We start from the raw sequence: 144,179 nt of genomic DNA on the forward strand, positions 1-144,179 counted from the left end.
GAGGGGAAAGGGTAGAAAGACGAGAAGAAGGGCGCCAAAGGAGCGGGAAAGCTATTGTCATGTATACAAACCATAACCATTATTTGTCCTATTTTGTTAATATTTCCTTCCACAATATTACATCCTGTCACGTTGCCTCAGATGGAGAGAAAAAAAAAGCAAAAATAATGTTTTTCTGTACCGCTGTTGTTATTCCATAGGACCCCATGAGGCTGACAATCAATACGGTCCTGTCAGAAGGGTTGATAGGTTGAGACATTGTAGGCTGGTGACCTCGGACCATAGAGCATAGAAAAACCCCACAGAGGTGGTGTGGGGGGAGGGTTTAAGTTTCACACCCCTTCTCAAATGCAGCGCTTAGTTCAAGGTTCTGTACGAATGTAAGTGTGAGGAGCATTTTCTTTCCCTGAGAGACCTTAAGTGCTTAAGAAGGAGACAAAAAAGCCACCAGGGGAAATGGGAGCAAAGGGAAGAATACCAATAAGTAGGGAAATAGGAATAGGAGGAGGAGGGAAGGCTGGGAGCAAAGGGGGAGAGAAGGAGGAAAGGGAACATGACCCATGCGAGGTTCAGCCGGAGACGAGGCGTAAATCAAAGGTGGCGTGAAAACACAGCACCTTTGGGCTCTTTATTTTGCTTTCCAACGAAGGAGCCAGATTGTTCTCTAGCAGAGCGAAGCCGGTTCTGAGGCTTGATGTGCTAATGGCGCTGATCAGTTGTTGTTTATGTAGCATTACTCCGAAGTCCCAAATCAATCACTGTGTAAAGATTAGCCGCGGGAAAAGAAGAAATCCACTCACACACGGCATGACAAATAGGGCAACTTCTCAACCACGCTGGGTTAAAACATTGGGAGGACAAACTCTTAACCTTTAGATAAGAGAACCCCGTTTAAGATTAAATTGAAGGCTCTTTGATTTATTGATTTATTTTTATCTGATTTTTTGGGACATTTTATGCTCCATCAATCTGTCTGTGCAGAAGAGATGTCTCGTCGTGATAACTAATTCGGTGGTAAACGTGTGGTGGTTGCATGTGCGCCATGTGTATTTCATTGAGCGTCCTCTGTGCTCCACTATCACAACCCCCAGCCAGTCTAGACAAGGAACTTGTTTACTCCTCTGCAGCAGCACAGACATGCATACGATCAAATTCTCCCATCTGTAACATTTTCCCTGTGGTCAGCCAGGGAATGTCAGCTGCCCACAATGCTATCGAACAGAGAGGATGTTTAAATATGTGGTAATTGTTATTGTTATGTGGAACATCAGATATCCTTTCTGTGTGCATGTTTACAACTGGCAGTGTAGCGATGCATGCTACCCAATAGAAATCCAGTTGAAACTGATGAGATGGTACGGAGGTAAAAAGAGGAGAGTATAATAGAGTATAGTTGAAAAAAAGTGCAAAACAGTACAAGACAGTACAATAGAATGTACCGTAAAAGTCGGGTTACAAGTCACTACTACGTTCGGTGGGTGTCCCCGCTAGTTCCCCGCTAGTTGCCCGCTGTAGCCAGCTAGCGCTGCTGCTAGTTCCCCGCTAACTTCCGCTAGCTCTCGCTAGCTCTTGCTAGTTCCCCGACAACCACCGAAGGTAGCAGGACCAGCCCCGGCTCAACGCCCGCCTCGAGCAGAGGTGACGCGGGCAGTAGCAGCAGCAGCGGGGAGCTAGCAGCAGCGCTAGCTTGCTACAGCTTGCTTCGGGACAACCACCGAAGGTAGTAGCGGCTTGTAACCCGGCTTTTACGGTAATAGAGAAAGTGTGTGTGGGGTGGTTTGGTTAAAGTAAGAGTTAAGTAGAGTTAAGTAGAGAACAGTAGATCGGGCCATGTCTTTATTTTTCCCAGAGGCCAGTGGATCACTCAGAGAAAACAAACAGAGAACACACTGATGACAGATGAATTGAATTCATTTCTCCGGCCTCACGCTAGAAGACGGAGCCACCATCTGGGCGTCAGGCTGCTCGGCTGGTGGGTGAACCGCCTGCCTATGGTGTGGGGGTCTGTCGCGGGGCGCCAGGCCATGTGTCCCCACTGAGGGGGGCCTGGTGGCCTGTGACCATGATGCCTGTCCCCCCCTGACCCAGAGCACCACCCCTCACCCCAAACAAGACGCACACATCCAAACACACACGTGCACAATGCCAGGTCAATGGCCACTTGCTCAATCCATTAACACTCTGTTAGCTTTTATATGAGCTTACAATGTTATGAAAAGCACATGTCCAAAGGTTGCAATACAATGGGAAAGCTGGCGACCAGATTCACATTCGGAATCTGGTAAAAGTTAATAATACCAATATAATGTTCAGGACAACAGGACAAAATTAGAGATTCTCCCTATGCTCATTGATTTACAGCCTTAGTTTGAGGGTTTCAGCTTTTAGGGTCCTATAAATTTGTGTTAAAACATACTCTATCCTACCTGCATTATGTTGTTCCCAACTTCAAACACAGAAACACATAACCACTGGTGTCTCAAGCTGGAAGCGATGAAGAGTTGGCCCCGTTTCGTATTTCTCTACCAAAGAAAGCCCCAAAACACACCACAGACCTCCTACCCAAAACACACACACACACACACACACACACACACACACACACACAAAAACCCACACAGCACAATGCAGCCATTAAGACATAGAAAAGATGATGCAGCTACAGCTGTAAAAGGACATCGTACTGAAACATGTCCATGAAATCGATCACAGATAGCTGTGTTTTGTGTGTGTTTGAGTCAGACTGCGCGATGCAAAATCTATTTGTAAATCCATAAAAAAAAGGGAGTCTGACACTAGCAAATGAGGGTTAAGGAGTATCTTAAGTGAATAAAGAAAGCTCAAAACCTTTCCACTTCAAATTCAGTAATCGCGCTAAGAGCTTGCCGCACCACTCCAAGACATATACGTGCGCATAACTCCAAGTGAATACACATCAAGTACACACACACACTGAGTTGTAATTGGGCTTTGAGAGTATAAGAGCGGGTGCGGGCCCATCTGCCCCTGGTGCAGGCTCTGTGTTTGGGGGGCCACGGGCAGACTGCTGCTGGCGTGGAGTCTGAATAGGCTGGCGGCTGAGCTAGGAGAGCTGTGTGCACATGGCCTCCATGGCTAATCTGCTAATGTATTCCAGAGGTCAGGAGGGTTTCGCACCAAATCAATGGAGGGATTTACACAGCTTTCCCCTGGAATGTGCTCCATCCGTGCTCTGCTTCGGGGAAAACATCCACCTCTGCTTTGCTCGGCCGTCCAATTTTCCGCGGCATTTAACCACAAAAAAGGAAAAAAACTAAAAACAGAGAGGTACAGTGAAGGACTCTCTTATCCATATCTTCTTTTTTACATGTCCACCAAATGTGGAAAGTTAGCAGCAACACCCTCAATTTTGTTGCTGAGATGTTTTGCCCCTGGCTCTCCCTTTCGAACAAACTGTATAGCTCACTGCTACAGAGATTACTGAGCAGTGATGTAAGGTAGTGTGAGCTTTACATATAGGGCAAAGGGTGAAAAAACAGCTGGGAGGGATGAAATAAAGAACACATAAGAGCAGCGAGGGCCTTCACCTGGATCCAGTTTTTGAGCTGTATCCTCTCTAATCCAAACTTAGAGAGGCTCCAGAACCTTAAGGGTAAGAAAAGAAGCAAGACTTTGATATCAGCATGAAACCCAATTCCATCTGAGAATATCTCCACACCAACAGCATCGAAAATATATCTGCTCTCATAAGATGAAGCTTTAAGGTTCAAAATGTTCCATCTGAACATCTCAAAGGTCAACTGAAATGGGGCAGAAAATGAAAGCAATGTGGGGCGTCACATAATTGATTCTCCCTGCAGCCAGACATGCTGATATTTTCCTGATCAACACTGAATCTGCATCACCATGTTGGCTCCAACCAGAGGGTGAAATGCTTTCTCGCGTAGTAAATATAAAAAATGTGTACAATGTAGCATGATTGAAAACACACTGTAGAAGATTGCGATGTATAAATATCGCGCAACACTCCCTCTCTTTCATCTAGTGTGGCTGTAATCAAAAAATGTGTTTTGTTATGTGTCTGCTTACATAAGTGTTACAAAAAAAAAGGAACTTGAAGGGCTGAGAGAAATTACTTCTAGGGTAAATCCTGGGCCATGACCCTGAAATAGATGCGGAATACTGGACAAAGAAAAACAGACAAAAAGAGAGAAAGGGGTGAGAACAAATATTAGGGAGGGAAAGTGGCCCACTGTACAGCCTAGCACTCAAAGTTTCTGATATGAGATCATAGGAGATATTTCCATTTCTTATCTGTAGCGTGTCTGTGTGTGTTTTGTGCAGATGTGTGTCAGTCAGGACTTGTGTGTGCAGATTGCACTGGGGTTACGCAGTGCTCCATCCCTCCCCTCCTCTCCTCTCCTCTCCAAGCCCAACAGCCATGGCTCAGGTCATAAATAAGCCGGCCTGGATAGAGGAGGACACCCGAACCCAGACACGCAGAAGAGTACAGGGGCCCTGGCCTTAAATCCAGACAGCCCAGCATCCACCAAACCAACCCAGACACAGGGGGGGAGAGAGAGAGAGAGAGAGAGAGAGACAGAGAGAGAGAGAGAGAGAGAGAGAGAGACAGAGACAGAGAGAGAGAGAGAGGAAGGCAGGCGGCTCACTTTCACTGCCCTTAAACTCAGTTATAGAGGTCACAGGTCAGATTCATATAAATGTGTTCAGCTTCACGCGCTTTGAACGGGAAGATTGATGTTCAGCTCCACTTCTCATGTTATTCTTTCACATATCTGTCTCTGGGTGAGATATGCTCTGTGATAAACTCCCATATGGAAGGTTGATAAAAAGCAGTTTATGTAAAAATTGGATTTACAGTATACAGATTGAACTATAAAGTCACGCACCGATTAAGATCTTTGTCCGATATTGCAAATATTTTATCGTGACAGGCATAGGCCCCACACTGGATGCTATGTAATGTGTGTATCGCACACTGGAGCTCCCATTCTCTCCCCTTCTCGTTTCATAACCCCCCCCCCCCCCCCCCCTCCCTCTTGCTAACTTTTGCCATCCTTCTCTATCATCCAGCGCATCTGTCTGCAACTGCTCGCTTCACTACTGCAATGCTACATGATCTGTTTACCAATAGTGTACTTAACTGCCGGGCTGAGGCAGAGACACGACAAAAGACTGTTCTAAGCAGATCAGCATCGACTCGCACAGTTAACCTCAAGCTCAGGATCTGGCAGACTGCAGCATGAAGACTGCTTCATGTTCTCAAGAGATCGAACAATTTTTTATGACGTTTAATCTCAAAGAGTAGTTTGAAAAAATAATTTGACATGTTGTAAAATATACTTATTTTCTTCCTTGCCAAGCGCTAGATGAGAAGATTGTATTACCTTTGGACAGAGGCAGGCTAGCTGTCTTCCCCGGTTTCCAGTCTTTGTGCTCAACTTTATGCTCATCTTATTATTCGCAAGAACACTAAACTATTCCTGTTTTTTTATTAAGCTTTTAAGTTGAATGAATTTCTCCAGTTATGATGTTAAATTGAGAGAGGGATGAGCTAAACCCTCCTCTAAGATTCACCACCCCAACCTACCAAGCTCACCCACACCTCCCTGTGCTCATCTCCCCCTTCACATGACTCATACCCACCCAGCCTCTTGTCCCATGGCCCATCCTCCACATTGACATGATCTCTCCATTCATCTGCCAGAGCGTTTCCTGTGTACGGGGTGATGGGGGGTCAGCGGTTTGATAAACCCATAAAAAGCCCCCAAGTTAGCCCATGAAGGCCTCGGATGGCCTTTGTCACCCGTTCCCAAAGCCCGCCTGTCTGTCAGCCTCTCTGACTGACAAGCCCGGCCCTCCCTCCCCCCTCCTCCTCACACACACACACACACACACACACACACACACACACACACACATATTAAAAACCATTTGGTCTAGGCCTGCCACTCACTAACATGACTGACAAATGTTTGAGCCTCACACTTTTGCCCCTGGTCGTGGGGGAGGAGGAGAGGAGAGCAAATGGGCACGGTGCCCAGTGACTCCACCTCGTCCAGTCTTAAACAGGGTCTCTTTCTGTCTGTTCCTCTGGCCCTCCAGACTCTCTGAAAAGAGAGAAAGCACCATGCTAAATCTACCAACAAGGGATGGTGGCTGGTGTGAAAAGACTGACACTGATGCCACCCTCCCCCTGGCACAATGACACAGATGCTCCTGGCAGGAGGCTCGGAGCACAGCCCTGTGTCCTACAACATCACAGGATATTTAGTGTTTGCTAAATTTGGCACCGATGAGGTTTTATACTGTTCAGTTCGCATTAACCAACACAAGAGTGTTCTCAAAGGGAAGATTCATTCCTGTTTATTCTTTCATTCACGCATAACCTATTGTTGACGAGTTGCAATTTATGGTTTTAACCATTTTTTTTAAAAACATGTTTCTTGAAATTTAAATTTGGATCAGGATATTCAAAATCATTTACTATATCAAACCTTTCAACTATGATGAAAAATATCAGAATTTGGAGATAGTTTGAGAGAAAAACAGACGTTTTGTAAGCTCGGGATCTGCTCATTCAACAGGATACAACTGTTTTTTTTAAATATTCTTTTTTAATTTTTGGACAGTAGCACAGTATACATTCGCACCAGCATATATGGCGTCCAAAGTTTGTCAAAATTGGGTAACGTTGAACAATTTGGGAGAGTGTATGTATACAAGAAAAGTCATTACTGTGCAGAGGACAGGACTTTAAGGCTGCACAGTGGTGTAGTGGCTAGCACGGTCATTACCAAAGTCAATATTTGAACCATTTTTGACAATTTTCGGAACATTCTGACACTCAAATGAAATTTTTCAAGCACATACTGTAAATCAGGAGAGTAGGAGCAGTATGGAGGGAGAGGCAAACATGTCATTACCACGCCCGTTTAAGAGACAGGAAGTGTACACTATTTCAAACCATTGGCAGAGCTTGTAAAGCGTTGTTTTTGTTACAGAGCATCCTTGTTTGCACGTCATGACTGTTTGATCAAAAATAAAAGCAGCCATAGACTATTAACCGTGGGGACGTCAATTAGCTTTTCCCGGACGATTGCTCCGCTCATTTATGAATCTGCTTCATGAAGACATGTGGAGGACAAGATGTAAAAGAAGAGAAGCCGCAGGAAAACAATAGGAATCACAGGAGTTTCTTTTGCATTATGATGTCAGTCAGGAAACATGGCGAGAAGTAACCTGCTATTTTATATCACATGTGTTATTCTTTTCTGATTGTTCAATATTAAAGGACATCAACACCACCTGTGGATGAGCACTTAGCGAGGTGTTCAGGCTCATGAACACCATCAGAAGGAAAGAGGTTGTGGCGGATGGGCAGGAAGCTGATAATAAACACAATGCTCACAATTAATGTAGATTGTAGAGTGTAAGAAACTAAATACAAAAAAAAGTTTGTCATTTAGTGTTAAAGCGCTTTGAATGGTCGGAAAACTAGAAAAGCGTTGTACCAGTACAGTCCATTTACCATTTTACAGCAGTACAACTGGTTTGCATGAACCAAACGCGAAAGCAAAGCGAGTAATAGTAGCAACAGTTATGTTGAAAGCGGCAGCATGACAGCACCGTGTCCTGTTTTGACCTTATTATAACTTTTTTCAACATATTATTACTACTACTATGGTTTTGCTGTCAGATTGCTGTGATAGTGACGACAAAAAAAACCTTGTCACAGCTGCAATAATTGTTTCACTGTGCAATACCAACCTTTTTCTGGAAATTAACTTTTTATGTTCTGGCAAGGATAACTTAATATATTTTCCGGGAAGCATAGTTTTATACTGCTTTATTTAGAAACTTGTGATTGCTGATATTTAGTTTGAATCATTTGCTTGTTCATAAAAGGATATAGTTACTAGAAAGAAAAAAAGTCTATCTCTCCATGTTACCAGGTTTGCACCCGACACCATGCAGGTACACGACCGCAGCCCCATACCTCACCCCTTCATTGAGGGCCGGGGGTTGGTACCCCAGCCAGCAGAGGCCCCGTCCTGTCTCAGCGTGATGGAAAGAGGCCTGAGCGGCCAGCCACTCAGCTCACCCTGTCTGACGCCAGCTGCTTTCAAGAACCCAAAGAGAATTAAGAGGAAACTAATGGAAGGGAACGAGGAGTCTTTCTGTCAGAAGATGAGATAATCTAAAGGGCCAGCCTCAGACACACACACACACACACACACACACACACACACACACACACACACACTAACACGCAAACTACTGCAAGAACTTTTTTAAATTTTTTTTAAAGAGACACATGTCGTGTTATCTCAAAAGGAGAATATCTCTTTCCCGTTTCGGTGACTAGTTTGTTATGGTAATTTGCCACAAAAGACGACAACCTGGTTCCAGTGTGGTGATCAGGGATAATGCAAGTCACGCATGACTGTTTCTGTCTTTGTCTCTGCGTATCTCCCTCCATCTGTCTCTATATCCAATGACACCAATTACTTTTATCATTATACATTTTTGGATTGAAAAAAAAAGGAGACACAAAATCTTAACTGAGATATGCGTACGGCTGCAATTTTATTTTGTTTTTTAAGTCTTAGGGGAACAAAAGAAAAATGTTCTTTCACCCCGCTTCTCAATTTGTGTTCCCCACCTCGACGGTCCTCTCCTCCCCCCTCACTTCAAGCTGCTTCATCCTGTGTGGTGAAGCTGGCAGCGGGCTTCGAGAGCTTTCCTGTACAGACGTTTTTGATTCAAGAGCTGAAGTTTCTCGGGTTTTTCGACATGTGTGGCGGAGACCATCTTCTTCCCTGCTCTGTTTACTGAACAGTAAAACCCACAGGCCACAGACCGACGTGGGCTCACACTGAGGCTCCTCATTCCCACCAGAAAGGAGCCCATTTCATTAAGAATAATATTAATAACGTGACCAGAAACCAAAACACTTCCTTTCCCGCAGCTCTGCAGATCGGGTTATATTTGTTATATTATTCTTAATATTACAGTATTGGCCGCCAGAGTGCCTCATAAACGCTAACCCCAAATTATCTTGTGCTTTTTTAAAGTGGCGTACTTGAGAATCTTTCTTAGTCCAACCTCACACTAACAGAAGACTTATCTGGAAGACCCCAAACAGCCTGAACTAGTCCTCTGTGCAGTATGCAGGGGTCTTTTAGGGCTAGTAAGTTTATTTGAACTGTCTTGAAAACGAGAGAACAGACAGAGGACAGATAGTGGGAACAAACCAGAGAGAGAGACGAGTAAGAAGACGAGGAAAGGAGCAGATGATAAACAGAAAAAGAGCAAAGAGAAGTATAGGATGTAGAGGCTGAGCGAAACCGAGTGAAAAAGAGGAAGGAAAGACCTGGTTTTCTTTTCCCTAACTCTGGATTCCTGGGTAATGACTGGGTTGTAATGGTACTGAGCCTCAATTCGCCAAATGAAACAAGGGGCCCTGCCAGCCCGATGATGTTTATTTCTCTCCACTTTTCATCTTCTCCTTTCTTTTTTCAACGTAAAAATCATACGTACAGAATCTGCCTTTAATTTGTATGGCAGCCCACTGTTTTCTTCCCTTTTTCTCATCTGCTAGCCCCATTTTTTTTCTTGCACATTCAGCAAAAGTCCTCTGGCCAAAGCAGGGATTTGTGGCTTGCTAACCAGCGGAGGGGATGTTTTCTGAGAAATACCTTCTGCCAACAACTTTCCTTGTTGCGGCCTCATATGCTGACCCCAGCAAGCGTCCTTTGAATCACTGCTGAAAGGGACTTTGGCCCAAGCTGTCTCTCAAAAGCAGTGACCCAGAGTTGAATGTTGGGAGAACAATGTCAAAGAAATGAGTAGTGAGATTATATTTCCACTTAATGTAGTTGTTTTTTACTTGTCTGAGTGCTGGTAGGAAGACATTATCAGTGCATCCCCGTTCAAGCGTCTCAAAAGTCTGCAATGTGTAGTTCTGTGAGGCTCTGCGGGCCACCAATGAGAGCAGGCCATGCTGCGTGCCACGGGGCGATTTGTGATTCAGTGGATCTCTCCTTATATCTCCTTATGGCTCAGAGGCTCTGCTTTTGCATTGAGCATGATATCTGGCCACAGGCCCTTATTTGGTTCGATGTTACGGGCGCCATGCAGAAACCACAGAGTCAAAAGCCAGACAAGAATTCTCTCTCTGCGCACGCTGTCCAAGCAAACCACATCGACCAAAGTATTTAATACAATTGTGGTTTATATTGATGTATTGGCTGTTACCTGAACCCTCAGTACTTGACATTTTAAATAGATTTACATAGTTTCACATTATTCTCCAGAGTGTTTTTGAGAGCACGCTGACTGACGACGCACAATGGTGGGGTCATATTAATCATAAATAATATCATAAAGCCACTGTCGTCCCGAGCCAGGCAGTTTGACGGCCTGTCCCCACTTTATTGCCAGAAATAAAAACATTTGTTCAGTTAAGCGTTTCGACAAATGGCTTCATGGTCTCACGGGCTGTTGGAGCCCGAAGTACAGGTAGACCACCTGTACTTCGGCTCCGACAGCCCATCATCCTTAATGATGGACTCATTTCAGTTCGCTCATCTTTATTACTCGGAGAAAGACATCGTTTTTTCTTTCAAAAAATTACTCCTGGCAACATCATAGAGGAGCAGAAGCTGGCTGAGGGTTCATCCTAGAAATTAAATGGTTGCCCCGACACATAGCCCGTATCCGTCCGGCATGGACATCTGACTGCTCCTGAGACAAGGCGCATGAAACATTTCTGGCATTTCTCAAATGTGTGGCTAATCAGGAATGGCTGCTCATGCGAAGAGGATTCTCTAACTGGGGGACAAGGGGAGACAAAGGGAGGAGGGCATGCTGTACAACACTGTGGGGGTAGAACATGTAGTGCTGAAAAACGATCTTCCAGTGATTTATATATTTGTATAGGTTTATAGGCTGTTCACGTCAATATAACTTTATGAAAATATTAGTGCATGTGTCCACCATGCTGTGAGTATAAATCCATGAACTCTTGTGTACAATTTGCAGTGCTATAGTGAAACTAAGCCCTTCTTAGCCACTTTGACAACTAGGAACCTCCCTGTAAGTATAGGGTGAAACCTAATCCTAAAAAAACAACCGTTAGTGGTGGGAAAGTGACTTATTAAGATATTATAAACTATTAGGGCTGTTTTCTTTATTGGTTGGATTTCAGGGCCAACTGCATTTATAACATGAAACGAGGTGGAAGTGAAGGAGGAAATTTAGATAGCGTCTTTTCTCTTTTCAAAGACGTTTCACAGAAATGCAGTCAATACATGGTATGCTATTTGCTACAACACCTCCATCAGGAAAAACACCATAAAGAAAAAACGCAGTGAAGAAAAACAGTGTCAAAAGGGATCACTGTCTCTGCTCCGGCTTCACTTTCCAGGCCGGAGCGATGTAGCCGGCGTAGGCCATAAATATCAGCATTTTTTTATCTTAATCAAACAGACATTTTTCGGTTCTCCTCCAGCACCCCCTCAGACCCAGCAGGTTGCCGGGACGATGCCAAGCACTCCCCTCAACAGGCAACAAGAGCCGCATTCAACAAGATTTAGAGCTCTGCAAATATTGCCTGTGCTTGCTTTCATGTGTGACAGAGAGATTTAGGAGGCGGTCAGTGTTGGTGGTGACTTTCACCTCTATACCTGTTCCATAACCCCTGGAAATGATATTCCCCCATATCCAGGAGAAGCGAGACGGGGACAGGCGACAGGGAGAGGGGACGTTACATGAGATTGAGGAATAAAAGCAGCAGAGAGAGAGAGAGCGAGAGAGAGAGAGAGAGAGAGAGACAGAGAGAGAGAGAGAGAGAGAGAGCAATCAAAAGAAGATTTAGATTACCCAGTAGAGACAGCGCACATATTGAGAGGTGGGTCGACTCCCACAGCCGGCGAAAGCTGCGCTCTATTCACCCTCACGCATTAGTATTCTAATGCCAGTGAGAATATGTATGACTGCCTCCGAGAGAAAGAGGTGCACAAGCCTGTGCCAGAGGAGCAGGAGAGAGGACAATGAAGGGGTGAACAGAAGAGAGACATTAATGTGGTAAAGACCTGTAGGGAGGGAAGCATTAACACCACAGAGGGGTTTTATATGAAGACAACATTTATCTCCTCGCGGCCATTGTCTGTGTATCCATGCCGACGCAGCAGCAGTTTAAGCCAGGGCTCTCCTCTCATGCCTGTGCACCCTGGTTCATCTTTAAAGGATACGCAATGACTCCATACTGATGAATTACCCTGCAGCTTTTGTTCTGCAAAGCTGGCTTTCGGTTATAGTTTAACCTCATGTGCGGAAACACTTTACTTCACTAAAAGTACCACAAAGTAGCAAAGGTCCTGCGTTTTAAATCCTTGGGTAAAAGTCAAGAAATATTAGTAGCAAAATGTACTTTAAGTATGAAAAATGAAAGTAGTATGAAGTAGTTTTATTTGCTTTGTACACAGTTAGTTTAGTCCAGTGGGTCCAGATGTAGGGGTCAGGCCTTAAAACAGTGACAATATAGAGTAGAGGGTCATGAGATGATTAATGGGGTTGAAAAGAAGAAATTACAAAGTTCCTCACACACGTTTGTACTCATTTATTGGATTGTTTGCTTTTTTTGTGAAATATTAAGAAGTTTTGTTTAGCCTGAAACAAAAAACAAATAAACATCTGAGAAGGTCGGAGGTGAAATGTCTCTTTGGTAAAACTGCTAACAACACATCGACATCTGAAACATGACAAGGGGTCCAATACAGCTAATACTTCTGTGTAAGTCAAGTCAAGTCATTTTTGCAAAGGGTAGTACCGGTAAGTCAGAAAGGTTGGAAACCCCTGTCTTAATGTTTGTACGCAAATTCTTAATCTGAAAAGTAATTACAACTGTCTGGATATACTATACATATAAGTAAAGAACAAGTACAAAAGTGTAATCATGTCAAGTAGTCAAATATTGCAAATTACATTTTTGCAATAGAAAACAGCTGATTAATGGCTTGAAGTTCTTGTCCAGTCTTTAGTCATTGATCATCCTAAAAGTGAGCAGCCATCAATATAAATCAAATCTATCTACAAGATAAATGTGCTTCTGTCCCTTCAATTTCCTTCTGAGCTGTACATCACTCTGACCGTCGTATCACACATGCAATGCATTCAAACTGTTCTGCAAACAAACCGACTGAGCTTAAACAGTTCACTCTTGACTTCCACGCCTGCAGCTAAACATATGTACATATGTACAACTCGATGCTCGTGAATATTTGTCAGCGATTTGGATCAACTTGAAGCCCCGTGTCAAAATGCATTTTCCATGCTCCCCTAATAACTCAAGCTAATCACTTTAGCGTTGTCTCTAGGGGCACAATGCGTCCCCTCATGTCCTCGGTCCTAGCGAGGAGGCTAGGGAGAGACGATGTGGGGGCCCCAGGGCCCGTTCACCCAGCTAATCCCTGAGGAGAAAGGGCCTGCATTTAGGGTGCGATACGCTTAATCCGGGGGGGCCTAGTTCACAAAGGAGCCCGGCACTTCCTCTGGGAGCTTCCGCTGGTTTGGGGGTGGGGGGGTGCCAGTACAAACATGCGCCAATAATACACGTCCGCGTTGCAACGGCACAAACAACACATGACATGGGAGAATAATACAAAAAATGTAATAAATAAGACTTGTAAATTCACACTAATGGGGAGCCAATACAAACAAAGCAGCCCACGCTCAGCAAGAGCAAACACAGAGCACACACAGAGCACACACACACACACACACACACACACACTACACACTACACACTGTGGGCAGAGGCAGTGTTTATATTCTGCCCCCGGGTATGACGAAACAAAGCTTGTGTGTACTGCAAGAAGAGGGGGCCCAAACCGCTCACTGCCTACAGATAGATTCATATTTACAAACAGGAAGACAGTGTCATGTAATGGGCCCTTCAGATGCTGCGTGGGGCCCCGGGTTGCTCACAGACAGTGGATGTGATCGGAGGATATTTGTGGATGAAGCATATACGCTTCAACTGCGTCAGCATTGTTTTCCTACTGGAAGGGGGAAATTATTATTGCAGAAAGTAAAAAAATCTGCATAACTGTTCTTTTCCTAAGCCCACATATACCACAAAATAAATAAGTCACAGAGACAGCACATCGCATTGAGATACATTCATGTAAACAGCTGAGGGATACGATTCCATATTTATATGAAATTATTTCCCTGTTCACAGTTTGGATGAGACGTTTGGAAAAAGGGAAATACGTCAAGAAACGGCGTTTCTTTTCCTTCGTCGACGGACAAGCTTTTCCTTCCCAAACTGTTTAACGCTGACACGTCCTCTTTCCTCTGTGGGTCCCCTGGCATTTTCACTTGGCCACAATACATGTGTGGAGACTGCCACAGCAGATAGTGGGGAGAGGAGGAAGAGGAGGAGGAGGAAACCGAACAGATATACAAATACTTCTAACCCATAGCTTCATTATTTACTTGAGCTTATAGTGACATTTAAACTGCCCTCACAACAAGTGACACTTTTTATTATTATTATAATTATTCCATTGACAATGCACAACTGATTCTGGCACTACAACTTATTCAACTGCAATATTAATTTCTCATGCAAATGATACACAGTTAGATACAAGATAGTCTCACAGTGTGCAATTTTCAGTGCACACATTTTCTTCAGAATAAAAGAATGGCTCTTCCGGTTATCTCACTACAGGGTCACACTCTCCTTTCCCAGCTTCTTGGCGGTCTCTTTATTTTCCAGAGTGACAAACCCTCCTCCTCATTTGGCACCAACACAGCCTAAAATAAACCACAGCGATATTTAAACCATCTCTGTGTCTGACATGAAAATAAAGCCTTCTTTCTAAGCCCCCTTTATTCTGTGAATGCTGACCTTTGGCTGAACGGTATTTCAGCAGCAGTGCATGGACAGTACAGACCTCATGCCTAATAAGAATTATGAGCAGTGAGACTATTATATATCAGGGTAATGTCCAAACTCTGCCATGCTGCGTCTTGCAGCATTATGGACTCATTATAAAATAGCCGACCGGTCCGGGCCACTTGTTTTGACAGAAAGAGGTCCACCACAGCACTGGCACATGTCCTTATGTGTGGCGTCCACCAAGACTAACTACTTGTGACAGTGCCAGGAGTGTGTGTTTGTGTGTGTGTGTGCCTGTGTGAGTGCACATTAAGTCCAAGGGGAAGCATGCCTAATGTGGGAAAGAAACAGTCAATCCAACAGGGCCACTAGCCAGCGTCAGTGTTCCCTTCTCGGAGAATTAGCCTGTCAATCCATCCTAATTCTCCAGGACACAGGCCGCTCTTTAAACCCGGGTTGAGTTTAAACTTGAGATACTGACTCTCTCCACTGTATTCTTGTGATTGGGTGCAGACAGGCAGAATGGGTGGTGGGTCAGGGCCACACTGGAGGGCAGAGCTGCTGCTCAAATACAAGTCTAGTCCAGGGTCAAGCAGACATTTTTACAGTGTGTGGTTACACTTTTCTCTCAGTTCGCTGCATGAAGGTGTGTTTCTAGGTGAGCGTCCAGAAGAATAGGACACGCAACCCGCTGAGTCAACTTGGCTAACCCCCTCACTAATGCATTCATGTGTACAGGAGGATTTAAAAAGCACATGTATTGGGCACTGTTAATGTCGAACAGTTGCTATTTGCACTGTAACTATGCATGTTACAATAACAGTCAACTCGATTATTTATAATACAAAGAAGAAATCTGAGCTTTATGACTATCAAGGCAAGGGTTTGCGTTATAGGAGACTGCCTTTTGCACCATTTTGAAGTTGATTTATTAGCGATGGACATCATAGATTTGAGAGAATTTGGACAGAGTCAGAAAGAGTGCGTGTGATGTTCACATTTGAATTCTGAATCTGCGAAGAAGAATAAAGTAGAATTATTGTGTCATGGTTTTAGGCCTCCACCAACCAGTCAAGTTGCAGTTTACGTCCAAAACATCATCACTTCAATTTATCTAATCAGACATTTGTGTGAAACTCAATTCTTTGTGCCAAATTTGAAGAAATTGTCTTTGAACTTTCCTGAGGACCAGACGGACCAAAAGAAAAGAAGAGCATAATGCCTGCAGCCACGGCTGTTGCCGGCAAGGAGGCATACAAAATGAACATGAGGTTTCTAAATTTCCATTGATCTGGTTCACAGCATTAAAATACACACTCGTCATTAGATACCTTCTGAGATTAGTGTAAATCCCAAAAAGAGGCTTCAGAAACAACATTTACACATAGTTTTTTTTTTTGGAGTCAACAGTTTTAGCAGGGTATCTGATGAATTTGAAATCTGTTCAATAAAAAAGCCGATCCCGTCTTCTGGCTGAGAGATGAGCTGCTGTTGACACTCGGTTTGAGGGCGAGAGGCAGTTTGTGTTCTGCCGGCTCAAATATCGAACACCTGTTAGCCCAATTCAACAAGTCTCAAGTCAAGCATGTATATCTGGGCGTGCATGTGTTTTATTATGGGAGTATCTTTACACGTACAGTAGTGTGTACACAGTTTGTGCCCGCTAGAGGACTCTTAATGCATTATTGTTGCATTATTGTGTAGCGTGCAAAGGAAAGCCACAAAATCCAAGCAAGGAATATACAACCCATTTATTTGGCTTAAGCAAACATAACAGTGTGAATATTAAAAGAAAAATCAGATGAAGCTATAAATATAAGAGACAAAAACATTAACAACAGTGAGTTTGTTGCTGCTAATAAACCCAGTGATAAAAAAAGAAAATGAATGTCGTTGTGTAGTTAAGGTTGGAGATATAATGGAAGCAACTGACAACCAAAATCACTGAACATTCAAAAGGACAACACGATTAAACCTGTGTGAGTTCAGAGGAGAGCTGTCACCTGTGTGGAGCATCATCACCAGGAACATCAGCTACTTAAGAATTGAGGTTGAAAAAAAAGAAATCAAAGCCATTAATTACATTCAAGGGGCCGGTCCCTGAAGGGATACAAATCAAAACAAAAGGATGCAGACAAAGCAAACTGAGAATAGATGCTGCAGGATTGATTTATTACGAATAAAATGGAAAATGGAAATAAATGTTGTGAAGGAGACATAACTGAAGAATGAATGAGGCCAATGGGTGAATGGATACATACATAGACAGTGATTGGCTGCTGCGTTGATCCAGCCTTTGCGGGGCTGAACGCGGTGAGACTTCACAGACGGCGAAGGAGACGCACAGAAACAGACGTACATTACATAATAAAAAGGTGCAGTGGCGTGACGGCGTCTGTGTTTTTTTAGGCGCGGTAGAGCAAGATCTTCTCGGCACAGACCTGGCCCACCAGGTCGGCGTACTGCTGCACCTCCGTCTCGTCGCTGGAGCCTTTGCGTTTGCGGGAGTAGGCTGCGTACGGCATCACGGCCCGTCTGTATAGCACCAGGGCTCTGCCCACGTCCTTCAGCACACAAGAGTCTCCTGGACACAAACGAGAGGACGTAATGAGGAGCAGAGTAGACACATTAAGCACAATTAACACTGGCCTTATTTCCCCTCCTTCTCATGAGTTAACCTCTGAGCGTCTTGGCAAGGATACACCATTGTTCCGAGAAGCTGTTGGAGGAGCAGAGAGCACCCCCCCCTCCACCCGGCCCTACAGCTCCAATTCCCCGTCTGCCTAAACCCTGGAGTCACGGTGGTGCGTGAGCAGGCCAGTCAGTTGGCCTTGTTTACAGGGCCTTGCTCCCCCGCTGCCTCGCCAAACTCTCGGCATTTCGTAAGGTCCCGTGTTGTACACTGCCAGCTCCCATCAGACCAGTGAAAACACTGCTAATCTCTCCAGTGTGCGTGTTCAGCAGCTACAAATGATCCTCTGGAAAGTCGGATGAAAAAAAAAAAAGGGGTAAAAACCAGATGACCCGCTCTCTGACACTAAAACAGCTGCCTCCAGCAGTGCGAGGCCGGCGCCAAGAGGACATGCAGGGGGCAGCACAGCAGGCCGCTTCAACGGAGCCAAACAAACCCGGATACACTGCACACAATGTGTGAATGCAAGTGGGTCTCAAAACCCACCTCTAAATCATTGAGTAGTCCTTCATTTGCATTCACTGGACGTTCAAGAAGCATCTTATCCCAGTCGGACGTCCCTGCTCTAGTCCCTCTAATTGCCCTTAAAATGCTTCCATCTCTCCCCTCATCAATTTGCGATTCAGCTTGTCATCTCTGAGCATTCTGCTGTTAAACCAATTTTTATTTCATGAAATGTACACCCTTAGAAACTCTACAGTGCTTCATTCAGCCAGTCTGTCCTGTCTGGCGCAATCCGGGGTCTGGCCTAGCTAAGAGGAAGCAGATGAAAAATAAACGTCAGGCCGGGCTATGGAGTGGAGTGGAGTGGACGAGCTTGCCAGGCCCATGGCGACACATCAGTCAAACAGGAGCGAGTTAGATTTGGTATTAATAGCGCTCAGGGCCTCCCACCCGCCACTGCCGCTCCCCATGACAACACCCATGTGGCTCACAGCTGAGCACCCAGGTGGTGGGAGTGAGCCGAGCGCACATATTTCTGCCTAATTCCGAAAAAAAATCGTCACAGGTCTGCTAAAGCCAACCCAATCACCCAATAAACTGGGAAAACAAGACAACAGAGAGGCACGCTGCTAAACTGTGATGTAATGCCACAAACAAGTATTTTCTCTTGTGCAAGATGTTGAAAGGGATCCCCGCAGTACAAAGCACTCAGATGCATTTGGGCTGAAGCGTGACTATTTGTGGGCTGGGTGTGATCAGAAACTTGTTAAAAGAACTATGAGTCAACCGACTTCGCTGCAGACGAAATGCACTTTGGGAAAGAGTTGCGATCTCACAAATGAGAGAATTAAAATAGCCACGTGTGTTGGTAGGTAGAGAGGCAGTAAGTGAATATCGCCAACTGCAGCACAGCCTGAAAAGCAAGCCGGAGGGATGAAGAGAGCTCGTTATCAACACGAAGCCCTGAGGCTCCTTAGCCCCGCCCCCTCCCAAAATCTCCGAAGACACTTTCATATTCCAACTTTTTTTTTTCCTCACAAAGTTCCCTGTGGATTCATATTTTATTTATTAGCCTCATTTCCCTGCTCAGTAATGCCTTAATCACTGTGTCTTTCCCCGTCTCTAAAAAAACTGCTGAGTCACATAATTTCGGGAATGCTTGATATAAACTTTTAAACTCAGAAAATCAGCAGTATGTTAAGTCTTGCCATGAGGGGGGTGGGTGGGATTTAAAAGATGTAAACATGTTATGTAACTTTCACATGACCGTAATTATGGCCCATGAAGAATTTATGAGTTCCTGATGGGATGAAAGCCAAAGTAGTTAAATGTTCGATGCTTTCTAAATAACCCTCAGAGTTGTCTCTGAGATGCGAGGTGCATCCTCATTCTCTTCATCAGAGTGACAGCCCACTTGCACAACGGTAATGCAGAGGCGCATTTTGTTTACTCAAATGTGACACTGCTCTAAAGCACCACTGTCCCCTTGTGAAGATATAAAGCAGAGGACGTATTACAGATTAGGAAACAGAGAGCAGCTTCAAGACGGTTCAACCTCAACAGCAATACATAGCATGGCCCTCTCTCTCTTTCTGTCCAACTCAAGGCAGTCCAAACATCCGCTCTTCACATAAACATCTTTCACTGCTTCTTCACTCGCCCCTCCCCATCCTCTCACGTTGAGTCGCTCCAGACCCCGTTCCCGCCAGGCCCACCGGACGTTCGGTGACACGCTGCTCCGAGGTCGCGGCTCCTCGGGGTCGGGGGTTCAAGGGTCGGGGGGAAGAGGAGTGTATGAGGGTCGGTGAGGGAGTGAGAGGGTCAGAGCGGAGGCTCGGGGCCTTGACACCTCGCCACGCTCCCCTCTCTCTCTTCCCATCCATCTCCAACTCTCAGAACACTCTCTTAACACCGGGCTGTAGTCAAAGGCAGGCCACCGGGTTATGACCACTTCCTATGACCCAATGTTGCAAATCCAAAGCAGGGCTGACGCTTGAAAAGAAAAAGGCCAAAATGGTGGTGTAGTCGAGTGACTAAGAAGACTGCACTTTGACCATAAGACCCGGGTTCAAGCCCCTGTGTTAGAGCGCATCCGTCCAGCTGACCCTGCATCTCTGGAGCCGACCATGAATTTTGACCTCCGCACCGAGAAGAAAGCAACCAGAGAATTCCCCTGGATTTTAAAAGGACATTATTATCATTATTGTTATTAAAAGTGCAGCAGATCTTGGAGTGGTATCCGTCTCCCCTCCACTCTGAATGGGAACATTAGCACAAGTCGGGCTAAGTAGCAGAAAGCCTTCTGAAGAGCAGAGCAAAGTGGCTCTGACAGTGAGACAAGATATGAAAGTGTAAACTGTAAAAGCAAGAAACATGGTGAAGTGGGTGGTGGGCGCCGTCAGGCCGTCTACCCCAACTAATGTTTAGGCCTCACTTTGCATGGTTGAAAGCGCAGATGCTGTCAACCTCGAATGCAATCAGCTTGATGAGAAGCTAATGTGTGTGTCGTATGAGAACAATATTTTCTAAACGCATAGTGGAGTTTGTGTATTGCAGTATGTAATTGTGTGTGTCTGGCTTGGCGCCTGCTGGACGCACTCAAGGTCCTGGGGGTGACTACTTATGTCACACACTTCTCTAAGTGTTTATCCTGCCGAGCGGGCAATACCCCTACTTCTTTCTCCCTCAAGCAAACACTAGATTATGAGTGTGTGAGAGATAACACATATGTGCTGTGTAGAATGTGTGTGTGTGTGTGTGTGTGTGTGTGTATATGAGTGTAAATACTGTATGTACATTTGCTGGAGCCCTCGGGGCCCTCGATGTGTCAGCAACAGGCATGTAATCAATGTGAGCCTGCTCTGGACAGAGTAGTGTAAACTTTGGATTAGCTGTCTTTACACACCTCATTAAGGCTGCAGCTCTGTGACCTGGTCACCCGGGTCCACAATCTAAAACGCACACCCTTCCCCAATTCTCTTTCACCCCTGGGTGAGGTTTGGAGTTAAAAGGAATTAATGGGGAATTTGCTGACACTGTAATCTCATAAACATAATTTTAATTTTTGTTCGCTCTCACTTTCAAGCGTTCCAAGTTGTATCATCAGTGTGTGTACGGACATGACTGGAGAATGTACTGTAAGTGTAATTGTTATTTTGGGCTCGACAGAAAGACAAGTAATATTGCATTGAACCAACTACTCGTAGACTTCAAGGAGTAGGAGATACTTCAGAGCATCTCAAAGGTGTCTTTTGATCAGCGTCAAACACGCTCGGACTTGCAGTATGAATTGTTTGAAAATATGTGTATTCCTACAATCCTACCCCTAATCTCTACCGAGCTTTGCTTCTCACAGTAGCCCATTCATGTTATGCATCAATAACTTAGCTTTACTGTTAATAGGGTTATGGATATACATTTCAGGAATGTGGTTGAGATAAATTACACAATCTGTTGAAAGTTTGTTGTATATCAACAGAAATAAATAAATGTAACACTCTTATATCATGAGAGCACAGTGTGCAAAAAAGGCCAGAAATAAATTAAATATATTAATCATGACACTTTAAGAAACCCGTAAAATTGCATTTAAAAGACAATAAAGACAAGCTTTAAAAAAAAAGTGGAAATAAATAGCTACAAATTAGAGCAATAAAAACAATAAGCAAAAGCAAGCTAATAAATAGCTACAGTACAAATGTTCTAGTTTATTTGAAACCGATTTAAAAGTAGCTGGCAGTTCCAGCAGACCTGAGGGGTCCGGATGCTTCCGTTTAGTGCTTAAATAGACGGGGAACGGGATTTTGCATCCATCTTTTGACGCACAGAAAGTCAACACAGTGATTTAAAGAGCGCCGTAATGTGCTCCACTTGCTTAGTGTTCCTGAGCATTCTGGACGAGCTGCAGCTGTCGGATTCATTTTTTTACTAAGACCTGTGAAGACACGTTACAATAGTCTAGCCTGCTGAAGATAAAGGCATGGACACGTTTTTCTGCATCTTAAAAAGGGGAATAAAAGTTACCGCCTTAACAATGCGGAGGAGATTCCAACACCATTACACGCAGTCAGGACTTCCCCAGGACTAAAAAACAGATCGTAGCATTTCTTTAGTAAGGCCACAGAGCCGCCACACATTGGTATACTGCCAGATAGGATCGGGCCACCGGCCTCAACAGTGTGCCGTGCTGCCAACCTGACGATGACACTGCAGACTAACCACTGGGCGTATTTCTGGAGGAGACCGAACCCTCCACATAAGCACTATACAGTCTGGTACCACGCAGCCTGGCAACCAATCTGAGAGCTAAACATCAAGACAGCCAGCACGGAAATTTAACGAGACTGCTTTCGGTAAAGCCAGCTCTTAACTAATGTCCAGGCTCGTCCAAGATCATCAGTCCACGCAGCGATGGACGCTCCGCAAGAGCCACAGACACACAAACACTGGGGCCACAGTGAAAAGGGCCAACTCTGAAACCGCCACCTGGTCCTCAGTCATTTGTGCCCACTCAGGAATTAGTGGTATGACTGACAAGAAAATGTCAGACCTACCACTGGATAAGCTGTTCATGTCAATGTGGTAAATGACGAGCCCAATAATGCTCTTTTACATTATTGTTCCTAGGTGTGGTGCTTTCACCACCACTTGAGTCAACAAGAACAGCCAACCATGAATCAAACATGTAGAATCCTTATTTCCTTGAGACATTTTATTTCCGAAAGTGACTGTTTGTGAAAAGTGGACGTAGTCAAAGTAACATCACCTATTGGTTTGGGGAATGCGATTTTGCTCGAGTTCTTCATTTTGGCTGTGACATCTTGGTTTTCTTTGCAACCAGAAGTGACACAAGAGGGTGGATCTACAACGGAATGCTGAATAAGTCATTTTTAACGACCAGACACGTTGAAATTAACTTTCACAAACTGAAATCACACTGTGAAAGGCTTAACATTGTGAGACGACAACATTGACAACTCCAAGACCGGATATCTCCGTAGTAGCCCACCACATCTATTTTATAATCAATAGGACCCTAACTTAGAAGACTTGAAACTAGTGATCGAGACCATAAACTCATGTTTACAATGTTTAACCAGTCCTCATAGACTTCCATACAATCAGAATTATTTTAGAAACCAGAGGAGTCGCCCCCTGCTGGCCAGTAGAGATAATGCAAGTGCAAGGCACTTCAGTATTGGCTTCACTTTTTAGAACCGGAGGTTGCCTCCTGATCAGTGCCAGAGAGCGCTTTTTTCTTTTGTGTTGGTCTCTGCATGGCACGAGTCCAGGTATGACCTCACGACAACAAACCCCTGAGCCGCCTTTCCCCAGAAACACATATCCTTCTTTCCTCCTCCACCCTCCTGTCAATCTGTCTCTCATGTTATTGTACTTTGCTCTCTTCTAGTGCCAGCACACAACCACCAGCCTCCTTCCCTTTCACTTAAAATCTCCATAAAACCATTTTCATCACGCCTCCCCTCTCTCTCTTTCCATCTAATCTTCATTTACTCCAAGTCTTACCCTTCATCTATCAATCCTAGTCTAGTTGACATCTCCTATTACTGCTGATCAGTGTCTCTTTCCTGTTCGGTGCCTGTTTTGATGATGCAGATTAATGGTAAAGAGTAAACAGGAGGTGGCTGGCCCCTGCACACTCAACCACTCAGGTTACAACAACTTGCAATATCCATATTATATATGTGCGTATGTTTAAATCCAAGCACAACGTGCACTCATACCAATAACCTCCAGTCATCTCTTATCATAGAGCATATGTACCGTAAACCTTATTTAACGTCTTCACTCGAGGCTCATCAGTGCCCTACATTGGACCATGTGAGCCTACAGTCCTTCTGCTCCGCATGCAGAGCCGTCAGACGCAAACAATTTCCGTTCGGTTTTTCTGGGAGCCGCAGGAATTCCTTCACTGAAAACCACCAAGAGCAACAAAAATGCCGAATCAATACAGCAGAGACCGATTAAAGAAATGAGGAAATCGAAAATGCATCAGTCCCTCTAGCTAAACATCTAGCATGCAAAAAAGAAATCATTCCAAACTCTCCTCTTCATCTCACTCTATTAAACGCGCTGCCTGGCCCCCATCTCTCAGCTCGCCAGTCTCTCTCAGCTCGATGGGCGTCTGCCAGTCTACCTTCTGCATGTGGTTTATTTTTGCAAATATATCACTATTCATCTAATGGCAACATGGTCCTTCCATAAAGAAAGCGCTGGCTCTGCTCTGACCATGCTGAAGGATCACAGGGAGAGAGAACTGTGTGATCAGAGCTGCCGGCCCTCTGTTTACCATTTCTCTGTGACTGCGCACTTCCTCAGAGCAAGGCCACAGATTTCAACAAGCATCGCAGTGAAACGGGATCAGACGCCAACGCAAGATTCATGGGTTCGTTCAGAGACAGCGTGGAGGAAGAACTGCAGGATTCTAAGATGGAGCTCAAGGCGACAGGTCAGTACGTTTCAGACGTTAAATGAATGATGTCACGGTGGAGTGTCACATGGTCGTACCTGCATCAGCATCCTGGTTGAATCGAGCGTAGCGGGAGTTCTCCAACTGGGGTAGGCATTGCTCTATCTGTACCCAGGCGTAGGTTTCTGGGCACAGGAGGTCTGAAGGCCGGTACTGCCCCTAGGGGTACAAAAAGGTACAGAGGGAGGGAGAAAGAGGGTTAGGCCTCCTGCTAACAAGATCTATTAGTGTTTAGTCAATTAATGAAAAATGTCTACTATCTTGTAAACTCTTTTTATTTATATTTATTTGACCTTTATTTAACCAGGTAAAATCAATTGAGAACCAATTCTCATTTACAATGATGACCTGGCCAAGAGGCAGTAGCACAGTCCACACAAGTGACATAAAAAGCACAGATACAATACAGCATGACAAACACATGAGAAAGTGGCTAAAAACAACATAGTTGTTAATAAACACTATGTACAAAAAAAAGGCGGATTACTGGATGTTGTGGATCTTGTAAACTTTTAACGGTTTTAACGTACCGACTTAAAAGTAAGGATTATTCATTATTTTGTATTGCCATTAATTCATTCATACTGTTCTTTGGACACAACAAGCAATTTGAAATACAAACTTTTAGTTTTTGAGCATTGTTAACTATTTTCATAGACATTTCATAGACTAATCAATACACAAAACGGCTCAAATCAATATTGAAAACCACAATTACAGTCGACTTATACAAATTTTGTCCATTTGTAATGCTTTATTCATGCTGAATGACTGAATGAATCTCTTTAGTCGAGGATAGCCCTTCAACACTACGCTGGTAACCTTGAGGGTTAAAGGTTTGACAAGTTGTAAACTGACCTCAGGGTCAGGATCCGGGGTGAGAGCTGGATCAAACTCTGCTCTGTTTAAGTTCTTTGTTTGAGTCTCCGTGTCAGGAGTGTTATGTTGTCTGCGAGGCCGAGCAGGAAATGTAAACACACCAGCGTATTGTAATGTGTGCTTGTGAAACGGGTACAAGTCTGTATTTGACCTAACGTTTTGGATGGAAAGTAAACCAAGCTGAACAAAAACAGCTGCAGGGTGCAGAGGGAAAAAAGAAAGAAAAAAGGTTGAATGAACAGAAAAGGAGGAGACTCCATTATCAGAGACCTGTGTTCTATCACACGCCACCAAACCAACACAAACGGCTGAGATAGCTCTGTATACGCGCAGGCGCCTGCAACAAGCCCCTCTGCACCATCGCAACGGCCACCATAATATTTATTTGTTTTAGAGACATTAAACTGGAGGGCGAAGACTCCAAAATGTCATGAACACTGTTTTATACACAACCGAGGTCAAAAAGTGCAGGATGAAAAAAAGAAAAAGAAAAAAATGCAGATGTCATTACGAACTCAGAGGACAAAGAAAATACCATCTCTGGTGCTCTGACCACGACCCATCCGTCAGTGGGCCCTCTATGGAAAATATGCTGCCTGTTTTCACATGCAGGATAGGATGCCATGAGGACAAACTGTGGCGCCTTACAGCAATAAAACAGTCGAGTTTGAAGGATTCACAGTCAGGCTTTTTCCGTCCTCATCTTCCGCCATCTTTTTGCTACGCGCCATAATTAAGTGAAGGGGGTGCGGGAGAAACGTCTAAATCTATTCATAAATCCATAAAATCATACAGGCCAAAAACTGATGGGGGGAAATGGCAATTCAGACAGAAGTAAAAGACACTAACGCACTTTAAGTGCCGCTGCTAACAGATGGATGGCGGTGGAATGCTATGCATCTGTAGCCGCGCTGGACACACACATTGATCGGATGCTTTCCATGTCCCGACAACCGACAGCCTTCTACAACTGTCAGCGCAGTCAACTTGACACTCGCACACTCTGCCACACCTCTATGGACTCCTTCAACACTGTAGTGGGACACACACACACACACACACACACACACACACACACACACACACACACACACACACACACACACACACACACACACACACACACACACACACACACACACACACACACACACCTGCTCAGCAGTAGAGACACAGTGAGACACCCAGACGTTGCACTTCAACCCAACCTGGGTGCGTACAGGGATGGCGGGAGGGAGAAACAGAGCAGGAGCAGAGGTGCGAACGGAGTAGCTCGCCTTTCAGGAGAAAGAGCGCGAGAGATGGGGAAAGAATGAAAACAAACCTTTGGGAGTGCCATTGTTCCATGAAGAAAAGCGGGTGTGTTTTGGTGTTGCACTATTTCTTTTTTACAAATACACACTGATATAAAGTGGATTCTTAACGCCTCTGTTTTGTGTTTACAGTCCAAAATGACATGGGCAATTCCTCAATTCTCCCCCTGAACAGAAGAAAGGCTGCAGAGCAGGCCAGAGGAGTGTGTGAGGACACAGCTATTAGTGGTCTGGACAGAGGAGGGAAAGAAAATAAGAAAGACTTGAGAAACGAAAAGCTCGGTTTGCCACAACCCATCTGTCAGCTTCTCTTCTTTATTGGAGCGAAAGTGAAGACTGAGCTTACCACTGGCTTTCTTTATTTCCCCCTCTTATTTCCTTCCTTCCCCAGGTTGGCTTGAAGGCCCGTAATTCACAGCTCCCCCTGCAGCCTCTCTCGGCTCCTCTTCAGCCCAGTGTTTTCTGCTTCGGCTCGCTCACAACATCCATCACCTTATCTAACAGAAACTTAGAACTTAGAGGATGCAGTAATGGATTCCTGAAACTTAAATCCCTGAGAGAGAAGACTGATGTGAAGAGACGAAGAGACAATCTAATAGCTGGGAGTGAAATGGCCTATTCCGACAAATCTATGTTCCTGAGTGGCTGTTAGCTCAGCGAGTGTCGTGAAAAGGGCACAGGAAGTGATGGTGTGTGTGTGTGTGTGTGTGTGTGTGTGTGTGTGTGTGTGTGTGTGTTTACTCATTTGAGTTAGCTACACGGACGATCAACAGGTTGAGGATTTCCCAGACGAAGAATCTCTCTTTAGTCTGGTCCTCCTCTCTTGAGTGGCTCCGTTCCTCCCTTTCTAAATGTTCAAACCCTCCCTCACGAACTAATCCGTCACCATCCCTCCATCCTTTTTCTCCTTTCCGTGCTCGCATGTTCAGACGGGTATGGAGGTGATGCCGATGACGGACAACCACAGAAAGACCCGTTTAGAGAGATGGAAAAGGAGGGGAGAGGGGATGAAGGAAAACAAGTGGAGAGAGAAGTTAACATGTATAAACTGCAGCAGGAGGGACATGGTGTGAGAAATGAGAGGAAGATTGGACAGGGAACAGGAGGGATGAGAGAAAAATTAGGTGTAGATGGGCAACGGAGATGGTATTTAACGTCACTGAGACCAGGACTGATGGAAGGAATAGGAGCAGTCTGAGCGGACGTTGGGAGGACTGGGATGAAGAGGGCGGGCTTGTAAAGAGACTGACGTTGACGCTGATGATGGAGACGAGAAAGAAAACAGGCGGTTTAGAAAAATAAAGTGCTGCATTCAAACGCCGCTACGTTAAAAAAATAAAATATGGAAGCCGTACACTAACAGGACCGAGAACGCGCTCAATCATTCAGATATATTGTTTTGCAGCGTGTTTGGTAATTAATGCGCCGAGGTCAGCGTTTATCGGAGAGTCAATCTCCTACAGTGCAGGTCTCCCAGTTAACTGAACTTTAACGAGACGGACGGGGGAAATTACTCGACTTCATTTGAATAACAAGCCGCCCCAGAGTAAACAATTGCAGAACCTCATTCATCAAAAGTAAATAAACACGCATCTCCACCAGGGCTCGACGTGCAGTTACACAATACTTTGCGGATCCATTATCACTCCGAGCTCCCTCGGTGACACAGACTTTACACACATGCGTACCGAGGCCCTGCTGTCAGAGGGAACTTTATTACCAACTCAACCACTCAAACGCATAGCTGTCACCTTGTTCCTCTTCTTCATTGTGCACCGTTCTCCTCCCCCCCACAATTCCTGTCTTGTTTTCTCACACACCTCAAGATAGGGAGCGACGCCCCCAGGCCCGCACATTTATATGAAAAGCTATTAATCAGACACATGAATGGAGCGCCTCGCAGCACCCGAGGAATCCTCGTGAAAACCGACACTGCTTTTTGCCTTCTGCTTCTTTTCGCCCACCTTGCCCGACTATGAGTTTGGTATTTGTAGAGTTGAGTCAGCTTTCATCAAGTGAGAGACCATCAGCCACAAGGCTCTTTCACATCTCCAGGTTGTCCAAAATGGTAGGAACGGGTAGAAGCACAAATTCTCATTGAATTCAAATTCTTACTCAGCACATCACCAGTAAAATCGTTTAGTCAAACTTGAATATTTTGCTGCTGTATTTGAAACGCGCGTCAGAGGAAGCACTCTGACGTGAGTGTGAGCTTTATTGGCTCCTAAAACGGACAGATTTGTGGATGAATGCATGCAATCTTTTGATTTTTTTTATCGATTATTCTAAAAATTAATCATCAATTATTTTGATAATCCATGAATCATTTAAATGCCAAATCTTTCTCTGGTTTAAGCTTTGCAAATGTGAATCAATGTAAATTGAATGTCTTTGGGCCACACAATAAAAAAGCGATTTCAAAACCTTGGGCTTCGGCAAATATTCTGACATTACTTGGATCAAGCAATTAATCATCAAATTGAGAAAATAGAAAATCACTGAGGAGCGAAGGAGAGCCAAATTAATATCACCTTAAAGCGAAATATGGACGTCCAATCAGTGCTGATGGTAAATGTAGTCCGGTGAAAAAAAATCAATTTCCCAGTGGGTACTGTATTGACCAAGAAAGGAGATTGCTCTGCCTACATCACATATGTCAAACTCAAGGCCCGCGGGCCGAATCCGGCCCGCCGCGTCATTTTATGTGGCCCGCGACGGCTTCACGGACCCGTTTTGAATCGCGAACCTTTGCATGGGCAAAGACTAACTGTCTTTGTATTAGATTATTGTTTATTCAAGTGTAAAAATAGTGTACATTTAGTGTACAAACAATAATCTAATACAAAGACTGACTGTCTTCGTATTAGATTATTGTTTATTCAAGTGTAAAAATAGTGTACATGCATTTACATAAATGTAAAAATGTATGTAAGCAAATTTCTTACATACATTATGTTCGGGAGGAGTTAAATGTATACAGTGTTACAGTTACAACCGGCCCTTTGAGGACGACCATGATGCTGATGTGGCCCGGGGTGAAAATGAGTTTGACACCCCTGGCCTACTTGTACCAGGATGCAAGTTTGCTACATTACACAAGCTCTTTTGTATGGTTTTTTTGTCTGAAGTTTGTCGCTTACGCCTAATGAAGGCAATATTGATCGTCTTGTTAACTCATCAGTCCCAATATCATAAAATGCACCAATGTGTTGACACAAATGAGATCTCCACCACCTCGTGCATCGTAGGGAGACTTGTTGAGGGTGAGATCATTCATTGCTTTGCAGTTGCACAGCAGTGTCATGGTTCAAAGTGATCCTCTTTCAGGCTCGGTGGAAGAAAGAACAGAAGACAGGGGGGTGGACTTGGTGTCCTAGCAAGAGGGTTTCCCTGCCTCCATCTGCGTTACTTTACACCCACATCTGCTGCTGATTTCCTGCTCACATCTCCAGTTTGGTTTCCACCCACCATACCCCGAGCTGAGGTGTCCCTTTATGTATGTGTGTGTGTGTGTGTGTGTGTGTGCTCACACAAGTCAGGCACTGTGCCGAATGTCTGAACGCAGTCTCAATGAGCCTATTCTTGTCAACAGTGTCAGAACGGCTCAAATCTCCACCGAAAAGAGCATTAAGTTATACAGTAATCTGCTGGTCAACTGAACACCTACTTCAGAACGAGACAGAGCGGCTCCACGAGTGTGATGTCAGGCTGGTCGCAAAATAGATGAGGTCACCAATGGTAGACCATACTCTGTTTGCTCCGGGCAAAAGATATCCAAAAATAACAGGCAATACAAAAATCAGCCTGATTTATAATATAGGAGGTTGAACACAATAGTGAATGAGATATTAGTTTCAGGATTAAACATTTGTCAAGCACTCTCAGCGGAAACAAGGACATTTGACCCAAACGGACAAATACGGTCACATTTGTGGTCTCCTTGCACTACTTTATTCAGCTGGGTGTCACTCAGGGCAAGCCTGAACCCGGTGGGTATACAAAGGGGCCTAATGTGACCCAGAGCCGAGCAGACCTAACCTATGTTGGCCCGGGCCAGCACTCTGACCCAGGGTCACATTCATCCAATCTTAGTAAAAAAACAATAAACAGAGGCCCCGATCCCGAGATCCCTACACTCTCTCAAACATACAGCTCTCACAATACACCCCTTCTGTCGCATTAAGAAAACGCACACGTTGGCAGGGGGGCCTCTTGCTGCTGATGGACATGCGTAAACAGCACAGACACACATGCAGCTAGACAAATAACACCGAAGCAGGCTGGACGGAGGGACAGCACCAGTGAAAGACACGTCCAAACAACCCGTGTCTCGGAATAGACCACAGAGACCCACTTTCACCACAGTCCATGGCAAAGCGTAGACATACATTTGTGTGTGCGTCTGTGTGTGTTTATCCGTCTGTGTGAGCGAGTGCATCTCAGTTGGGGAGATTTACGCTAACTGCTGCTGTTTAAGCACTCCGGGCCCACCAAGGCCTTTTCACCCTGCTCAACACATTACCACAGGGCGACCTTCAAATAAAGCATCTAGGCTGGTCAGTCTCCCCCTCGGGCCCCTAGACAACCTGCACAATCCCCTCCACCCGGTCCACTCTGTCCCGGCACTCCCCTGGCCTGGCTATGCGTCATGGCTCCACGGATGACAGGTTAATGAGGAGAAAATATTTTTACAGGATCGCATTTCCACGGCGCCCTGAGAACCAATGGCAGCGCTTTTATGGGCATCAGCTCACAGACTGGGAGACTTTTATCTCTTTATCTCCTCTGGTCTTTATGGGCAGGCGAGCTGTTGCGCCTGTCTGACACAGACCGCAGCTTACTGACTTGCAGTCGGAGCCGCAGCCCCTAATCTGGGTCTTAAAACCCCACCTCAAACTTCTAACTGCGAGGCCCTCCACCCACACTCTGAATATGTGTCTGACAGCATTTATGAGACCCGGCTCATTCTGTGCAGTAGTGCTTATCAAAAGATCGGCCTGCATTCTCTTGCCAAAAAGAAACCAGGCGTTTCAGACAAAGTGGCGCAGCTGCAGCAGGTTTGAAAATAAATAGTGGCGAAGTTAATGGCAAGGCAAACACCTCAGGCTGGCAGCTAGTGGGCTCTGGATCACCTCAGCGTGACACCACCTCCAAACTCTCATTTTCGCTCTTGTAACCTTCACACCTTCCCCTCGCTCCTCCCACTCCCTACCCAACTTCGTCCTTCCACACACAGCAAGACTGAAGCGTCTGACCTGACCTCTTGAGCTCTGCCCCCTCAGACCATCACCCTGTCAGCGCTCCTCCTAGGGGGTGCCAAGCAGTGGCTGCCCCGAGACACTGCTCCAGCCTGTTAATGATTTGTTAAAAACACACCCGTGGCAGGACACGTGGTTGGAAAAAAAAAAGAGATGATGAGGCATAAAAGAGAAGAGAAATTATCCAAAACGTTAAGAAATGTTTCTGCTGAGAGGTGCACTGTTGGTGGTCTCCTGTCGAGCTAAATCAGAAAAGGCTCCAATTTAAGGGGAGCTGGACGCCAGCACAAGAGGAATGCTTCAGCTTGTTCATTTCACAGAGAAGGTGAAAATGGGCCAGGTTGGGTTTGATCTTATTTTGATGGGCACAGGTTTTATAACTTGAGGATTGTTGGAAGGTATTGCGACTGGAAAAATGTTATGTATATAAACCAACTGAATATTGTTTCATCTGAGGAAAAGAAAGCAGAGCAGAAAATAAAATAAAAAAATACTATTACAGTAAACACTCATTAGATTCGACATGAAACATTGCACTCAGCACAGTAACCTCAAACCACCTCTAAGTGAGCCGTCGTGACTTTTGTGAGAGTTGTCCGAAAATGAACAAAATGGGATGCCATGTTTTTATCTTTGAATTAAATCTATTGAGTTTGTTCAGTCTGAACCCTTCTCTCGTTCTTTTACTATCAATCTTTCATGCCGAGCAGCATGGTGGCTGGTTTCTTAAACAGTTGCTGAAAGACAAAGGGAAACAAAACAAAAAGAGGAGAAGGGGTGGCTGTGTACTGTGCCTGGACCTGCAGGGCCTGTGAAGCGTAAACCCACAGTTCCACACCAACACTGCTGCTCACTGTAAACCTTTTCCATACAACTCATCAGAATCTATCAAAAGGGTTAGAAAAGTTTATGCCTAGAAAAGGAGGGACTGGAAGAAAGGAATGTCCCTGTGAACGAAAACAAGTTGCGTACTGTACAGCATGGTACGCACCGATGGAGGGCTCTCTGGGCCACACCCACCTCTAGATGCCTCAAAGTCACTCACTGTCACTCTTAATCTTCCCAGATGTAAAACAAGTGACACGCAGAATGCGAGGTCATACACGTACACATAACATACTGTCTGAATGAGGCCCCTGAGTGTAAATAACACGCATGCAGGGTCCTGAGAGCTGTGGCTCTGGAGCCTTGCAGCGTGTCACAACCTGCAGCTGCGTACCTGGAGAGGAGGCGGGGACTGTTTGACGGAGAGATTCATTACATTAATAGAAACGCTGCAGGTCATCAGTGACACTGCAATGATTCACAAAGATAAGTATTGTCTTTCTTTTTTGGGGAAAAAGCTATTCAGGATTTGATTGATCTCAAATTAAAATCAGTGAGAAAAGAAAAGAGTCCTTTTGTATGCATCACAATTCAACTTTAAAAACACAAAAACATCCGCGTGCAGCTCATGTGCGTCCTGAGAAAATGAGGTCCTGTGTACATGCCTGAGCCGGGAGGGTAATTTGTCATGTCTAATTGATGTCATAAGAACTGAACTCTTGCAGCAGGTGACAGAAAAGCCTGCAGCCACACACCGATTCAGGGAAACATTAGCAAAGCAGCAACTGACTGAAACCAGCGTCGGATTCTTTCATCGGCCGTGTTCCCAACATACTCTTCCACACAGTGGCTGACACCTGGATGGATTTGTTTCAGGTCCACTGAACTCGAAAGCCATGTGGCAAACTGCTGGCTGTTGCTAGAGAACTGACCGCCTCTCTGACGTGTTTGTTGTTTGTGAGCGAGGAGGAGTCGGTTTGAAAGGGAACGGAGGTGCAGCTGCCGCAAAAAGGACCCTTTAAAAGTCAGTGAAGTACCGCCGGGAAACGAATACGCCTTTTCATCTTGCCTCCTTCTCTCATTTGGCACACATTTTGTCACTCCTTTTTTTCTGTTTCTCCCTCCATCTGTCCTCTTCCTCCTCCTTTCACTTATTTTGCTCACTCCTTTCTTCCCCTCTGTGGAAAATGTAATGGTTTCCTGGGCTCAGAACGAGACATTCTTTCACTGTGAACAATAATAACAAGAGTAAGAGCCACTTCATATAACTCTCTCACTCCCTCACGAACTGGGTATTCTGTCCGAGTGTGTGTGTGTGTGTGTGTGTGTGTGTGTGTGTGTGTGTGTGTGTGTGTGTGTGTGTGTGTGTGTGTGTGTGTGTGAGACACTTGAAAAGTGCTTGATCTGTTAAAACCAGGTACTGCAGATCGGTAAAGCCAAGTAGGTGACCGCCTCGTTTGTTATCAAAGTCTGCTTATTCAGTCCTTTAAAATAACCGACACGAACAAGTGCGTACATATATATATATATATACACACACACACACACACACACCTCTGCAAAGAAATGGAAAAATCACTCCGGCGTGGCATGGATCTTTAAGTCCTCGCTCTGTCCAAAAGTGGAAATGTATCAAATGAAAGCTAATGAGACTCAGAGTACGTTTTGCGAGCTGCTGAAGCTGGACGGCGGAGTAATTGGAGGACAAGGGAATAAAACATGGTGAGAAAAACCGTACGAGTTGAAGTGATGGGTCAGGCAGACCATGTCGAGAACATGAACCCAAGGTGATGAAAGAAAATGTGTAAACTATAGCTGCATCTAGATATAGGCCAGAAATTGCAAAATGTCAGTGAACGTTGTTTTTTTTTTTTTCTTATGGAAGCTTCAAGAAATGTGCCAGCACTCTCGTCACTATGCTGCAGTACACTGTGTTTATTCCTATTTGACCACAATCCATCCAAACAAGCAACAAGTATGCTGCATGACCTTTCATGTTATTATCAACACGGAGAAATAAGCACTCTCTGCCACAAAGTCTCAGTTACTGTCTGAAGTCACAAGACAGTTCATTCAGGTTGACTTTGAGCTCCACATGAGAGTGAAGTGAAAGAAAAAGAGTGGCAGAAGGGCCAAGACCTTTGGTCTCATTTAGCCTCCAACTGCTTCACCTTCTGCTCTCTGCAGCTCAACATCAGAGGGCCAAGGGAGGGCCAAAGGACCAGGGACAGGAGCCAGGGGCAGGATGTCACGTCTAACCCTGAACCCAGCAGCCAAACCAGCAAGGCTCTGTGGGGACGCTGCGTCCTAGCTTTGAGAACAAAGGTGAGGGTCTGACACTGGCCAGGCAGCCCCCTGCTCCTGGCTGGACTCCAAGTCTTCTCGGACCCTTTAAGGCTGCTCTACAGGACCATGTCCAGGCTTTGGCACTGCTGAGACCTTTTAAACCCATCACACATGGAGCCGTTCCCCATGGCATGCAGAGATGTGACTTGGCGGAAAATATTTTGTTCCCCTCCAACTCAAGAACACTCTAAAAGAGAAACACCGAAACGAGTCGGTCCATTCGGAGACTGTAGCCTTACGCAGCCAAAATCCCAGACACGCATGAAGCAGGAGCACACGAGGGGACAACACGGATAACAGAACTGCTCATGTGGAGGCTTAAAAACAAGAGTTACCTCTCTAGGAGTTTCATAAACTCTCCAGTGTGTCTTTTAACAGTTTATGAAGTCACCAGGAAAAACCCTTCTTATTATGCTGCTGGTGTCAGTTACATAAACAATGCACTTATATTACGCCCCAGGGGATGAGAGTGCTGTCTGAAATACCGTGTGAAATTCCACTGGGATAAAGCTGGTTTTAGAGAGATAAGATGTTTTTAGTATTCCTCTCAGCATGTTGAGTTGAGTGATCCAATCCAAGCTTCCACTGAAATGAAGGGCATATCTACCACATTAATGTAGATTAATGACTCAAATAGTCAGATTGTGATTTTAAGCTTTGCTATGGAAATACATTTTTAAAAACACAATAAATATACAAATATATTGCTTTCTCCTAATTTGAATCCTCACCTGATGCCTCCATGATAACCATAGACCAATTTGAAAAGCTTGGCTAGATACTCAACACAAGTATAAATCACTGATTTGACTGAGGGTCATAAATGCTATACCTGCTAACCTTCACAGGAATGCTCGTGCTGCAATACTGAGCCCTCCAACCAAAAACACATAAATGTTAACCCTTGCATTAGATAACTGGTCGCATTAAAACACAAGAACAGTAATACAATAGGAGGTGACAGAGAGTCAGCCCCTCAATATTTTGCTGAGTGAATTATGTCGGCCGCGTTTACAAGCTGACAATTATATATCAGTACTTAATATTTCCTTTACATTATTCAAGTACATTCATACACATTCAAATATTTCCCAAAAGCTCAGAATTTGGGTGTAAAAAGCACCACATTTGGAGGCTCAAAGGGCAGAAATGTTCTTTAAATGTATCCACATCAGTGTGAACGGACGGGTAGAGGGAGTTCCCTGAAGAGGCGGCCGTGGCTGAAAGGAGGGTGTACGTTGGTAAAATGGAGAGAGGGAGTGGTGTTTAAGGGGTCTGAGTGGTGTCCAGTAGGGTTCAAGTGCTGGTGTTTTGGTCTTTAAGGAGGCAAGCAGCAGGACTGAGACCCAGAAACCAGAGGACCTCCAACACAATAACAGCGGAGTTTAGGGGCTCCCCATCTTAGCGGTTTGAACAATTCCACAGTATGTCTGTGCATTAATGAACTACTTGGGCTCATATGCAAATTAGACAATGGAGCGAGACACACTGTGCATGTGGTGAGGGTGTGTGGAGCGCGGGTGTGTTTCTGTGGGAGTGTGAGAGCCCCAAAAGGTGGGAACTGGGCAACCTTCTCACCCTTGTTCTGTGTTCCTCCACAAGGGTAAAATAGGAAGAAGTGGGGAGGTTTGTGAACGAGACGCTCCAAAGGCAAACACACAAGAACAGATATGGGGGGTTTGGGGGAGTAAATACCAGCGCAGGGGGGGTTAGGCTCTGTGGTTACGGCGTTCTCAGACAAACAGCGTGATCAGGATTCAACACACAGACACGTAAACAGAGAAAACACACTCACACGCATTCCATACACAGACTCCCAAACTGAGAAAATGGGCAAAGCCCAATGCAAACCCCAAAACAAGCTGTAAATGGTAAAGAAGACGTGGCACTTTGCCATAATCCCCAACAAGACATCAGTCTCCCATGAACAAGAACAATCTCTGGGAACATCTGAATGAATTGACAGAGAAATGGATGAATTAGTAGATGGATGAGAGAAAGACGGGATGAATGGCAAACCTTGGCCAGAGCACTGGACTTGGAAAGGCTGCTTTCTTTCACCACCCTTCTGAAGCTATAGATCTTTAAGGGGTGTTTGGTGTGAATGAGAGCACGTCTGTGACTAGTGGCTCCTGTGTGCATGTGCATGCATGTACATTATGCAATTTTGTGTAAAAGTACATCAACTGCACTTGTGTAAAACTATGCATTTATACACACCGTGTATGTATGCACTTGTATGCAACACACTCATTGCTACTGAGTTACAGTTGCCGCCACCAGTGTGACCTTCCTCTCAACCTCTAATGTCTTCAGCAGCCTCTTTTCTCTGCTTGTACCTCCCCCTCTGTCTGTTTTTATTTTTTTATTTCTCTCTCACACAAGTTTCTCCTTGTTTTTATCCCTCCTGTCTGGAGGTTTTACTGCACATGAATCTGCTGTTTGGATTTAATAATGTTTGCTATGTGCATGTAGACGTCATACTGATGGCTGCAGTGGATCTCTCACAATGCATCCCTGATCTACCTTTGAATGGTTATAAACACATTGTTAAGGTTTATCTTTAAGGTAAAGCCCCTGCTGCACATCTGATCTACCATTTCCTCCTGAAAAGTATACTTGATGTGTGTCACAAAGCTTGAAAGACAGCAGAATTCCAAACTGCAATACTGGAGAAATTAAGAGCAGGTGTGGAAATGAGAGAGAAGCACATAGGTAGGCCCCCTGTAGAGGCCTTTGCAGCTATAATAACAAAAGTAGAAGAGGACAAAGAGATGGGCTGGAAACCTACATTATGCAAAAGTAATCAGCAGAAGAAACCACTTCGTCACTGGCCTTAGAAGCGAGGACCAGTTCAGGGACAGACACAGAAAGAGATACGTTAGTTAAGTAAATAGTGTGCGATGGGGATCATCAACATTGGAAACTGACACAGACTCATCAATCTGATGTGACCATAAAACAGCTAAACTTTATTGTCTGTCCTCCAAACATGACACCGGTACAGTAAAGGGCAGATACAGAGACACGCTGAAAGCGAAGCTCAGTGTGAAACATTTAAATCACCAAGAGAAACATCTGTCTCTCACAAAACAAGCTTGCAAATCAAAACGTGAGCCATAGAGCATCGCGGCATTTTGGGGAGCAGGGCAAAGACTTGTACTTTATATGAACTATATTACAACTGGCTATCATTAACATATAAGAGAAAGGAACAGGGTTGCCATCATGGTTTAGGGGCAGAAGTATATTATATAAAATCCAAAGTTTGCATGATGTATGTGATATTGCATATACGCCGCCAGGAGTTTCACTCCCACAAGTACATCTAGTGTTGCAGCAATCCTCCCGATGTTGCCAAAAGGATGAAATATTAAACGCAGTCAGGACTGAACGATTAATATGATTTTTAAAACGCCTTTGCAATGAACAGAATGCAATTTTGAAATCACAAAAGCTGGAATAAATAAAATAAATGTTTTTTTTTATTAATGCGACACAATCTAACCGATCAGAGGGTCAGAGAGAGCGCAGTGGGCTTCAAGTGCAAAGGCACTAACCTGTGCATCGTGTGACACGTGCACGTGGGAGTAGATGAAGAAAACTACGCCGCTTCACGCTTTGATGCCGTGCGAGAAGGTTCAATAGCTAAATAAATCAACAAATCTCATTTCATCACAACATGTAGAGACCTGGCCGACATGAAAATGCAGGAATTGTGTGGACAGTATCCAATGCCGTGTTGGCCATACTATAGAAGGATGTATTCATTGTGTATATTGAATACTATAGAAGACAATAAACTTCCTCCTCATCTTTAAATCACAAATCACAATATTGGCCTCAAATAAAAATCACAATAATTTTTTTTCCCATATTGTCCCGCCCTGATACTAGTAGAATACCATGTGAAAAATGCCTAAATTGATGTGGGAATGTGGTTTCAACGACTATATTTTGATCGCAGTATCAAACATCGCTTTCAGCACATGGAGATTCTGTTGAAAAAAAAAAGGTGAAAAACATGAGAAACTTGGACACGTTGACGTGAGACGATGCATACCTTATAGCGCATCTTGGGACAGGAGTGGATGTAAAAGCCCAGGTAGTAGTAGGACAGCTTGGGGGACTGTTTCTGCAGCTGCCTGGTGAAAGCGATCTCCCTGTGGCAGGAAACACACAGACACACCTTTACACAGAGGCACTGGAAGAAAAGGCTCAGGCTTTCAGAAACGACACACATATGCACGCAGCTCGGTGCTGTTGCTTCCTACAATGACTGTGTTTGAGCAACACACATACACAGATGCAGGAACAACAGAAACAGCAGAGATAGTCAGCAAGTTTGAGAACAATAAGCCAGATAAAGTGAAGAGTAATTTAGAATACACTGATTAATATTGCAATCTAAACGGAAGTGTCTAAGTGTGCACTAACTTAAAAAGCATATCATCTGACAGGTTTAATATATCAACAGCATATAAATGAGGCCATTGAGAAATAAAACCGGTGCTAGCAGCTCTGACTCGAGCCGTGCCGAAGCTGAAGGAAGTAAACACCCACACTCAAAAAAGCAGCTTTTCTTGGTCTCATTTCATTACACAAAAACAACTGCCTTCTCTTTATCGCCATTGAGCCCCCCAGCAGAAAAGAAGGTGGTTAAAAAGGAGGGAGAAAGCGTGTAAAATGAAGATTTAGAACTTGGAAGATTTATATGGCTTCTTCAAATACAGTAAATGTCTGGCCTGTTTTATTTCCCCCCCAATAGTTTCTTCCTTAATTGCATCCTTTTTCTTAAAGCCCATTTTCCCCTTTCCCTCTGTCGTTTCCTTCAGTATTCCATAACTAAATTCCAGCTCCGCTTTCTTCTCTCTTTTTGTCTCACTCTTCCTTCCACCCTCTGTGTTTCACCCACTTAAATGAAGGGGGAGAACTCCCTTTCTTACAATACTTAACAGAGAGGAGAGAGAAAGAGGCCTTAAAATAAAATAGATGCACTGAAGAAATAAGACGTGGGACAAAGCGAGCCAAGCCGGGGAAGGGGAGCAACAGGGAGAGAGAGGGAGCAGGAGGAGAATATAAAAGAGGAGGGTCAAGAAAGAGAAAGGGAGGGAGAGGAGAGGCAGCTAGAGCGAGGTGCTAGAAGGTCACCCGCTTGCTGCCAGGTTCCCGGGTTCCCAGCCCCTTTCCACAAAAGCGCCCGGCAGGCCTGAATTGGGGGAGGGGGGGGTCAAGAGAAGCGAGGGGCCCATTCACAAAAAAGCCCTGCGCCCCCTCTTTCACTTGAGGCCTTCACACCCCCACCTCCATGGCAGCAGCTTGAGTCCGCCATTATACCCTCTTCAGCCATCTGACACTCCAGCACAAGCCAATTATCAAGCCCTCTGCTCCTGCACAGCTTCCCTCATACTGATGTGCGTGCATACATACACACACACACACACACACACACACACACACACACACACACACACACACACACACACACACACACACACACACACACATCTGAAAACTCAGAGTGAGCTACAAGTGATGGGAAGCACACACAGGCTCATGTAACTGGGGAATTAACCTGAAATCACATGGTGTATGGATGTACGTACTGTGCATATATATAAAAAACTAGGGATGCCCGAGCAGATCTGCAAATCCAGCCCTTTATTGTTCATGTAAAAGCCTGATCCACTTCCAACAACTATTCAACACCACACAAAATATTACTTCAAAATAAATCATTAATGGTCAGTTGCCAGGCAGATGTAAAATCAAAACAGTTTTACTTATTTTAAAGTAGGCCTACTGCAGCCTAAATGTGCCTTTTGCCACTTTATTATGTAAAAGAAATGTTTTTAATGAGTGTATCAGCAATTACTGAATATTTAAGAACTTGGATGTGGATCAGGGGCAACACAACATAATCGGGACATCCCCATAAGAAAGTGATCGAGGTTGGACACCAGCTGTGTTGCCTACACACAGCGCCTCAGGCACCTCATTATGTGCCTCTTTACTACTTCTCCTCCTCCTCCTTCTCCTCCTCTCCTCCTCCGGGCAGAGGGAGCTACACTCCTGCAAGAAATTTCTCAACACCCCCCTCTTCTGTCTCTACTGCCGAACCACACAAATACACACATACCGATGTAAAGAGGACCGAAATACACACAGTGCTGTACTTGTTTTTGTACTTTTGAAACATACATCTTGAACCACAACTGTAACATAATCCAAACTCTACGGCTGTTTTCTCAGATGACGACAGGACAAAATATGGCCGACAAAACCGGGTTCCCAAAAAAAATTAAATAGAAAGGAACATTCTGTTCCTCTGTTATTTTAAAAGAGTGCACTTGTACATGGCTGAACAGCCCAGGTTCCAATCTAGTTGAGCTTAATGTGGAGAAGACAAGACACTGTCTGATGTTCTCAATGTTTGCACACGTTATGTGCACACATGCATTCTGAACAGTACGTTTTGGACAGAGTCAGCCAGGCCGAGCAGACTAGGGAGTGTCCAGACCTGATCAAAGGCCTGGGCTCTGGTGTCTGTAAACAAACGGGAGGATTTTAGTCCCGCTGGCTCCCTCCTCCGAGGCCTCCTCCACACACCAAGCACTCCGTGTTACTCTTGGAGTCAGACTCTTAAAATAATAAGTGATGACCAGGGTGTTCCCTTCATACGAGCAGAGCCCGTCTGTCCGAACCGCTGGGCTCGCAACTCACATACGAACACCTGCACGCGGCAACTTTTGAAGACGAGATCCCGCACATCTGTGCAGAAATATGTTAAAAAGCCATTCTCACATTATTGGGTTACATTTTACAGGAAACGGCAGATATGTGCGCCTGTAGCGTATGTGTGTGTTCTCTTGTTTCATCTTGGCCGAGAGAGCTGTCGTCAGCTGAACCACAAACGGAGCCCTGCCCCGGCCAATCAAGTGTGAAGAAAGCGGTACTTTTCCCAACCTACAGTATTATGGCACTTATAGTATACTGTTCTAAGGCAAGACAAAAATTCGGGAGGAGACAAAAAGATCAAGAGTCGGGGGGAGAGAGCACGTCGAGAGGAGGGCAAATGATGAGGGATGAAAAGGGAGGGAGAATAAAAGAGAGAACAAAAGAAGGGAATGGTCACCAAGGAGAGGCAAAGCAACAGTGAATCACTACACTATTCGTTTTAAGACACAGTGTGGTGACTGTAAATAATCTCTACCTCTAACCTCTACTTCATAATTTGCATTGGGTTACATTTGACAGGAAATCTGCAGCACGTTCTTGTTTAATATCCAGATATAATATCAGGAAAAAGACACTGCAGCATCCTCTTTGCGACATGAAGCAACACAATTATGGATATTATGAAGCATGAGCACGGACCATGACATGCTATGGCCGCTACTAATAATCTCCACCATCTAATATGTTTTAGGGGCTTTCAGAGTTCAGAGGGGCTTTCAAAACAACAGAAAGGGGGATGATGCGGATGGTCAAAGTCCTGGCAACCAACCTGAGAGCAGAGTAGGAGCCCAGAGACAGCGAGGCGAAGTCCGGGTGATAGTAAAAGTAGACGGAGGACACGCATGTCGGCAGGATATCGATCACCCCCACCGCCACCATGCGCCCGTCCAGCCAGTACTGCTGGTGGAAGGAGCCGTAGCCCACCTCGGGCCCGTCAGGAGAATGTTCCGCCTGGAGAGGGGCACAGAGAGAGCAACGGTGAGAGAAGTCGTCTTGTGTGTCTCATAGTTTGTATGAAAAATATATAAATCAGAGCAGTGAAAATATGGGATTTAAAAGGTCTGTTTTTATACTGTTTTATACACACACATGCACACAGACACACACCTGTATGATGGTGTATCAGAATACAGGCTTTCCCCCGCCAGGCCTCACACATAATGTGTGGGGGTGTACAGTAGCCTCACATTCAGCTCGCTAATGGCTCCCAAATGTGGAGCGAGAGCTGGGTGGAGTTGGGGGGGCCTGGCCACAGAAACACTCCAGGAGAGCACTTTTTAATAAAAGACCCTGCATGAGCAAAATCCATTTCACCAAGCGGTGGTGGAGTGTTGCCAAGCTTTCTCCTCTACGTCTGTCTGCTCTCTCTCCATGTGGCATGAAAGAATGTGGGTGGAGGTGTCCACCCGTGCGCCTGAATCCACCCCATTAATAAAACGGTTAAGTGTTCGACACACATTGCGTTTCTCATACGGATCCACATGCTGGGTTTTTCAATCAAGTCACTTCACTGCTTTTATCATGGAGGCTTAAGACTAGAGGCTCGGGGTTAGGGTTAAAAGTCATAGCAAGCTGGGGTATTGGTTTGTGTGTGTGTGTGTGTGTGTGTGTGTGTGTCTTTTTCTTCAGTGCACTAGTAACAGGATCCTTCTCCTTCACCAACATTCATCTGGACTCAGTTAAATAGCGCAGACGATGCTAGTTATCACAACACTGAGAGAGCTAGCTCGCTAATCCATCGCGCCACCGGGCCCACACTCTGATCAAATTAAACCTGAGCAAAAACAACACACACACACACACACACACACACACACACACACACACACACACACACACACAGGTGACACACATTCCTCCTTACCACCATGCATGGTTTTCTTCAGTAGAGCTGGTAGTAAAAGTTTAAAAATGATATCCCACTAGCTCAGGCCTCTTGAACACTCAGGTCTGATTACCTGCCTGACACAATATAGACCAGAGTCCATTTACTTTTGTGTGTCTGTGGGGGTAGCTGGGTGGGACGGGATGATTAAATTGTCTAAATGCTGCTCCACATCAGAGGCCATATGATACGAGATTAAAATGTTGTGGGTTTCGGCAAAAAGGAGGGAAGAATCAAGAAGAAAAAAACAAAACAGTTGCTTGAGGGGCAGCCGGGGGTATTGAAGGGTGACAGGCACCACATCTGGAGCGAGCGCTCTATGTGGCTGTGAGTGTGCCGAAGGTTGGGGGAACTGTCCGTCTGTGAAAGCAGGCCGCCTGTTATTTCTTGGCAGCAGTTCCCCCAGAAACACTGGCGGCTTTGTCAGAGGCTCTTCTGTGTCAGTTCAGAAGTTGTAAGTAAGAAGCAAGAAAAGAGCAAGAGGTGATCTGCGTGTGTAAGAAAGGGAAGGTGTTTTTCTTCTAATCCATTTCCAGTATAAATGCTTGAGCACAATAATATAGCCGTGGATGGCTGTGCACAAAGAAGCAATGTCTGAGTTTGCATGTTGGTCTGTGAGTTCATACCGTGTTCAAGGCCGATCTCGTCTGACTGACCTGTGCGTCACCTCAGACGACAGCTTAATGGTCGTGTCCTTGCCACTGTGACAACAATCTAAACATGCTCTGGAACACTTCAAACCACCCAGAGTTTCCCCTGCAGCCCCAAATCACTCTCATATGGCCTAAATGCAGGGCCCTGTGAGCCGTGTGCTGCATGTTTCTTTCAACCATGGAGAAATGTCAGAAACGGGAACCGAGTGCACGACGCCGACTCTCAGACACTTTCTGTGTAGCATCTGTGTCGAGTTGCTTATTCTAGCAAATCCCACGCAAATATAAGCCGGATCTGGCTCTAAGGGCGGTCCGACATGGTGGAGAATGTGTACTGTGGAAACAGTATGAAGAATAATTGACCGACTGTGTGCCGATAAAAACTTTGTATCGTTGTTTGTACGATTAAGCAAAATGGGTGCGACAGGTTTCCAAACCTTAAACAGGACAAAATTCAGTCGCATTTTTAGAAATGACTATGCGGCTTTGAATTTTTCTCGTGTGAAACGAAAATGTCCTTCATTGCTACTGATGATGTTTTTTCCAGTCATGTTTTTCACAAACACTTCAAAGGACATTATTTATATGTGGTCGAAAGTCAGTGGAACAATATGTGGCCTCGCTAGATTCTGCAGTGCACTGATGCCTTTCAAACATTAATTCATGTGTTTTATGAGCAACACATTGATGGAAACACACAATCTGGATAGCGAGGGGAGTGTTTCAGTCAATGTGATCAAAGCACATTTTGGGGATAGTTGTTTTCCCAATATAAGAATAAACAAAGACTTGGCCAAAGAGAATGTGACAGATATTAGTTGAAGAACAGATTTGGGAAATAGCTTTGCGTTTATTCCATTTCCTCAGAACAATAGTCAATTACCAAATCTATTTGGGATGAGCATGGTTTCGCTTAGTTTCTTGCCTGCTTTTCAGATTAGTTTTTCCCCTGGTATTGACTTTCCCATGTTTTTATTTGTCATATTCATTTGTAGTTTTCTTTATTTTATTGTTTTATTTGATTTAGCGTTCATTCATCATCCTGTATAATGTTGTTAATAAACCTATTATTTTGAAGACGCACTAAAACGAGTGTAGTTTCTTATTTCAAGTGTGGCGACCCTATGAGGGTCATAGAATGTGCTATATAACCACAGCAGTCTACTCACTGCTTTTAGGGTAGAATCTAATCAGAGGAGAGTTTTGTTTTTTTAATGCACAACATCAACCATTTGCAGAAGCGTTCTTCTGTTTTACAGGAGATACAGCTGGTTGACTGCTCTGCTTTTGGCTTACTGTACAGCTGAGGCATGCACATGGGGGTCTGTGTCTTCACTACTATGGTATGTCAGCTGGTGCAATCCCTGCTGATGTGTATCTCGGTTTCTTTGCGTAATGAAAATTCTCCTTCTCTTATCTCTCAGGGAAAGCGAAAGAGACCAATCACAGAGAGAGAGAGAGAGGTTGAGAGCTGTGGCCATAAAAGAAAACTTGGTGACTAATTGGCCAACACCCCTGTTAATGAGTGTTTGCCCCTTGGTAGACGCATTAGGAGGCTGTTAAGAAAAATAAATAGAAACAGAATGAGTCCACGAACTCCGCACAGCCCATAAAACCTTGCGCTCCTACAGCACATGCCACTTCGACCTCAACAAGGTCAAGTGCAGGGACATAGAAACCTGTAGGCCTGCTGCTCACCATGTCTGCAGGTACTGAGGACGTGTTTACGTGTCCGTTTGTGTGCGTGAATTCATTTTTATTTTTTATATACAGAGGAATCAGGGACAGCTGATGTTCATTACCTCAGAGTCTCAGCCCGAATCCGCTGCAATTTTGGTGAAGTGAAACACAACAACGCACAAATAAGACGTTCAGTCAGATGGTCATAAGTCAGACGACCTGGATCCTAGTTAGCTGCAGTTGGATTTGTAAGTATTCCGTTTGCATACATTTGTATAAATACCGGCTTACATGTGAGCTGATGAACCACAGAGTATGCAGGTCCATGTGGCGAGTGTCTGTGTGTGTGTGTATGTATTTTAATAGCACTCGGATTGGAGACAGATGTAGGCCGACACGCAGAGGTAGCGCATAATCACTCTGAAATGGAGAGCATTTGGAGAGAGACAGGAGAAGACAAGGGGGGTGTCAGAGAAAGAAAGAAAAACACGTTGGGCGAGAGGAGGCCAAAGAAACGGAGACAGCCTCCTGAACTAGTGTGTGTGTGTGTGTGTGTGTGTGTGTGTGTGTGTGTGTGTGTGTGTGTGTAATAATAATAATTCAATGTGCCTGGCCGCTAGCCTTGACGAGGTGATAAAAGCTTGTTTCCTATAAACACTAATGATGTTCATTAGTGAAGACCTGAGGGGGCCCACGAGGCAACACAAAGTGACTGTGTTTGTGCGTCTCCGTGTCAGTCGGGTTGTGCGCGCTCCTGGACCTCAATCCTATTAAAGTGGCTGTAATAAGTGCCCATCCTGGGTCTAATTGCTGGTGTAATTGTCCTGACCCGACAGGTCCACTGGTGTTTCTGAAGGCTGCAGCTCACCAGGCCTGCTAAGTGCTCAGTGCTGCAGATCTCCCTCAGTGACCACAGAGAATACCACAGCTCAACGGTGAATCCTCTTCCAGACACCATCAATATCCTTACTATTATAACCATCGAAAAATCAAATTAGTCGATGGACTTGAAGCAATCGTGTATTAATTTAAAGCTGGGATAGGCAGTATAATTTTGCCGTCTTGAAAAATATAGAATTAGGCTTCAGCATATTTTAATTAAAAAGGGTCTTGAGAGAAATCTAGGCTTCTGCACCTTCTCTTGGCTCTGTATTCAGGCTTAGTAAATCCTACTAGTGGCTTTACACATGCAGATGCCCTTGCGCAATACTTCAGTGAAAGCCCGATCAAATGGTGGAATATCCTCCAGGAAAAGCCGCTATTCCAGCATTGGCAACAATTGCCTACACTGCAAAGCAGTTATTTTTCTTTGTACGACAGGGTTACACAACAACATTTGGATTGTACTCCCAATATGCTACATAGGAAAGAAAACAACAACAAAAAACTAACTTAAACTTCTGCAGAAGTGAGCTAGCTGCAGCCAGCTAAGCAGTCTGCTAGGCTAGGAGCAACATTTTCTCTTCATCTCTTTAATTGTTCAGCCCTCCAAGGTTACTGTGGAATTTTGCCTTATGACAGCAAAAACATACTGTCGGCTTCTGGTGCTTTAATCTGTACCACGCCACATGAAGTGAAAAGCAGAGGGAAGTCCCATTCTGTGGAGGCCACAGGAAAGGACTGGTCCGAAGACCTTGTGCAAAACAGTTGCAACACAATCTGGACACCATATTTCACTGTTTTCCTCTCTCAGCACCCCCTTTCACTTAGACGGGGCTGAATTAAAACCCCTCCGATATGAAACAAAAAACCCTTCCTGAATCCCTTAACCCCCCCCCCCCCCCCCGCTCAATCCAGCTGGAGGGCTCTTGAAGAGAGAGAAAGAGAGAGAGAGATTGGGTAGGTATGTGCTGGACGAGGGGGACTAGTGTACATTTAGCCCCCATACGAGTGTGTTTGATGACGAACTAAACTGCAACGCTGGACTTTTTTTTCCAAACATTATCATCATCATCATCATCATCTCCATGACAGTAATTTCGCCAGGAGGACATTTTCTTTGCTGTTAAATCATTACAGGTAATACATATAGATGAATAGAACAAAAAAGAGTTTCATTAAACTGTCAACAGGCCAAAGGAAATACATACCTCTAGTGGTGAATCACAGAGAAACCTCCGGAACTGTGGAGAGGGTGGGGGAACAAAGAAAAAAACAGTTAGCTCTCTGGGTCATCGACACTTTGCAAAGGCTTAAATGAAAACCACACACGTCGCCATTGTTTTCCTATATAGTTTATCCCTCCCTCTTCTTCCCCCTCACTCAGGTGTCCCATCTAAAATGCAAAAATTGTATTTACACAAATGAAAACATTTAACCCATCAACTGAGGCTCACAATCCAAAAGGGAGGCTATTGTGACAGCTTAAATTATCAGCCTTGCCTTCCTCGAAATGCACGAGATATTAATTCCTCGGAGGACTTTATGTCCGTGGAACCATTACATCTTTCATCCATTCTCTACACTTTTTTCCTGCGCTTCCTTCTTTTGTTAGCGCCGGGGTTGAGAGCAGTGTGTTTACAGATGAGCTGACCTGCAGGACTGGAAGACCAAACGGAGCACGCTGCCATGTCTCGGGCCCGAAACCCGATCTATAACGAGAACCAGCGCGGCCACAGCGGAGCAGTGATTGACAGCTTTTTGGTTTTACCCCGTCTATCGCACCCACATGCGCCGCACCGCAGCTTCAAGTTCATATTTCACAAGGAAATGCTACAACTCCAGCCGCGTCTTTCATATGCAGAAATGTTCAACTTGGGCTCCACTGTCTATCAGGACAGGAGTCTAAAATGGCAACGAAGCATCAGAACACACGAGATAGAGAGGCATTAGAGATAGGAATAAATAACAAGGAGGGCATATGAATTATGTTATTACAATTATCACACTCTTGTGTTTGGCTGCTGGTAATACTGTGGGGTTTGTGTCTTGTCTTCCCTCATTCAAACCCAGATTACTAGCTTCTCTGCCACTCGTGATTTCATTTCCGTCAGGACGGCTGGTGTTTGGAAAAGGACTCTCGCAGAGTCTTGGATGATTCCAAGTTCATCCAGGACACGCTGCAGCTCTGTGAAGATATCGGTCTTTCCCGCTCATTAAAACAAAAATGCTCTACAAGTTGGAGAAATTCCCACAAGCACACCGACATCCTCCGTCTGCGTGCACAGCGGTGCAGCTGGTAACGCACTGCTGACGGCATGGTTCGCTCCTTGCTTAGGTGCAACTCAAAATCCTGACAGTTTCCCGAACTCATCCAAAAGACTGTGTGTTTCTCCGTTCGTCTGCCACAGCTGTGTGTGTGTGTGTGTTGATGACACTTACGCAGTGTTTTCCAACAGGGGGGATGTTTTGGCAGAGAGACGCTGCAGAATGATGCACCGTCATCTGTCATTTCTATTTTACCTTGGCCCGAAGCAAACTGTTTTCACTACCTTTCAAAGTCACTCACTTGAGTTGGATTCCAGTCATAAAAATGACTAAATCCAACAAACATATTAGTGAAGTTCCAGTCAAGGAAATAAACGACTCTATAAAATGTCAGGATTACGCGAGAAGACAGCCAGTGTGCCCAACCTAAAAAGCAACAGCGCTAAAATAAAAACAATGCATGCCCTTTTTTTTGCTGAAAGGTAATGTTGGGAGCTATAAAAGACTCGTAAACTCTGCACCCCGCAGTGCAGAAGACTTCGACAAGATGCCAGAACGCTGTCTTTACCCTCAACCTCAACCCAGGACGGAGAGAAGCAGAGGGGATGTGTACTTGCAAAATCTTTACATGCAGTTACTGGACTTTAGTTGATAACGATCTCTACTCTTGCAAAAACATGCTTATCAAGTTCCCCACCTGTGTAAACCATGCCAGTAAAGTGTAATTTTCCTTTCCTAACTTCGACTACTTGTGACTACTGCACTCTGCCAGTTAACAAATTACCAACAGCAGCGCCTCCCGATGTGCAATACTGCCGTCGGGCACAAATTAAACTTTTGTTTAAACCTCACAAAAAAACTAAATGGTTTACCAACAGAACAACAGCTGCAGTTATTAGATGACATCATTTCTGAAAGGCCATGAAAGGCCCCGGCTGCTGTGCGTGTGTGGAACTGTGAATCTCCAATTGACTTTGTAGTGAAACGCCGCATTATTTCATTAGACAAGCAAATGCCTACTTGGATGTGTGTCTCATGTTGTGATAGCTTGTCGCAGTCCTCGGTCCCTCCTCCGCCTTTACCAGGCATTCGCAGTGGGGGCTTATGGGTAATCATACCAAGAGGAAGAGCGGAGCAACTTTCCACTACTTGGCTGGGCGAGGCCGCTCTCTCTCCCTCCTGGAGCCTGGCAGACCCCTCTCTAGCCACTGACAATCAACAGACCACACGACCCTGCCAGGCTGACACTCAAACAGAGATAACTCATTAACACACACACATATTTGCTCTGCAGGAGACAGACGGTCTAATGTGTAGGTACTGTCACTCAGGCATGGAGACGGCAGGGGAATCTCTCTCTCTCTCTCTCTCTCTCTCTCTCTCTCTCTCTCTCTCTCTCTCTCTCTCTCTCTCTCTCTCTCTCTCTCTCTCTCTCTCTCTCTCTCTCTCTCTCTCTCTCTCTCTCTCTCTCTCTCTCTCTCTCTCTCTCTCTCTCTCTCTCTCATACAACGACACATATGCCTTCTGGAACGTTCCCATCTACAACACATGGAGTCCATCCCTTCCTCTCCAACTCTCCCTTTCTGAAAGTAAACACTCATCTGTGTACGATTAGAAGGGCAAGCAGCCGTCTCTCTCACACACACACAGAAACACACACACACACACACACACACACACACACACACACACACACACACACACACACAGTCGTGTCTTCACTCACTCACACACAATACAGTACATATAAACACATGCATCTGCTTGAACCTAATTGCTACTTAGACCTCTCGTCATTGTGCTTTCACGCTCAAATGGCTGTACTTATTCCAGCGACAATGTGCCTGAATTACCTCGATCACATTAAAAAACAATACAAAAAACAACCCCCGTCTTTCACCTAACATTTGCTGACTAGATCTTTGTTTTACTTCATGATCCTACCTGTAGTACACCGACAAATAAGTAAATACAAACAAAAGAGAGCTATGTTGCTTATAGAAGGTTTCATTGGATATCTCGTTAATGTGCATAAGTAAGGCAAGGCAAGTTTATTTGTATAGCACATTTCAACAACAAGGCGATTCAAAGTGCTTCACATAAAACCATTAAAACATAATGCAGATTTAAAACAGTTAAGAAAACATTAAGTAGGTTGCAAAAAGCGTTGAGTCAAGCCAAAAGTTATTTTCCTCAATCATTTCTTCCATTTTTACTGACATTTACCACTTTACATTTAATTGCAATGTCGCAGCTTTTTCCATATACTTTCTTTTTTCATATTTTGTTGGTTAAGGTCCCGGCCATCAGGAAGAGTAAATACAGATTTAACAGGATTTGTTTTCTTCAAAATGAATGCCACATGTGCAGGAACTCAGAGTCACGGCTCAGCAAAACAGTTAAGACCACTAAGTGTGAGCAAGAGTGTGTGTGTGTGTGTGTGTGTGTGTGTGTGTGTGTGTGTGTGTGTGTGTGTGTGTGTGTGTGTGTGTGTGTGTGTGTGTGTCTAAATAATTGCAAGTTTGTGCTTCAACTCTGTCAGGAAACCCTGATTGGTTGTGGACGGAAAAATGTCTGGCTCTCTTCCAGTCATGGAATGACAGGAAATGCATACATCCTTAAACAAACAAAGCCAGTCCCCTCTAGGACATCATACTGTCTAATGGTAGTACAATTTGGGCAGGGTAATTGAACGTACAACACACACACACACACACACACACACACACACACACACACACACACACACACACACACACACACACAGGCTCAGAGCCAGGCTGACGGCATTCCACATTCTGTCCCAAGGTAATACTTTAATGGATTAATAAATACCTCAACGAATACTAAATGGCCCAACTTCCTAGGTAGCAACAGCAGGAATAGAACGGTATGGCACCAAGATTTACCATCACCGCATCAACAATGTGTTTTCCATTTCTTTACGAATATGCCCCAGGACCATGGGGGGGCTCTGAGCTTCTGGGAAGACAACAGGCGATTTAACCTGCAGCTCGACGGGCGAGAAAATAAAAAATCTGTAGAGTTCACTGCTGTGGGCTCAGGACTGGCTACCACATCAGTGAGTCCAACAAAGGGGAATATGATAAAGATAGCTTTGTTTGAGTGGGAACAATTAGGGATGACCATGTGCAAGTTCACTGCAGACGAACCAAGGAGAGGGGACATAATAGCAACTCCAGTTCTAGTATTAAGGAGACAACAGAAGAGGCACTTTACAGAGGACGATCCCAGGAGGATGGAAGCCGTGGATATATCTGGATACATCATTTCATCACGGTGTGATCCCATTGAACGACAATTAATTATCGCTCAGCCCTAGTTGCAATCTAGAGTTCTGCATATACCATTCCTTGTGGAGATGTCGAGGTGAATTACGATTAATGTTCTTCAGGAATAATTCATCACTCTGTGCTTTGACACTACACTACATTCAGTCAGTACACAACTTGGAAAGTCCATCAATAAAAAAAAAAAAATGTACTTTAGTATTTGGCACCCAAACAGACAGCGGCATTGTTTGCGCAGCTCCACAACTTTCCTTTTTTTGTTTGTTTGTTTTCTTGTTTTTCAAATGACTCCTCTAGTTCTTGAACCATCCGATCCCAGTACAGTTATAAACCCGAGCTGAAGGTGAAGTGCGCACACAACACACGCTCCCTTTAATAGAGCTAGCGTTATGGCACTAGGAAAGAATCTGCCAGTCTGCCCAATCTGACAGCTTTTATTATTTATTAATTACCTTACTTTTACAAGCTTTAGAATTCAAGTAATTTACTGAGGCCTGCTGGCAGGAGGGAGGAGGAGGTTTTTCCAGCCCTGAGGGACAAAAGGCCCTCTCAGGTTAGTGAGCATGTCCAGCAGTTCTGCATCCTGACTAGACTTTATTTTCTCCTCTTTTATTCATATGTAAAGTGGAGAAATGTAGGTGTGTGTGTGTATATATATATATATATATATATATATATATATATATTTTTATGGTCCAATTTACTGAGAACTATAAAATAATGTTCAAACTTTATGAATTTATAATTGGCTAGGCCTATTCCCATTCATTACTAAACAATACTTCTCATTCATTGCATGAACTAGTGAACTTCTACTCTGTCTTTTATAGTTTAAAGTTGCAGCTTACACATTCAAAGAATTGCGTGCAGAAAAACATTATTCGTAAAGGATTTATCGAGGCCCAATAAATGCTACAATTCTTCCAATAGCATGCACGTTGCTCATGTGATGGAAAGTGGGATAAACGGGTGTTGATCCAGGTGCAAAGACTGCGACGACAACAAATTCAAAAAGAGATTAGTATAAAATTAAGACCACAACTAGGGATTACTTTCATCATCAATTTATCCATCAATTATTTTTCAACGATCACTGATGTAGATTCAGATTTAGTTTAGAAAATCCCAGAAAAGTCCACGGTGACATCTGAGGAGAACTTGTTGTTTCACCAAACAGTCCAAAATACTAACAACTAAAAGGTCCAGTGTGTAGGATTTTTGGGGATTTATTGGCAAAACTGGAATATAACATTCATCGCTATGTTTATCAGTGTATACAGTCCTGCACCCAAAAATAAAATTGGTTCTGTTTTCGCCGTTTAAATCTACAGTACCAGTCAAAGGTTTTGACACACACACCCTCCACAAAAGCTTGTTCTGCTCTCAGCCACTACAGGATGACTGAGAGGTGTGCTCTGTATTTTTTTTCTGTATTTGTCATGCTTTTGACAGGTCCTCTTCACAAAATTATGTTATTTTGCATGAAAGGGTTTGTAAAAATAGTTGTGTTTTATACAACGGTTAGACCAGACTGACAATTGAAAGGGCAGAAAGAGAAAAAGATCCTCTGAGCCACAGTTGAATAAGAATAGAAGGAATCACCAGCCATTCGTAAAATGAACTCAAAGCTTAGCATCAAAAAGTGTGGATTTAAAAAGAAATAAGTTCCTGTTTCAAGAGCACAAACATGCTGTAAAAAGGTGGAATGTTAACAGGTGTGTTAATATTAACAGCTATTCTTAAAACATCAAAATAGAAATAGGTTAGTTTAGGGTTAGCAGTGTTGGAATTGGACAAACAAAATCAGTGTAAAACTATTCAATCTCACCACTGAGTAGACCAAAATATTTAGAGCCCAAATGCACCGTTGTGTTTCAAGAATGAGCTTAGGTCATTTATGCAAATTCGAAAAAAGGGGCATTTGGGAGGAAATAGAGTTGCAACAGTATTCTCCCCTGACATGTAACACTTTGGGGACTTTGACTAAACACAAGTTGTATTCAAGTAATTATTCTTCTTCTTTTGGGGCCAAAACTATTACAAATGTATATAGTAAAATGTAATGTCTGAATTATACTCTTTTTGTGTCTAAAATAGTCATCATTGAAGGAAAGTAAAAACATCAACATACCAGGTGTGTCCAAACTCTTGACTGGTACTGTACATACGGAGCGGGGCATTCTTCACAATGTCTGCCACGATGCACCGCCATGTTTATACAGTAGCCCGGAAGAGACAAACCAAACACTGGCTCTACGTAGAGAGAAGGCCCTTTAAGTAGGTTCTCTAACACGCTTAGAAAGGGGAGGGGTGAGTGAAGGGGTATTCAGTTGGTTGCAATCTGCAGCCTCACCACTAGATGCCACTAAATCCTACACACTGCTACTTGAGATTAAAACGACAGGAATTGGAAAAAGCGGCAAGGTACTGGAACAAGCATGTGCAGTAGTGGCCTACAGTAGGTGCAGAATAATAATCATGCAGTACCTCGCTCTCACTACATTCGCTGGGGTCATCACCATGAATGGCCATCTGGTAGCGGGCGTAGAGCGCCACCGACCGCTGATAGGACGCTGTGAATTGAGGGTCCTCAAAGTTGACCGGCACTAGCCTCACCTTCAAGCACAAGGTGTGGAGGGAAAGGAGCAATAAAAAAAAGGTGGAGCGGGGTTTTATAAGGGTTGACAATGAATAAAAAGGACGTTGAGTTGTTACAACAACAACAAAAAATGAAGAACAGGAAGAAGAATCATAGATGCTTTGGAGGATTCAACAGAGGTTTTAAACAGTATTATACAAGTGTTTAGGCATCTGAAGGTTCACGTCAGTCTCCTAGTCCTCAAGGCAAAACTTGTTTGTTTTGAGTTTAGAAAACAATGGGATTCTAGGAGACTGAGAGTGTGTTTTTTAAAAAAATCATAAAATGACTTGAGGATGAGGCTAGTGCACCGCCCAGCTTCTACCGCAGATTGCAGATAATTCAAGATTCAACACAGCATCGGAGTGTGTGAGGTCGGGAGCAGCAGAAAATCCAAAAACGTGTCTCCGTGAATCATCTCAGCTCGACACGTAGAGACTCCTCCGACACTACGGTCTCCTCTCAAGAAAGGTAAAGAAGGTAAAACAGACTGCACGCACAAAGACAATTAACATGTCATTACCACCGCGGTAATGACATGTTAGGTTACAACTGTGATGTATGTAAACTATGGCGTGTCAAGGTCGAGAGGGTTCAGCTGACGAACTGCTCCCCCAAAAACTGAAACAGCTCAAGACAGACTAACGACCCGGCTGGTGGACCGAGGGCCAACTCAAGACACCTGGAGAAACACTGCTCTCAACCACGGCAGATGGAAGCATTTTCCCCTCCACTTCCTCTCACGCTTATACACATACACTCTCTTTAATATGAACACATTAATTTAGTTTCTTCCCCTCAATGTGTCAACTGTCTGTTAGATGCAGCAAAGTTTAAGAGAGAATAAATGTTCAGTCTCATACAGTTTGAAGATACAGTGCATTCCCTACTTTTCCTTCAGATTTAACCCTTATGCATCACTAGAAACTATTTTAGCTTTTTAACTATTTTTGTCATCATTTTGGCTGCGTCAATGCATATGGCATATATTTTGGTTTCCGTGTTTAACCTCGTCTCCTATAATAAGTCTATAGTAAACTGTGTAACCAAACTACAGACAGAAACGTCCCCATCCCCACTGAAACCCATCATGCATTCTATCCTTTCAGGCTTTCAATCTTGAGCCCTGGCTGCAAAATTTCAGTTTTTACTATTTTACAAGAAATTTAGACATTTTCTCATGTTTGTCATTTGGGGGAAATATGCTATTTTTCTTAGTTTCCTTCCCATAACATAAAAAATGCATCAAAATCAATGTTGCTGAGTATTGATCAGACTGCGAAAAAATAAATCCCCGGAGCATACAGTATATAAAAATATTATAGAATTTTTGTGGAGGTTTTCATAAAAAAAAGAAAACAGCGGCATTATGTAAAGTAAATAAACTGATAAGGGGTTAACATTATGAAAAGGAAAGGATATTAGTAGTTATGATCAGGACTGATGTTGGTTCAAAGATTTAACGTGAAAGCCTTAAAGATTGTATCTTATCCCAGACTGTGGGACAAATATTCCCATACCAGTTAGTATACAGAAAATAATTGAATTGTTCTGGGGGAGGGGGTTATAGTAACAGTAAAATGTAACAATAACAGGCATTATGTAAACAGACTGGCATTTAAAAGGATTACAATTCTGAAAATGATTGTACATTTTGGCTGTAATGATTTTTTTACATTTTTCTCCTCTAAGGACTTTAGAGAAACGTGTTTAAAGGGATGCACCAGGGTTAAATTAATTTAAACAAAAAATATATATTAAAATGTAAATGTATTGTGTTGCATTTCTTTAAAACATAATCACATGCAGCACTTACAATAAATAAATTGTTGAGGCAATGACACATTTTAGTCCATAAGATGCTATAAAACTAGAAAGGAACCAATATAAAATAAAAGAAATTAGAGCAAGATAAAAATGCTTTTGATGCCTCGTAGGTACCCAAACGTGTTGACCCTCTCCCTCCCTCCCTGTACCCCTTGAGCAGGTTGACCTACGCCCCCCACCCTCTGACCTGGCTCTCGGAGGGTTTGTCAGGAGGGTCCTTGTGAATGGCCATCTGGTAGAGTTTGTACACCTGGTAGGAGGCGTCGAAAGAGGCTTTGAACTGCGGGCTAGAGGGATTGGAGCGCACTAGCCTCACCTTCAAAAAGAATACGGGCAGACAAAGGTTAACATCAAAATGAAAAAGTACTGAGAATCACATAAGTGGACGATATCGTCACAAATCAAAGAGAAATAGTGAGAGGGGAGTGTGAAGGAAGAGAGAGACCGACACAAACACACCCTCTTCTGGCCGGGTGACACGACTACAGAGATTTTAAACCACTTTACAAATCAAATGCAGAAAAAAACATTTCCACTTTTGAAAGTTTTGTTACTCTTCTTTAGTAAATGTCCTTGTTTTCATCAATGCCAGCCATTGGTAAACATAGCTGTAGCTCGATTGGAAAACAAGAACAATACAAAGAGGGTGTGTTATGTCCATCTCCACACAAAACAGCAGGTGTAACTCAGAATAACAAGATTGTGACAAGTGTTTGGTGTCGTAGAAAACTCAAGTACCCATGGAGGTCCTCAACATGAAGAAATAACCATTAGCCTCTTTACTTTCCATCTTCCCTTCATATTGTGTATACAAGCCCATGTCCAGTGCTTCACCATGTCATCTGAGACTTTATTCTTCCAGAAATTAGAGTGTGCAGAGAAGTTTCAGATGAGGGAAAACTAATCATCAGTCTTTGTGGATCTTCAATATTTCTGGTATGTTCCTTTTGATAACTTGTCGTTTCACCAAGTCTGTCCAACAGAGAGCATTGACAAGTCGATTCTTTAACTGTAAAATATCCCAGTCGTCCTGTATCTTGGTCACAATGTCTCTAGTGTTTATGGAAAAGGAGAAAAAAATTGAGCATTGGTCAGGCTATAGTGTCTAGAGTTTAATTTTGAAATAATTAATTATAATTATTATGATGAGCAGGACATACATTTAAATTAATCCAAGTTCAGCTGACCCAGTAAGTAAAACAGCATTCAAAAGTTAGCAAATACATTTAATTAAACAAAATGTATTTAAACAAAAATGTATACGAAATGTTTGCGGTGCTATAAATCAACGTTAACAAGGAGCATAACGAGAAGCCTGAGTGATATAAAGACGTGTGAAAAGTAAAACTGTCACACAAAACTAAAAGAATTCAACTTCTTCATCCTGCGGCCGCATTTAATTAACCGTCTCTTCGTTTGGAAGCTGTTGGTGGCCACAGAGGCTGTGCCATACGACGCGCCTGGACGGATAGAGTAGAGGAATTTAACTTGGGGTTTGTTTGAGTTGGCCCTGAGTGGGTTTCTCTCATATGTCCACTTGGCATCGACATCTTTAGTCAAACAGAGATGTTGGGCCTCTTACGTAAAAGGACAATGCTGAAGTTCTGTACTTTTTCATTTCGTTCTAAATCTAGGAGATATATTTGGATAGGCTGAAATACTGTGGCCGATAGTGGACAGCATGGAAATTAAATTTGAGCAATTCTCATAACAGACTTGAAATTTAACACTCGCAGTCTGACACCGCTTTATGAGCGTTCAGCTGAAGCAACATTATATCAGTGGCTTTTGTTTAGCTTTAATTAAACAAAAAATAAAGGTTTATCAAAGCTTTAATGAAAGATATGTTGCTCTGAACATGGATCTCCAAGATCTTGAAGAACACCATTATAAAGTAGAACAGAGGAGCCCATTGATTGAAGAACCAATGCACGTTAGCAATAGGAGCTTGAGAAGAAAACGCTATGAAAGCATGAGCAAAGTGTGGAGAACGTAGAAAGTACTCTTGAGAGGAATGGTGGGTCAACAGTTCCACAATTTCCTGAGGTGCAGAAGAGGCTCTAAATCACGTAGTCACACTGACCCCTGGTGGTGGCCACTGGAACCACAGCTGTGTTTAAAGGGGAACTACGGCCAGTTTAAAATTCATACACGCTATTCCTCTGGTCCAAGACAGTCCAAAAACATGACTAAACATGATCAACACTCTCCTAAATCCCGAAATTAGAGAACTAAAACTCATATTGGTGATGTCATTATTACGTATTAAATGTGGAACTGCTTTATAGACAATGAATTGGTAAATATATTATAGATGAAACAGAGCAACCAGGGGAATGTTCTGAGTTTGGGGTACATTTCAGAACTCACAACACTACCACCACTAATAGAATAAAGTAGAATAAAGCTCATTTGGGTATAAAAAGAAAACAAAATCTTTTGGAACTACAAAATCGGTTTCTCATTGATTGTTTACAGAGCAGCTCGACTCTGTATATTTTTTTTATTTGAGACTAATTTATCTGGTTTCTGGCTTTGTGAGAAGAGTAGCTCATGTTCACAAATATTGATTGAACTTCCCAAGGCCATGGAAATAACATATTTGGGATTATAAATGTAAGTGGCGCTCCCCTTTAAGGCCAGGACTGAGGTAACTACCAGGCTGCAAATACAGTGCATCTAAATTTGTCTTTCTTGTTGCTGTGACTTATCTGTTTGCTATTACTTCAATAGTAATAATGCTCCTCCAAGTTCACAGATGCCAGACTAATGGGAAGAGAGATAGGACGACTGAGCAATAAGCAAAGGTGAGCCAAATTTCTCCTCAACATTTCCTTTAAAAATGTCCTATGTATGATATCTTTAACAGATGTGTTTGATGAAATTGAGCTGCCACTACATTTAAATGCTCTCGTGTAGACAAATGTGAAAACCTCGTAAAGCCTCCAGCTCGGTCTACCGTACAGAAGCCCAACACTCTGCAGCAGATTCACTCAACTGCTTATCATCCAAATTGTCCTTCGGCCATAAATCTGATGCAGCCTCGCCTCATGTAATAAACAGCTGAACGGGTCAAATAGAGTCTCTCCAAATTTTCACTCGTAAGACATATAATTAACCTTCATTTGCACGGGACGATGACCTTGTGTTCATGCCCACTTAGTAAAATGGATCCATAATGGCAGGCAAACAAACAAGCTGACTGGGAGGAGGTCCTGCAGGTCCTGTCTCAGGGGGTACAAAGACAAGAGACAGACACTGCCTGGTTCCTCACTGCATCTGGCTCAAATCTTGGTCAAGACCAAGAATGACGTTGCTCAAACCTCAGCTTGAGGCCTTTCGCCAGGATTCTTTCTGCATCGTTCTGCCCCCTGCCAAAAGTTCATTTTCAGGTCCTCTCCTATCGCTGAGCTGGGAGCTGTGGTCTTAATGTCATCAGCAGGGTAACGCGACCCAGTTTGTGTGGTGTGCCTGTCATTTGGTTGAATTTTAAACTGGGAAGAGGTGGTTTTTCCACTCTGCTCTGGCCAGCTATCCTCTCTGCACACATAAACACATGGTGAAGTCACTGGAGCTGGGGAAGAGGGCTCGATGAAACCATATTTTCAGGCTAAGTGAATCCAAACATTATGGAGACAGAGAGCTCAACAAAAGACACAATTTCCTAATGATAGCTGGAGTTATCCCAAAAGGCTAATGTTTATTCCAAGTCACATAAAAACAGGAGAAAAGAAAGTACCTACTCTATATTTCTGCTCACCTCAAGGCAATGAGAAGAGTTGTCAGGCAATGACTCATTGATGAAATCTTCCAGGGGTTTGGGTTGCTTGGTCTGTGCCGCAGTGGGCGGAGTGGGAGAGACAATGGAAGAGTCCCCATCAGCGTGTTGTCTAATCTGCTCTTTCTGAAGACGCCGCTCCTTTCTCAAGTCTTTGGCTTTCCGACATGGCGGCCGGCCAGGATCAGCACCCATCCCTGCATCCCAGACAAAAGAGAGGAGAGGGGGAGAATGTTCAAATATTGTTAAAAAAAAAAAAAAAGTAATTGTTAGGTGGGGTGCTACAAACATTTTAACTATTTTCACGCAAAAGACATTTTCAAAGCATTGCCGGTGAGAATATGGCTGAAGCTTTGTTCATCCTCCGAGCACACACTAATTTGTTCATGCTCAATGCGGTGTTTGTTCAATTATTCTCTGAAATGTCAAGAGGGCGTACATTCAAAATGTACTGCAAAGAAGCAAGAAGACAACGAGTGTTACAGGTCTGAAAGCCATAAAGCAACCTTCACAATGCAGAGGAGGAATTGTAATTAACTGTAAACTTATTTCTCATATTAATGGCCTACATAACTGCCTTTATACAAGCCCTGTTAAGACAAGTAAGTATTAAATGCATCATAAATAAACAGCATTCTGGCTGAATATCCTGTAAACAATTTGATTTGGCCGGCAAACTATTTTTAAGACCTCCGGTTTCAGAACCATTTGAAAACCAATTGGCCGTCTTTTTGAAATCCTCAGGAATGTTATCAGTGAATATGTGTGACAGTCGTGTCTAAGGAGCTCCGATTGCACGCACCACACGAGCATAGTTACAAACATCGGCTGTGACCGAGTAAGTGCACGAGCAAGTGCCACTCTGCGGAGCCGTCGCGCACGATGCACAGGCAAACCTGGCGCCACTACGGCGAGTCTGAACTAAGCTTTAGGACTAAGACTAAACACAGAAGAAGTGAGAGAGGTGGTCACTTCAAGCGGCTGGTAATGAGGGGTCTCAAAATTGGCTGCCATGTTTACTTTAGTGTACCACCCGCTTAACAAGACTGTTTCAACAGAAACGGTCTTTAGAAATAACTTTCTTGTTTCCCTGCCTCAATAGACTGCAGTCATTGCTTAGGAGGCTATACAACAATATGATCTGCGCTAGCTAGCTAGTGTGCATTTATAAAAAAGGAACAGAAGAAGCAGAAACAGGGGTACGAACGAATCTAAGGGTGTTTTTTTTCTTTCTCTAAAAGCTAAAATGGCAAAAATCCCAGATCTAAGGGAGCTGCTGTGGGCACATGAAGGAGAAGCTCTGCTCACTACATATAAAGGTTGTTACTAGCAGGACACACACTTTCTCTGTTTTTCTCTCTCAACAAGAGCAAAATGAACGTTCTCTGAAGCAACTGAATCTCCCCATTTCCCTCTCTTTGTCCCACTCCTCATCATCCTCTTCCTCCCCCCCTCCCAGCTTCTGGGCTCTTGCCAAGCCCTGCAGCTCTCCGGGCATCCCATGTCAACAGTTTACACGCCCACATCCTGTTTGGAGCAATAAGGAAACGAGAGCTATTTCCTGCTTGTCTTATTGCCAGCCGCCGCCATCAGCTCGCTTACTAACTTTCCCCTTGTGTCGTCGTAACGAGGAAGAGAGGGACGCCTGGTCCTGACAAAGACCGAGGGGAAACTCTGGCACTGGCCACGCATCACTGGCAGCGTTCAGCTTCAGCTGACTCACACTACTGTTTTCTCCTGTAAAACAAGAGTTATATCACAATTATTTGTGACGAACAGCATTCGTTTCTGTCTTGTGAATAGCAAGTGTATGCAGATTCTGGCTTATTTCATGATTTATCTTCAAATCCTGATTTTGAATTCACAGGGTGAACTAAAGACTTAAGGACTACAGCAACAGCTAAATATTCTAGTATAACGTAACTAAATTATATTTAATCCCGCTGTGAAGATTTGTATCCCTAACTGCTGTGTTCATGTGAAGAATGTGTTTCACATAATGGAAGATGAACCGGTTCTGGTATCATCTCAACATCCCAGTTTGCTGTATTGGCCTTTAATGGTAATGACTAGAGGCACTAAAGGCGGTAAGTATTTCTGAGCAAGCCCTGCAATATAAACATACAACCGTGGGAGTTATGGTGTGGTTGGAGGGTTTTCCCTCTCTCGAAACAGACACAACAAAGTCAAGACAGACTGGTCGCGCAGAGAGTCCGGACTACGTTCGTCACACACACACACACACAAACACACAACGTCTCAACCACAAACATTCATCACAACATCAGATCCACGATCGTGCTGTCCACGTGCCTCTCCTCTCTCCTATTACACTCTCACCACACACACACACACTCTTTCTCTCCGTCTCGCACAAACAGGGACAGGTACTCCTGAGGACAGTGTATGCAGCCGTGTTGAAGATAAAGTCTGACAGATCAGTTCCTGTGGAGGATGCGTACTCCCACTCCAGCAGTGAGCGCTTCATCAGAGCTGTGACACTCTCTCGCGCACACACACACACACAGCTTTCTTGCATGTTAACACATGGTGGCATTACATGAATTCACTGTGGGAGGAGGATGCCGTTATCCGAGAGCAGCTACTAAAATATTAACGTGCAGCTATGCAGGTTCCTATTGTAGAAAGTAGACTAGGAAACTGCACTATCTGTACTATAGTAAATACTCATATGCTCAAATACTCGTGAAAAAAAGAATCCCCCTCAATCATCATGTATGACCTACTAGAAGTGTCAGAATCTACACAGACTGCCCTTTGCCTGAATTTTCTCTTGTATTCTTGTTTACTACTCTTTCTGCATTGTGGACGCTTCTGGGCGTCAGTGAAGAGCCTTTGGGGCTCCATGTGGGCGTGTAACCCTCAGCCAATAGCAGCACACAGGGTGTGCAGCCCGTTCCCAGATCCTTACGCCCCTTGTCGCCTGATACCGAGGCCCAAGGCACCCTTAGCACGGTATTTGGCGAACAGGTTGTCACATCGCTATGTTCGCTGTGTGTTCTGCTTCAATGGTTCCCCGGCTCGTCGTCTCTCTCTCTTGAATAAAGCCTTACCCCAGAAATCCCTTTGTAAAAAAATCATTTTAAATGATAGTATTTTGATCATCAATTATCATAGCAAAATAAGGCCCTTTGAGAGAAAATTATTTCAGCTTACGTTTCAGTACCAACTCGCTCCCTGGGCTTCACTGCAACACATTGATCAAATACTTAATTTCAAGAGTACAAATGTATATATGCGAGTCTCACTACTATCCATAAAAAAGCAGATCCTGGGACCGCTTTGCATTCCATATGTACGTCTGCGTCTGTTTACCTCTGGCTTTGTGCAAACTTTATGGAAATGGAGAGCCATGTTTTCTCAAGCTAGAACTGGAACCTGCCCAAAGCTGTAAAGCTGTCCGGTCATAAAACTAGAGGAAAGATATGTCCAGGTGTTTTCTGTTGGAGGTGAATAAGGGGGGGGTGGAGGACCACTGATCCAACATAGTAAATCCTACCTGCTTCCTCTTCGCTGGCCTTCTGAAAAGGTATGTTATTTCTGCAAGTCTGAGGAAGAGGACTGTGGCGCTGACACAGGTGTGAGAACAGAAGGACACTGGCACCGCTGAAAGTTTTCTCTGCGTGTTTATGTCTGCATCTGGATCGACCTGTGCCAACACTGAGCTTTTCCTGCCTTTTGATTAATGAGCAAGTTCTCATTAGATGTTTGAGAGGGGAAAACGTTGTTGAGTCATTACATATGAGCAGTTGTTAGAAGTTCTGCTTCCTGTGTCTAATAGGAGTTTATTATCTCCTCACTGAGAGTGGTATATTTATTCATTACTGTGCGCTGGCTATGAGGATATCCTGTACTGGAAAGTAAGGAGGAGAACGTGACAGATAAGCCAAAACCAGACACTCCTCAAAACACAGAAGAAACATAGTGGAGTACATTACAAGGTGAACAGTGACACACTCTGGCGAAAGATGGTGCTACAGCTACAGTCGAATACCGCAGTGGCAGTTTTGCTTATGACTGTGGTAAATTGTCATTTAAGCTACCGTCACCTCTTTAAAGTTGCCCCTACTGCAAATAAACAAAACAACAGGAAATAGCAGCAAACAACTTTCTGGTATCTGCAGCAGGGCCGCAGTAAAAGCAGATAACCAATCATCATTCTGTGTTAAATGTGGCTGCTGGAATGTCAATCAATCGATTCCATCCGTCCTCAACGACTACCGACCGGTAGCCCTCACCTCCCATGTGATGAAGGTGCTGAAGAGGCTGGTCTTGGCCCACCTCCGACAGCAGGTGAAATCGTCGCTGGACCCTCTACAATTAGCTTACCAGCCTCATGTGGGTGTGGACAACGCCATCATCTACCTGCTTTAACGAGCTCAGTCGCACCTGGATGGAACAGGTGTCTCTGTGAGAGTCACTTTCTTTGACTTCTCCAGTGCATTTAACACCATCCAACCACTGCTACTGGGTGAGAAGCTGCGGGTGGTGGGGGTAGACTCGTCCAACGTCTCCTGGATCACTGACTACCTCACAGGCAGACCACAGTTTGTCAAAATGGGCCGTGTGTAAATATATATATGTATATACATGACTTTATTTTAATTTGTATATATCTTTCATCCCTGTTGCTTCTTTATATATTTGATCTTTTATCTTGTGTGTTTGTATCTTCAATTGTAAGGCGCTACTGATGACGACAAAAAAAATTCCCCTTGGGGATTAAAAAAGTATATATTCATTAGTTATCCAGGTTCATTGATTCATATGGTGCTACTGCAAAGATAACCATGATTTATAAATCTGCCGATTATCATTCTAATCAACTGTTTTGAACTGTTAAGAAAATGGTGAAAAATGTATGTTGACATTTGTTAAATGTGCTTGTTTTATTTGACAACAGTCCAAACGCCAAATATTTCCACTTACTATCAGATTTGAGTGCCAAAAGCTTGAAATTCAGACATTTCTGAAACTGAAACCAGAAAATATTTGCAAAATGACTTTATGTGATTATCAAAATAGTTGCTGATTCTTATTTTTGCAATCAATGACATCAAGATGCATGTCCTTTATGAAAGAAAAGTGTGGTGAATAAGCAAAAACCCCTGAAGAGCTATCCTGATGAAGGGAAATCATAGTAGTAGCTGTAACTTTGTTACTATTAAGTAACTAGTGTGTTATTCCTATTTCTGGTCACAACAAAAACAACCCTGATAGTTGATGAGTATTACCAGCTATTTAAAAAGTGAACCAGATATTTTTTTACCTGGTTTAGGAGCTGCGGCTGTTGTTCTCTCATCCGCGACAGACTCTGGATCCTTCCTTGATATCTCTGAGTCGGCAGGAGCGCCGCCTGCTACCTCCTTCTGAACCTCCGTGATAGCGGGACACTCGGGTAGCTCCTTCTGAATGTCTGCGATTGCGGCACACTTCACTTCAGAGTGGCAGACATTACTCAGTTCCCGTGGACCTGCTTCGTCACACACCGAGTCCATTGGCTCCCCTGTAAGGCACAAAACGGCTTACACCAGAAAATGTGTACTACTTCGCCACAGTGCCAAAACTGTTTGGAGCTTTTGCCGAGTTCCGACCATGCACTCTGAGGCACATGCAGTCCAAACGTGTTGGCTGCTGACTGAAGTCTTTTTCATGCATGTTCTGGAAACCAATACAGAGAAATGTATCAGACAATACAGATGCAAAGTGGACAGAAATAAATACACTCTCACCATCATCCTGTTCTTTTGGTAATTCCCCTTTGGAAATGAATTTGCTAATCTTTTTCAGGACTTTCTTGTGGGACTTGGAAGGCTGGAATTTCAGTGCATGACATCTTGACAAAGAGCATAAAAGGTTTATTAAGAACATATATATGTATGTTGTTATACAAACATCCAAGAGGTGATTAAATATATCTATCAAACTATTATGGGTCACGCTCATGTGTTCCATGTTATTCTTGTCTTGTCCGGTATGAAGTTATTATCATAATGGAAACAAGTCTGATAGGCGAAATTACCTGATGGTATACTGTGGACAGCATGTCTTGTCCAATTTGGGCTTATAGACGTATTTCCCACTTCTGAAAAAGGAAAGAACGGATTGCCTTCACTAAATACAGATTTAGTGATTATTTGAAATATCCATAATTCAAAAAGGTCCACGATAGAAGCGAGCAGGATTTTATGAAGGCAGAGACAACTACTCACCTTCTCCACCCTCTATCTACGAGGTCTTGGTAGTCTTGCACAGTCATGGTGTGAGACCACATCCCTGCAAAAAACAAAAGGAACTTTAAAACATTTTATTGATTTTACAGTATACATTTCAAAACAGGCAGAAAAGGGTCTTGAATTTGCTCAGCTGAATGAAATGAATCTCATTAATGGATAAAATATAAATACTTTTTCTTTGCTTGAAATAGGAGGCAATGATGCAAGTAGGGACTGGTTTATCAATAAGCTGCTTACAGTCTGGTGGGGGTCCACATTTGTGTTGCAGCTTAAATCACAGTGACCCCCCCCAAATATTCCCACAGTCCCCAGTGGTAACATTAAAAAATGTATTATTTATGTCCACAGCAGCTTGGATCCTGCTTCCCAGAACTGAGGTCTTAGTTTCCCATTTTAACGCATGACCTTCTCCTCCGCAACCATATACACAGTTTGCACACACACCAAAAACTTTGTGACAAGACCACTATCAGTTTACATTAAAAACGGCAAGGGATTTCGCTGTTTAACAGTTCTCACACACACACACACACACACACACACACACACACACACACACACACACACACACACACACACACACACACACACACACACACACACACACAGCAACTGAGCATAATGTCCCAGGAGGACGGTGTTCAGCCAGAGACGATACAGAGTGACACGGCAACAATGAAGCCGTCAATGACTGGAGCTGGTTCTAAGGCCTGCAGATACAGCAGCAAGATTTTTATTTTTATTATAAATTGCACCTGTTTTTTATTTATGTTAGAGATCAGACACACTCGCCATAATAAATAACATATCTGATAATCAGAGTGTGTCAGAATCTTCCAGACAGTGTGTTTTTCCAAATCATTGTCAGTGCTGAAGCTACTCAGTGATCTGTGTTCTCATGACTTCAGCAATTTACAGAGCAGTCAAGTTGTCATATGAATTTGAGTATAAATTACCTTTTGTTTTGTCTTCTGTTTTAGGAAGCATTGAGTATGCTCCAAACAAAGTATAAAGTATGTATGCTACATGTAAAACCTTATACAATCAAGTGATCATCATTTTAAAAACGTTTAAGAGTTAGTAAATAGGGAGAGAAGGACAGGGCAGGCCAAACAGATGACACAAAGGTCCAAAAACCTGTCCAAGAAAAAGGTCTGATAACTAGTCAGGCAGGAAGTCAGACTTTAAGAAAGGTTCCAGAGTACAAATGAATCCTGCCGTGTGTTTGCAACAGCTGCTATCATCACGGCACATGAGTGCCTTTCCATTGTTCACACCTGATCCATTTTCCAGCCTCCCCTGAGGCATGACAGACACAGTAACACAGAGGAGCGCAGATGGTGTTCTCTTTAGTGCGGCATCACATTTGCTTTGGACGCCACAACACTGCACCAATCGCGCAGAGGAAAACATTATCGCAACGAGCACCTGCTTGGAAAAGTTGACAGTACAACAGAAACACTGATTATGTGACTGATAATCTTTCTGTTGGTCTAATGTTGCAGGTCTTCCCAAGAGCAACCTTTTTTCGTTTTTGCTGCAGCCTGAAAATAATTAACTGGACCTTAGTGACTTGAATTAATGGGCTCATTTCCGTCATCATAAGGAACTTATAGTCTTTTAACAGCGTTACTGACCACTTCCAAGAAACACACAGGAAGTACAGTAAGTCTCCCTTCCTCCCGACATCCTGCTATTCCCACTTGATGCAACATATCCAGATTACCACTCTTATCTTAGATTAGACAACAAGTCTCGTCTGCTGGCTCTGAGCCCAATCGCTCATTGACTGCATTAAGAACTGCCTGAACCCTAATTATAGTCAACCTGACTCGCCCCTGTTCACCTACTGAATGGCACCATTCAGGCTCACACAGAAAATCCCTTCCTATCTTCTTACATAGATTTTACAGTTTTTACAGTTTCGTATCCAACTCAGAACTTCTAACAATGCAGAGTTGCATTGACCTTTGTTGCCTTCCAATGAAAGCATCTCAACAACACAACATACAGCACGGCTTCTTTTAGCACCCTTCTTTTAAATGCAAAACAATTTGTGCCTGTGAAAGTCTCCAATTTATTTGACTGACAAACAGATGCGTAAAAAAACACACGTTTGTTGTCTGTCACTTTGTGATTGGGCAGTTGAAATACAACACCAAGTGAAAAGTGGTGGCACAACATATGCACATAAGACATCTACTGCAGCTGGATGATGTTTTTCCATCTCCTGAAACTGAACATAGAATAAAAAAACACTCCAGCACTTAACCTTCAAAAATAAAAGAATGAGTACTTGTTTGTGCCACTGTGCTTTTATCTCAGATGATACAGACACAGTAACAAAGCAGCCCAGCCTGTTGAGATGACATACACAAACATATCTCATGCATATCTCGGTCTCATGTTTACTATCCGTGTAACCTTAAGTTGAACCCCTGTGCTCTCACAGAACATCAACTCTGAGCTCTCCACACCAACAAAACAAAAAACTGTACATTAATTAAATGCAAGATAGCATTTCCGCAAGTCACATGAATGCCTCCTGTTCCGGGGTCAGACAGAGAGAATGAGAGCGAGAGAGCTAACTTAGTGAGAGACCCCCTTGGTCCCCAGCTCTACTGGTCAGCTAGCTTGATGCTGGTTTAGATGTTAGCAAGCTGCTGAGCTAAGCTGCTAATGTTACAGCGTTAGACTTTTGAGTAAACGTTGTTGTCCGACTGAATAGGACTATAAACACCAGCCCGACCTCACTTCATTATCTTAACTACTTTTACTCAACGGCAGTCTAGTCCCCCCCATGAAAGAGTTGGGCTGTGAAATGCTAAAAGCTCAAAACTGAGTTAATTCTGAAATGACACTGACCAAGTACAGTCAGGTGAACGCTCACATATGTGTGCGCTCAGTTCAATGTAATGTACTGGCCTCGCAGTGTAGGTTAACTACAGCAGATATAACATTACTTCCTTAAATTGACTGACATTAGGATTGCAGTTGAACTCTTTAACTCTTTCTTTCTCTCTCTCAAAACCAGCGAGTAGATGGGGGGGGGGGGGGTTAGCACAAACCAGTTCAGCAATAACAACTACCAGTGAGCTGTTTCTCTTCGCCAACGTCACCTGTTAAGAGCCTTACCGTGAGAAAAGTTGCCTTCATCATTTTTACAGTAACCACACCGGTAACCGCTATCCCCACCGAAATATTCAACTATAGTATAAGACTTGTTTCCTGCCATCGTTAACATCGGCTCAGATGACAGCTAAATTTGCCAGCAGCAGGCAACACTGGCGCTGTGGCCATCAAGCCCCGCCCATACCCACATACGTCATCAGTGCTGCATTGAGGGGAAATGGGAACTTTAACACCATTTAATGAGTAAAGCCTAGTTTATGGTTCTCCGTCACGTGACGCCGTCGTTGAGCATTCGAAGTTCTGCGTCGAGGGAACGCGTTGCCTGCAATTACCGCCATGTCGCCAGGGGTGTGTGCCTGTGTGGCTGTGTGGTTTCAGGGGTTATAGCCGAATTCCGGTCACAGTAAACAATGGCGACCAAGTTGGAGCGGCTGCATTAAAGTTGGAGCTCATCAATATTGAAGAGCAAATGCTTATATTGCAAATGTTGAAGCGCAGGCGACAGAGAAGACGTTTGCGGAGGTGCTCTGTACGACCACTAAACCGGTCGAGGCTGGGAAAAAGCAACTGCCGGAAATTACGTTCTGAGCGGACCAATCACAGCGCTTGCGGTCCGCGTCAACGCGACGCGTAGTAAAGCCTAGTTTATGGTTCTCCGTCAGGTCGACGGCGTACCTACGCCGTAGCTACGCCGTCGACGCAGACGCAGACCCCTACGCCGTAGCCTGACGCGCACCTCCAAAAAATCCTAACTACGCGTCGCGTTGACGCGGACCGTAAGCGTTGTGAACCCCTGAATAACCCCTGAAACCACACAGCCACAAAGGCACACCCCCTGGCGGCATGACGGTTAATTGCAGAGCAACGCGGTCCCTCGACGCAGAACTTCGAATGCTCAACGACGGCGTCACGTCGACGGCGTCACGTCGACGGCGTCACGTCGACGGCGTCACGTCGACGGCGTCACGTCGACGGCGTCACGTCGACGGCGTCACGTCGACGGCGTCACGTCGACGGCGTCACGGAGAACCATAAACTAGGCTTTAGGATTTTTTGGAGGTGCGCGTCAGGCTACGGCGTAGGGGTCTGCGTACGCCGTCGACCTGACGGAGAACCATAAACTAGGCTTTAAGCCTAATCTATGCTAGCTCCAACGGTTTTTTTTGTAAGTTATTGAGTTCTCAAGCTTCAATTCTTTGGCATTAATTAATTAATTGTGTCTTTCTTTTTTTTCTTTTTTTACCTGAATGTTTTTACTTTTTTTTTGTTAAAGGGACTATCCCTTATCTGCCTGTTCTCGACTGCGGATTCTCTGCCTGCCCCTTTTGAATGTGTTTGCCTTTATGACTGATCTCCCAGTGTTGAGGGGTTTCTCTTTCTCTGGCTTGGCCCTGCCTGGTCTTATTTCTCCTCCTCCTCCTCCTCCTCCTGATCACCCACTGCTCTACTTGACCCTGGTGTGTCCTCAGGGATAGAGGCAATAGGACAGGGAGCGGTTATAGAGGCCTCTGTTCCAACACCTCATCTGTTATCGCCTGGCTCACGGCTGGCAACAAAAAGGGAGTCCACACATTGATCTCCAACACAAAACCAAGCTTTGATATATTGGGAAGGTGTTTTAGTCAAAACAAACGTGTCGTTCGGTTCAAAAATAGAAAGGTTACTTGTTTTATGACAATACATTGTCTCACCAGAGACAATCAAAGCGTTGTGTAGGAGTGAGCATTGTGATGATTTTTTTAGAGTCAGTTAACATTCCCTCTGTTGTTGTGATGCATCAAATTCATTGTGTAAATAGGCACCAAGAATTAGAGAAAGACTTGCAAATACTTAACAAGCAATGTTTCTGAAGAGCCACATTATTATTATTATTTTCCATTGTCATCAATTAATGTGTGAATCTATTACGGTAGGCATGAATTAAAATGAACATTGTGATTTTCCGAATGTTTTATTCCAAAAGGCGTAGCATAACATGCAGCTTAACTGTACTAAGGCCATCAGAGACATCAGAGTAAAAGTACCTCGACATGTAGAGTAAATGTACAGTTACTTGAACTATTGATGAAGGGTCAACAGAGCAACCATTAACCTTTAAAAGCTCTCACCAAACACCAACAGTGAAATTGAAATTTTGAGTTTCTTCATCGTCCCTCCGAGGACACAGAGCAGGTGTTACCAGACTTTGATGAAGAGTAAACTACTACAACAGTAGCCTTTGTAAAGATTACCCGAGAATGTACTGCAGTCCAGCCTCCACTTCAAAAAACAGTCAAGCAGCCCGTAAGGTTTTCTTTAGGTCCCCATATACAGGCATTACGGTAAGAGCGTAGAACTGACTTCTTCCCGTAATGCCGAGTACATACGGGTACTTGAAAAACATGAGCACTGAGAGAAGCTTCAATTTTACACTCCCTTTATTCTCTCACATGTACAGGCAGCGTGCAGCACTGCGCACATGCGCAGTCCTGGTTTAGGGCTCAGCACAATAACATAATCAAGTAAACAAACACTATTTATACCAGGAGGGAAACACTGTTCCCCGAGGGAACACACTTCCACATTACACAGGGGAGATGATTTGATTTGTAAAATGAGACAAAATGAGAAAACATTTGACAACAATATCCTATTTCTGCTCTTCAGTTGTGTCTTCTTTCCCCCCCGGTATCCAGAAGAAGTCGGCCCTGCACAATAGAAAAAGAAGAAGAAAAACATCCTGCCGTAAATATTGGATTACACAGTAATCATTTTATCTTCCCCTAACAGTTTAAAGAAGTTGAGAGGGGAAATGTCTCTTAATCTGCAAAGTTACTATTTATCTGTCAAGTAAATATAGTTCAGTAAAAAGTGCAATAAATACTCAAAATAAACGTGCAATAACAATCCAATTTCCCCTCAAATTAAATACTCAGAGTGAACAGAGATATTATTCATAACAATAACTGTATACTATATAATATAACTGTATTCATAGACAATAGTTTGACATATAAGCTACTAAAAAGGCTCATCACCAAGGTCATTGGTCATTTATTATTTGTCTTATTAAAAAATTATGTTAGAGTAACAAACATTAAATCATGTTCAGTTAGCTGTAGTCTGTCTGTTAATCTGGGCTGAAATAAAAATGGAAGAGTGGTCGTTATGAAAGTGTTTGAACTCAATAATCTCAATCATGTTGCTGTCTTAGTCACGTTGGAGACAAACAGGGCAACTGCAACATGCAACTTCACTTTGCAGATACTTTGTCTTTGATAGAAAATCTATCTACATAAAAATCTATCTACATAAAATGTTGGTGGTTTTCAGAACAATAAACTGCTACAATATTGGGACTAAATATTGTTCTGGCATACTAATCGTATATAAACCTCCAATAAACCACTGAACCGGTCCTGTTCTGGTCCAGCGCCATTTTCTTGAGTCAAGACAATATCAGTGTTTCAGAAAAAGAAATAAAAGTCAACACAAATGAAGCTTTAGACTAAGTTTAGTCGAAGACCAAACTCTTGCAAGCCCGTCATTTATGTGTATACATCAGCCGTCACGCCTCACGCATGCGCACTCCTTGTTTTCTAGCTGCCATTGTTCGGGCCGTCAGTCACGACACCAGCTGCAGATCAGCTGGTCTCCTCTGACCAATAAGCACCACGAAACAATTACGTTGTTAGCCAATCATCTTGCTGCTGTCTCTTTAGATATGACCGTCTCTACTTCAGTTCATTCATGTTGCTGTTACGCACCCTCCACCTCCCATCTCCGCCCAGTCTGCATCAGAGCCATCATCATCACCACCATCACCAGGTCTGGACTCCACGGGGGGGATTCATCTTGTTGCACTCAGAGCCTGGACGTGTCCTTCAGGGTGAGGCACGGAGAGGCCGCCTACGTGCTGTACGCCAGCTCAGACCAGCTGCGCTGCTTCCAGTGCGGAGAGGTGGGGCACAGGCGGGTCAAGTGCAGGCGCAGGAAGCGGGCCGGTTCCGCTGGTGCGGTTGACAGGTTTTTAGATAAGACTTTTGGGAAAGCGGTGAGAGTGAGCGACTACTTCGGTGATACGGCCAAGTTTATTAGGTCTGCGAACAGTTTAAAGAAGCTAGTGGGGCTGAAGAAGAGCCAACGCCTCAAAAAACTTGTGACTGACTTGAGGAAGGAAGAAGCGATTAAGACTGAAAAAATTGAGAAACGGGCAAGGAGGAAGTAGATGGGCGGATTCATTGTGTGTCTTTCTGTGTGTGACTTCTGGACTGTCCTCTCCTCTGACCCATCAGGTCTAGAGGTGGAGACACGGACTGAGGGGTGATGGACAAGGTGACGGCTTTCAGCCAGCTCTCTGCTCTCTGGGGGGGCTGATGATGATGATGATGCTGATGATGATGCTGCTGCTGCTGATGATGATGATGATATGGTTCTTCCTGGGTTTTGTCTAGGAGGATTTTTTTAGTCTTGCTATTTATTTTATTTATCTTTCAGGGCTGTTGAGATGAAAATGTTGGATTGTGTTGTCCTATATAAATGGTGAAATAAATGTATTTTTGAAAAATAAAAAAAAATCTCTCTCTCTCAATTCCGTTTCCAATCTCCAATACCGACGTGTTCACATATCGGGTTGTGTAAGGTTTACAACTCATAGCTGTACAACAGATCACTGACAAATGAACTAAACATAACTCTATATGAATCAAATAAATATATACAGTAAATTTGACAAATATGATCAAAACAATTAATATCTCTCTTTCTGTATTTGTTTAATGGCACGCACGGAAGCACGCAGTTACGTACGCACGCACACACGCACGCAAGCACGTCAGTAAATGCCATGGAAACCGGACCGAGGCTATTTAAGGGCCGCGGCGGTTCTGATTCTTCCCTTTGCACTTTGGACTTGGACATGGACTGAAAACCTCCTGTGAACCCAAACCGTGTAAAGTTAACTCTTTGAGTTTTGAACTGCTTGAGATAATTTGCTGGAAATAAACTTGTTGGCGAACAGAACTACTACACCTGAGCGATAGAGACCGTGAAAGAGGACCAGAGACCCTGAAAGAGGACTTCAGTGGCCTGCTGAAGGGACTGGGCTGTGAGTTGGACCAGAGCTGTGGAGGTAAGACAACTTTTGTGTTTAGTTTAGCTTTTTTTTTTATTATCAACGAAAACAATTAAATAAAAAAATCTTTTAAAAAGTGTTCTCAGTTTAGAAATCAGTGAAACTTTTTGACTTTCAATGTTAAAAGGTCACAGAATGTTGTCAGGCCTGTAAAATGATATTTGAGCAACAGAATGGCTTAAAAACTGCGGAAGATGTGTGGAGTGTGTTAACGATTAGTATAGAGGTTCGAAACCCTTGTTATTTTGGGATTAAGGCATCAAAACGTCGAAATTTAACATTGAAATGTCAAAAACAAAATGGCGCCTGAGCCATTTTTATCGAATTCTGTAGATTGTGCACCATGGAAACCATATGCAACGCGGGGCGTTTGATCGAATCCAGCGGTCACCTGACCTGCAGGTGATCCGGAGTTGGTTTGTTTTGACTGTTGAAACGTGACTTATTGCACACACATCTGCTCCTTTTACTTTAGCATATTAAATACATGATTTATTTAACATTTAACATTGAACATTGAAATGCACTTTGCTCGTTGTTGCAATACTTTGTTTTGAGGGGACAAGAGCGATCTGTTAAGTCATTATGGGACTGCATGTGCGCGTGCGTCCTCCAGCATCTCCTTCACGCACTGTGATATGCACCTCATGAACAGGGAGAATTATGAGTTATAAACGAAAGAGATTACCGTGGTCATGTTGGATTAATATCGCCATGTTTTACTGTGCGTCATGACGCACGTCCTCAGTGTCAATTAAATACGTTCGCGCCGTTTATTGCAAACCATTGATCGTTTTGTTCACACAAACACTGAAGTCCTTACAATTGTTTGGTGCAGAATAAATGTCTTTGCCGAGAGCTCACAAGAAGTCAACATGTCGCTTAATTGACCAGAAAAAAAAGCTGCACGTGAAAGGCACCTGCATGGTCTGTGCCTTTTTAAATGAAGCACTCTTCATGTGCAATTTAAGATTTAAGCTTGCTAGTTATGAACGCTACATTGTTGTTTGAGACAAATACAAATAGTAATACTGCTGACAATATCAATAACGATACTAATAATTATTGGCATTGGAATATATTTCTCTCTCTATGTGTGTGTGTGTGTATATATATACGTGTGTGTGTATATATATATACATACAGTATATATAGTCAAAATGTCCATCTTTGTGAACAGATGGAAGCAGTATTATTTGTTTCTGATTCCCTCATCTGTTTAAACTAACACAGGCAGAACTTATGTATGTTTGATATTACTGTTTATAAATGTTTACAGGCACAGCCTCCTATGTGCTGTCTGCGTTGTTTGGTTATGGATATGCTGTGTTTTTTTCTTTTTTTTAAACTTTGATTATTGCTCAATGTAATCCAGAAATATTTAATGTTATGAGAAATCCTTACGTTTGAACCTTTCCCTTTCAGCTGGTGTGAACTACGTCATGGAGCGTCCTGCTAGAGGCCCCGTCAGGCTCGCCTTAGACGACGAAAGTAAGGAAGGTGAGTTGGAGCTTGCATTTGTGAATGGTCATTTTGTGTATGGTGTTTGGGAACAGGGGGTGTTCATTCGCCAGCTCCTCCATGGCGAACGCCTAGAGGACGACGAGGGAGAGGACGACGAGGAAGAAGACGACGAGAGCGAGGACAACGAGGAAGACTGGGATCCCGAAGATTCCGGATATGGCTCCATGGACTCTTCGGAGGAGGAAGAAGAGGATGAAGAAGAGGTGGTAGAAGAGGAGGAAGATGAAGATGACCCTGTGGCGCCCCCAGCCCCAGAAGAGTCTGCGCCCTCCACATCAGGACTCGCACCCTCCGCCAAGAGGACCAGAGAAGAGGACGGGGAGTCTGCGCCCTCCACGCCAGGACTCGGATCCTCCGCCAAGAGGACCAGCGAAGAGGACTACGGGGAGTCTGCGCCCTCCACGTCAGGACTCGGATCCTTCAGAAGATACTGGCAGAGGGATGAGGACAGCGACTCGGATTGAGACCGACAGCCTGTTTGCTGCAATATTGTAAAACCTTTAACTCTGGCAGGACTGATAAAGTGCCAGACAGGAAGGTAACCTCCCTCACGACTGGCGGGGTTGGCAATAGGTAGCATCCTGCAGCAGAGGTTTTGGTGCGGATCGTCCTGAAGAAGCTCTGCCCCCAGTTGTGTACTTTGGAGTTTTGTGTAGGGTGCTGTGGACCCGTTGCAACGGGCTATCCGGTCTCTGTACGACTGCAGTGGGAGCTCTGTTCTTATTCTCTGCATTAAGTCTGTGAAACTGTGAATGGTTGTTATTCTGTGTATGTTTTTCTTCATACGGTGTCTTTCCCAGAACAACACTTAATACCAGCAATAACAGGAGTCCACTGAAAGTGTCTGGCTGAACCAGACAGATGTGTTGTAAGCAATTACTAACGTTAAGAAAAGTTTCCAAGTCTCTTTTACTCAGGTATCGATGGCCGTGATACAGGAAGCAACATCCAGGGTCTCCTTGAAGACGCAGCAGATGAGAAGGATAAGACTACAGGACCAGATGGAGAGCGGCGGTCGCCTTTCTTTCAGTGTGCTGAGTAAGTAATCCCTCCCAAGGACTACAGAAGTATCAGTAATACGATTCCATCATTGGAGGCCAGATTCAACACAACAATGTAAAGGTTGTGTAGTTGAGTTCCAAAGTATTCATCTCTTGTGTGTGTGTCTCACAGGGCAGGACTCCTCAGGTCTCACTCTTGGGGCAGCTGAGGGTGGACGTCAACCAACCCGTCATCCCAGGACGACCCAGACCCACAACAGACCTGAACCCCTCTCAGCACCCCAGAGAGTCAGAGACCCAGTGAGTACGGTCCTCCCTACCCCTCCACCCCGACACCACCCGCCCCACCCACCAGCCGAGAGGACGAGGAGCGTCCCGTCCCCACCAGCACAGAGGACGTAGTTTGTCTCCATCTGCTTCTTCTGTGCTGGTGGGTTTGGGAAGCTCCTCACACACACAGGAAGCTGTCAGCAGCTGTTTGCATCTGCTCAGAATTCAAGAAGGAGACTGACGGTTCAGGCTGAACAAGAAATGATCATTCTTAAAGCTTTAAAGTATTTAATTTGTCACATAGAATACAGTATGTTCATGTAAACTGTATGCACAGTATTTATAGTAGTATTAGCACGATTACATACATGTTCTTCTTGATATGTCTTTATCTTAGAAACAATATCATAATATTTCTGATATAATTAAATGTATGACACTTTATATACAATAAATATTGTGCAAATTATAATTGCATTTATTTTTGATTTTCATTTGACTCAAAGGCATTACTGTAATTACTGTTAAGTATTGATCTTTGTAATATTACATGTTGATACAAATAAAATGGAGGAACAGCTAGCAACGTGTAGTATAATTCTTCTTCTCATAAACAATTGTTATCTTTACTGATTGTGTATCAGAACAGAAGGTAAGGATACATACATGTAGGTGCATGGGAACAAGATATGACGTTAATATATGAGGGGGAAACAATGTAGGAGCTTAATTAATAATATCATTATTATCATGTTCATAACACTGCTGTAGCTTATTTCAAAATGATCACATAAAACTTACCAACACTGGAGAGACATAACAAAATAAAGAAATACATAGAAAATAACTACAAGATACATTTGTGTTTTTACTTTGCAACAAACATGTCCGGCTCAAAGAGTATTGTCAGCTACATATACTGTTGGCCTAAATAGATCAATGAAAGAAAAAAAAAAATGAAATTATGAGATGAAAGTTCCGGTGAATACTCGGTCAATTTGTCCAATATGGAGGGGGTGCGCGTGGTAGTGTGGTATGGAAGTGGAGCCCTCTGGAAAGAAACATGCTGTAATGGTTGCACATTTTACTTTTGTTACTTTTCTGAACAACCCTTCTATAGTGTGTTTTGCAGAGTACAGTCATTGCTTAAAGTGTTTCAAATTGTTGACATGATCAATATCAGACATGAGTTGAATACATTTGTCAAAACAAATATAACTCCTACATTTCACTGAATCATATTCAGAACCTGTATCTGAATTAGAACTACTCATTATCAAAATATAGTTTGTTAGATTAGAAAAAAATATATATCCTGTAATAGTCAGTAATGATCACAGTATGATTTTTGTAAACTTTCAGAGATAAAATTAGTTTTTCTTTAAAGTAGTTTCACAAAGAGATTAATAGCACAAATACAACATCATGCACTGCGTCAACACCATTTCAGGAACTTGAAGAATGTTAGGAACACAGCGCACTTTTCCCTTCCACAACAGTGCAAATCCAGTCAAAACAGTGAATGTCAATTACCAATCACAGAGATAGAGACCATCACTTATGAGTGTCACAACCCGGCTCCAACGCCATGACAAAACGAGAGGGAGACACCGTGTTTAAGGCAAAACATAGGAAGGTATATTTGCTCATTAAGATGGGTGGCAATGCACCCCAAAACAATCGGGAACGCTTACAAGGAAAAAGGCGCTGTTGCCTGGTTGCTTTTATCCTTGGAGAGCATCGGGCCCAACTATCTGAAACACCGGCTTCCTCTCACTGTGCTGCACCCACTTTCTCACCAACAGCAAATCCTGAAGAAAATAACCACCAGCACTGGCTAGCAACTTCAGCCTCAGGGCGAACCTGTTGAAACGGATTCTCCAGAGAGGGGTCAGCCTGCTGCTCTGCAACCAGGTCACTGCAGGATATTGACACATTGTCATTGACCTTATCTGACGCAGGTTTTGAAATTGATATGAGCTGACAATAGGTGCTCCATGTGAACATGAATAACAAAGCTCTGTGCATGAGAGCGATGTCATGTCCATGTTTCCATGCTGCTCTGACCCTCCTCTTCTTTCAGGGTGGAGCCTGCTGGAGTTCGATGGTTCAGACCAGGTCTGAGGAAGTGTAAGTGTGCTTTGAATTTGATTCATGAAAACAAAGCAGCACAAATTCAACCATCTTCAGACTGTGACATCACTCATTCACATCTCTGATGTCATTATCAAAGTGTGAATAGATAAGATGATCGATTAATAACTGCAGCTGTATTGTGTCTTGTTCTCTCCATCAGATTCCTGTGAACTCTCACTCGACCCAAACACAGTAAACAGGAAACTCAAACTGTCTGACAACAACAGGGAGGTGGCATGTGAGGAGGAGGATCAGCCATATCCTGATCATCCAGAGAGATTTGACTTCTAGCCTCAGCTGCTGTGTACAACTGGTCTGACTGGTCGCTGTTACTGGGAGGTTGAATGGAGAGGAAGAGTTTCTATATCAGTGAGTTACAGAGGAATCAGCAGGAGAGGAGACAGCAAAGACTGTTTGTTTGGCAGGAATGATCTGTCCTGGAGTCTGTTCTGCTCTGATGATGGTTACTATGTTTGGCAAAATAAAAAAAGACAGCAACATCCATTACCTCCTCATCCTCCTCCTCCTCCTCCTCCGCCTCCTCTGGTAGAGTAGCAGTGTATGTGGACTGTCCTGCTGGCTCTCTGTCCTTCTACAGAGTCTCCTCTGACACACTGATCCACCTCCACACCTTCAACACCACATTCACTGAACCTCTGTATCCTGGTTCAAGTCCTTGTCTGGTTCCTCAGTGTCTCTGTGTTCTCTGTAGGAGGGAGAGTCTTCTCCTGGTAGAGAAACTTTATCTCTGCTGACCAGATGGTTCAGTCTGTACAGGATCACACACAGCTGATGTTAGTTACCAACCTGATCTCTCAGTGGTTGTAAATGCAGTGAATGGACTGTACTTGTATAACGCTTGTATAGTCTTCTGACCACTCAAAGCGCTTTAACACTACTTGTCATCATTCCCCCATTCACACTGTTAGAAGATCGTAGAAAAATATGAAAGCATAAAAGTATACTTGCTAAATATAACTTGCGTAGCCATTGTATGTAGAATAGTCATTCAAGTATTACATAATCATTCCTGTTAACATAGGGTCAACCAGCTAATGAGAAATTAGGACTGCTTGCATTAACCACTGTAACTGTTTCATTAAGTTGAAATTGTTGTAAGTGACTAAAACTGTAATAAAACTGAAATAAAACCACAGCCTTGCCATTCTGTAAGTGTCTGGGACCCAAACTGAAGACTCTGGTTCTTTAGACTAACCTAGCCTTCTTCCCCTGTCCATAAAAGTGATACAGAGGTGATGACCGACTCTACCAGAGGAACTTACGGCAAGGACCCTCCTGGGTAAAGTCTTGGCAGTGTTTGTCAAAATGGTGAGAAAAATACAATAGGATATGGTACAGACGTTCTACAAAATCACTATAGGTGTATAGTCTAGGGAAGGCAATAATTCTGAAATCCTAACAATTAGACTACGGAGTGAAATAAAAGGCCGAAGGCATTGACCGACACCTGAGAGGAACACTATTCCCTTCAGGATTGGTCAGACTCCCATCGGAGTTACCACCGTGTTAGGTGCGAGCCTGCCTCTCCTCCTCTTTCCCTGAGGCAGGACCGTTCATGTCACAACACCCATTCATACACTGATGACAGGTGCTACCATGCAAGGTGCCACCTGCCCGTCACAACTAACTAACATTCATACACCGTAGGCACAGCTACAGGAGTAATTTGGGGATAAATGTCTCGCCCGAGGACGATCGAATCGCCGATTGTCAGATTGAAGAACAACCCTGCCACAGTCACCCAGTCGCAGTGGGAGCAGATGAGGGGTCTCTGAGCTGGTCTGGACTCTGGGGGGTTGAGAGCTCTCTGGGACTTGTGGTGTTGCAGATGGATGTCTGAAAGAGCTGAGCGAGGTCCATGAAATTACCTGCAATGATCTGTTGTTTGAGAGAAGCTGTGAAACATGTTTTACTTTGTGTATAAAGTTTAACTTTGTAAGCAAAACTGTCCAAGTCCATCACAAAAGTGCATAAAATGAAGGATTTGTTAAATCCAGCTTTATTATTCACGTTGTATTGTTCATTTTTACTTCCATTCATCACTGACCGTGTGCTAGTTTGGGGAAACTCATAGAAACAAATCAAAAGAAGATCAGCTTCTCCCTGTAGGCACAAGCAACTGCAATGGTTCCCCTAACCACCAGGAGGCCCCGTGCACTGGTGGGTTTGTTTCCTCCTTTCTAGCTCTTTAGTGTTAGAAGTGCCTTTGAGCAGAGGTTGTCCAGAAGTGATGCACTTGTATTCCCAGATCTAGGAGACAGTGGGGCGGTAGATATGATTTGCTTAGAAGGTGGCTGTCCAGAACAGTAAGAAACACGTTTGGAAATGCACATGATCCTAAAGATTTAAAAGATATGTATGTAGAGGAAGCCCAAGTAATTGTTTTTGCATTAAAAGCAAACAGCATTTCTTCATTTCTAGAGATACTTGTGGGCACTTTGAAAATCGTTTGATTTATAGATTCCATTGTTTTCCTATTTTTGTTCAGTAAATTATGAAAGAGTATTATAACTGTGTTATACTGCACAAAAGACATTTTGGAGTTCTCCTTTCTTCCAGCTGTGATTGTGCCGTTTCCACAGAGGTGCCAGACTTTTATATGTGACAGGTGTAAAATAATAGAATTGAACATTGAGCATTACAAATGATTTAAAAACAGATTACCTTTTGTAAATAAATACGTCTTTACACTGCATTTGTAGACCAAGGACATTATGATGGATAAGTTTGACAAAAAAACACAAAATTGTGAGTAAAGATTTTTACAGCATATTTATTCAATCATCTGTGTAAAGAGGAAGGGCAGCAAAATAAATCTGAATCAAGATCCTGCACAGACACGTACAGTAAATTACAAAAAGGCCGAGGTGTTTGCACGTAGAAAAATAAGTTAGAAAATCATAGCTGAATCAATGATCTCTTTTCTTCCTACTATAAAAATGACCGTACAGAGCAAAGACCTTTGTCTGTGCTTACTTTATGTTTGACCTGCCACACAGTACATTATTTTCTTTTTTTAAACCAGAATACCTTTCGCCAATCATGTAACAATAAGTCATCGCCTCTGGAGATATTTAAAAAGTTGGTTCACCGGTTTATGCACAGGCTGTCCAGTAAAAGTAGCCTCTGTTCTGCATGCAGGTTATCTGCACCGAAATAGTGGATGTATACAGGTGAAGAAGCAGCAGCTGAACAGTTGAAGTGATACTGGCAGACCGAAACCTCTTAATAAACTCTGTATAGACATCCGTTATCTTGCTTCCTGTAGATGTCTCTTTGGTTGGGCGCCTAGCTAAAGCCCCTCTGGGGGACAGGGATGTTTTCGTGAAGGTATTTCATACTCCCTTGCTCAGAGAAGTCAGCCACAGTGTGGCCTTCCCCTCGAAGGACCCACTTGGTGGTCAGAAGCCCGTCCAAACCCACTGGACCTCTAGCATGTATCCGTGCCGTACTGATACCAACCTCAGCTCCTGCAAAATAAGGAACGCAAAATTAACTCTTCTGCCCCATTGCATCCATTGACAAAAGGATGTACAGTATATTCACCCATTTTCTCAAGAGGCATTAAGAAGTAAAACCCTGCCTGCTACTGTACATACCTAGGCCAAAGCGGTAGCCATCGGCAAAGCGAGAGCTAGAGTTCCAGAATACACAGGCGCTGTCCACCTGCTGCAGAAACTGTTCGGCTGTGTCTTCGCTTTCCGTAACAATGACATCAGTGTGGGAGCTGCCGTATTTGTGGATGTGGTCCACAGCATCCTGCATGCTGTCTACCACCTCAATGCAGCACTCCAGGTCCCCATACTCTGTCCTCAGAGACTTCACCTCAGATGGGCTGAAAGTTAAATAGGAAGCAAACCGGGGGCCTGCATGGATCTTTACCTGAGAGAAGACAATGGCACTAGGATTTATCAACAGAATAAGGAAATTATAAAATATAAACAAAAACACCTCATTGTCTGGAACAAAGTGCCAAACAATGTCCCCAGAAAGTTGGTTTCTGTGTGTGGAACTCAACTTGACCATTTACTGCTTTGTGTAAACGTTTCGGTACATGTTTCTTACTTGTTCGGTTCTCAGCATGTCAATGATCTGGTCAAAAATTGGAGTTCGCAGCAAATCCCTGTGAATAAGGAGGGTCTCCATGGCATTGCAGGCTGCAGGGTAGTCACATTTTGAGTCTCTGACTGGAATGAAACAGAAGTTAGTACCTGCATATTCAGCCGTTCTGTGTTACACCAACAAGTTATTAAAGTGGAGAATAATAACATTCATAACACCATGAACAAAATGACTGCAGAAATGGAAACACTTTTCCACAACCTTTCCAGACGCATACAAAAACCACATACCAATATCTATAGCTTTGTCTATGCTGGCTTCATTGTCTATGTAGATGTGACAGACGCCCTCGCTGTGGCCCAGAACAGGAATGCCCTTCGCTGCCCTTTGGATTTCCCGAACGAGCTGGGACGAGCCCCTTGGAATGATCAGGTCGATCAACTTGTCTAGTCTGCACAGATCCTCGACTTCTTCACGTGTGCTCACCTAAACATCCGGGTAAATTGTATTATGTCACGGAATATCTTAGGAGGTAATATTGTAATCATGCGTTTCAATAACAAAATGGTTTCAGTTTTACCAGCTGAATGGCATCTGTCACTCCGTGAATAGAAAGTGCTTCCTGAGTGAGTTGATGTAGAATTTTACTGGTGTTGGAAGCTTCTTTACCCCCCTTCAGCAGCAAAGCATTTCCACTGGCAATAGCCAGAGCTGACACCTGAAACACAATATAAAATACGTAAAATTGGGACTTTCAATGACAAAGCTGTACAACGGTCTGATATTATTTTTCCTGCAGATTAATGCACACATCGTTACACTGTTCCAAATTTTTGCTTTTGTCATGAGTACCTTCACACAGAATGTGAATATTACATGACGAAAAAGGGACATATTGTTTTTTAAACAGCTATTGCGCCGAGAATAATGGCATCAACCAATCACATGGTGCAAAACAGATACTCAAAACATAGATTATACAACAGGGGCGCTCCGTAGTCTAAACTAAGAAGGCAAACTTCATTCCTTTTTTTAACCTTGACAAAGGCAGCGCAGACGAGATCCACTCCTTCCGTTCTTACCTTCTACAATAAAAGGTCCCAGACATATACACTGCGTGAGCGTTTACCAGAGGGAACTAAAATTCACTCAGAGCATTTTGTTAAAGGACACTTAATAAAATAGCTAACAGTAGCTTAGGCTATACAACAGTTGAGACAGCCTGCCAGACGCTGCTCTGGGTCAACAGGAGCCCGGTAGTTGGTCCTCTGCCTGCATGAATCTATTCCGGCCTATTATTGAAAAAGTGGTGCAACTGTCGCAAATTTGCTTAGCTGCCGTTTCAAATAGTTTTGATGCAAAGGATATTGGCAGGTGTGTATTTCGCATTTCGGTGATTATTCCTCACGCCCCAGTTGAGTAAAGGCCTTAAGTCTACAGGCTGAGCGTTTGGGTTTACTGACCTGTGGGAGACAATCGGGACGCGACTCAAAGATGACCAGCAGGACACCAATGGGGACAGTGATCTGTTCCAGCTCCAGGTTGTTGGCCACCCTGGTCCTCCTCACCACCTGACCCACACTATCCCTGGAGGACACAGCAAGCTGACGGAGGCCAATGGCAAGGCTGTTCAGCTTAGCAGTTGACAGACTCAGACGGTCGATCAGAGGCTGGGAGAGACGACCTATGAACAGGTAGAAAACACAATGCAATACTCTAAAGATCCATGTAGAGAAAATATATATGATTTAAGCAACCAGAGGCGTTGTAAAGCTAAAGTGAGAACTTTGCTGTTATCTCCCTACTGCAGGCAAACTTCTAAACTTACTATGCATTCACAAGCCTTACTGACTACATGGCTGATCCACAGCAGAGCTAAGAAACATTCTACCCAATGCTAACAACCAGATGACGCAAACCTCCTTCATATGCCATTGTCCCTAAGTAGAAGTGATACAGATGAATGAAAACCACTAGCTTCTCTGTGTCTCTGTACCTGATGCTAACTCCATGTCTCTCTTGTTGGCACTGAGGATCTCATCTTTCTTCTCTGTAAGCAGGTCAGCAAGAGAGCAGATGATCTCCCCTCTCTGGAAAAACAAACACACCGCCCCCCCGATATGATGAACAATTGACCAGAATCAAGAGTAATTACAGACGCTACTAGTACAATGAAAAAGTAATGAGTTGGGTGACCCCTTGCATCCCGTTGTGAAAATGATTAACTTTTTCCAGCATTTCAATACCCGACCATACTGAGGGAGCAAGAACCTCACCTGTTCAGGGTCCAGGGAGGCCAGAGCCCTGCCTGCATGCCGGGCCATCTCCGTCTGCTGCTCTACGGTCGGACCTGATGGCGTTAATGAAACAAACATTAAATCACAAACACAACAAGTTAATAATATACTCTTTCCACATGGTTTTTCCCCAATACCTGCAGGTTTCACTTCAGAGAAGAAGGTGCCAACTTTCTTCCCGTCCACAATATCTGTGATGACGTGGCCCGTGACTTTCGGATTTGTGCCGTTGGCAATGACAACAGACGTCCCACCCTGTAGAGCCCAAAGGGCTGCTTTCACCTGATTCAGAGGACAACATGATTGAGTGAGTATAATGCAACTTCTTTCCATCAGTCTTGTTTACACTTTGAGATAACATATTGGCTGTCATGCTGACCTTGGCTTCCATGCCGCCAATGCCGATTCTGGACTTAGTGCCGTAGGTGATTAACTGCTGGTCTCCAGGATAGAATATGTCAATCAGCTTGGCATCATCTGTTCCTGGGGGACTGTCGTATAAACCTGTAGCATTTCATAGCATTTCATTTGTTATCCGACACAGAACCAAAAGCAGTCACATTGATATTGATATACCAAGAGGCCAGAAACCGTACAGGAAGTTTCTATTAGCAGGTAACTCACTGAAGTGAGATGTTCATTCATAAAAGCAAAGCAGTGACAGCAGATTATTGCAGATTTAGATTCACTTTTTAAAAGTACAGCTGCAATTTAGCATTGCACTAAAAGGTGGGGTACTCACAAATGACAAAAACAGAGAAACTGATGTTGGGATATCCTGCCATTATGCATCTAGGACAGAAAAAGCTAAAAACCACCGGTTCCTAAAATCCCAATAATGAACAGTACCTCAGTAGTATCCTTCATTAGCACCCCCTCTGCCTTCCAGATGTCCATTTCTTTTAAACCCTACAACTACAGTTTGTAGCACCTGCTTTCCATTAACAAGTTTAAGTCCCAAGGGGGAGCAAAAAAAACCTTCATCGTGCTTCCATTTTTTTCAAATTCTGTTAAAGTCGCTTCAGAGCCACAGACATTATACAACTGTTTTCACAGGTTGAGTAGTACTCATGACGAGTACACTGAATTTAGGGAGTAAAATCTGTGGGCCTTTAAGTAATTTTTATAATGCATAATTCACAATTAAATGTTACAGTTATGTAGGTTAGAATTTGTTTCTGCTTCATATAATTGTAAATACAGTTGATAAGACAAAATAAACTATATAGGACTCACTCCGAGTTTTGGGGTAATCTATGAGTATTCTTGATCAATTTTGACATGTAAATGAAACATTTGATAACAAAAAAATGCACACATGCAAAGTGAATCAGAATCAATCATCAAATTGGTGGCGATTTCTGTACCTTCTACATCAGACAGGGCAATGAGGAGGTCTGCTTTCATTTCAACAGCCAGCCGTGCTGCCAAGCTGTCATTATCTTTGATGCTTATTACCTGAAATACAAACAGAAATTCAATTCAGCCTAATGAAAAATCACTGCATCTCACATAGATGGTTTCCATGCAACAAAAGCCTCACGGTCCCATTCATTTGGAAAACCAACAACACATGTTCACCTCTTTCCAAAAGGAGATAACACACACAAAGTGCACAATAGAATGGCACAAAACAAACAAAGCAACCAGAGTTTGAACAATTACTCAACATTAAGAACAGCCTTGAAAATGAAAACAATGTGTCTTAGAAGTTAAACGTTAGTGAGGGTGGAAATGCAAGTAGAAAACAAACATACGTCTTTCATTTATGTATGATTTAAGCAATCCACCATCACATTTCTGGACCACACTCAGCATTCCCAGCATGCCCATCACACAGTACCCACATTTACCCCCTGCAGGTCACTGTTGGGAACAGGGGGCGGAACAACGGCGTCGTTGGTGTTGATGATAGGAACGATGTTCATCCGCAGCAGTTCATGGAGCGTGCTGCTCAGGTTGCGACGCTTCTGCTCATCATGAAAATCCAGGTTGGTGACCAGAATCTGCAGAAGTGGACAGAAATGTAGAGAATTAAGGGAGATTTAAACTCCCTCAGCATTTTACTCTGTGAGAATTACTGTGAGAAAAGTCAAGTGCATACTTGTGCCGTGCAAGTGCTGTACTGGGTGAACATCGTTTCATACAATGCCATCAGACCGCTCTGTCCAGCAGCTGCGCATGCCCTCGCCTCCAAAACTGGAACCGACTGAAAAACAGGAATTAACAAGATTCAACAAATATGATCTAATATTTAACAATTTCTCCACGATTGGACAACAATTCCCAGTATTCCAAGATTATTACTCACCATTTCTTTGAGCTGGTTCTGTCCAGAATGTAAAGCTTGTCTGACGCTCTGAGACAGCAGGATCTCATGTCTCAGTCTCTGCTTCCCAAACGCCACAGCACCGCTGGTGACGATCATCATCTCCCTTCCTTGATTCTGCAGCATGGCTACCTACACACATATAGGCTATTCAACATTCAAGTTGTCAACTCTCTTGTCTGTACCAACAATATGAATGTGGCGTTACCTGTTCTACTATTGAGGCCAGTCGCCCCAGTGCCAGTCCGCACTCATCCCGTGTCACCACAGCACTTCCCAGCTTCACTACAATGCGTTTGGCCTGCTTTAACTCACTGCGGTGGGCAAGAGACCTCCCATGGGGACGTGGGACTGCAGAGAACAACAAAGCCACCTTTATTTACACATCAGCAAAGAGTATCAAGGCATGATGTCTATGATGTCCCCTTTCGGGTATGACAAAGACGTCAGCTGGTTACTTACATTTAGCCTGAGCAAACGCTCTGATGGAGACTGGACAGACATTTGACCGCCGGATTCTGGATGGCGAGCGAGAGCATAAGGCCAGTCTGGCAAGCATGGCGCTTACACTTGAGGGCAGCTGTGACACACACACACACACACACACACACACACACACACACACACACACACACACACACACACACACACACACGCTAACAAGAACTGCAATAACCTCATCCAAGATAAGCAGCATTTAGATGTGATAGACTATAAGGTTTGATATCTACAGCATATTGCAAAGAGGAACATATTCAACAGTTTAACATGTGTACATCATTTCATCTTACAATGCTGATAATAACATCAGACCCATGATGCAAAGCTTCCCTAGCTTTTCATCATGGGTGTAATGTTATTATCAGCATTGGGTTTTCAGGCTACTTAAAGACATGTAACCTCACAGCTGAAATAAACCCTGGAGCTCGGTGCTGTTAATGTGAAAGATCTCCAACATACACGAAGCCATTGGTTGTCAGCACGTTGTTGAAGCTAACAAGCTGTAGCTGTTGTCTGGTGTCTCTGCTGTCAAAAAGGAGCCGGGGCTCGCTGACGTAAGCTAGCATTGACGCTAGCTGTTATGAGCTGCCTCACCGCCCAGCGGCTATTTTTGACCAAGCGGACCAAATTAAATGTGGCACACAAAGGACTCCTTACCTCACAGGGCGACAACCTTGAAAACCGACAACTCCACTTGTTAGTGCACTGCAGGAGACACGTAGTCGGCGGGGTCCGGCGGTGCTCTGCTGCCACATCCACAGCCCACGTTGGTTGGGTTTGTTGCCGTAATTGAGCGATGCACGAACGTCGGATACGTAGGTGACGTTCATACATCCATGACGCGTTCACGTAGAGAGAAGGAATCGGTATACGTACACATAAATAGTGCTTTTGGTGTGTGGACACGTAGATGGGAAGTACAAGCGCAGGGAAGGAGGGTAAACAAATAAAACAGAACATACAACACTAGCAGTTCATAGTTGTTCGTATTTTCAGCTTTTGTCAAACTGATACACTAATTGAAAATATATACATCCAATTAAGTGCTGAAATTATACTGTAAAATGAATTATTACTGATTAGTTATTGTTATACATGAGATAACGCTACGTGTTAATGAAGATATTGATTCACAATAAAAACAGACAATTCAAAGAAGATGAAATCTAATGTCACATATTTGTTTATAAAGCAAGATCATGTTATTGACACATTAAAAAGTGGTGTTGATCTGAATAACTATATACTGTAACTGCTTTAACTGTCACTGAATAATTGGCACATTAAGGTTCACTTAACTTAACTCCTTCCCCCAAAGTCCATTTACTGACCTTGACATGCGTTTGAAAGCTCCTGAAAAAGCAAAAAATATTATTTTTTCAAATGACTGAACGCAAAGTCAATAATTGATTTTCACACTAAAATGAATGAGTTCCATTTGATTTCATTTAAATGGTGTTTAATTTGTAACAAATAATTGGTCATTTAATTCACTTGAGTAGTTGTGTTGGAAATGTGCCATTCAATTGTGTGTGGTCTCCTGAGAGTCAATGGCTTGTGTAAGATATCATCTCATCTTTAGTAACCTGACTCCTGAGGCGCATGAGTGGCGTGTGCGTGCCGACAGAGGCCTGTGAAACATTCATGAGCAGAAAGGCCAGGAGCACAGTGCGCACTGAGCTGCCATAACAGGTGCGAGCAGAGCTATGGGCACTGTCGAGGAAACTCTGAAGTGTCCCGTTTGCCAGGATTTCTTCATGGATCCTGTGACGCTGCCATGCGGACATGACTTCTGTCTCACCTGTATCCAGGCTGTCTGGGAAACAGAGGGGTCAGATGAGGGTCCTTTCTTCTGTCCCGAGTGTCAGATATTCCTACACTCTGATGTCACACTGGAGATAAACACCAGCCTTCAGACCAAAGTAAAGGACTTCGCTGCAAACAGGCCGTCAACAACAGAGCCATGGATAACGGCACCAAGCAGGGCAACCAACTCATCTTCAACTATCCACTGTGACCACTGCATAGAGACACCTTCGGTGGCCATAAGGACCTGTCTGACCTGTGACGCCTCACTGTGCCAGGCTCACGCCCTGCTGCACCAGCAGAGGTCTGCTCTGAGGGAGCACACAGTTGTGGAGGTGACGGGGGATCCGTTGTCTCTGAAGTGCCGGGAGCACCGTGCTGAGCTCAAACTCTTCTGTATGGAGGAGAGGGTCCCTGTGTGCTGTCTGTGTGTCCTGGTGGGCATGCACAAGAACCACAAAGTGTTCCAACTCCATGAGGCCTGCGCAGACTTCAAGGTGAATATTAGTCCTGTTTTATCGTTGACTATGTGTTTTGTTTTTTGGAAAAGAAAAATGTGAATATTTCTTTATTTCTCTGTCAGTGTTTTCATGTTGTATGGGCCTGTTGTATTTCTTTATTTAGAGCATGTTACAGACCACCATGAACCAGCTGCTGAAGAGGAGAAGTGAAGCAGAACACGCCATCAGGGACTTGGAGTCATTATATACACAAACAGTGGTACAGACAACATGAAATACCTAATTTTAAGCATTATATTGTTTTATTTGCACAATCCCCTTGTGTATGTATTTATTTTTGTATAATGTGTATTTTTTTTCTATAGACATCCGCTGCAGATTTCAAAGAAAGAATCTCAGACAAGTACAGCAGGATTCGCGTTGTGCTGGATGGTGATGAGCGACTGATGATGCAGATTATAGACGCAGAGGAGACGTACATGACAGAGTGGCTGGAGGCCCAGAGGGGCCACATGGAGGCTCAGATCAAAGAGATAGACAGCCTCAGAGCATCCAGAAAACCACTCCTCCAAGAGGAAATTGAGCTGCGATTCCTACAGGTAGGTTACCTATTGTTATGATGGTGTGTTATTGTGATCATGTGAAAGGACAAATGCAGCTAAAATGTTTTATGCGATTGCAATACATACAGTAATATATTACCTGTTTATTTTCAACAGCAAATCACAGCACAGAATCTTTGGTGAGTGCAGCGATGCTCTACTTTTTCTATCCTAACTGCTAATCTTTTGGTATGATTTTTGCTTTTTAATACTTTTCAGTTTGTATTGTATAGCAACCCTTTGGATTTAACACCAATCCAGGAGGTAGACAAAGATCTGTGTGACCTTAAGAAGCTGAGAACGGTGGAGAGGCTGGTGGATGACCTCTCAGTGGCTCTGTCCCAACACTTCCCACGAATGTGGTCACGTTAGTATCCTACAATTTGCAATTTAATCGCTGTCTCTGTAGTTGTGTTCTGAGTGTAGATTTGCATTTGCAGATCTAAGTTCCCCTGCTCTGGACTCCACGTCAGCCCATCCAAAACTGGAAATATCACAGGATAGGAAACAGGTGTACTGGAGAAGGCAACCTGTCAGTGAAGCTCTGAGCCCTCAGCCATATGACTCCCAGTACAGTGTCCTGGCTGAGGAGAGTTTTACTACTGGAAGGCACTACTGGGAGGTCATTGTTCAGGAGAAACCTTACTGGCTAGTGGGTGTGACCACCGGGCCAGTCGATAAAGACGATGCACTAAGTCAGAGCTCCTCCTGCCTGGGTGTGAATAATACGTCATGGTGCATCTACCATGGAGATGGACAGTACCTGGCATGCCATGACACTCAGGAGAAGCAGCTGTCAGTGGGGAAGAGAGTCAGAAAGCTGGGCATACTGGCAAATCTCCAGAAGGGAGAGCTGTCATTCTACAATGCTGATACCATGGCCCTGCTCCACTCTTTCTGTGTGCAGTGCACAGAGCCTCTCTACCCCATGTTAAACCCATGCATCGATGTGAGTGGACTAAACACGCAGCCGCTCACCATGTTTTGGATTAAGGACCAATGGGATTGGCATGTAAACACAGAAGGGGCCAAAGAGTGAACTTGGAGGGAGACCTTAACTGTGTTGTGAACCAAGACTGAAGACTCATGGATGAAGCTCGGTATTTTAACATGTAACATCTATGTGTATTCTATTTTAGTACATTAAATAACATTGACTGTCAAACATGCTATATGACCCTGGCTGAATCTGTCCCAGGTAAAAGTGAAACTACACTCCAAAGATAAAACAATTTCACCGTAAAATAACGGTACAATACTGGAAGCAGAGGGATGAGTAATGTTTAACACTTTTTAAAAGGGTAAAGAAGCCGGTGTGGGGAATATGCAATTCCCCATAGCGCACCCTTCACCTTGCTGGAAAGACATTCCCCTAAAAAAAAAAGTAGTTGAAACAAATACAGACAGTTTGCTTCTGAAAATTCAAAAATCAGCAAACAATTGTGACCTGTTTGACAACACAATCAAGACACGAATACCAATTCTGATGACATTGAAATTTTCCAAACTTCCATGCAGAATTTCAGCTTTAACATGCAGAGTCATGTTATTACTCACTGGGATTAATCCCATAATATCCAGATCTATTGACAGTGTTACCTGTGACATCCATCACTTCCAAAAAAAACTGTAAATCTTGTGTTACTGAGATGTGTGTATTGTTTCACCCTCACTGTTCATATTTTAGGTTGATATAAGATTCACTCAATGAAAATAAAAATGAACAAGATAGAAAAACACATAAGATGGCCATATTTTCATTATTTGAACAGAAAAAACGAGAAAAAAGTGTTTATTTGTGACAATTTACCACTCCATCAAGTTCATTGAATGTTATAAAGAAAACCCGTTAGTTGCTGGATCTGTGCTGCTGCATTAGACAGCTGTGATGGTGTTCATTGCTCATCTCCTCCAGATGGAGACGCTGTAGGACAAACAAACACAACAGGTTTCTGAACGTTTTCATGGGAACTAAAATATATGGTGCACCTGCAACACAGCGGAACCCAGTCTATAAAAGTATTTCCATTGAACAATAGAAGATGAGTTTGCGGCCGAGTAGTTAGTCATTGGCCTAACCAAGTTTGGCTTCGCTTGGGATTGGGCTGCACGCTGACAGCATGCGTGCATCTCTATGGCAGCATCCCAAATCAACCTGCATGTCCTGTAGTTATCTGCAGCCCCTGAGAACACACACACACACACACACACACACACACACACACACACACACACACACACACAAATTGTACAAACTGTTGTTGAGCAGTTAATATAGGGCTCCAAAGAACCACCAATCTCACTTAAGGTGCACCTGGTTTTGCGTCTGACATATTGTCCAGCTCAAGGTCAATTTGCAGAGAAGTTCTCACATTTCAAAACGCTCTAGTTTTCCAGTTAATACACTCGATGAGCCCCAACAGTTTGCTTCCTGAAGCAACCTCCTGGGATGTTTCTCACTTGAAATGGTGAAGTTCTTTCAATTAGGCATAGCAGTAGCAGCTAGTTAGCACACCCACCCCAGCCCTCCATGGTCTAGCACATTAGTCTAGTTAAGTAAAGATTTCTTTCTTTCTTTCTTTCTTTCTTTCTTTCTTCCTTTCTTTCTTTCTCTCTCAGAAGCCTGAGGTCAGAGCATAGAACATTGAGATCAAAGCATAGAACCCTGAGGTCAGAGCATAGATCCTGAGATCAGAGGATAGACCCTGATATCAGAGCATTTGAGCCTGAGATCAGAGCAAATGAACTTGAAGTCAGAGCATATAACTTAGTCTTAGAACTGAGCCCAAAACTTCACCGAAGGAATATGTTACCAGCCGGTTGCGGTGGCGCGCGCCTGTAATCTAAGTTCCTGGGAGGCTGAGGCCGGTGGATCGCCTGAGCTCAGGACCTCTGCACTGCAGTGCACTATGCCGATCGGGTGTCCGCACTAAGTTCGGCATCGATATGGTGCTCCTGGGGGAGCCCGGGACCACCAGGTCGTCTAAGGAGGGGTGCACCGACCCAGGTCGGACACGGAGCAGGTCAAATCTCCCGTGCCGCTCAGTAGTGGGATCGCGCCTGGGAATAGTTGCTGTAGTGCAGCCTGAGCAACACAGTGGGACCCAGTCTTTTTACACTCTTTCTTCTGTTCGACAAACAACTGAGACAACGACAACAATGTCTCCATATGTTGCAGGTGCTTCATCACTGCTTCTATATATTATAGTTCCCATGAAAACATTCAGAAAGCAGTTGTGTTTGTTTGTCTTACAGCACCTCCACCTGGAGGAGAGGAGCAATGAGTACCAATCACAGCAGTTATTTATCATCGCAAACATTGAACGTCTAAAACTTTGATAAGTAACTCTAGTCCAGCTGAGTAAAAATGTGTTTTAAAAATGTGGAGGATTAGCCTGTATAAAGGAGCATTTAACGTAAGATAGTCCAGTATAGTACTGTAACCGTGAGTGTGTATGTAAGTACAGTACATGAGTACACACACTATAAAAGTATTTGCATTGAACAATAGAAAATGAGTTTGCAGCCGAGTAGTTAGTCATTGGCCTAACCAAGTTTGGCTTCACTTGGGATTGGGCTGCACGCAGACAGCATGCGTGCATCTCTATGGCAGCATCCCAAATCAACCTGCATGTCCTGTAGTTATCTGCAGCCCCTGAGAACACACACACAAATTGTACAAATTGTTGTTGAGCAGTTAATATAGGGCTCCAAAGCACCACCAATCTCACTTAAGGTGCACCTGGTTTTGCGTCTGACATATTGTGCAGCTCAAGGTCACTTTGCAGAGAAGTTCTCACATTTCAAAACGCTCTAGTTTTCCAGTTAATACACTCGATGAGCCCCAACAGTTTGCTTCCTGAAGCAACCTCCTGGGATGTTTCTCACTTGAAATGGTGAAGTTCTTTCAATTAGGCATAGCAGTAGCAGCTAGTTAGCACACCCACCCCTGCCCTCCATGGTCTAGCACATTAGTCTAGTTAAGTAAAGATTTCTTTCTTTCCTTCTTTCTTTCCTTCTTTCTTTCTTTCTTTCTTTTTTTCTTTCTCTCTCAGAAGCCTGAGGTCAGAGCATAGAACATTGAGATCAAAGCATAGAACCCTGAGGTCAGGGCATAGATCCTGAGATCAGAGGATTAACCCTGATATCAGAGCATATGAGCCTGAGATCAGAGCAAATGAACTTGAAGTCAGAGCATATAACTTAGTCTTAGAACTGAGCCCAAAACTTCACCGAAGGAATATGTTACCAGCCGGGTGCGGTGGCGCGCGCCTGTAATCTAAGTTCCTGGGAGGCTGAGGCCGGTGGATCGCCTGAGCTCAGGATCTCTGCACTGCAGTGCACTATGCCGATCGGGTGTCCGCACTAAGTTCGGCATCGATATGGTGCTCCTGGGGGAGCCCGGGACCACCAGGTCGTCTAAGGAGGGGTGCACCGACCCAGGTCGGACACGGAGCAGGTCAAATCTCCCGTGCCGCTCAGTAGTGGGATCGCGCCTGGGAATAGTTGCTGTAGTGCAGCCTGAGCAACACAGTGGGACCCAGTCTTTTTACACTCTTTCTTCTGTTCGACAAACAACTGAGACAATGACAACAATGTCTCCATATGTTGCAGGTGCTTCATCACTGCTTCTATATATTATAGTTCCCATGAAAACATTCAGAAACCACTTGTGTTTGTTTGTCCTACAGCGCCTCCATCTGGAGGAGAGGAGCAATGAGTACCAATCACAGCAGTTATTTATCATCGCAAACATTGAACGTCTAAAACTTTGATAAGTAACTCTAGTCCAGCTGAGTAAAAATGTGTTTTAAAAATGTGGAGGATTAGCCTGTATAAAGGAGCATTTAACGTAAGATAGTCCAGTAAAGTACTGTAACCGTGAGTGTGTATGTAAGTACAGTACATGAGTACACACACTATAAAAGTATTTGCATTGAACAATAGAAAATGAGTTTGCAGCCGAGTAGTTAGTCATTGGCCTAACCAAGTTTTGGCTTCGCTTGGGATTGGGCTGCACGCAGACAGCATGCGTGCATCTCTATGGCAGCATCCCAAATCAACCTGCATGTCCTGTAGTTATCTGCAGCCCCTGAGAACACACACACAAATTGTACAAATTGTTGTTGAGCAGTTAATATAGGGCTCCAAAGCACCACCAATCTCACTTAAGGTGCACCTGGTTTTGCGTCTGACATATTGTCCAGCTCAAGGTCACTTTGCAGAGAAGTTCTCACATTTCAAAACGCTCTAGTTTTCCAGTTAATACACTCGATGAGCCCCAACAGTTTGCTTCCTGAAGCAACCTCCTGGGATGTTTCTCACTTGAAATGGTGAAGTTCTTTCAATTAGGCATAGCAGTAGCAGCTAGTTAGCACACCCACCCCAGCCCTCCATGGTCTAGCACATTAGTCTAGTTAAGTAAAGATTTCTTTCTTTCCTTCTTTCTTTCCTTCTTTCTTTCTTTCTTTCTTTTTTTCTTTCTCTCTCAGAAGCCTGAGGTCAGAGCATAGAACATTGAGATCAAAGCATAGAACCCTGAGGTCAGAGCATAGATCCTGAGATCAGAGGATAGACCCTGATATCAGAGCATTTGAGCCTGAGATCAGAGCAAATGAACTTGAAGTTAGAGCATATAACTTAGTCTTAGAACTGAGCCCAAAACTTCACCGAAGGAATATGTTACCAGCCGGGTGCGGTGGCGCGCGCCTGTAATCTAAGTTCCTGGGAGGCTGAGGCCGGTGGATCGCCTGAGCTCAGGACCTCTGCACTGCAGTGCACTATGCCGATCGGGTGTCCGCACTAAGTTCGGCATCGATATGGTGCTCCTGGGGGAGCCCGGGACCACCAGGTCGTCTAAGGAGGGGTGCACCGACCCAGGTCGGACACGGAGCAGGTCAAATCTCCCGTGCCGCTCAGTAGTGGGATCGCGCCTGGGAATAGTTGCTGTAGTGCAGCCTGAGCAACACAGTGGGACCCAGTCTTTTTACACTCTTTCTTCTGTTCGACAAACAACTGAGACAACGACAACAATGTCTCCATATGTTGCAGGTGCTTCATCACTGCTTCTATATATTATAGTTCCCATGAAAACATTCAGAAAGCAGTTGTGTTTGTTTGTCCTACAGCACCTCCACCTGGAGGAGAGGAGCAATGAGTACCAATCACAGCAGTTATTTATCATCGCAAACATTGAACGTCTAAAACTTTGATAAGTAACTCTAGTCCAGCTGAGTAAAAATGTGTTTTAAAAATGTGGAGGATTAGCCTGTATAAAGGAGCATTTAACGTAAGATAGTCCAGTAAAGTACTGTAACCGTGAGTGTGTATGTAAGTACAGTACATGAGTACACACACTATAAAAGTATTTGCATTGAACAATAGAAAATGAGTTTGCAGCCGAGTAGTTAGTCATTGGCCTAACCAAGTTTGGCTTCACTTGGGATTGGGCTGCACGCAGACAGCATGCGTGCATCTCTATGGCAGCATCCCAAATCAACCTGCATGTCCTGTAGTTATCTGCAGCCCCTGAGAACACACACACAAATTGTACAAATTGTTGTTGAGCAGTTAATATAGGGCTCCAAAGCACCACCAATCTCACTTAAGGTGCACCTGGTTTTGCGTCTGACATATTGTGCAGCTCAAGGTCACTTTGCAGAGAAGTTCTCACATTTCAAAACGCTCTAGTTTTCCAGTTAATACACTCGATGAGCCCCAACAGTTTGCTTCCTGAAGCAACCTCCTGGGATGTTTCTCACTTGAAATGGTGAAGTTCTTTCAATTAGGCATAGCAGTAGCAGCTAGTTAGCACACCCACCCCAACCCTCCATGGTCTAGCACATTAGTCTAGTTAAGTAAAGATTTCCTTCTTTCCTTCTTTCTTTCTTTCTTTCTTTCTTTTTTTCTTTCTCTCTCAGAAGCCTGAGGTCAGAGCATAGAACATTGAGATCAAAGCATAGAACCCTGAGGTCAGAGCATAGATCCTGAGATCAGAGGATAGACCCTGATATCAGAGCATTTGAGCCTGAGATCAGAGCAAATGAACTTGAAGTCAGAGCATATAACTTAGTCTTAGAACTGAGCCCAAAACTTCACCGAAGGAATATGTTACCAGCCGGGTGCGGTGGCGCGCGCCTGTAATCTAAGTTCCTGGGAGGCTGAGGCCGGTGGATCGCCTGAGCTCAGGATCTCTGCACTGCAGTGCACTATGCCGATCGGGTGTCCGCACTAAGTTCGGCATCGATATGGTGCTCCTGGGGGAGCCCGGGACCACCAGGTCGTCTAAGGAGGGGTGCACCGACCCAGGTCGGACACGGAGCAGGTCAAATCTCCCGTGCCGCTCAGTAGTGGGATCGCGCCTGGGAATAGTTGCTGTAGTGCAGCCTGAGCAACACAGTGGGACCCAGTCTTTTTACACTCTTTCTTCTGTTCGACAAACAACTGAGACAATGACAACAATGTCTCCATATGTTGCAGGTGCTTCATCACTGCTTCTATATATTATAGTTCCCATGAAAACATTCAGAAACCACTTGTGTTTGTTTGTCCTACAGCGCCTCCATCTGGAGGAGAGGAGCAATGAGTACCAATCACAGCAGTTATTTATCATCGCAAACATTGAACGTCTAAAACTTTGATAAGTAACTCTAGTCCAGCTGAGTAAAAATGTGTTTTAAAAATGTGGAGGATTAGCCTGTATAAAGGAGCATTTAACGTAAGATAGTCCAGTAAAGTACTGTAACCGTGAGTGTGTATGTAAGTACAGTACATGAGTACACACACTATAAAAGTATTTGCATTGAACAATAGAAAATGAGTTTGCAGCCGAGTAGTTAGTCATTGGCCTAACCAAGTTTTGGCTTCGCTTGGGATTGGGCTGCACGCAGACAGCATGCGTGCATCTCTATGGCAGCATCCCAAATCAACCTGCATGTCCTGTAGTTATCTGCAGCCCCTGAGAACACACACACAAATTGTACAAATTGTTGTTGAGCAGTTAATATAGGGCTCCAAAGCACCACCAATCTCACTTAAGGTGCACCTGGTTTTGCGTCTGACATATTGTCCAGCTCAAGGTCACTTTGCAGAGAAGTTCTCACATTTCAAAACGCTCTAGTTTTCCAGTTAATACACTCGATGAGCCCCAACAGTTTGCTTCCTGAAGCAACCTCCTGGGATGTTTCTCACTTGAAATGGTGAAGTTCTTTCAATTAGGCATAGCAGTAGCAGCTAGTTAGCACACCCACCCCAGCCCTCCATGGTCTAGCACATTAGTCTAGTTAAGTAAAGATTTCTTTCTTTCCTTCTTTCTTTCCTTCTTTCTTTCTTTCTTTCTTTTTTTCTTTCTCTCTCAGAAGCCTGAGGTCAGAGCATAGAACATTGAGATCAAAGCATAGAACCCTGAGGTCAGGGCATAGATCCTGAGATCAGAGGATTAACCCTGATATCAGAGCATATGAGCCTGAGATCAGAGCAAATGAACTTGAAGTCAGAGCATATAACTTAGTCTTAGAACTGAGCCCAAAACTTCACCGAAGGAATATGTTACCAGCCGGGTGCGGTGGCGCGCGCCTGTAATCTAAGTTCCTGGGAGGCTGAGGCCGGTGGATCGCCTGAGCTCAGGATCTCTGCACTGCAGTGCACTATGCCGATCGGGTGTCCGCACTAAGTTCGGCATCGATATGGTGCTCCTGGGGGAGCCCGGGACCACCAGGTCGTCTAAGGAGGGGTGCACCGACCCAGGTCGGACACGGAGCAGGTCAAATCTCCCGTGCCGCTCAGTAGTGGGATCGCGCCTGGGAATAGTTGCTGTAGTGCAGCCTGAGCAACACAGTGGGACCCAGTCTTTTTACACTCTTTCTTCTGTTCGACAAACAACTGAGACAATGACAACAATGTCTCCATATGTTGCAGGTGCTTCATCACTGCTTCTATATATTATAGTTCCCATGAAAACATTCAGAAACCACTTGTGTTTGTTTGTCCTACAGCGCCTCCATCTGGAGGAGAGGAGCAATGAGTACCAATCACAGCAGTTATTTATCATCGCAAACATTGAACGTCTAAAACTTTGATAAGTAACTCTAGTCCAGCTGAGTAAAAATGTGTTTTAAAAATGTGGAGGATTAGCCTGTATAAAGGAGCATTTAACGTAAGATAGTCCAGTAAAGTACTGTAACCGTGAGTGTGTATGTAAGTACAGTACATGAGTACACACACTATAAAAGTATTTGCATTGAACAATAGAAAATGAGTTTGCAGCCGAGTAGTTAGTCATTGGCCTAACCAAGTTTTGGCTTCGCTTGGGATTGGGCTGCACGCAGACAGCATGCGTGCATCTCTATGGCAGCATCCCAAATCAACCTGCATGTCCTGTAGTTATCTGCAGCCCCTGAGAACACACACACAAATTGTACAAATTGTTGTTGAGCAGTTAATATAGGGCTCCAAAGCACCACCAATCTCACTTAAGGTGCACCTGGTTTTGCGTCTGACATATTGTCCAGCTCAAGGTCACTTTGCAGAGAAGTTCTCACATTTCAAAACGCTCTAGTTTTCCAGTTAATACACTCGATGAGCCCCAACAGTTTGCTTCCTGAAGCAACCTCCTGGGATGTTTCTCACTTGAAATGGTGAAGTTCTTTCAATTAGGCATAGCAGTAGCAGCTAGTTAGCACACCCACCCCAGCCCTCCATGGTCTAGCACATTAGTCTAGTTAAGTAAAGATTTCTTTCTTTCCTTCTTTCTTTCCTTCTTTCTTTCTTTCTTTCTTTTTTTCTTTCTCTCTCAGAAGCCTGAGGTCAGAGCATAGAACATTGAGATCAAAGCATAGAACCCTGAGGTCAGGGCATAGATCCTGAGATCAGAGGATTAACCCTGATATCAGAGCATATGAGCCTGAGATCAGAGCAAATGAACTTGAAGTCAGAGCATATAACTTAGTCTTAGAACTGAGCCCAAAACTTCACCGAAGGAATATGTTACCAGCCGGGTGCGGTGGCGCGCGCCTGTAATCTAAGTTCCTGGGAGGCTGAGGCCGGTGGATCGCCTGAGCTCAGGATCTCTGCACTGCAGTGCACTATGCCGATCGGGTGTCCGCACTAAGTTCGGCATCGATATGGTGCTCCTGGGGGAGCCCGGGACCACCAGGTCGTCTAAGGAGGGGTGCACCGACCCAGGTCGGACACGGAGCAGGTCAAATCTCCCGTGCCGCTCAGTAGTGGGATCGCGCCTGGGAATAGTTGCTGTAGTGCAGCCTGAGCAACACAGTGGGACCCAGTCTTTTTACACTCTTTCTTCTGTTCGACAAACAACTGAGACAATGACAACAATGTCTCCATATGTTGCAGGTGCTTCATCACTGCTTCTATATATTATAGTTCCCATGAAAACATTCAGAAACCACTTGTGTTTGTTTGTCCTACAGCGCCTCCATCTGGAGGAGAGGAGCAATGAGTACCAATCACAGCAGTTATTTATCATCGCAAACATTGAACGTCTAAAACTTTGATAAGTAACTCTAGTCCAGCTGAGTAAAAATGTGTTTTAAAAATGTGGAGGATTAGCCTGTATAAAGGAGCATTTAACGTAAGATAGTCCAGTAAAGTACTGTAACCGTGAGTGTGTATGTAAGTACAGTACATGAGTACACACACTATAAAAGTATTTGCATTGAACAATAGAAAATGAGTTTGCAGCCGAGTAGTTAGTCATTGGCCTAACCAAGTTTTGGCTTCGCTTGGGATTGGGCTGCACGCAGACAGCATGCGTGCATCTCTATGGCAGCATCCCAAATCAACCTGCATGTCCTGTAGTTATCTGCAGCCCCTGAGAACACACACACAAATTGTACAAATTGTTGTTGAGCAGTTAATATAGGGCTCCAAAGCACCACCAATCTCACTTAAGGTGCACCTGGTTTTGCGTCTGACATATTGTCCAGCTCAAGGTCACTTTGCAGAGAAGTTCTCACATTTCAAAACGCTCTAGTTTTCCAGTTAATACACTCGATGAGCCCCAACAGTTTGCTTCCTGAAGCAACCTCCTGGGATGTTTCTCACTTGAAATGGTGAAGTTCTTTCAATTAGGCATAGCAGTAGCAGCTAGTTAGCACACCCACCCCAGCCCTCCATGGTCTAGCACATTAGTCTAGTTAAGTAAAGATTTCTTTCTTTCCTTCTTTCTTTCCTTCTTTCTTTCTTTCTTTCTTTTTTTCTTTCTCTCTCAGAAGCCTGAGGTCAGAGCATAGAACATTGAGATCAAAGCATAGAACCCTGAGGTCAGAGCATAGATCCTGAGATCAGAGGATAGACCCTGATATCAGAGCATTTGAGCCTGAGATCAGAGCAAATGAACTTGAAGTCAGAGCATATAACTTAGTCTTAGAACTGAGCCCAAAACTTCACCGAAGGAATATGTTACCAGCCGGGTGCGGTGGCGCGCGCCTGTAATCTAAGTTCCTGGGAGGCTGAGGCCGGTGGATCGCCTGAGCTCAGGATCTCTGCACTGCAGTGCACTATGCCGATCGGGTGTCCGCACTAAGTTCGGCATCGATATGGTGCTCCTGGGGGAGCCCGGGACCACCAGGTCGTCTAAGGAGGGGTGCACCGACCCAGGTCGGACACGGAGCAGGTCAAATCTCCCGTGCCGCTCAGTAGTGGGATCGCGCCTGGGAATAGTTGCTGTAGTGCAGCCTGAGCAACACAGTGGGACCCAGTCTTTTTACACTCTTTCTTCTGTTCGACAAACAACTGAGACAACGACAACAATGTCTCCATATGTTGCAGGTGCTTCATCACTGCTTCTATATATTATAGTTCCCATGAAAACATTCAGAAACCACTTGTGTTTGTTTGTCCTACAGCACCTCCACCTGGAGGAGAGGAGCAATGAGTACCAATCACAGCAGTTATTTATCATCGCAAACATTGAACGTCTAAAACTTTGATAAGTAACTCTAGTCCAGCTGAGTAAAAATGTGTTTTAAAAATGTGGAGGATTAGCCTGTATAAAGGAGCATTTAACGTAAGATAGTCCAGTAAAGTACTGTAACCGTGAGTGTGTATGTAAGTACAGTACATGAGTACACACACTATGAAAGTATTTGCATTGAACAATAGAAAATGAGTTTGCAGCCGAGTAGTTAGTCATTGGCCTAACCAAGTTTTGGCTTCGCTTGGGATTGGGCTGCACGCAGACAGCATGCGTGCATCTCTATGGCAGCATCCCAAATCAACCTGCATGTCCTGTAGTTATCTGCAGCCCCTGAGAACACACACACAAATTGTACAAATTGTTGTTGAGCAGTTAATATAGGGCTCCAAAGCACCACCAATCTCACTTAAGGTGCACCTGGTTTTGCGTCTGACATATTGTGCAGCTCAAGGTCACTTTGCAGAGAAGTTCTCACATTTCAAAACGCTCTAGTTTTCCAGTTAATACACTCGATGAGCCCCAACAGTTTGCTTCCTGAAGCAACCTCCTGGGATGTTTCTCACTTGAAATGGTGAAGTTCTTTCAATTAGGCATAGCAGTAGCAGCTAGTTAGCACACCCACCCCAGCCCTCCATGGTCTAGCACATTAGTCTAGTTAAGTAAAGATTTCCTTCTTTCCTTCTTTCTTTCTTTCTTTCTTTCTTTTTTTCTTTCTCTCTCAGAAGCCTGAGGTCAGAGCATAGAACATTGAGATCAAAGCATAGAACCCTGAGGTCAGAGCATAGATCCTGAGATCAGAGGATAGACCCTGATATCAGAGCATTTGAGCCTGAGATCAGAGCAAATGAACTTGAAGTCAGAGCATATAACTTAGTCTTAGAACTGAGCCCAAAACTTCACCGAAGGAATATGTTACCAGCCGGGTGCGGTGGCGCGCGCCTGTAATCTAAGTTCCTGGGAGGCTGAGGCCGGTGGATCGCCTGAGCTCAGGATCTCTGCACTGCAGTGCACTATGCCGATCGGGTGTCCGCACTAAGTTCGGCATCGATATGGTGCTCCTGGGGGAGCCCGGGACCACCAGGTCGTCTAAGGAGGGGTGCACCGACCCAGGTCGGACACGGAGCAGGTCAAATCTCCCGTGCCGCTCAGTAGTGGGATCGTGCCTGGGAATAGTTGCTGTAGTGCAGCCTGAGCAACACAGTGGTACCCAGTCTTTTTACACTCTTTCTTCTGTTCGACAAACAACTGAGACAACGACAACAATGTCTCCATATGTTGCAGGTGCTTCATCACTGCTTCTATATATTATAGTTCCCATGAAAACATTCAGAAACCACTTGTGTTTGTTTGTCCTACAGCACCTCCACCTGGAGGAGAGGAGCAATGAGTACCAATCACAGCAGTTATTTATCATCGCAAACATTGAACGTCTAAAACTTTGATAAGTAACTCTAGTCCAGCTGAGTAAAAATGTGTTTTAAAAATGTGGAGGATTAGCCTGTATAAAGGAGCATTTAACGTAAGATAGTCCAGTAAAGTACTGTAACCGTGAGTGTGTATGTAAGTACAGTACATGAGTACACACACTATGAAAGTATTTGCATTGAACAATAGAAAATGAGTTTGCAGCCGAGTAGTTAGTCATTGGCCTAACCAAGTTTTGGCTTCGCTTGGGATTGGGCTGCACGCAGACAGCATGCGTGCATCTCTATGGCAGCATCCCAAATCAACCTGCATGTCCTGTAGTTATCTGCAGCCCCTGAGAACACACACACAAATTGTACAAACTGTTGTTGAGCAGTTAATATAGGGCTCCAAAGCACCACCAATCTCACTTAAGGTGCACCTGGTTTTGCGTCTGACATATTGTCCAGCTCAAGGTCACTTTGCAGAGAAGTTCTCACATTTCAAAACGCTCTAGTTTTCCAGTTAATACACTCGATGAGCCCCAACAGTTTGCTTCCTGAAGCAACCTCCTGGGATGTTTCTCACTTGAAATGGTGAAGTTCTTTCAATTAGGCATAGCAGTAGCAGCTAGTTAGCACACCCACCCCAGCCCTCCATGGTCTAGCACATTAGTCTAGTTAAGTAAAGATTTCTTTCTTTCCTTCTTTCCTTCTTTCTTTCTTTCTTTCTTTTTTTCTTTCTCTCTCAGAAGCCTGAGGTCAGAGCATAGAACATTGAGATCAAAGCATAGAACCCTGAGGTCAGAGCATAGATCCTGAGATCAGAGGATAGACCCTGATATCAGAGCATTTGAGCCTGAGATCAGAGCAAATGAACTTGAAGTCAGAGCATATAACTTAGTCTTAGAACTGAGCCCAAAACTTCACCGAAGGAATATGTTACCAGCCGGGTGCGGTGGCGCGCGCCTGTAATCTAAGTTCCTGGGAGGCTGAGGCCGGTGGATCGCCTGAGCTCAGGATCTCTGCACTGCAGTGCACTATGCCGATCGGGTGTCTGCACTAAGTTCGGCATCGATATGGTGCTCCTGGGGGAGCCCGGGACCACCAGGTCGTCTAAGGAGGGGTGCACCGACCCAGGTCGGACACGGAGCAGGTCAAATCTCCCGTGCCGCTCAGTAGTGGGATCGCGCCTGGGAATAGTTGCTGTAGTGCAGCCTGAGCAACACAGTGGGACCCAGTCTTTTTACACTCTTTCTTCTGTTCGACAAACAACTGAGACAACGACAACAATGTCTCCATATGTTGCAGGTGCTTCATCACTGCTTCTATATATTATAGTTCCCATGAAAACATTCAGAAAGCAGTTGTGTTTGTTTGTCCTACAGCACCTCCACCTGGAGGAGAGGAGCAATGAGTACCAATCACAGCAGTTATTTATCATCGCAAACACTGAACGTCTAAAACTTTGATAAGTAACTCTAGTCCAGCTGAGTAAAAATGTGTTTTAAAAATGTGGAGGATTAGCCTGTATAAAGGAGCATTTAACGTAAGATAGTCCAGTAAAGTACTGTAACCGTGAGTGTGTATGTAAGTACAGTACATGAGTACACACACTATAAAAGTATTTGCATTGAACAATAGAAAATGAGTTTGCAGCCGAGTAGTTAGTCATTGGCCTAACCAAGTTTTGGCTTCGCTTGGGATTGGGCTGCACGCAGACAGCATGCGTGCATCTCTATGGCAGCATCCCAAATCAACCTGCATGTCCTGTAGTTATCTGCAGCCCCTGAGAACACACACACAAATTGTACAAAATGTTGTTGAGCAGTTAATATAGGGCTCCAAAGCACCACCAATCTCACTTAAGGTGCACCTGGTTTTGCGTCTGACATATTGTCCAGCTCAAGGTCACTTTGCAGAGAAGTTCTCACATTTCAAAACGCTCTAGTTTTCCAGTTAATACACTCGATGAGCCCCAACAGTTTGCTTCCTGAAGCAACCTCCTGGGATGTTTCTCACTTGAAATGGTGAAGTTCTTTCAATTAGGCATAGCAGTAGCAGCTAGTTAGCACACCCACCCCAGCCCTCCATGGTCTAGCACATTAGTCTAGTTAAGTAAAGATTTCTTTCTTTCCTTCTTTCCTTCTTTCTTTCTTTCTTTCTTTTTTTCTTTCTCTCTCAGAAGCCTGAGGTCAGAGCATAGAACATTGAGATCAAAGCATAGAACCCTGAGGTCAGAGCATAGATCCTGAGATCAGAGGATAGACCCTGATATCAGAGCATTTGAGCCTGAGATCAGAGCAAATGAACTTGAAGTCAGAGCATATAACTTAGTCTTAGAACTGAGCCCAAAACTTCACCGAAGGAATATGTTACCAGCCGGGTGCGGTGGCGCGCGCCTGTAATCTAAGTTCCTGGGAGGCTGAGGCCGGTGGATCGCCTGAGCTCAGGATCTCTGCACTGCAGTGCACTATGCCGATCGGGTGTCTGCACTAAGTTCGGCATCGATATGGTGCTCCTGGGGGAGCCCGGGACCACCAGGTCGTCTAAGGAGGGGTGCACCGACCCAGGTCGGACACGGAGCAGGTCAAATCTCCCGTGCCGCTCAGTAGTGGGATCGCGCCTGGGAATAGTTGCTGTAGTGCAGCCTGAGCAACACAGTGGGACCCAGTCTTTTTACACTCTTTCTTCTGTTCGACAAACAACTGAGACAACGACACAACAATGTCTCCATATGTTGCAGGTGCTTCATCACTGCTTCTATATATTATAGTTCCCATGAAAACATTCAGAAAGCACTTGTGTTTGTTTGTCCTACAGCACCTCCACCTGGAGGAGAGGAGCAATGAGTACCAATCACAGCAGTTATTTATCATCGCAAACATTGAACGTCTAAAACTTTGATAAGTAACTCTAGTCCAGCTGAGTAAAAATGTGTTTTAAAAATGTGGAGGATTAGCCTGTATAAAGGAGCATTTAACGTAAGATAGTCCAGTAAAGTACTGTAACCGTGAGTGTGTATGTAAGTACAGTACATGAGTACACACACTATAAAAGTATTTGCATTGAACAATAGAAAATGAGTTTGCAGCCGAGTAGTTAGTCATTGGCCTAACCAAGTTTTGGCTTCGCTTGGGATTGGGCTGCACGCAGACAGCATGCGTGCATCTCTATGGCAGCATCCCAAATCAACCTGCATGTCCTGTAGTTATCTGCAGCCCCTGAGAACACACACACACAAATTGTACAAATTGTTGTTGAGCAGTTAATATAGGGCTCCAAAGCACCACCAATCTCACTTAAGGTGCACCTGGTTTTGCGTCTGACATATTGTCCAGCTCAAGGTCACTTTGCAGAGAAGTTCTCACATTTCAAAACGCTCTAGTTTTCCAGTTAATACACTCGATGAGCCCCAACAGTTTGCTTCCTGAAGCAACCTCCTGGGATGTTTCTCACTTGAAATGGTGAAGTTCTTTCAATTAGGCATAGCAGTAGCAGCTAGTTAGCACACCCACCCCAGCCCTCCATGGTCTAGCACATTAGTCTAGTTAAGTAAAGATTTCTTTCTTTCCTTCTTTCTTTCTTTCTTTCTTTCTTTTTTTCTTTCTCTCTCAGAAGCCTGAGGTCAGAGCATAGAACATTGAGATCAAAGCATAGAACCCTGAGGTCAGAGCATAGATCCTGAGATCAGAGGATAGACCCTGATATCAGAGCATTTGAGCCTGAGATCAGAGCAAATGAACTTGAAGTCAGAGCATATAACTTAGTCTTAGAACTGAGCCCAAAACTTCACCGAAGGAATATGTTACCAGCCGGGTGCGGTGGCGCGCGCCTGTAATCTAAGTTCCTGGGAGGCTGAGGCCGGTGGATCGCCTGAGCTCAGGATCTCTGCACTGCAGTGCACTATGCCGATCGGGTGTCCGCACTAAGTTCGGCATCGATATGGTGCTCCTGGGGGAGCCCGGGACCACCAGGTCGTCTAAGGAGGGGTGCACCGACCCAGGTCGGACACGGAGCAGGTCAAATCTCCCGTGCCGCTCAGTAGTGGGATCGCGCCTGGGAATAGTTGCTGTAGTGCAGCCTGAGCAACACAGTGGGACCCAGTCTTTTTACACTCTTTCTTCTGTTCGACAAACAACTGAGACAACGACAACAATGTCTCCATATGTTGCAGGTGCTTCATCACTGCTTCTATATATTATAGTTCCCATGAAAACATTCAGAAAGCACTTGTGTTTGTTTGTCCTACAGCACCTCCACCTGGAGGAGAGGAGCAATGAGTACCAATCACAGCAGTTATTTATCATCGCAAACATTGAACGTCTAAAACTTTGATAAGTAACTCTAGTCCAGCTGAGTAAAAATGTGTTTTAAAAATGTGGAGGATTAGCCTGTATAAAGGAGCATTTAACGTAAGATAGTCCAGTAAAGTACTGTAACCGTGAGTGTGTATGTAAGTACAGTACATGAGTACACACACTATAAAAGTATTTGCATTGAACAATAGAAAATGAGTTTGCAGCCGAGTAGTTAGTCATTGGCCTAACCAAGTTTTGGCTTCGCTTGGGATTGGGCTGCACGCAGACAGCATGCGTGCATCTCTATGGCAGCATCCCAAATCAACCTGCATGTCCTGTAGTTATCTGCAGCCCCTGAGAACACACACACACAAATTGTACAAATTGTTGTTGAGCAGTTAATATAGGGCTCCAAAGCACCACCAATCTCACTTAAGGTGCACCTGGTTTTGCGTCTGACATATTGTCCAGCTCAAGGTCACTTTGCAGAGAAGTTCTCACATTTCAAAACGCTCTAGTTTTCCAGTTAATACACTCGATGAGCCCCAACAGTTTGCTTCCTGAAGCAACCTCCTGGGATGTTTCTCACTTGAAATGGTGAAGTTCTTTCAATTAGGCATAGCAGTAGCAGCTAGTTAGCACACCCACCCCAGCCCTCCATGGTCTAGCACATTAGTCTAGTTAAGTAAAGATTTCTTTCTTTCCTTCTTTCTTTCTTTCTTTCTTTCTTTTTTTCTTTCTCTCTCAGAAGCCTGAGGTCAGAGCATAGAACATTGAGATCAAAGCATAGAACCCTGAGGTCAGAGCATAGATCCTGAGATCAGAGGATAGACCCTGATATCAGAGCATTTGAGCCTGAGATCAGAGCAAATGAACTTGAAGTCAGAGCATATAACTTAGTCTTAGAACTGAGCCCAAAACTTCACCGAAGGAATATGTTACCAGCCGGGTGCGGTGGCGCGCGCCTGTAATCTAAGTTCCTGGGAGGCTGAGGCCGGTGGATCGCCTGAGCTCAGGATCTCTGCACTGCAGTGCACTATGCCGATCGGGTGTCCGCACTAAGTTCGGCATCGATATGGTGCTCCTGGGGGAGCCCGGGACCACCAGGTCGTCTAAGGAGGGGTGCACCGACCCAGGTCGGACACGGAGCAGGTCAAATCTCCCGTGCCGCTCAGTAGTGGGATCGCGCCTGGGAATAGTTGCTGTAGTGCAGCCTGAGCAACACAGTGGGACCCAGTCTTTTTACACTCTTTCTTCTGTTCGACAAACAACTGAGACAACGACAACAATGTCTCCATATGTTGCAGGTGCTTCATCACTGCTTCTATATATTATAGTTCCCATGAAAACATTCAGAAAGCACTTGTGTTTGTTTGTCCTACAGCACCTCCACCTGGAGGAGAGGAGCAATGAGTACCAATCACAGCAGTTATTTATCATCGCAAACATTGAACGTCTAAAACTTTGATAAGTAACTCTAGTCCAGCTGAGTAAAAATGTGTTTTAAAAATGTGGAGGATTAGCCTGTATAAAGGAGCATTTAACGTAAGATAGTCCAGTAAAGTACTGTAACCGTGAGTGTGTATGTAAGTACAGTACATGAGTACACACACTATAAAAGTATTTGCATTGAACAATAGAAAATGAGTTTGCAGCCGAGTAGTTAGTCATTGGCCTAACCAAGTTTTGGCTTCGCTTGGGATTGGGCTGCACGCAGACAGCATGCGTGCATCTCTATGGCAGCATCCCAAATCAACCTGCATGTCCTGTAGTTATCTGCAGCCCCTGAGAACACACACACACAAATTGTACAAATTGTTGTTGAGCAGTTAATATAGGGCTCCAAAGCACCACCAATCTCACTTAAGGTGCACCTGGTTTTGCGTCTGACATATTGTCCAGCTCAAGGTCACTTTGCAGAGAAGTTCTCACATTTCAAAACGCTCTAGTTTTCCAGTTAATACACTCGATGAGCCCCAACAGTTTGCTTCCTGAAGCAACCTCCTGGGATGTTTCTCACTTGAAATGGTGAAGTTCTTTCAATTAGGCATAGCAGTAGCAGCTAGTTAGCACACCCACCCCAGCCCTCCATGGTCTAGCACATTAGTCTAGTTAAGTAAAGATTTCTTTCTTTCCTTCTTTCTTTCTTTCTTTCTTTCTTTTTTTCTTTCTCTCTCAGAAGCCTGAGGTCAGAGCATAGAACATTGAGATCAAAGCATAGAACCCTGAGGTCAGAGCATAGATCCTGAGATCAGAGGATAGACCCTGATATCAGAGCATTTGAGCCTGAGATCAGAGCAAATGAACTTGAAGTCAGAGCATATAACTTAGTCTTAGAACTGAGCCCAAAACTTCACCGAAGGAATATGTTACCAGCCGGGTGCGGTGGCGCGCGCCTGTAATCTAAGTTCCTGGGAGGCTGAGGCCGGTGGATCGCCTGAGCTCAGGATCTCTGCACTGCAGTGCACTATGCCGATCGGGTGTCCGCACTAAGTTCGGCATCGATATGGTGCTCCTGGGGGAGCCCGGGACCACCAGGTCGTCTAAGGAGGGGTGCACCGACCCAGGTCGGACACGGAGCAGGTCAAATCTCCCGTGCCGCTCAGTAGTGGGATCGCGCCTGGGAATAGTTGCTGTAGTGCAGCCTGAGCAACACAGTGGGACCCAGTCTTTTTACACTCTTTCTTCTGTTCGACAAACAACTGAGACAACGACAACAATGTCTCCATATGTTGCAGGTGCTTCATCACTGCTTCTATATATTATAGTTCCCATGAAAACATTCAGAAAGCACTTGTGTTTGTTTGTCCTACAGCACCTCCACCTGGAGGAGAGGAGCAATGAGTACCAATCACAGCAGTTATTTATCATCGCAAACATTGAACGTCTAAAACTTTGATAAGTAACTCTAGTCCAGCTGAGTAAAAATGTGTTTTAAAAATGTGGAGGATTAGCCTGTATAAAGGAGCATTTAACGTAAGATAGTCCAGTAAAGTACTGTAACCGTGAGTGTGTATGTAAGTACAGTACATGAGTACACACACTATAAAAGTATTTGCATTGAACAATAGAAAATGAGTTTGCAGCCGAGTAGTTAGTCATTGGCCTAACCAAGTTTTGGCTTCGCTTGGGATTGGGCTGCACGCAGACAGCATGCGTGCATCTCTATGGCAGCATCCCAAATCAACCTGCATGTCCTGTAGTTATCTGCAGCCCCTGAGAACACACACACACAAATTGTACAAATTGTTGTTGAGCAGTTAATATAGGGCTCCAAAGCACCACCAATCTCACTTAAGGTGCACCTGGTTTTGCGTCTGACATATTGTCCAGCTCAAGGTCACTTTGCAGAGAAGTTCTCACATTTCAAAACGCTCTAGTTTTCCAGTTAATACACTCGATGAGCCCCAACAGTTTGCTTCCTGAAGCAACCTCCTGGGATGTTTCTCACTTGAAATGGTGAAGTTCTTTCAATTAGGCATAGCAGTAGCAGCTAGTTAGCACACCCACCCCAGCCCTCCATGGTCTAGCACATTAGTCTAGTTAAGTAAAGATTTCTTTCTTTCCTTCTTTCTTTCTTTCTTTCTTTCTTTTTTTCTTTCTCTCTCAGAAGCCTGAGGTCAGAGCATAGAACATTGAGATCAAAGCATAGAACCCTGAGGTCAGAGCATAGATCCTGAGATCAGAGGATAGACCCTGATATCAGAGCATTTGAGCCTGAGATCAGAGCAAATGAACTTGAAGTCAGAGCATATAACTTAGTCTTAGAACTGAGCCCAAAACTTCACCGAAGGAATATGTTACCAGCCGGGTGCGGTGGCGCGCGCCTGTAATCTAAGTTCCTGGGAGGCTGAGGCCGGTGGATCGCCTGAGCTCAGGATCTCTGCACTGCAGTGCACTATGCCGATCGGGTGTCCGCACTAAGTTCGGCATCGATATGGTGCTCCTGGGGGAGCCCGGGACCACCAGGTCGTCTAAGGAGGGGTGCACCGACCCAGGTCGGACACGGAGCAGGTCAAATCTCCCGTGCCGCTCAGTAGTGGGATCGCGCCTGGGAATAGTTGCTGTAGTGCAGCCTGAGCAACACAGTGGGACCCAGTCTTTTTACACTCTTTCTTCTGTTCGACAAACAACTGAGACAACGACAACAATGTCTCCATATGTTGCAGGTGCTTCATCACTGCTTCTATATATTATAGTTCCCATGAAAACATTCAGAAAGCACTTGTGTTTGTTTGTCCTACAGCACCTCCACCTGGAGGAGAGGAGCAATGAGTACCAATCACAGCAGTTATTTATCATCGCAAACATTGAACGTCTAAAACTTTGATAAGTAACTCTAGTCCAGCTGAGTAAAAATGTGTTTTAAAAATGTGGAGGATTAGCCTGTATAAAGGAGCATTTAACGTAAGATAGTCCAGTAAAGTACTGTAACCGTGAGTGTGTATGTAAGTACAGTACATGAGTACACACACTATAAAAGTATTTGCATTGAACAATAGAAAATGAGTTTGCAGCCGAGTAGTTAGTCATTGGCCTAACCAAGTTTTGGCTTCGCTTGGGATTGGGCTGCACGCAGACAGCATGCGTGCATCTCTATGGCAGCATCCCAAATCAACCTGCATGTCCTGTAGTTATCTGCAGCCCCTGAGAACACACACACACAAATTGTACAAATTGTTGTTGAGCAGTTAATATAGGGCTCCAAAGCACCACCAATCTCACTTAAGGTGCACCTGGTTTTGCGTCTGACATATTGTCCAGCTCAAGGTCACTTTGCAGAGAAGTTCTCACATTTCAAAACGCTCTAGTTTTCCAGTTAATACACTCGATGAGCCCCAACAGTTTGCTTCCTGAAGCAACCTCCTGGGATGTTTCTCACTTGAAATGGTGAAGTTCTTTCAATTAGGCATAGCAGTAGCAGCTAGTTAGCACACCCACCCCAGCCCTCCATGGTCTAGCACATTAGTCTAGTTAAGTAAAGATTTCTTTCTTTCCTTCTTTCTTTCTTTCTTTCTTTCTTTTTTTCTTTCTCTCTCAGAAGCCTGAGGTCAGAGCATAGAACATTGAGATCAAAGCATAGAACCCTGAGGTCAGAGCATAGATCCTGAGATCAGAGGATAGACCCTGATATCAGAGCATTTGAGCCTGAGATCAGAGCAAATGAACTTGAAGTCAGAGCATATAACTTAGTCTTAGAACTGAGCCCAAAACTTCACCGAAGGAATATGTTACCAGCCGGGTGCGGTGGCGCGCGCCTGTAATCTAAGTTCCTGGGAGGCTGAGGCCGGTGGATCGCCTGAGCTCAGGATCTCTGCACTGCAGTGCACTATGCCGATCGGGTGTCCGCACTAAGTTCGGCATCGATGTGGTGCTCCTGGGGGAGCCCGGGACCACCAGGTCGTCTAAGGAGGGGTGCACCGACCCAGGTCGGACACGGAGCAGGTCAAATCTCCCGTGCCGCTCAGTAGTGGGATCGCGCCTGGGAATAGTTGCTGTAGTGCAGCCTGAGCAACACAGTGGGACCCAGTCTTTTTACACTCTTTCTTCTGTTCGACAAACAACTGAGACAACGACAACAATGTCTCCATATGTTGCAGGTGCTTCATCACTGCTTCTATATATTATAGTTCCCATGAAAACATTCAGAAAGCACTTGTGTTTGTTTGTCCTACAGCACCTCCACCTGGAGGAGAGGAGCAATGAGTACCAATCACAGCAGTTATTTATCATCGCAAACATTGAACGTCTAAAACTTTGATAAGTAACTCTAGTCCAGCTGAGTAAAAATGTGTTTTAAAAATGTGGAGGATTAGCCTGTATAAAGGAGCATTTAACGTAAGATAGTCCAGTAAAGTACTGTAACCGTGAGTGTGTATGTAAGTACAGTACATGAGTACACACACTATAAAAGTATTTGCATTGAACAATAGAAAATGAGTTTGCAGCCGAGTAGTTAGTCATTGGCCTAACCAAGTTTTGGCTTCGCTTGGGATTGGGCTGCACGCAGACAGCATGCGTGCATCTCTATGGCAGCATCCCAAATCAACCTGCATGTCCTGTAGTTATCTGCAGCCCCTGAGAACACACACACACAAATTGTACAAATTGTTGTTGAGCAGTTAATATAGGGCTCCAAAGCACCACCAATCTCACTTAAGGTGCACCTGGTTTTGCGTCTGACATATTGTCCAGCTCAAGGTCACTTTGCAGAGAAGTTCTCACATTTCAAAACGCTCTAGTTTTCCAGTTAATACACTCGATGAGCCCCAACAGTTTGCTTCCTGAAGCAACCTCCTGGGATGTTTCTCACTTGAAATGGTGAAGTTCTTTCAATTAGGCATAGCAGTAGCAGCTAGTTAGCACACCCACCCCAGCCCTCCATGGTCTAGCACATTAGTCTAGTTAAGTAAAGATTTCTTTCTTTCCTTCTTTCTTTCTTTCTTTCTTTCTTTTTTTCTTTCTCTCTCAGAAGCCTGAGGTCAGAGCATAGAACATTGAGATCAAAGCATAGAACCCTGAGGTCAGAGCATAGATCCTGAGATCAGAGGATAGACCCTGATATCAGAGCATTTGAGCCTGAGATCAGAGCAAATGAACTTGAAGTCAGAGCATATAACTTAGTCTTAGAACTGAGCCCAAAACTTCACCGAAGGAATATGTTACCAGCCGGGTGCGGTGGCGCGCGCCTGTAATCTAAGTTCCTGGGAGGCTGAGGCCGGTGGATCGCCTGAGCTCAGGATCTCTGCACTGCAGTGCACTATGCCGATCGGGTGTCCGCACTAAGTTCGGCATCGATATGGTGCTCCTGGGGGAGCCCGGGACCACCAGGTCGTCTAAGGAGGGGTGCACCGACCCAGGTCGGACACGGAGCAGGTCAAATCTCCCGTGCCGCTCAGTAGTGGGATCGCGCCTGGGAATAGTTGCTGTAGTGCAGCCTGAGCAACACAGTGGGACCCAGTCTTTTTACACTCTTTCTTCTGTTCGACAAACAACTGAGACAACGACAACAATGTCTCCATATGTTGCAGGTGCTTCATCACTGCTTCTATATATTATAGTTCCCATGAAAACATTCAGAAAGCACTTGTGTTTGTTTGTCCTACAGCACCTCCACCTGGAGGAGAGGAGCAATGAGTACCAATCACAGCAGTTATTTATCATCGCAAACATTGAACGTCTAAAACTTTGATAAGTAACTCTAGTCCAGCTGAGTAAAAATGTGTTTTAAAAATGTGGAGGATTAGCCTGTATAAAGGAGCATTTAACGTAAGATAGTCCAGTAAAGTACTGTAACCGTGAGTGTGTATGTAAGTACAGTACATGAGTACACACACTATAAAAGTATTTGCATTGAACAATAGAAAATGAGTTTGCAGCCGAGTAGTTAGTCATTGGCCTAACCAAGTTTTGGCTTCGCTTGGGATTGGGCTGCACGCAGACAGCATGCGTGCATCTCTATGGCAGCATCCCAAATCAACCTGCATGTCCTGTAGTTATCTGCAGCCCCTGAGAACACACACACACAAATTGTACAAATTGTTGTTGAGCAGTTAATATAGGGCTCCAAAGCACCACCAATCTCACTTAAGGTGCACCTGGTTTTGCGTCTGACATATTGTCCAGCTCAAGGTCACTTTGCAGAGAAGTTCTCACATTTCAAAACGCTCTAGTTTTCCAGTTAATACACTCGATGAGCCCCAACAGTTTGCTTCCTGAAGCAACCTCCTGGGATGTTTCTCACTTGAAATGGTGAAGTTCTTTCAATTAGGCATAGCAGTAGCAGCTAGTTAGCACACCCACCCCAGCCCTCCATGGTCTAGCACATTAGTCTAGTTAAGTAAAGATTTCTTTCTTTCCTTCTTTCTTTCTTTCTTTCTTTCTTTTTTTCTTTCTCTCTCAGAAGCCTGAGGTCAGAGCATAGAACATTGAGATCAAAGCATAGAACCCTGAGGTCAGAGCATAGATCCTGAGATCAGAGGATAGACCCTGATATCAGAGCATTTGAGCCTGAGATCAGAGCAAATGAACTTGAAGTCAGAGCATATAACTTAGTCTTAGAACTGAGCCCAAAACTTCACCGAAGGAATATGTTACCAGCCGGGTGCGGTGGCGCGCGCCTGTAATCTAAGTTCCTGGGAGGCTGAGGCCGGTGGATCGCCTGAGCTCAGGATCTCTGCACTGCAGTGCACTATGCCGATCGGGTGTCCGCACTAAGTTCGGCATCGATATGGTGCTCCTGGGGGAGCCCGGGACCACCAGGTCGTCTAAGGAGGGGTGCACCGACCCAGGTCGGACACGGAGCAGGTCAAATCTCCCGTGCCGCTCAGTAGTGGGATCGCGCCTGGGAATAGTTGCTGTAGTGCAGCCTGAGCAACACAGTGGGACCCAGTCTTTTTACACTCTTTCTTCTGTTCGACAAACAACTGAGACAACGACAACAATGTCTCCATATGTTGCAGGTGCTTCATCACTGCTTCTATATATTATAGTTCCCATGAAAACATTCAGAAAGCACTTGTGTTTGTTTGTCCTACAGCACCTCCACCTGGAGGAGAGGAGCAATGAGTACCAATCACAGCAGTTATTTATCATCGCAAACATTGAACGTCTAAAACTTTGATAAGTAACTCTAGTCCAGCTGAGTAAAAATGTGTTTTAAAAATGTGGAGGATTAGCCTGTATAAAGGAGCATTTAACGTAAGATAGTCCAGTAAAGTACTGTAACCGTGAGTGTGTATGTAAGTACAGTACATGAGTACACACACTATAAAAGTATTTGCATTGAACAATAGAAAATGAGTTTGCAGCCGAGTAGTTAGTCATTGGCCTAACCAAGTTTTGGCTTCGCTTGGGATTGGGCTGCACGCAGACAGCATGCGTGCATCTCTATGGCAGCATCCCAAATCAACCTGCATGTCCTGTAGTTATCTGCAGCCCCTGAGAACACACACACACAAATTGTACAAATTGTTGTTGAGCAGTTAATATAGGGCTCCAAAGCACCACCAATCTCACTTAAGGTGCACCTGGTTTTGCGTCTGACATATTGTCCAGCTCAAGGTCACTTTGCAGAGAAGTTCTCACATTTCAAAACGCTCTAGTTTTCCAGTTAATACACTCGATGAGCCCCAACAGTTTGCTTCCTGAAGCAACCTCCTGGGATGTTTCTCACTTGAAATGGTGAAGTTCTTTCAATTAGGCATAGCAGTAGCAGCTAGTTAGCACACCCACCCCAGCCCTCCATGGTCTAGCACATTAGTCTAGTTAAGTAAAGATTTCTTTCTTTCCTTCTTTCTTTCTTTCTTTCTTTCTTTTTTTCTTTCTCTCTCAGAAGCCTGAGGTCAGAGCATAGAACATTGAGATCAAAGCATAGAACCCTGAGGTCAGAGCATAGATCCTGAGATCAGAGGATAGACCCTGATATCAGAGCATTTGAGCCTGAGATCAGAGCAAATGAACTTGAAGTCAGAGCATATAACTTAGTCTTAGAACTGAGCCCAAAACTTCACCGAAGGAATATGTTACCAGCCGGGTGCGGTGGCGCGCGCCTGTAATCTAAGTTCCTGGGAGGCTGAGGCCGGTGGATCGCCTGAGCTCAGGATCTCTGCACTGCAGTGCACTATGCCGATCGGGTGTCCGCACTAAGTTCGGCATCGATGTGGTGCTCCTGGGGGAGCCCGGGACCACCAGGTCGTCTAAGGAGGGGTGCACCGACCCAGGTCGGACACGGAGCAGGTCAAATCTCCCGTGCCGCTCAGTAGTGGGATCGCGCCTGGGAATAGTTGCTGTAGTGCAGCCTGAGCAACACAGTGGGACCCAGTCTTTTTACACTCTTTCTTCTGTTCGACAAACAACTGAGACAACGACAACAATGTCTCCATATGTTGCAGGTGCTTCATCACTGCTTCTATATATTATAGTTCCCATGAAAACATTCAGAAAGCACTTGTGTTTGTTTGTCCTACAGCACCTCCACCTGGAGGAGAGGAGCAATGAGTACCAATCACAGCAGTTATTTATCATCGCAAACATTGAACGTCTAAAACTTTGATAAGTAACTCTAGTCCAGCTGAGTAAAAATGTGTTTTAAAAATGTGGAGGATTAGCCTGTATAAAGGAGCATTTAACGTAAGATAGTCCAGTAAAGTACTGTAACCGTGAGTGTGTATGTAAGTACAGTACATGAGTACACACACTATAAAAGTATTTGCATTGAACAATAGAAAATGAGTTTGCAGCCGAGTAGTTAGTCATTGGCCTAACCAAGTTTTGGCTTCGCTTGGGATTGGGCTGCACGCAGACAGCATGCGTGCATCTCTATGGCAGCATCCCAAATCAACCTGCATGTCCTGTAGTTATCTGCAGCCCCTGAGAACACACACACACAAATTGTACAAATTGTTGTTGAGCAGTTAATATAGGGCTCCAAAGCACCACCAATCTCACTTAAGGTGCACCTGGTTTTGCGTCTGACATATTGTCCAGCTCAAGGTCACTTTGCAGAGAAGTTCTCACATTTCAAAACGCTCTAGTTTTCCAGTTAATACACTCGATGAGCCCCAACAGTTTGCTTCCTGAAGCAACCTCCTGGGATGTTTCTCACTTGAAATGGTGAAGTTCTTTCAATTAGGCATAGCAGTAGCAGCTAGTTAGCACACCCACCCCAGCCCTCCATGGTCTAGCACATTAGTCTAGTTAAGTAAAGATTTCTTTCTTTCCTTCTTTCTTTCTTTCTTTCTTTCTTTTTTTCTTTCTCTCTCAGAAGCCTGAGGTCAGAGCATAGAACATTGAGATCAAAGCATAGAACCCTGAGGTCAGAGCATAGATCCTGAGATCAGAGGATAGACCCTGATATCAGAGCATTTGAGCCTGAGATCAGAGCAAATGAACTTGAAGTCAGAGCATATAACTTAGTCTTAGAACTGAGCCCAAAACTTCACCGAAGGAATATGTTACCAGCCGGGTGCGGTGGCGCGCGCCTGTAATCTAAGTTCCTGGGAGGCTGAGGCCGGTGGATCGCCTGAGCTCAGGATCTCTGCACTGCAGTGCACTATGCCGATCGGGTGTCCGCACTAAGTTCGGCATCGATGTGGTGCTCCTGGGGGAGCCCGGGACCACCAGGTCGTCTAAGGAGGGGTGCACCGACCCAGGTCGGACACGGAGCAGGTCAAATCTCCCGTGCCGCTCAGTAGTGGGATCGCGCCTGGGAATAGTTGCTGTAGTGCAGCCTGAGCAACACAGTGGGACCCAGTCTTTTTACACTCTTTCTTCTGTTCGACAAACAACTGAGACAACGACAACAATGTCTCCATATGTTGCAGGTGCTTCATCACTGCTTCTATATATTATAGTTCCCATGAAAACATTCAGAAACCACTTGTGTTTGTTTGTCCTACAGCACCTCCACCTGGAGGAGAGGAGCAATGAGTACCAATCACAGCAGTTATTTATCATCGCAAACATTGAACGTCTAAAACTTTGATAAGTAACTCTAGTCCAGCTGAGTAAAAATGTGTTTTAAAAATGTGGAGGATTAGCCTGTATAAAGGAGCATTTAACGTAAGATAGTCCAGTAAAGTACTGTAACCGTGAGTGTGTATGTAAGTACAGTACATGAGTACACACACTATAAAAGTATTTGCATTGAACAATAGAAAATGAGTTTGCAGCCGAGTAGTTAGTCATTGGCCTAACCAAGTTTTGGCTTCGCTTGGGATTGGGCTGCACGCAGACAGCATGCGTGCATCTCTATGGCAGCATCCCAAATCAACCTGCATGTCCTGTAGTTATCTGCAGCCCCTGAGAACACACACACACAAATTGTACAAATTGTTGTTGAGCAGTTAATATAGGGCTCCAAAGCACCACCAATCTCACTTAAGGTGCACCTGGTTTTGCGTCTGACATATTGTCCAGCTCAAGGTCACTTTGCAGAGAAGTTCTCACATTTCAAAACGCTCTAGTTTTCCAGTTAATACACTCGATGAGCCCCAACAGTTTGCTTCCTGAAGCAACCTCCTGGGATGTTTCTCACTTGAAATGGTGAAGTTCTTTCAATTAGGCATAGCAGTAGCAGCTAGTTAGCACACCCACCCCAGCCCTCCATGGTCTAGCACATTAGTCTAGTTAAGTAAAGATTTCTTTCTTTCCTTCTTTCTTTCTTTCTTTCTTTCTTTTTTTCTTTCTCTCTCAGAAGCCTGAGGTCAGAGCATAGAACATTGAGATCAAAGCATAGAACCCTGAGGTCAGAGGATAGATCCTGAGATCAGAGGATAGACCCTGATATCAGAGCATTTGAGCCTGAGATCAGAGCAAATGAACTTGAAGTCAGAGCATATAACTTAGTCTTAGAACTGAGCCCAAAACTTCACCGAAGGAATATGTTACCAGCCGGGTGCGGTGGCGCGCGCCTGTAATCTAAGTTCCTGGGAGGCTGAGGCCGGTGGATCGCCTGAGCTCAGGATCTCTGCACTGCAGTGCACTATGCCGATCGGGTGTCCGCACTAAGTTCGGCATCGATATGGTGCTCCTGGGGGAGCCCGGGACCACCAGGTCGTCTAAGGAGGGGTGCACCGACCCAGGTCGGACACGGAGCAGGTCAAATCTCCCGTGCCGCTCAGTAGTGGGATCGCGCCTGGGAATAGTTGCTGTAGTGCAGCCTGAGCAACACAGTGGGACCCAGTCTTTTTACACTCTTTCTTCTGTTCGACAAACAACTGAGACAACGACAACAATGTCTCCATATGTTGCAGGTGCTTCATCACTGCTTCTATATATTATAGTTCCCATGAAAACATTCAGAAAGCACTTGTGTTTGTTTGTCCTACAGCACCTCCACCTGGAGGAGAGGAGCAATGAGTACCAATCACAGCAGTTATTTATCATCGCAAACATTGAACGTCTAAAACTTTGATAAGTAACTCTAGTCCAGCTGAGTAAAAATGTGTTTTAAAAATGTGGAGGATTAGCCTGTATAAAGGAGCATTTAACGTAAGATAGTCCAGTAAAGTACTGTAACCGTGAGTGTGTATGTAAGTACAGTACATGAGTACACACACTATAAAAGTATTTGCATTGAACAATAGAAAATGAGTTTGCAGCCGAGTAGTTAGTCATTGGCCTAACCAAGTTTTGGCTTCGCTTGGGATTGGGCTGCACGCAGACAGCATGCGTGCATCTCTATGGCAGCATCCCAAATCAACCTGCATGTCCTGTAGTTATCTGCAGCCCCTGAGAACACACACACACAAATTGTACAAATTGTTGTTGAGCAGTTAATATAGGGCTCCAAAGCACCACCAATCTCACTTAAGGTGCACCTGGTTTTGCGTCTGACATATTGTCCAGCTCAAGGTCACTTTGCAGAGAAGTTCTCACATTTCAAAACGCTCTAGTTTTCCAGTTAATACACTCGATGAGCCCCAACAGTTTGCTTCCTGAAGCAACCTCCTGGGATGTTTCTCACTTGAAATGGTGAAGTTCTTTCAATTAGGCATAGCAGTAGCAGCTAGTTAGCACACCCACCCCAGCCCTCCATGGTCTAGCACATTAGTCTAGTTAAGTAAAGATTTCTTTCTTTCCTTCTTTCTTTCTTTCTTTCTTTCTTTTTTTCTTTCTCTCTCAGAAGCCTGAGGTCAGAGCATAGAACATTGAGATCAAAGCATAGAACCCTGAGGTCAGAGCATAGATCCTGAGATCAGAGGATAGACCCTGATATCAGAGCATTTGAGCCTGAGATCAGAGCAAATGAACTTGAAGTCAGAGCATATAACTTAGTCTTAGAACTGAGCCCAAAACTTCACCGAAGGAATATGTTACCAGCCGGGTGCGGTGGCGCGCGCCTGTAATCTAAGTTCCTGGGAGGCTGAGGCCGGTGGATCGCCTGAGCTCAGGATCTCTGCACTGCAGTGCACTATGCCGATCGGGTGTCCGCACTAAGTTCGGCATCGATATGGTGCTCCTGGGGGAGCCCGGGACCACCAGGTCGTCTAAGGAGGGGTGCACCGACCCAGGTCGGACACGGAGCAGGTCAAATCTCCCGTGCCGCTCAGTAGTGGGATCGCGCCTGGGAATAGTTGCTGTAGTGCAGCCTGAGCAACACAGTGGGACCCAGTCTTTTTACACTCTTTCTTCTGTTCGACAAACAACTGAGACAACGACAACAATGTCTCCATATGTTGCAGGTGCTTCATCACTGCTTCTATATATTATAGTTCCCATGAAAACATTCAGAAAGCACTTGTGTTTGTTTGTCCTACAGCACCTCCACCTGGAGGAGAGGAGCAATGAGTACCAATCACAGCAGTTATTTATCATCGCAAACATTGAACGTCTAAAACTTTGATAAGTAACTCTAGTCCAGCTGAGTAAAAATGTGTTTTAAAAATGTGGAGGATTAGCCTGTATAAAGGAGCATTTAACGTAAGATAGTCCAGTAAAGTACTGTAACCGTGAGTGTGTATGTAAGTACAGTACATGAGTACACACACTATAAAAGTATTTGCATTGAACAATAGAAAATGAGTTTGCAGCCGAGTAGTTAGTCATTGGCCTAACCAAGTTTTGGCTTCGCTTGGGATTGGGCTGCACGCAGACAGCATGCGTGCATCTCTATGGCAGCATCCCAAATCAACCTGCATGTCCTGTAGTTATCTGCAGCCCCTGAGAACACACACACACAAATTGTACAAATTGTTGTTGAGCAGTTAATATAGGGCTCCAAAGCACCACCAATCTCACTTAAGGTGCACCTGGTTTTGCGTCTGACATATTGTCCAGCTCAAGGTCACTTTGCAGAGAAGTTCTCACATTTCAAAACGCTCTAGTTTTCCAGTTAATACACTCGATGAGCCCCAACAGTTTGCTTCCTGAAGCAACCTCCTGGGATGTTTCTCACTTGAAATGGTGAAGTTCTTTCAATTAGGCATAGCAGTAGCAGCTAGTTAGCACACCCACCCCAGCCCTCCATGGTCTAGCACATTAGTCTAGTTAAGTAAAGATTTCTTTCTTTCCTTCTTTCTTTCTTTCTTTCTTTCTTTTTTTCTTTCTCTCTCAGAAGCCTGAGGTCAGAGCATAGAACATTGAGATCAAAGCATAGAACCCTGAGGTCAGAGCATAGATCCTGAGATCAGAGGATAGACCCTGATATCAGAGCATTTGAGCCTGAGATCAGAGCAAATGAACTTGAAGTCAGAGCATATAACTTAGTCTTAGAACTGAGCCCAAAACTTCACCGAAGGAATATGTTACCAGCCGGGTGCGGTGGCGCGCGCCTGTAATCTAAGTTCCTGGGAGGCTGAGGCCGGTGGATCGCCTGAGCTCAGGATCTCTGCACTGCAGTGCACTATGCCGATCGGGTGTCCGCACTAAGTTCGGCATCGATATGGTGCTCCTGGGGGAGCCCGGGACCACCAGGTCGTCTAAGGAGGGGTGCACCGACCCAGGTCGGACACGGAGCAGGTCAAATCTCCCGTGCCGCTCAGTAGTGGGATCGCGCCTGGGAATAGTTGCTGTAGTGCAGCCTGAGCAACACAGTGGGACCCAGTCTTTTTACACTCTTTCTTCTGTTCGACAAACAACTGAGACAACGACAACAATGTCTCCATATGTTGCAGGTGCTTCATCACTGCTTCTATATATTATAGTTCCCATGAAAACATTCAGAAAGCACTTGTGTTTGTTTGTCCTACAGCACCTCCACCTGGAGGAGAGGAGCAATGAGTACCAATCACAGCAGTTATTTATCATCGCAAACATTGAACGTCTAAAACTTTGATAAGTAACTCTAGTCCAGCTGAGTAAAAATGTGTTTTAAAAATGTGGAGGATTAGCCTGTATAAAGGAGCATTTAACGTAAGATAGTCCAGTAAAGTACTGTAACCGTGAGTGTGTATGTAAGTACAGTACATGAGTACACACACTATAAAAGTATTTGCATTGAACAATAGAAAATGAGTTTGCAGCCGAGTAGTTAGTCATTGGCCTAACCAAGTTTTGGCTTCGCTTGGGATTGGGCTGCACGCAGACAGCATGCGTGCATCTCTATGGCAGCATCCCAAATCAACCTGCATGTCCTGTAGTTATCTGCAGCCCCTGAGAACACACACACACAAATTGTACAAATTGTTGTTGAGCAGTTAATATAGGGCTCCAAAGCACCACCAATCTCACTTAAGGTGCACCTGGTTTTGCGTCTGACATATTGTCCAGCTCAAGGTCACTTTGCAGAGAAGTTCTCACATTTCAAAACGCTCTAGTTTTCCAGTTAATACACTCGATGAGCCCCAACAGTTTGCTTCCTGAAGCAACCTCCTGGGATGTTTCTCACTTGAAATGGTGAAGTTCTTTCAATTAGGCATAGCAGTAGCAGCTAGTTAGCACACCCACCCCAGCCCTCCATGGTCTAGCACATTAGTCTAGTTAAGTAAAGATTTCTTTCTTTCCTTCTTTCTTTCTTTCTTTCTTTCTTTTTTTCTTTCTCTCTCAGAAGCCTGAGGTCAGAGCATAGAACATTGAGATCAAAGCATAGAACCCTGAGGTCAGAGCATAGATCCTGAGATCAGAGGATAGACCCTGATATCAGAGCATTTGAGCCTGAGATCAGAGCAAATGAACTTGAAGTCAGAGCATATAACTTAGTCTTAGAACTGAGCCCAAAACTTCACCGAAGGAATATGTTACCAGCCGGGTGCGGTGGCGCGCGCCTGTAATCTAAGTTCCTGGGAGGCTGAGGCCGGTGGATCGCCTGAGCTCAGGATCTCTGCACTGCAGTGCACTATGCCGATCGGGTGTCCGCACTAAGTTCGGCATCGATGTGGTGCTCCTGGGGGAGCCCGGGACCACCAGGTCGTCTAAGGAGGGGTGCACCGACCCAGGTCGGACACGGAGCAGGTCAAATCTCCCGTGCCGCTCAGTAGTGGGATCGCGCCTGGGAATAGTTGCTGTAGTGCAGCCTGAGCAACACAGTGGGACCCAGTCTTTTTACACTCTTTCTTCTGTTCGACAAACAACTGAGACAACGACAACAATGTCTCCATATGTTGCAGGTGCTTCATCACTGCTTCTATATATTATAGTTCCCATGAAAACATTCAGAAAGCACTTGTGTTTGTTTGTCCTACAGCACCTCCACCTGGAGGAGAGGAGCAATGAGTACCAATCACAGCAGTTATTTATCATCGCAAACATTGAACGTCTAAAACTTTGATAAGTAACTCTAGTCCAGCTGAGTAAAAATGTGTTTTAAAAATGTGGAGGATTAGCCTGTATAAAGGAGCATTTAACGTAAGATAGTCCAGTAAAGTACTGTAACCGTGAGTGTGTATGTAAGTACAGTACATGAGTACACACACTATAAAAGTATTTGCATTGAACAATAGAAAATGAGTTTGCAGCCGAGTAGTTAGTCATTGGCCTAACCAAGTTTTGGCTTCGCTTGGGATTGGGCTGCACGCAGACAGCATGCGTGCATCTCTATGGCAGCATCCCAAATCAACCTGCATGTCCTGTAGTTATCTGCAGCCCCTGAGAACACACACACACAAATTGTACAAATTGTTGTTGAGCAGTTAATATAGGGCTCCAAAGCACCACCAATCTCACTTAAGGTGCACCTGGTTTTGCGTCTGACATATTGTCCAGCTCAAGGTCACTTTGCAGAGAAGTTCTCACATTTCAAAACGCTCTAGTTTTCCAGTTAATACACTCGATGAGCCCCAACAGTTTGCTTCCTGAAGCAACCTCCTGGGATGTTTCTCACTTGAAATGGTGAAGTTCTTTCAATTAGGCATAGCAGTAGCAGCTAGTTAGCACACCCACCCCAGCCCTCCATGGTCTAGCACATTAGTCTAGTTAAGTAAAGATTTCTTTCTTTCCTTCTTTCTTTCTTTCTTTCTTTCTTTTTTTCTTTCTCTCTCAGAAGCCTGAGGTCAGAGCATAGAACATTGAGATCAAAGCATAGAACCCTGAGGTCAGAGCATAGATCCTGAGATCAGAGGATAGACCCTGATATCAGAGCATTTGAGCCTGAGATCAGAGCAAATGAACTTGAAGTCAGAGCATATAACTTAGTCTTAGAACTGAGCCCAAAACTTCACCGAAGGAATATGTTACCAGCCGGGTGCGGTGGCGCGCGCCTGTAATCTAAGTTCCTGGGAGGCTGAGGCCGGTGGATCGCCTGAGCTCAGGATCTCTGCACTGCAGTGCACTATGCCGATCGGGTGTCCGCACTAAGTTCGGCATCGATATGGTGCTCCTGGGGGAGCCCGGGACCACCAGGTCGTCTAAGGAGGGGTGCACCGACCCAGGTCGGACACGGAGCAGGTCAAATCTCCCGTGCCGCTCAGTAGTGGGATCGCGCCTGGGAATAGTTGCTGTAGTGCAGCCTGAGCAACACAGTGGGACCCAGTCTTTTTACACTCTTTCTTCTGTTCGACAAACAACTGAGACAACGACAACAATGTCTCCATATGTTGCAGGTGCTTCATCACTGCTTCTATATATTATAGTTCCCATGAAAACATTCAGAAAGCACTTGTGTTTGTTTGTCCTACAGCACCTCCACCTGGAGGAGAGGAGCAATGAGTACCAATCACAGCAGTTATTTATCATCGCAAACATTGAACGTCTAAAACTTTGATAAGTAACTCTAGTCCAGCTGAGTAAAAATGTGTTTTAAAAATGTGGAGGATTAGCCTGTATAAAGGAGCATTTAACGTAAGATAGTCCAGTAAAGTACTGTAACCGTGAGTGTGTATGTAAGTACAGTACATGAGTACACACACTATAAAAGTATTTGCATTGAACAATAGAAAATGAGTTTGCAGCCGAGTAGTTAGTCATTGGCCTAACCAAGTTTTGGCTTCGCTTGGGATTGGGCTGCACGCAGACAGCATGCGTGCATCTCTATGGCAGCATCCCAAATCAACCTGCATGTCCTGTAGTTATCTGCAGCCCCTGAGAACACACACACACAAATTGTACAAATTGTTGTTGAGCAGTTAATATAGGGCTCCAAAGCACCACCAATCTCACTTAAGGTGCACCTGGTTTTGCGTCTGACATATTGTCCAGCTCAAGGTCACTTTGCAGAGAAGTTCTCACATTTCAAAACGCTCTAGTTTTCCAGTTAATACACTCGATGAGCCCCAACAGTTTGCTTCCTGAAGCAACCTCCTGGGATGTTTCTCACTTGAAATGGTGAAGTTCTTTCAATTAGGCATAGCAGTAGCAGCTAGTTAGCACACCCACCCCAGCCCTCCATGGTCTAGCACATTAGTCTAGTTAAGTAAAGATTTCTTTCTTTCCTTCTTTCTTTCTTTCTTTCTTTCTTTTTTTCTTTCTCTCTCAGAAGCCTGAGGTCAGAGCATAGAACATTGAGATCAAAGCATAGAACCCTGAGGTCAGAGCATAGATCCTGAGATCAGAGGATAGACCCTGATATCAGAGCATTTGAGCCTGAGATCAGAGCAAATGAACTTGAAGTCAGAGCATATAACTTAGTCTTAGAACTGAGCCCAAAACTTCACCGAAGGAATATGTTACCAGCCGGGTGCGGTGGCGCGCGCCTGTAATCTAAGTTCCTGGGAGGCTGAGGCCGGTGGATCGCCTGAGCTCAGGATCTCTGCACTGCAGTGCACTATGCCGATCGGGTGTCCGCACTAAGTTCGGCATCGATGTGGTGCTCCTGGGGGAGCCCGGGACCACCAGGTCGTCTAAGGAGGGGTGCACCGACCCAGGTCGGACACGGAGCAGGTCAAATCTCCCGTGCCGCTCAGTAGTGGGATCGCGCCTGGGAATAGTTGCTGTAGTGCAGCCTGAGCAACACAGTGGGACCCAGTCTTTTTACACTCTTTCTTCTGTTCGACAAACAACTGAGACAACGACAACAATGTCTCCATATGTTGCAGGTGCTTCATCACTGCTTCTATATATTATAGTTCCCATGAAAACATTCAGAAAGCACTTGTGTTTGTTTGTCCTACAGCACCTCCACCTGGAGGAGAGGAGCAATGAGTACCAATCACAGCAGTTATTTATCATCGCAAACATTGAACGTCTAAAACTTTGATAAGTAACTCTAGTCCAGCTGAGTAAAAATGTGTTTTAAAAATGTGGAGGATTAGCCTGTATAAAGGAGCATTTAACGTAAGATAGTCCAGTAAAGTACTGTAACCGTGAGTGTGTATGTAAGTACAGTACATGAGTACACACACTATAAAAGTATTTGCATTGAACAATAGAAAATGAGTTTGCAGCCGAGTAGTTAGTCATTGGCCTAACCAAGTTTTGGCTTCGCTTGGGATTGGGCTGCACGCAGACAGCATGCGTGCATCTCTATGGCAGCATCCCAAATCAACCTGCATGTCCTGTAGTTATCTGCAGCCCCTGAGAACACACACACACAAATTGTACAAATTGTTGTTGAGCAGTTAATATAGGGCTCCAAAGCACCACCAATCTCACTTAAGGTGCACCTGGTTTTGCGTCTGACATATTGTCCAGCTCAAGGTCACTTTGCAGAGAAGTTCTCACATTTCAAAACGCTCTAGTTTTCCAGTTAATACACTCGATGAGCCCCAACAGTTTGCTTCCTGAAGCAACCTCCTGGGATGTTTCTCACTTGAAATGGTGAAGTTCTTTCAATTAGGCATAGCAGTAGCAGCTAGTTAGCACACCCACCCCAGCCCTCCATGGTCTAGCACATTAGTCTAGTTAAGTAAAGATTTCTTTCTTTCCTTCTTTCTTTCTTTCTTTCTTTCTTTTTTTCTTTCTCTCTCAGAAGCCTGAGGTCAGAGCATAGAACATTGAGATCAAAGCATAGAACCCTGAGGTCAGAGCATAGATCCTGAGATCAGAGGATAGACCCTGATATCAGAGCATTTGAGCCTGAGATCAGAGCAAATGAACTTGAAGTCAGAGCATATAACTTAGTCTTAGAACTGAGCCCAAAACTTCACCGAAGGAATATGTTACCAGCCGGGTGCGGTGGCGCGCGCCTGTAATCTAAGTTCCTGGGAGGCTGAGGCCGGTGGATCGCCTGAGCTCAGGATCTCTGCACTGCAGTGCACTATGCCGATCGGGTGTCCGCACTAAGTTCGGCATCGATATGGTGCTCCTGGGGGAGCCCGGGACCACCAGGTCGTCTAAGGAGGGGTGCACCGACCCAGGTCGGACACGGAGCAGGTCAAATCTCCCGTGCCGCTCAGTAGTGGGATCGCGCCTGGGAATAGTTGCTGTAGTGCAGCCTGAGCAACACAGTGGGACCCAGTCTTTTTACACTCTTTCTTCTGTTCGACAAACAACTGAGACAACGACAACAATGTCTCCATATGTTGCAGGTGCTTCATCACTGCTTCTATATATTATAGTTCCCATGAAAACATTCAGAAAGCACTTGTGTTTGTTTGTCCTACAGCACCTCCACCTGGAGGAGAGGAGCAATGAGTACCAATCACAGCAGTTATTTATCATCGCAAACATTGAACGTCTAAAACTTTGATAAGTAACTCTAGTCCAGCTGAGTAAAAATGTGTTTTAAAAATGTGGAGGATTAGCCTGTATAAAGGAGCATTTAACGTAAGATAGTCCAGTAAAGTACTGTAACCGTGAGTGTGTATGTAAGTACAGTACATGAGTACACACACTATAAAAGTATTTGCATTGAACAATAGAAAATGAGTTTGCAGCCGAGTAGTTAGTCATTGGCCTAACCAAGTTTTGGCTTCGCTTGGGATTGGGCTGCACGCAGACAGCATGCGTGCATCTCTATGGCAGCATCCCAAATCAACCTGCATGTCCTGTAGTTATCTGCAGCCCCTGAGAACACACACACACAAATTGTACAAATTGTTGTTGAGCAGTTAATATAGGGCTCCAAAGCACCACCAATCTCACTTAAGGTGCACCTGGTTTTGCGTCTGACATATTGTCCAGCTCAAGGTCACTTTGCAGAGAAGTTCTCACATTTCAAAACGCTCTAGTTTTCCAGTTAATACACTCGATGAGCCCCAACAGTTTGCTTCCTGAAGCAACCTCCTGGGATGTTTCTCACTTGAAATGGTGAAGTTCTTTCAATTAGGCATAGCAGTAGCAGCTAGTTAGCACACCCACCCCAGCCCTCCATGGTCTAGCACATTAGTCTAGTTAAGTAAAGATTTCTTTCTTTCCTTCTTTCTTTCCTTCTTTCTTTCTTTCTTTCTTTTTTTCTTTCTCTCTCAGAAGCCTGAGGTCAGAGCATAGAACATTGAGATCAAAGCATAGAACCCTGAGGTCAGAGCATAGATCCTGAGATCAGAGGATAGACCCTGATATCAGAGCATTTGAGCCTGAGATCAGAGCAAATGAACTTGAAGTCAGAGCATATAACTTAGTCTTAGAACTGAGCCCAAAACTTCACCGAAGGAATATGTTACCAGCCGGGTGCGGTGGCGCGCGCCTGTAATCTAAGTTCCTGGGAGGCTGAGGCCGGTGGATCGCCTGAGCTCAGGATCTCTGCACTGCAGTGCACTATGCCGATCGGGTGTCCGCACTAAGTTCGGCATCGATGTGGTGCTCCTGGGGGAGCCCGGGACCACCAGGTCGTCTAAGGAGGGGTGCACCGACCCAGGTCGGACACGGAGCAGGTCAAATCTCCCGTGCCGCTCAGTAGTGGGATCGCGCCTGGGAATAGTTGCTGTAGTGCAGCCTGAGCAACACAGTGGGACCCAGTCTTTTTACACTCTTTCTTCTGTTCGACAAACAACTGAGACAACGACAACAATGTCTCCATATGTTGCAGGTGCTTCATCACTGCTTCTATATATTATAGTTCCCATGAAAACATTCAGAAAGCACTTGTGTTTGTTTGTCCTACAGCACCTCCACCTGGAGGAGAGGAGCAATGAGTACCAATCACAGCAGTTATTTATCATCGCAAACATTGAACGTCTAAAACTTTGATAAGTAACTCTAGTCCAGCTGAGTAAAAATGTGTTTTAAAAATGTGGAGGATTAGCCTGTATAAAGGAGCATTTAACGTAAGATAGTCCAGTAAAGTACTGTAACCGTGAGTGTGTATGTAAGTACAGTACATGAGTACACACACTATAAAAGTATTTGCATTGAACAATAGAAAATGAGTTTGCAGCCGAGTAGTTAGTCATTGGCCTAACCAAGTTTTGGCTTCGCTTGGGATTGGGCTGCACGCAGACAGCATGCGTGCATCTCTATGGCAGCATCCCAAATCAACCTGCATGTCCTGTAGTTATCTGCAGCCCCTGAGAACACACACACACAAATTGTACAAATTGTTGTTGAGCAGTTAATATAGGGCTCCAAAGCACCACCAATCTCACTTAAGGTGCACCTGGTTTTGCGTCTGACATATTGTCCAGCTCAAGGTCACTTTGCAGAGAAGTTCTCACATTTCAAAACGCTCTAGTTTTCCAGTTAATACACTCGATGAGCCCCAACAGTTTGCTTCCTGAAGCAACCTCCTGGGATGTTTCTCACTTGAAATGGTGAAGTTCTTTCAATTAGGCATAGCAGTAGCAGCTAGTTAGCACACCCACCCCAGCCCTCCATGGTCTAGCACATTAGTCTAGTTAAGTAAAGATTTCTTTCTTTCCTTCTTTCTTTCCTTCTTTCTTTCTTTCTTTCTTTTTTTCTTTCTCTCTCAGAAGCCTGAGGTCAGAGCATAGAACATTGAGATCAAAGCATAGAACCCTGAGGTCAGAGCATAGATCCTGAGATCAGAGGATAGACCCTGATATCAGAGCATTTGAGCCTGAGATCAGAGCAAATGAACTTGAAGTCAGAGCATATAACTTAGTCTTAGAACTGAGCCCAAAACTTCACCGAAGGAATATGTTACCAGCCGGGTGCGGTGGCGCGCGCCTGTAATCTAAGTTCCTGGGAGGCTGAGGCCGGTGGATCGCCTGAGCTCAGGATCTCTGCACTGCAGTGCACTATGCCGATCGGGTGTCCGCACTAAGTTCGGCATCGATATGGTGCTCCTGGGGGAGCCCGGGACCACCAGGTCGTCTAAGGAGGGGTGCACCGACCCAGGTCGGACACGGAGCAGGTCAAATCTCCCGTGCCGCTCAGTAGTGGGATCGCGCCTGGGAATAGTTGCTGTAGTGCAGCCTGAGCAACACAGTGGGACCCAGTCTTTTTACACTCTTTCTTCTGTTCGACAAACAACTGAGACAACGACAACAATGTCTCCATATGTTGCAGGTGCTTCATCACTGCTTCTATATATTATAGTTCCCATGAAAACATTCAGAAAGCAGTTGTGTTTGTTTGTCCTACAGCACCTCCACCTGGAGGAGAGGAGCAATGAGTACCAATCACAGCAGTTATTTATCATCGCAAACATTGAACGTCTAAAACTTTGATAAGTAACTCTAGTCCAGCTGAGTAAAAATGTGTTTTAAAAATGTGGAGGATTAGCCTGTATAAAGGAGCATTTAACGTAAGATAGTCCAGTAAAGTACTGTAACCGTGAGTGTGTATGTAAGTACAGTACATGAGTACACACACTATAAAAGTATTTGCATTGAACAATAGAAAATGAGTTTGCAGCCGAGTAGTTAGTCATTGGCCTAACCAAGTTTTGGCTTCGCTTGGGATTGGGCTGCACGCAGACAGCATGCGTGCATCTCTATGGCAGCATCCCAAATCAACCTGCATGTCCTGTAGTTATCTGCAGCCCCTGAGAACACACACACACAAATTGTACAAATTGTTGTTGAGCAGTTAATATAGGGCTCCAAAGCACCACCAATCTCACTTAAGGTGCACCTGGTTTTGCGTCTGACATATTGTCCAGCTCAAGGTCACTTTGCAGAGAAGTTCTCACATTTCAAAACGCTCTAGTTTTCCAGTTAATACACTCGATGAGCCCCAACAGTTTGCTTCCTGAAGCAACCTCCTGGGATGTTTCTCACTTGAAATGGTGAAGTTCTTTCAATTAGGCATAGCAGTAGCAGCTAGTTAGCACACCCACCCCAGCCCTCCATGGTCTAGCACATTAGTCTAGTTAAGTAAAGATTTCTTTCTTTCCTTCTTTCTTTCCTTCTTTCTTTCTTTCTTTCTTTTTTTCTTTCTCTCTCAGAAGCCTGAGGTCAGAGCATAGAACATTGAGATCAAAGCATAGAACCCTGAGGTCAGAGCATAGATCCTGAGATCAGAGGATAGACCCTGATATCAGAGCATTTGAGCCTGAGATCAGAGCAAATGAACTTGAAGTCAGAGCATATAACTTAGTCTTAGAACTGAGCCCAAAACTTCACCGAAGGAATATGTTATCAGCCGGGTGCGGTGGCGCGCGCCTGTAATCTAAGTTCCTGGGAGGCTGAGGCCGGTGGATCGCCTGAGCTCAGGATCTCTGCACTGCAGTGCACTATGCCGATCGGGTGTCCGCACTAAGTTCGGCATCGATATGGTGCTCCTGGGGGAGCCCGGGACCACCAGGTCGTCTAAGGAGGGGTGCACCGACCCAGGTCGGACACGGAGCAGGTCAAATCTCCCGTGCCGCTCAGTAGTGGGATCGCGCCTGGGAATAGTTGCTGTAGTGCAGCCTGAGCAACACAGTGGGACCCAGTCTTTTTACACTCTTTCTTCTGTTCGACAAACAACTGAGACAACGACAACAATGTCTCCATATGTTGCAGGTGCTTCATCACTGCTTCTATATATTATAGTTCCCATGAAAACATTCAGAAAGCACTTGTGTTTGTTTGTCCTACAGCACCTCCACCTGGAGGAGAGGAGCAATGAGTACCAATCACAGCAGTTATTTATCATCGCAAACATTGAACGTCTAAAACTTTGATAAGTAACTCTAGTCCAGCTGAGTAAAAATGTGTTTTAAAAATGTGGAGGATTAGCCTGTATAAAGGAGCATTTAACGTAAGATAGTCCAGTAAAGTACTGTAACCGTGAGTGTGTATGTAAGTACAGTACATGAGTACACACACTATAAAAGTATTTGCATTGAACAATAGAAAATGAGTTTGCAGCCGAGTAGTTAGTCATTGGCCTAACCAAGTTTTGGCTTCGCTTGGGATTGGGCTGCACGCAGACAGCATGCGTGCATCTCTATGGCAGCATCCCAAATCAACCTGCATGTCCTGTAGTTATCTGCAGCCCCTGAGAACACACACACACAAATTGTACAAATTGTTGTTGAGCAGTTAATATAGGGCTCCAAAGCACCACCAATCTCACTTAAGGTGCACCTGGTTTTGCGTCTGACATATTGTCCAGCTCAAGGTCACTTTGCAGAGAAGTTCTCACATTTCAAAACGCTCTAGTTTTCCAGTTAATACACTCGATGAGCCCCAACAGTTTGCTTCCTGAAGCAACCTCCTGGGATGTTTCTCACTTGAAATGGTGAAGTTCTTTCAATTAGGCATAGCAGTAGCAGCTAGTTAGCACACCCACCCCAGCCCTCCATGGTCTAGCACATTAGTCTAGTTAAGTAAAGATTTCTTTCTTTCCTTCTTTCTTTCCTTCTTTCTTTCTTTCTTTCTTTTTTTCTTTCTCTCTCAGAAGCCTGAGGTCAGAGCATAGAACATTGAGATCAAAGCATAGAACCCTGAGGTCAGAGCATAGATCCTGAGATCAGAGGATAGACCCTGATATCAGAGCATTTGAGCCTGAGATCAGAGCAAATGAACTTGAAGTCAGAGCATATAACTTAGTCTTAGAACAGAGCCCAAAACTTCACCGAAGGAATATGTTACCAGCCGGGTGCGGTGGCGCGCGCCTGTAATCTAAGTTCCTGGGAGGCTGAGGCCGGTGGATCGCCTGAGCTCAGGATCTCTGCACTGCAGTGCACTATGCCGATCGGGTGTCCGCACTAAGTTCGGCATCGATATGGTGCTCCTGGGGGAGCCCGGGACCACCAGGTCGTCTAAGGAGGGGTGCACCGACCCAGGTCGGACACGGAGCAGGTCAAATCTCCCGTGCCGCTCAGTAGTGGGATCGCGCCTGGGAATAGTTGCTGTAGTGCAGCCTGAGCAACACAGTGGGACCCAGTCTTTTTACACTCTTTCTTCTGTTCGACAAACAACTGAGACAACGACAACAATGTCTCCATATGTTGCAGGTGCTTCATCACTGCTTCTATATATTATAGTTCCCATGAAAACATTCAGAAAGCACTTGTGTTTGTTTGTCCTACAGCACCTCCACCTGGAGGAGAGGAGCAATGAGTACCAATCACAGCAGTTATTTATCATCGCAAACATTGAACGTCTAAAACTTTGATAAGTAACTCTAGTCCAGCTGAGTAAAAATGTGTTTTAAAAATGTGGAGGATTAGCCTGTATAAAGGAGCATTTAACGTAAGATAGTCCAGTAAAGTACTGTAACCGTGAGTGTGTATGTAAGTACAGTACATGAGTACACACACTATAAAAGTATTTGCATTGAACAATAGAAAATGAGTTTGCAGCCGAGTAGTTAGTCATTGGCCTAACCAAGTTTTGGCTTCGCTTGGGATTGGGCTGCACGCAGACAGCATGCGTGCATCTCTATGGCAGCATCCCAAATCAACCTGCATGTCCTGTAGTTATCTGCAGCCCCTGAGAACACACACACACAAATTGTACAAATTGTTGTTGAGCAGTTAATATAGGGCTCCAAAGCACCACCAATCTCACTTAAGGTGCACCTGGTTTTGCGTCTGACATATTGTCCAGCTCAAGGTCACTTTGCAGAGAAGTTCTCACATTTCAAAACGCTCTAGTTTTCCAGTTAATACACTCGATGAGCCCCAACAGTTTGCTTCCTGAAGCAACCTCCTGGGATGTTTCTCACTTGAAATGGTGAAGTTCTTTCAATTAGGCATAGCAGTAGCAGCTAGTTAGCACACCCACCCCAGCCCTCCATGGTCTAGCACATTAGTCTAGTTAAGTAAAGATTTCTTTCTTTCCTTCTTTCTTTCCTTCTTTCTTTCTTTCTTTCTTTTTTTCTTTCTCTCTCAGAAGCCTGAGGTCAGAGCATAGAACATTGAGATCAAAGCATAGAACCCTGAGGTCAGAGCATAGATCCTGAGATCAGAGGATAGACCCTGATATCAGAGCATTTGAGCCTGAGATCAGAGCAAATGAACTTGAAGTCAGAGCATATAACTTAGTCTTAGAACTGAGCCCAAAACTTCACCGAAGGAATATGTTACCAGCCGGGTGCGGTGGCGCGCGCCTGTAATCTAAGTTCCTGGGAGGCTGAGGCCGGTGGATCGCCTGAGCTCAGGATCTCTGCACTGCAGTGCACTATGCCGATCGGGTGTCCGCACTAAGTTCGGCATCGATATGGTGCTCCTGGGGGAGCCCGGGACCACCAGGTCGTCTAAGGAGGGGTGCACCGACCCAGGTCGGACACGGAGCAGGTCAAATCTCCCGTGCCGCTCAGTAGTGGGATCGCGCCTGGGAATAGTTGCTGTAGTGCAGCCTGAGCAACACAGTGGGACCCAGTCTTTTTACACTCTTTCTTCTGTTCGACAAACAACTGAGACAACGACAACAATGTCTCCATATGTTGCAGGTGCTTCATCACTGCTTCTATATATTATAGTTCCCATGAAAACATTCAGAAAGCACTTGTGTTTGTTTGTCCTACAGCACCTCCACCTGGAGGAGAGGAGCAATGAGTACCAATCACAGCAGTTATTTATCATCGCAAACATTGAACGTCTAAAACTTTGATAAGTAACTCTAGTCCAGCTGAGTAAAAATGTGTTTTAAAAATGTGGAGGATTAGCCTGTATAAAGGAGCATTTAACGTAAGATAGTCCAGTAAAGTACTGTAACCGTGAGTGTGTATGTAAGTACAGTACATGAGTACACACACTATAAAAGTATTTGCATTGAACAATAGAAAATGAGTTTGCAGCCGAGTAGTTAGTCATTGGCCTAACCAAGTTTTGGCTTCGCTTGGGATTGGGCTGCACGCAGACAGCATGCGTGCATCTCTATGGCAGCATCCCAAATCAACCTGCATGTCCTGTAGTTATCTGCAGCCCCTGAGAACACACACACACAAATTGTACAAATTGTTGTTGAGCAGTTAATATAGGGCTCCAAAGCACCACCAATCTCACTTAAGGTGCACCTGGTTTTGCGTCTGACATATTGTCCAGCTCAAGGTCACTTTGCAGAGAAGTTCTCACATTTCAAAACGCTCTAGTTTTCCAGTTAATACACTCGATGAGCCCCAACAGTTTGCTTCCTGAAGCAACCTCCTGGGATGTTTCTCACTTGAAATGGTGAAGTTCTTTCAATTAGGCATAGCAGTAGCAGCTAGTTAGCACACCCACCCCAGCCCTCCATGGTCTAGCACATTAGTCTAGTTAAGTAAAGATTTCTTTCTTTCCTTCTTTCTTTCCTTCTTTCTTTCTTTCTTTCTTTTTTTCTTTCTCTCTCAGAAGCCTGAGGTCAGAGCATAGAACATTGAGATCAAAGCATAGAACCCTGAGGTCAGAGCATAGATCCTGAGATCAGAGGATAGACCCTGATATCAGAGCATTTGAGCCTGAGATCAGAGCAAATGAACTTGAAGTCAGAGCATATAACTTAGTCTTAGAACTGAGCCCAAAACTTCACCGAAGGAATATGTTACCAGCCGGGTGCGGTGGCGCGCGCCTGTAATCTAAGTTCCTGGGAGGCTGAGGCCGGTGGATCGCCTGAGCTCAGGATCTCTGCACTGCAGTGCACTATGCCGATCGGGTGTCCGCACTAAGTTCGGCATCGATATGGTGCTCCTGGGGGAGCCCGGGACCACCAGGTCGTCTAAGGAGGGGTGCACCGACCCAGGTCGGACACGGAGCAGGTCAAATCTCCCGTGCCGCTCAGTAGTGGGATCGCGCCTGGGAATAGTTGCTGTAGTGCAGCCTGAGCAACACAGTGGGACCCAGTCTTTTTACACTCTTTCTTCTGTTCGACAAACAACTGAGACAACGACAACAATGTCTCCATATGTTGCAGGTGCTTCATCACTGCTTCTATATATTATAGTTCCCATGAAAACATTCAGAAAGCACTTGTGTTTGTTTGTCCTACAGCACCTCCACCTGGAGGAGAGGAGCAATGAGTACCAATCACAGCAGTTATTTATCATCGCAAACATTGAACGTCTAAAACTTTGATAAGTAACTCTAGTCCAGCTGAGTAAAAATGTGTTTTAAAAATGTGGAGGATTAGCCTGTATAAAGGAGCATTTAACGTAAGATAGTCCAGTAAAGTACTGTAACCGTGAGTGTGTATGTAAGTACAGTACATGAGTACACACACTATAAAAGTATTTGCATTGAACAATAGAAAATGAGTTTGCAGCCGAGTAGTTAGTCATTGGCCTAACCAAGTTTTGGCTTCGCTTGGGATTGGGCTGCACGCAGACAGCATGCGTGCATCTCTATGGCAGCATCCCAAATCAACCTGCATGTCCTGTAGTTATCTGCAGCCCCTGAGAACACACACACACAAATTGTACAAATTGTTGTTGAGCAGTTAATATAGGGCTCCAAAGCACCACCAATCTCACTTAAGGTGCACCTGGTTTTGCGTCTGACATATTGTCCAGCTCAAGGTCACTTTGCAGAGAAGTTCTCACATTTCAAAACGCTCTAGTTTTCCAGTTAATACACTCGATGAGCCCCAACAGTTTGCTTCCTGAAGCAACCTCCTGGGATGTTTCTCACTTGAAATGGTGAAGTTCTTTCAATTAGGCATAGCAGTAGCAGCTAGTTAGCACACCCACCCCAGCCCTCCATGGTCTAGCACATTAGTCTAGTTAAGTAAAGATTTCTTTCTTTCCTTCTTTCTTTCCTTCTTTCTTTCTTTCTTTCTTTTTTTCTTTCTCTCTCAGAAGCCTGAGGTCAGAGCATAGAACATTGAGATCAAAGCATAGAACCCTGAGGTCAGAGCATAGATCCTGAGATCAGAGGATAGACCCTGATATCAGAGCATTTGAGCCTGAGATCAGAGCAAATGAACTTGAAGTCAGAGCATATAACTTAGTCTTAGAACTGAGCCCAAAACTTCACCGAAGGAATATGTTACCAGCCGGGTGCGGTGGCGCGCGCCTGTAATCTAAGTTCCTGGGAGGCTGAGGCCGGTGGATCGCCTGAGCTCAGGATCTCTGCACTGCAGTGCACTATGCCGATCGGGTGTCCGCACTAAGTTCGGCATCGATATGGTGCTCCTGGGGGAGCCCGGGACCACCAGGTCGTCTAAGGAGGGGTGCACCGACCCAGGTCGGACACGGAGCAGGTCAAATCTCCCGTGCCGCTCAGTAGTGGGATCGCGCCTGGGAATAGTTGCTGTAGTGCAGCCTGAGCAACACAGTGGGACCCAGTCTTTTTACACTCTTTCTTCTGTTCGACAAACAACTGAGACAACGACAACAATGTCTCCATATGTTGCAGGTGCTTCATCACTGCTTCTATATATTATAGTTCCCATGAAAACATTCAGAAAGCACTTGTGTTTGTTTGTCCTACAGCACCTCCACCTGGAGGAGAGGAGCAATGAGTACCAATCACAGCAGTTATTTATCATCGCAAACATTGAACGTCTAAAACTTTGATAAGTAACTCTAGTCCAGCTGAGTAAAAATGTGTTTTAAAAATGTGGAGGATTAGCCTGTATAAAGGAGCATTTAACGTAAGATAGTCCAGTAAAGTACTGTAACCGTGAGTGTGTATGTAAGTACAGTACATGAGTACACACACTATAAAAGTATTTGCATTGAACAATAGAAAATGAGTTTGCAGCCGAGTAGTTAGTCATTGGCCTAACCAAGTTTTGGCTTCGCTTGGGATTGGGCTGCACGCAGACAGCATGCGTGCATCTCTATGGCAGCATCCCAAATCAACCTGCATGTCCTGTAGTTATCTGCAGCCCCTGAGAACACACACACACAAATTGTACAAATTGTTGTTGAGCAGTTAATATAGGGCTCCAAAGCACCACCAATCTCACTTAAGGTGCACCTGGTTTTGCGTCTGACATATTGTCCAGCTCAAGGTCACTTTGCAGAGAAGTTCTCACATTTCAAAACGCTCTAGTTTTCCAGTTAATACACTCGATGAGCCCCAACAGTTTGCTTCCTGAAGCAACCTCCTGGGATGTTTCTCACTTGAAATGGTGAAGTTCTTTCAATTAGGCATAGCAGTAGCAGCTAGTTAGCACACCCACCCCAGCCCTCCATGGTCTAGCACATTAGTCTAGTTAAGTAAAGATTTCTTTCTTTCCTTCTTTCTTTCTTTCTTTCTTTCTTTTTTTCTTTCTCTCTCAGAAGCCTGAGGTCAGAGCATAGAACATTGAGATCAAAGCATAGAACCCTGAGGTCAGAGCATAGATCCTGAGATCAGAGGATAGACCCTGATATCAGAGCATTTGAGCCTGAGATCAGAGCAAATGAACTTGAAGTCAGAGCATATAACTTAGTCTTAGAACTGAGCCCAAAACTTCACCGAAGGAATATGTTATCAGCCGGGTGCGGTGGCGCGCGCCTGTAATCTAAGTTCCTGGGAGGCTGAGGCCGGTGGATCGCCTGAGCTCAGGATCTCTGCACTGCAGTGCACTATGCCGATCGGGTGTCCGCACTAAGTTCGGCATCGATATGGTGCTCCTGGGGGAGCCCGGGACCACCAGGTCGTCTAAGGAGGGGTGCACCGACCCAGGTCGGACACGGAGCAGGTCAAATCTCCCGTGCCGCTCAGTAGTGGGATCGCGCCTGGGAATAGTTGCTGTAGTGCAGCCTGAGCAACACAGTGGGACCCAGTCTTTTTACACTCTTTCTTCTGTTCGACAAACAACTGAGACAACGACAACAATGTCTCCATATGTTGCAGGTGCTTCATCACTGCTTCTATATATTATAGTTCCCATGAAAACATTCAGAAAGCACTTGTGTTTGTTTGTCCTACAGCACCTCCACCTGGAGGAGAGGAGCAATGAGTACCAATCACAGCAGTTATTTATCATCGCAAACATTGAACGTCTAAAACTTTGATAAGTAACTCTAGTCCAGCTGAGTAAAAATGTGTTTTAAAAATGTGGAGGATTAGCCTGTATAAAGGAGCATTTAACGTAAGATAGTCCAGTAAAGTACTGTAACCGTGAGTGTGTATGTAAGTACAGTACATGAGTACACACACTATAAAAGTATTTGCATTGAACAATAGAAAATGAGTTTGCAGCCGAGTAGTTAGTCATTGGCCTAACCAAGTTTTGGCTTCGCTTGGGATTGGGCTGCACGCAGACAGCATGCGTGCATCTCTATGGCAGCATCCCAAATCAACCTGCATGTCCTGTAGTTATCTGCAGCCCCTGAGAACACACACACACAAATTGTACAAATTGTTGTTGAGCAGTTAATATAGGGCTCCAAAGCACCACCAATCTCACTTAAGGTGCACCTGGTTTTGCGTCTGACATATTGTCCAGCTCAAGGTCACTTTGCAGAGAAGTTCTCACATTTCAAAACGCTCTAGTTTTCCAGTTAATACACTCGATGAGCCCCAACAGTTTGCTTCCTGAAGCAACCTCCTGGGATGTTTCTCACTTGAAATGGTGAAGTTCTTTCAATTAGGCATAGCAGTAGCAGCTAGTTAGCACACCCACCCCAGCCCTCCATGGTCTAGCACATTAGTCTAGTTAAGTAAAGATTTCTTTCTTTCCTTCTTTCTTTCTTTCTTTCTTTCTTTTTTTCTTTCTCTCTCAGAAGCCTGAGGTCAGAGCATAGAACATTGAGATCAAAGCATAGAACCCTGAGGTCAGAGCATAGATCCTGAGATCAGAGGATAGACCCTGATATCAGAGCATTTGAGCCTGAGATCAGAGCAAATGAACTTGAAGTCAGAGCATATAACTTAGTCTTAGAACTGAGCCCAAAACTTCACCGAAGGAATATGTTATCAGCCGGGTGCGGTGGCGCGCGCCTGTAATCTAAGTTCCTGGGAGGCTGAGGCCGGTGGATCGCCTGAGCTCAGGATCTCTGCACTGCAGTGCACTATGCCGATCGGGTGTCCGCACTAAGTTCGGCATCGATATGGTGCTCCTGGGGGAGCCCGGGACCACCAGGTCGTCTAAGGAGGGGTGCACCGACCCAGGTCGGACACGGAGCAGGTCAAATCTCCCGTGCCGCTCAGTAGTGGGATCGCGCCTGGGAATAGTTGCTGTAGTGCAGCCTGAGCAACACAGTGGGACCCAGT

The 144,179-nt window shown here is 44.5% G+C and overlaps 3 protein-coding genes across 6 annotated transcripts; 1 reads left to right on the forward strand and 2 right to left on the reverse strand.

Moving 5' to 3' along the window:
- Window positions 1–16,656: 16,656 nt before the first annotated feature.
- ate1 (arginyltransferase 1) lies at window positions 16,657–70,310 on the reverse strand (the record flags this gene model as incomplete). Its single annotated transcript, XM_079229481.1, has 13 exons — window positions 16,657–17,498; window positions 24,579–24,699; window positions 39,225–39,324; window positions 42,669–42,850; window positions 48,208–48,240; window positions 55,063–55,191; window positions 57,228–57,356; window positions 60,801–61,015; window positions 66,109–66,345; window positions 66,572–66,675; window positions 66,862–66,924; window positions 67,052–67,115; window positions 70,211–70,310. 13 exons carry the CDS (start codon window positions 70,308–70,310, stop codon window positions 17,320–17,322), a joined length of 1,656 nt encoding a protein of 551 aa, XP_079085607.1. The 3' UTR covers window positions 16,657–17,319.
- A 12,715-nt stretch (window positions 70,311–83,025) lies between these two features.
- LOC306746401 (delta-1-pyrroline-5-carboxylate synthase) lies at window positions 83,026–89,207 on the reverse strand. 4 transcript variants are annotated; one of them, XM_079229314.1, is made up of 15 exons: window positions 89,169–89,207; window positions 88,913–89,092; window positions 88,736–88,840; window positions 88,479–88,637; window positions 87,999–88,089; window positions 87,011–87,135; window positions 86,769–86,913; window positions 86,611–86,684; window positions 86,331–86,424; window positions 85,798–86,018; window positions 84,915–85,052; window positions 84,625–84,820; window positions 84,338–84,459; window positions 83,872–84,154; window positions 83,026–83,742 (listed from the first exon to the last, which is right to left on the reverse strand). In XM_079229314.1, the coding sequence occupies exons 2-15, from the start codon at window positions 89,084–89,086 to the stop codon at window positions 83,561–83,563; spliced, it is 2,109 nt and encodes a 702-aa protein (XP_079085440.1). In that variant the 5' UTR covers window positions 89,087–89,092; window positions 89,169–89,207; the 3' UTR covers window positions 83,026–83,560. The 4 variants fall into 4 exon arrangements, with proteins under 4 accessions (XP_079085440.1, XP_079085439.1, XP_079085438.1 ...); XM_079229313.1 differs by having other exon boundaries at window positions 88,485–88,637; window positions 88,943–89,092; window positions 89,169–89,206; XM_079229312.1 differs by having other exon boundaries at window positions 88,943–89,092; window positions 89,169–89,206.
- A 1,960-nt stretch (window positions 89,208–91,167) lies between these two features.
- LOC306746758 (E3 ubiquitin-protein ligase TRIM39) lies at window positions 91,168–93,369 on the forward strand (the record flags this gene model as incomplete). Its single annotated transcript, XM_079229720.1, has 6 exons — window positions 91,168–91,764; window positions 91,892–91,987; window positions 92,094–92,327; window positions 92,448–92,470; window positions 92,564–92,697; window positions 92,771–93,369. The coding sequence occupies 6 exons, from the start codon at window positions 91,168–91,170 to the stop codon at window positions 93,367–93,369; spliced, it is 1,683 nt and encodes a 560-aa protein (XP_079085846.1).
- Window positions 93,370–144,179: the final 50,810 nt, after the last annotated feature.

Source organism: Taurulus bubalis (genome assembly GCF_910589615.1).
Source record: "Taurulus bubalis genome assembly, chromosome: 14".
NCBI classification, from domain to species: Eukaryota; Metazoa; Chordata; class Actinopteri; order Perciformes; family Cottidae; genus Taurulus; species Taurulus bubalis.

What these genes read in the sequence shown, in the direction of transcription:
- LOC306746401 (XM_079229314.1), bottom strand. Translation starts at nt 89,086, where the DNA reads ATGCTGCAGAATCAAGGAAGGGAGATGATGATCGTCACCAGCGGTGCT. An exon ending in GTGACCTGCAGGGGGTAAAT is followed by an intron (nt 88,090 to 88,478) that starts GTGGGTACTGTG and finishes TTTGTATTTCAG; the next exon opens with GTAATAAGCATCAAAGATAA. An exon ending in TGACAGATGCCATTCAGCTG is followed by an intron (nt 84,821 to 84,914) that starts GTAAAACTGAAA and finishes CCGGATGTTTAG; the next exon opens with GTGAGCACACGTGAAGAAGT.